Source organism: Ursus americanus, chromosome 3, assembly GCF_024610735.1.
Source record: "Ursus americanus isolate L20-20 chromosome 3, mUrsAme1.1.p, whole genome shotgun sequence".
NCBI classification, from domain to species: Eukaryota; Metazoa; Chordata; class Mammalia; order Carnivora; family Ursidae; genus Ursus; species Ursus americanus.
Genome location: NC_142129.1, coordinates 48,272,712 through 48,403,349, shown reverse-complemented (window position 1 = coordinate 48,403,349; position 130,638 = coordinate 48,272,712). Strand labels below are relative to the sequence as shown.

Sequence of the window (130,638 nt, the reverse complement as noted above, 5' to 3'; positions counted from 1 at the left end):
ACTCTTTATGTACCTAGCACTGCTCTCAACAATGGGTTCATAGGTGATACCAAACACCCTGTTAATACCAGAAAACGATGGCCCCTACATTAAACTTCAGTAAGGGCATTTCTGGAAGCTATCCACATACTACTTTTATTACCCCTTCTTATGTTGTATGTTTCTTATTGGTGCTGTAAAAAATTGCGTCGATCTTCATGGCTTAAAATAACAAATTTATTATCAGTTCTGGAGGTCAGAACTGTGTAATTTGTCTTAACTGACCTGAAAAGGTATCAGGGCTGGTTCCTTCTCGAGGCTCTAATGGCAAAATTGTTTCCTTATTTTCAATAGCAGAGCCAGCTGCTATATAATGGTTCCCCTTCTTAACCAACTACCACAGGTAGGTTAGGTTATCATTTTTTGCTGTTAATGTAGGAACATTTTTAGATGTAATGTGTAGTGACACTTAAGTAGATATAGATTCCCATGTATTACTGAAGTCAAGCTTGCAGTGATCTACTCTCCCCACATTATCCTTTATCTCCACTTGTACTATAAATTAATATTGATTTTTTTTTAGCCAGTCTGATGGTTTCATGTTTTAATTTGGCATGTCTATGATCTTTTTTGGGCATTCTTTTAATGCTTAATGACTTTTCATTTCCTCATCTATAAATTACCAATTTTACAAAAATTCTTAATTGGTATTTCTTTTTGTAGTGAGAATATTAACACCTAAGTTTTTGTGTTGCAAATATTTTTTCCCATTGTGTATATTTTGACATGATTTATAGTATCTTTTGATTGTACCTTTTTAAAAAAATTTTTATGTGGTCAACTATTGTCAGTTTTTACATCTTCTGGATTTCCTGTCTTGTTTAAAAATACTTCTCCCATTCTGAAGTTGAAGTTGTATAGACAGTCTTCTAAATTTTTCTAATTTTTACTGTCATTTTTATAGTAAAGTCTTTAATCAGATTTTGTTAGATATTGTCATGAAGGTTTCTTTTTTTTTAAAAGATTTTATTTATTTATTTGACAAGAGATAGAGACAGCCAGTGAGAGAGGGAACACAAGCAGGGGGAGTGGGAGAGGAAGAAGCAGGCTCATAGCAGAGGAGCCTGATGTGGGGCTCGATCCCATAACGCCGGGATCACGCCCTGAGCCAAAGGCAGATGCTTAACCACTGTGCCACCCAGGCACCCCTGTCATGAAAGTTTCTGATTTTTTTCACCCCAAGATGGACATCCATACCACTGAAGCAGTGAGATGTGTGGGTAACAAAGTTTGCCTAATCCTTTGGATCAAAGAAAACCATATGCCACTACAAAAATGTCGGTCAGCATTAAAACTGAAGTTTTTCTTTCTCATAGGGGCCTGAAATCTGTTCAGATATCTGGACAAGTATTGGTGTGGCATAATCCCGGAGTTTAATACCATTGAGAACAGAAGGGAACACTTTGACCTGCAGTTTATTACCATTACCAATAAACTACTTTTAAAATCTCTGAAGTTTTAATAATGCGATTCCTCACTACTCTCCCCCCTTTCCTGTGCTTTGCTTTTGTGTTTGAAAACAAATTATATATCCCTTGTTTATAAGCCAGAAATCTGGTTCTTGGTTCTAACAGGACCTGATACTTGATACTGCTCAGGTATTAATGTAAACAGCGTGGATAGTAGTGAAAGGAAAATCAGTAAGGGGAAGTAGACCTTTAGGGTAACTGTTAATATACTATCTTCCTTTTCTTTCAAGTTTGAACCTTAATTAACTAGGCAGTGAACATATATGTTGGAAAGAAAATTGTAAGGAAATCTTGAGTCTGGACTTGATTATTATATTTTCCTTGTCTATCTCACAAAGAACAACTCAGGTTTGTTTTGTCTTCAACACTCCACCCATAAGCTTATGTTGGCTACATTCCCTGGAAGGCTAATGAAGAAAAGCACTTAATTCCTGTGTGTGTGTATTTTAATGGATAGGGCTGAATGGCTGTCTTAAATTCTATTTGATTCTTATGCATTGTTTTTATGTTTTATTAAACCAATATGAAAATTGGGTATCAAGCAAAAGAATCTAATATGAAGTGGAATATGAATAATCTGTATATTTTTATGTAACCTATAAGATATATCAACTCTTATATTCTGATGAATAAATGAATTTGTACCTTTGAATATTCACTGAACAAGAGATACTTTAACAACTTAAAGCTCTAGTAGTTGATACAATCAAGGAAGTTGATTCTGAATGTAGTATAATGTGCTATACTTTTCAGATACATGGCAATCCCTAACATATCTGCTCATAGAGAATAATTAAGGAGGGGGGGATTGAAGGTTGTTGGGTTATGGTGGGGTGAGGTTTTGTATGTGTGTGCTAAGAATTTATATTATGTTGAAAACTGTCTGCAGGCAATCATATAGGTCACCTGGAGAAGTGCAAAAGTGTGAAATCATCTTCATCTGAAGACTAATTTTCATTACAGTTCATGTTTTTGCTATAAAAGCAATGAAAATCTCCATGAGCACATATGAGTTTAGTTCCTAAAAGAAATACCTAACAGTTGTTGAATACTGTGCTAAGCGTTTTTCATATTTCATCTTCCTCAAATGCCCTATGTGGGGTAGGTATGATTGACGCCATTTTACAGCTGAAGATAGTAGGGCACAAAAAGGTTAAAGAAGTTAAGGCCATTTGTATGAATTGGCATTAGCTGTGGGAATAAAGAGAAGGGGACTGATTTGAAGATCAGGTTTTGTCCATTGTAACCGCCAAGTTTGTGTTTATAGAATAAAGTGGTTTGGTATATAAAAGGATGTGGAGGTTGGGAAGAAAGGGATCCAGAGTGACTCCCAAAATTTCATTTCATCTTGTGTGGATGAAAATGTCACTTAGTGAGAAAGGGAAGGGAAACCAATTTGAGGAGGAAGATGAAGTGGCTTTGGAAATACTCTGGGGTATTCCTTTGATTACTCTGATTAGTGTATTACTTAGTATGCCTACAGTGCATACATACTACATAATTTGGCTGCAAGTGCAAGATGCCCAACTCAAACTTGCTTTGATAAGGGAAATTGCTCACTGGCTTAGAGACAAAATAATAATGTGGTTCAGAGCACTGGCTCTGGAGTTTGACCCCATGGGTTTGAATCCCAGCTCAGCTATTGCAGTTACGTAGCCTCCCTATGCCTCAGAATTCTCTACAAAGCTGGGAAGACCTAATGGTATTTATCTCATGGGACTTTCAGGACTAAATGAGAAACACGAAAAATACCTAGAGCTGGGGGCGCCTGGGTGGCACAACAGTTAAGCGTCTGCCTTCGGCTCAGGGTGTGATCCTGGCGTTATGGGATCGAGCCCCACATCAGGCTCCTCCGCTATGAGGCTGCTTCTTCCTCTCCCACTCCCCCTGCTTGTGTTCCCTCTCTCGCTGGCTGTCTCTATCTCTGTCGAATAAATAAAATCTTAAAAAAAAAAAAAATACCTAGAGCTGAATGTCTAGTACTTAATAAGGACCAGTTAAATCATTGCTAGTCTCCACTGTAAGCCTCAAGATGACTGGGACCCTGGACTGGTACAATCCCAAGACTTGCCATCTCTGGTTGTTGGCGCTCTCCTCCAGAACCAGTCTCCACATATCAAAAACAAGTGCTGGCAGCGCCCAAATCCCCAAGTCTGCCTCTAAAGCGGCCCTGAGGTTTTCTCTCTGCTAAGAGTCCACAAGTTCTGACTGACCTGGCCTGGGTCAGATGCCCTCTCTGGAACTATCAACAGATGCATGGAGGAATATGATTGGATCAATTGCCAAAAGAGTGCTTTCTAGAAAAAGGTGGATGCTTTATATAAACAAAATGTATAACTAACGCAAAGAATTTCAGCCAAATTGAAAGCACCTTCTTAAAATACCCCTTGTCCTTGCTTTTTAGAAAACTTCTAATGTGAATATTTTCAGTGGCCTGAAACATCATAGAACTTCCTATCACCTCTTTCCTTTTTTTCAAATGAAGATTGAAATCGGCCCTTTTCCTTAAGTTTGAGTATTGGGGAAAAAATTGACTTAGGAGAGCAGAACAAGAACACCGATATTTAAAGCTGTTCTTGTAGCTCATGAGTGCACAGAGAATTCTCCTTCTAAAAATGAAACTTCTATCCTTATTCAGGAATTCTGCATATTAGCTTCCGAAAAGAGAAAAATAAGGACACTGAAACTAATATTAAGTGACCTTTCATAGCAACCTTTTTCCTTATCATATTTCAATGTCTTCTGTAAGGATCAAGCTCAGTGCTATCCACCAACTCCTCCCTACTCCCCCTGATGCATTTATTGGATACTGACAACACCCTAATTTAATATCCTGAAGGGGTTGCTCTGGTATAATAAGCTGATAGTTTTAGAGCTCCAAAGCCACTTTTGGGTGTCTCAAAGCTCTAAGCCATTTTGATGAGCAGTAAGGGAAACGTGGGAAGAGAAATGAGGGGCAGATATGGAGGAGGAAAGACTAGAAGAGAATGGGCATTGGGGAATTTGAGAATGAGATTAGTAAACCAAAGACGATACATATTACATTCAGGATCCATGCCACCACTTAGCAAGGCATGTTGGTAGTTCAGGAACTGAAATGTAGCTAGATCCCAAGATGGACTCCCTTTAAAGTGAATTCATTTCTAGCATGGTGTCACAATGAGGTTCCTGTCATACTTTCTCACTCCTTGGGTCTCTGTTTCGCTGTCATGGGTATCTGATACCTCTGCACTAGGAACATTTTCTGAGTACAGTAATAGAAACTTATCCAATGTGCTGAAAAGCTTGGACATTTTGCAGTGAGAACGCTACAGCTTTCTTACAGTTTCAGAGTGGCAATACAAGGGGAAATTCCATTTTACCTCGAAATCCCACTTGTTCTACCTAGAAAATCAGGCTCAGCAAGTTTCCAGCACCAGACATTACGTCTACTAATCGGAGAGGATTCTTAAATTACACTACACTCTTATTTTATCATAAATAGGCTACCCGGCTCTCTGCAGGTGCTTGTTACGCAAATGAGGGCAGAGAAGGACTCAACCTTTGTTTTCTCCCTCTTCTAAAATGTAGGGGTCATTGGGGCAAGTATTTGTCTTTTTCAGTAGTGTATCCCTTGGCACCTAGAAGAGGGCAATGGATGGATGAAGGGAGGGCCCTGGATTTAAATTTGGGCGTTTACCATTCAAAAACTCCAATACAATCTGCCTAAAGAAGATCAAACCCTTAGGGGCACCCCAGTGGCTCAGTTGGTTAAACCTCTGCCTTTGGCTCAGGTCATGATCCCAGGATCCTGGGATCCAGTCCCCCAGTGGGCTCTCTGCTCAGCGGGGAGCCTGCTTCTCCCTCGGCCTGCTGCTCTACTTGTGCCCCCCCCAAATAAATAAAAATTAAAAAAAAAAAAAGATCAAACCCCTAAAATAGATGAAGTTCAGTATATGGATCATATATTAAGACTGGAAGAGTAAAATTATATATTTTTAAATTTAAAGTGTTGTGGTTTGGGGAATCAAGTGCCTAAATTAATAAAATAGATCTTGGAAGGTACACTTTTTTTCCCCCACAAACATGAAGCCTACTTTACTGCATACAATTTATAACAGCCCTCCATGTGCTTATCATTGTTTTCTAAATTATTGATAATTTCTCCTTCCATTCTCATTTGTCTAACTAAAGGCGAATTTGTCTTCAGTATCAACCGCGTATTCCCCATTCAGGGCGCGTGCACGTACGTGTGTGTGTGTGTGTGTGTGTGTGTGTGTGTGTGTATACTCCTAAAAGGTCCATATATATATACTCCAAGAAAATTGTGCGTGTGGACTAGGATGGCCCTGTTTTGCTATTTTGACCTTAAAGGAATGGAAGGAAGGAGAGCACTGAGAAGAACCCAGAGATTTGTGAACACACGTTCATTTTCAAGGACAAATTAACCTGTGATGGAAATTAACACCATTCCTTTTAACAAACAGGCTCAAATTAAAAATGGTACAATTACTATGAAAGAGTGTTAGCCATTTGCTCTGTTCTTGCTCAGTACTGTCCTAGATGTTGGGCCCAGGTGTATTTTAGACATACCTCTTCCTGGTGGCATTTACATCTTAAGATGGACTCTGGTGAGAACACTCAGTTGGCCTGAAAATAAAGGAGTGAAGAAAACCCATGCAATTGTGACCCCTTGTTCAGCCCGCCCAAAGAAAGATTATGCCACATTTAAGAGCCATCCTCTGGTTGCACAAACCTGTGAATATATTCGAAGTCACTGAATTGTACACTTGGAATGGGTAAATTGTATGGTATGTAAATTATATCTCAATAAAGCTGTCTTTAAGAAAAAGAAAAGAAAAAAAAAAAAACAGAAAAAGCCGAGGCATGAGAAGGCTCTTAGCTGAAAAAATACTTAAAGAAGAAAATCATGCCTCTTATTTTTCCTCTTCGGAAATTCTTCAATTTGATCATGCCATCATTTTCGGTGACCTCTTTGAGACGTTCTCTTCTCCCCTTGCTTCCATGTCTTCCCTTCCTCACACCTCCTCACAGATGTGTCACATCTATAAAATAGTCAGGATACCGCCCATCTCCCAGAGTTAACAGAATGATAAAGAAAGTGTTTGGCACACAGTGGCCTGAACTGAGCAAACACTTGAGTCTTGGAAAGCCCTCGGCTCCACAAAGCTGAGCTGGGGCTGAGAGAAATTCTTGCAGGCAGATTCCCCAGTTAACTCTTGGGGAGATGAAGTGTCTGCTGTCCGGTGGCTTAGACCACAGAGAACCCAAGATGCTGTGTATGCTGCTGGCAAGAGGACTCAATTTTGTTTTCCATTCACAGCCATATCCTTGGCTACTGGCTCTGGAATTCAGTACAACTCCCAGGTCGCCTTTGGGGGCCCCCTTTATTTATTTACTTATTTATTTATTTTTAAGATTTTATTTATTTATTCGACAGAGAGAGACAGCCAGCGAGAGAGGGAACACAAGCAGGGGGAGTGGGAGAGGAAGAAGCAGTCTCCTAGCGGAAGAGCCTGATGTGGGGCTCGATCCCACAACGCCGGGATCACGCCCTGAGCTGAAGGCAGACGCTTAACCGCTGTGCCACCCAGGCGCCCCGGGGGCCCCCTTTAGAGTGCTCTGACCCTCCTGGGGCTCCAGTGATTTCCCACAGACTGGAAACCCGAGTGCCAGTCAAGAGAAAGAAATCAGGATGAAATGCATCTTCCAAATGATTCCTAGATTTCAGCAGACTTTCCAGGCTTTCAACAGGAAATTTTAAAATAACCCATTTTTCACTATTTGTTCATGGGTGATTTTTACAATTTTCTCCTTGCCCCTCCAGAAAACAAATCCCAAAATCAAAACGCAAAGCAATATCTAAGGTAACCCGAAGAAAATACACCCTGAAATAAATGACTAAAACGAGCTGGTGAATTTCAAGAAGTTCTCCTAGAATGTCAAGTTAACTATTATTACCAACTTGTTCCTGTGCAGCAACAAAGAAGTAAGACTCTAGTTAGAAGACTGTAAGCCATAAAAGTCCTTGGACTTTGACAGAAATTTTTTTCAAAGTCCTCACATTTCACGTTCATTGAAAGGACCCTCATACTAAAGTGATCGACTAAATTTTAGAAGAAAAAAAATCACTGTGTGATTGTCGCAGTACTTTGGTCTTTAGCATAGAAGATGCTAGAGACGCTAAATACAAGCCCGCTGAAGTCTGACAGACGGCTGCACAGGCCCGGCCGTTCGGTGACCTCTCCCTTCTTTAACTTAATCTCCCCCACTTTTCACCTACTTCTTTCTGCCTTCAGTTACTCTCTATAATTCACATTTGCCCCTAAAAATACATTTCTGAGTTAGACTTCCTGCCATGAGCTTCCTGTCTACCCCATCACACCCCTTACCTCTCACAGTATTGTAATTGCTAGTTCGTTTTCCTGTCTTCCTATGACAAGTCCCAAGGGGGCAGGAACTGTCTCTTGCTCTCTGTTTGAGCCTCTGTTCCTAACCCACACCCGACTGGTTCTGATTAACCATTTGCCAAAGATATGAATAAAATCTCCACCAGTTACCTGTTCAGGCACCACACACAGCCGTGTGCTCCCAGAGCCTAAAGACCATTTCCACCTAACTTTATAGGTCCCTGCTTTACAATGTCTTTACCCACCATTGGCTAAAACTTCAACTCACTTCACAAAACAGACACATTCAGCCCTAGGCAGACGCAGTTCATGTATGTAGACGACATCGCATAAAACCCCAAATCATATCTCTAATATAGCAGGCCGTGTACCACAGGGTTTCTGTACCACAGCAACACAGGGAGCACTGCTCCGATTATTTATGACCCCATCTCAGTAATTCATAGCCCATTTATTCCTGCATACAGAATCCATTGTTCCGGAAGGGTCATATCATCTAGAAACGTGGGATGCCCAAAAAGCTATAAAGAAATCTGCTCATCCAAACAAAACAAAACAAAACAAAACAAAACAAAACAAAACACAGGAGAAAGGACACGTTGTTTGAATTTATATTCTTAACTAGGGGGCTATAAGGCCTATATCATCTCCTGATGGCGGTTCTGATGCATCTTAATAGTATTTTAAAAGCTCTAGTAAATAGTAAGGGTTGGGATTACATTACCGGATCTCTGTCTGATTCCCAGCCCTTTCTTTACTGTCGCCCTGTTTCTCGGTTGTGTGTGCTGAGGTTGACTGGCACATTGATGGTGAAGGGACGCACGAACTGGAACCCTTAGACACCGGGGTAGCCTGGGAATGGGCTGGCTGGCTGGAATGCGGGCGGAGGAAGGGCCCATGAACACAGCAGTCCTGAAAGTGGCCACGGTCTCGAACAGGCCGGGGCTTTTCATTCTGTCTCCCTACCTGACTGTGGCCGGCCCTCCCCCACCAGAAAATGAGCTCCACTTGAGCTTAACTGTTGTGTTCCCCACTGAACTTCTACTGCCTAGAATAGGCCCGAGTAGAAGCAGATGCTTGGTAGATACGTGGTGAATGAGTGAGAGCTGGGACTGGCCCCGATTCCAGGCCCAACTGCACCTTTTCCTTCCTATCCTCCATGGCTTGAGCCAAGCCGGCCTCGAGAAACAGAAAATCATATTTATATCCTCGGGGCTCATGGCTAAGGGTTTCTTAATGGATTATACCCACAACTCCGCAACTATATAAGAGCAGGTTTGTCAAACATTGTCACGGCAAACCTTTTTTTTTTTAAGATTTTATTTATTTATTTGAGAGAGAGAGTGAGCACGAGATGGGGGTGGGTCAGAGGGAGAAGCAGACTCCCCACTGAGCGGGGAGCCCGATGCGGGGCTCAATCCTGGGACTCCGGGATCATGACCTGAGCCCAAGGCAGACACTTAACTGACTGAGCCACCCAGGCGCCCTGACGGCAAATGTTAATAAGAAATTTTACATCAGGATACAATAGTATGTATAACGCTCCTGCACACATGTCCCAAACTAAGGTTTCACAAAATAATACTTATACATGTTTTCTGATCTGTTTTGTCTTGTTTTATTGTGATAATTATTCTTATTTTGCTGGTCCCAGACCACCACTAATTTCACGTACAACCCACTAACAGCTGGGACCTGCAGTTTGAACAACACTGGCCTGACCCCTCTCAGCCCTGCCCCAGCAGTCAGTGGAGACCTGACTGGAAGTCAGGGGAGACCTGCTCCCCCAGAAGGGAGTAGAGAAAAGGCCACCGTTTTTCTTTTCTTTTTTTTTTTAATTGTTTAAAGATTTTATTTATTTATTCGACAGAGAGACAGCCAGTGAGAGAGGGAACACAAGCAGGGAGAGTGGGAGAGGAAGAAGCAGGCTCATAGCAGAGGAGCCTGATGTGGGGCTCGATCCCATAACGCCGGGATCACGCCCTGAGCCGAAGGCTGACGCTTAACCGCTGTGCCACCCAGGCGCCCCAAGGCCACCGTTTTTCTAAGCTGAGAGACTGGAGGCAAACTCTCATTCCACCACAGGGCAGGACTAGGGCAAGTAACTTTTCTCAGCTTTAGTTCCTGGAAAAGAGAGCTGAGGAAAAGAACAGTTTCCTTATGTGGAAAAGGAGGATAAGAAGATCCTTCCAGGCCTTTGCTAGGACTAGAGACAGTGTATACCAGGGTTTCTCAGCCCCAGCACCACTGACATTTGAGCCTCACGGTTCTTTATGGTACAGCCTGTTCCACACATGGTTCCAGCAGCAGCCCTCCAATCTGACAACCAAAACTACCTCCAGATATTGCCAGTTCTCCCCTGGGGGGCCTATCACTCCTGGCTGAGCATCACTGGTATGTTCTTCCCCTAACACTTCTTGCTTTAAAGAGACTATGGTTTAGTCCCTGGGAGAGGACATAGAGGAAACAGCACCAAGCCGTGTGTCCATCATCCGTAAGTAAGGACATGAGCACTCTGGTGGCTGAAAGACAGGCATACGCTGGGTCATCTGTGCCACCATGAGGGGCCAGACGGAGTTTGGAGTTGGAGGAACGTTCCACGGTGAGAACACTGTATTGCAGGTGGTTGCATTACAGTGGAGGCTGTGGGCAGAGGGAATGAGATCTGAGTTGGACTCAGATGGGCTGATGACTGGAGGTGGAGGACAAAGAAGACTAAAGCAAAAGGCCAGCAGGTGTCCCCCACCAGGAAGACTTGGTGGGGCAGAGGACAGTTCACGTTGTTCATGTTAATGGAGAAAGTAGGAATGGAAGAGGAGAAGAAAAGTCAAGGTCAATGGTGACTGTGGATGTTTCAGATTTCAGAGGCGTGGACTACCTCACTAGACATTCCCGCGCTTGGCTATAAAACAGAACTCCAGAATAAGGACAGCTGATTGTTGGGGGGAAAATACCAAAAAAACACAGTAGTCATTTCTCCATTTGCATAAAGGCCCAGAAAGGAATTCCTCGAGTCCTGCAACAGTGGGTGTATTTCCTTGGACAGTGTGCAGTAACACTTGAATTATTTAAAAATATAGTAAGCAAAACAAAACTATATCATTAAGCAAATAGAATGTCAGTTTCTATTTACAGTTTTTAGTTTTTTAAAGATTTGTTTATTTATTTGAAGGAGAGAAAGACAGCCAGTGAGACAGGGAACACAGGCAGGGGGAGTGGGAGAGGAAGAAGCAGGCTCCCAGTGGAGGAGCCTGATGTGGGGCTCGATCCCAGGACTCTGGGATCACGCCCTGAGCCGAAGGCAGACGCTTAACGACTGAGCCACCCAGGCACCCCTATTTACAGTTCCTTTTTAACCCAAGATTTCATTTTTACCATCACAATTAATATCCTTTATTTAAGGGCATTTGTATCGTTTAGGAGAAACAGAATCCTAGGACCACAGGATACAAGGTGAAAACAAAAGTGTTAATATTTTTTCCTTATTTATAGAATATTAATTGTAAATACTTTTCATCCCCAGATTTTTAAGTTACATTGTAGGTTACCTAATAGAAGCATTTACTTAGGCATAGAGGCAATTTTAGGAGTAAATTCTACAGCTGCATTTTTATAGTCATGCAAGTGCCCACAGCGGTATGTGTATTTCTTTTCTAATACATGCTGGAGCGTGTGAATTTGGGCCCACAGCAAAACCAAGACTCTATGAAAAGATGTCATAATTATTAATAATGTTAGTGCCTCTTAACATGTTTCTAACATTACCTTCAGGAAAAAGAAAAACGATATAATGTAAACACACACACACACACACACACACACACACCAATAATCTTAGAAGTAGGGAGTTAGAGGAACTTTCATAGCGTTAGTTACTGCAGTAGGGCAATAGAAACCTTATAAGGAAGTAACTAAGACGAGCAGTGCATTGTAGACTATGTCCCAATGTTCGATGAGCACAAAAAAATGTGGCAAAATGCCAATTAAATATCACAGAAACAGCAAAATAAACTTCCGCTCCCTGCAATATATGCCTCTAGAAACCATACAGGACTTGGCAAGCCATGGCTAAGTTCATAATTCCCCGAGTGACTGAGTACGAAGCTAATTGTTTAAAAATAAAGTTGTGTTCCCCCATTTCTATTGATCTTCTGGAAGCATGAGGCAGGAAGCTTTGGTCGATGCTGTCCTAGCCAGCCTCCAAGATGGCCCCCACGACTCTGTCTCCTGGCACTCACGCCCTCAACTAGTTCTCCTCCACTTTGCACTAGCCTTGGTCTGTGGGATGGAAGCGTGTGGCAGAAGAGATGGCACGTCACCTCCAAGATACCTCCAAGATCAGGTTGTCCCAGTGGAGGAGCACTCTCTGAGTGCTCTCCACCACCTCACCCCAACTTCAGATCACCCGCCCTGGGGGAGGCAAGCTGCTGCGAGGTGAGCGGTCCTACAAAGAGGCCCAGCTGGTGAGGAACTGAGGGCTGCCAAAAGCTCATGAGTAGGCTTGGAAGCAGGTTCTCTGGCCACAGTCAAGCTGAAAGACGATTGCGGCTCCCACCAAGGGCTTGACTGTAACCTCGTAAGAGACTCAGTCCCACCGTGTTAAGCCACTCCTGGATCCTTGACTCTAGAAACAGTGTGAGATAATAAATGTTTGTTGTTTTAAGCTGCTACATTTTGGAGTAACTTATTCTGCACTGATAGGTGCCTAATACAAATGTCTTCCTTGGCTTTCACAGAGACAACGCTTAGAAAACTGGTAGAAACTAGTTTTGCTAAATCTGAGAGACCACCAACATGAAAAAAAGAAAATACATAGACCCAGGAGAGAAAATCAAACAAGTGAATAATCCTTTAAGAAGGAATGGTACCTCATTAGAGAGTTCCTAAAGGGGGCGCCTGGGGGGCTCAGTTGGTTAAGCGTCTGCCTTTGGCTCAGGTCACGATGGGATTGAGCCCCGAGTGGGGCTCGTTGCTCAGCGGGGAGCCTGCTTCTCCCCCTCCCTCTGCCTGCTACTCCGCCTGCTTGTGTTCTCTCTCTGTCAAATAAATAAATAAAATCTTAAAAAAAAAAAGAGTTTCTATAGTGTTTATCCCTTTATTAAAGAAGTATTAACGTCCATACAATATCGTTAAACCCATGACACAACGCTAGGTTGAGGATGTCTGTTGAGAAAGAGGAGAGAGAAAACACTTGAGCACCTCCTCTCATCTGTGCTCAGGAGGTTGGGGACCCACTCAGTAATGGTCTATTGAACTCCTACTTCTATAAAACTATCAAATGATGGATATTTGCTTTGCTATGTCTTCTTTATGGCACATATCACTTTTATAATAAAAAGAAACAAACAAAAGTCAAGACGTTTCTCTGCCCAGTAAACCATCACAGTGGCAAAACACAGACAACGGACAGAATGATGTCTGTGACAAACCAAACCCCAACACCACAGTCCCCTTTATCTGCGGTTTGCTTTCTGAGGTTTCAGTGACCCAGGGTCAGCTGTGGTCAGGAAGCAGACGACCTCCTTATGACATACACAGTAGCCTGACGCTACGTCACAGCGCCCATGACATTCATCTCACTTCGTGTCATCATGGAAGCATTTTATCATCTCATGTCATCATAAGAACAAGGGTACAGTCTGATAATCTGTGAGAAAGACCATATTCACATACATTTTATTATAGCATATTATTATACTTATTCTATTTTATTACTATTGGTATTAAGCTCTTACTGTGCCTAACTTATAAATTAAACTTTATCGAAGATGTGTATACATGGGAAAAAAACATAATATATTTAGGGTTCAGTACTATCCATGATTCCAGGCATCTACTGGGAGTCCTGGAATGTATCCTCCACAGATGGGGGGGGGGGACTACTGTATCCATTAAGTATCAGCAAACACATAACACCTACTACACTCCTACTTATGACTGCTTTTTTAAAATTTTCAAATGATTTTTACTTCTTCGCAAAGTAGGGGCCATAGAGACAATACACGAGTTCGTGACTATTTTTGAGTTTGGGATTGGATTTGTGATAAGAACAGAGGTAGGAGGGGCGCCTGGGTGGCTCAGTCATTAAGCGTCTGCCTGCAGCTCAGGGCGTGATCCCGGGGGTCCTGGAATCGAGCCTGCATCGGGCTCCCTGCTCAGCGGGAAGCCTACTTCTCCCTCTCCGTCTGCCTGTTGTTCCCCTTGCTTGTGCGTTCTGACAAATAAATAAATAAAATCTTAAAAAAAAAAAAAAAGAAAAAGAACAGGGGTAGGATACCACAGTACAGCACTGCCGAGGGTGGGGCAGAGAAGAACCCTCCCAATCAAGCATATCTGTGAAAAGACCTGCCGGGTAGGGATGGGGTTACTGCTATTGGTATTTTGGAAAGTGGGATCATTTCTTTGGATTTAGTAAAATGTATTATGATCTAAAAATAATGTCACTGAACCCAGTAATAACACTTTGAAGAAATTGCACATAAGGAAATCGTTCTCAAAAAGAAAAAGCTGGGGCGTCTGGATGGCTCAGTCGGTTAAGCATCTGCCTTTGGCTCAGGTCATGATTTCAAGGTCCTGGGATTGAGTCCCACATTGGGCCCCCTGCTCAGTGGGGAGCCTGCTTCTCCCTCTGCCTCTGCCTGCCACTCCCCCTGCTTGTGCTCAATCTCTGACAAATAAATAAATAAAATCTTAAAAAAATGTTTTTAATGTATAGCTTATGCAATTTAAAAAGGTGGTCGGGATCTTAGACATGCAACTGTGTTGCATATTCTTTTCTTATTTTCTCTCCTTAAATTTAGGATCAGAGGCCAGTTTGATGCCCGGGTGGCACGCAGACAGTTGAACTGAGCCCCAGTGCACACGCCAGTCAGATGAACAGATGGAAGGTCACTATGGGAACTTGTGGCCCAGAGGAACGAGCACCACAACCAAAGCTCACCTTACGCTGTCCCTACTTCTTCATGGCTCTGAACAAACCCCTTAACTTCCATCTCTAATATTTTTTGGAAGCAGATTGAAACTAAATCATAAGTAAAATTAGTTAATTTCTGAGTCTTATTTCCTTTTATTTACTAAATGAGGAAAACAATGCTGGCCCTTCCTATCCTTGCAGAAAGACTTTAAGAATCAAAATGGAGGGGCGCCTGGGTGGCACAGCAGTTAGGTGTCTGCCTTCGGCTCAGGGCGTGATCCCGGCGTTGTGGGATCGAGCCCCACATCAGGCTCCTATGCTATGGGCCTGCTTCTTCCTCTCCCACCCCCCCTGCTTGTGTTCCCTCTCTCACTGGCTGTCTCTATCTCTGTCAAATAAATAAATAAATAAAATCTTTAAAAAAAAAATAGAATCAAAATGGAAAGAAGAAGAAGAAGAAGAAAAAGAAGAAGAAAAAGAATCAAAGTGAAAGGAATAGAAAAATATTTCTGAAAGTATCATCATCATTTTAAAATGACAAATATGCACATTATGAAACAACATGGAAAAGTGTTTTCAGTTTAAGTGGAAAAGAATACATCACATACTTGCATCGGGGTAGGACAAGAAGGGTTATTTTTTACGGTACCTTGTGAGATATAATTTACATATGATAAAATGTATAAATCTTAAGTGTACAATTCAATGACTTTTTACATATGGCTATAACTATAGGACTATCATCTTTCTTAAGGAGTTCATTCATGCCCATTTCCAGTCAATCCTCACTCCCACCCCAGAGGTAACCACCATCCTGACCTTCAGATGATACCATTTTAAGAATAATGTTAATGTTCAAAATCCATCCAAAAACATTTGACATAGAACCTGAGGTCCTGGGTCCATACCTGAGATCTGTCCTTTACCAACTATGGCCTATGAGAAAGTCACAAATCCTTTTTGTGCCTTGCATTTATCAACTGTTTAATGGGAATAATAATTCTCCCTTGGACTTTCATGGTTGTGGGGAAATTAACCCCCCCCCAAACGAGCACCTGTCTCAGTGTCTGCTCTCGGGAGGCACTTCACAAACTACTGTTGCTTGTGGATTTGTCCTGTGGGGAGGAGTGTTCCAGGGGCTGAGAATTCCGGGTTTGGATCTCTGTTGTCTCACAACCCACCTGAGTGACCTTGGTCAACTTTTAATCTATCCCCTTGATTTCATTGTCTGTAAATTACATATTCTACTGTTTTCAGAATATATAATACTCTGAGAAAGACAGAAGAACCTGCCGGCAAAAGATTTCTAAAGATCCCCATTTAGGGCATTATTCTGAACACTGGAGGCCTTACCAGGTCATTGCTGTTAAACCACTTGGGAAGTGGGCTCCGAGGGCCTCGGACACAGTGAACAGTGACGAACGACGGAAGTCAGATCGGAATTTCGTCTAGGGCTCTGAGTCACCCCCAGGTCTGACCCTCATCCCCACTTGACATCTCTCCTCATAGCCATGTGACTGAAAAAAGAACAATGAAAGCATAACACATTCTATGGAAAGCACTGTCACTTTTTTTTCACCGACTTAATTTTTTAGAGATAGGACTACGTTGTCTCAGAGACTACATAGTTAGGTTATCTTGCCATCACATACTTTTAGACCAACTCACAATCAGCTATATCCATGACAACGAGTTCTAGAGCCGAGTTCTGCCTTCACTATGGGAACATGGGAAAACACAAGCATAAATGAAAGATCCCCAGAAAACTAGATTTAACACAAAGAAAAAATATCAGCTTAGCAAAGTCAACAGCTACAATTATAAACACCTTCACAGTGAGAGCAAAGTGGAATAGCATTTACAGTATGTTATTAAAGGCAAAGCAGGAAAAGTCATGCTCAGAAGCATTCCTAACAGAACTATTTTTTTCAAGTCCAAAGGTAATTCTTATTCATTCTAGAAATCAAAGAAATGGATACATTTTTTGAAATTCACTATGTAAATATTTTGACATATATTTTTCAATCTTTTTCTTTAAATCTTAGAATCAATCATATTAGATACAAACTCAGTTGTGCAAGAATTACAACTTTTTTCAATTCTTATACATAATTAAACTTATGATTTTTTTCAAGCCCCTTCCAACCAGGAGTAGAAGTTAAATCTCACTCTCTCTGCCCAGGGCTGGGGCAGTAAGAAAGAGAAGGCTACTGTCTGTCTACTCTGAGTTCATTCTCATCTATCTACACTGGCTTCTTTGTTTTTTGAGTCTTAAAAGTATTTTTCTCTTCTGTTGAAAAAAGTATTTTTCTTGTCAGGTGGTATGTACATTTTTAAGAATTTTGAAACACAATGTCAAAATTATATCCATGTAAAGATGATAGGAATTTATACTTCCATCATCCAAGTGAATTCCTATTTATTTGTAAATTCCACACACTATGGTTTTGCTCTTTCACGATTGAAATAAGTAAAAAAATTAATATACGTTATTAAAAAAAACCTTAGGCTGTACCAAAGTCCAATCAATAGAAAGTGAAAACCCTGTTCTCAGGGCACAGGGCTGGCTCAGCTGGTAAAGCCTACAACTCTTGGTCTCAGGGTTGTGGGTTTGAGCCCCATGCTGGGTATACAGATTACTTAAAAATAAAATCTTTAGGGGCGCCTGGGTGGCTCAGTCGTTAAGCATCTGCCTTTGACTTGGGTCATGATTCCAGGGTCCTGGGATGGAGCCCCTCAGCGGGGAGCCTGCTTCTCCCTTGCCCACTCTCCCTGCTTGTGTTCCCTCTCTCGCTGTCTCTCTGTCAAATAAATACATAAAATCTTTAAAAATAAAATAAAATCTTTAAAAACAACAACAACAACAAAAACAACCTGTTCTCCCAACAATACTCTCCACTGTTTTGTCAATATCTTTCCCGTGTATTTTCAGACAGTAAGGTAGAGATAGACGAATGACAGATACAAAAGAGAGACAGATTAATGTATATATTTAATATGACATAGAGATACACATATTTTTTAAAACAAAATGTAGGAGCATGTATAGTGTTTTATAACTTTTTTTACGTATTATAAACAGTCCTTCATTCAATAAACACTTCTTAAATACCTATTGAATATCTGTATGATCATTTCAGTAGGTGCCTAGTATTCTGTTGTATAATATATCATAAAGAAGTAACAAATCCTCTGTCATTACCATTTATTTATTTTTAAAGATTTTATTTATTTATTTATTTATTTATTTATTTATTTATTTATTTGACTGAGAGAGCGAGAGAGCACAACCAGGGGGAGCGGCAGGCAGAGGGAGGGGGAAAAGCAGGCTCCCCACTGAGCCAGGAGCCCGATGCGGGGCTCGATCCCAGGACCCCAGGATCAAGACCCCAGTTGAAGGCAGACCCTCAACCGACTGAGCCACCCAGGCGTCCCTGTCACCACCATTTAAAGCTACATTCAGTCCTTGTACAACCCTCTTTGTGTAGATTATTTTAAGTTAAATTCCCAGAAGGGGAGATGCTGAGGCAAAGGACATGCACATTACAATGCTGATCCCAGGGCGCCTGGGTGGCTCAGTCCTTAAGCGTCTGCCTTCAGCTCAGGTCATGATCCAGGGGTTCTGGGATCGAGCCCCACATCGGGCTCCCTGCTCAGTGGGAAGCCTGCTTCTCTCTCTCCCACTCTCCCTGCTTGTGTTCCCTCTCTCGCTGTCTCTCTCTGTTAAATAACTCAATAAAATATTTTTAAAAATTAGTAAAATAAAATGTTGATCCGTATTCCCTGATTTGTCCCCAGAAGAGATGGTTCATCTCACAAACAGTATATGAGAATTCTTGTTTCTCAACATCAATACCCAAACGGGCACATTTGCCTTTTTAATTCTCACCAGTGCATCAAACAAAAACCTCAATTTGTTGTTATTTTATTTTGCTTTTAATTAGTACTTAATTCTATATGCAGTTGAGAAAGCCAGCAAAACTTTTGAGCAGGAAAGGATTTGGCTCGTCAATGTGAGGGCAGGAGTTGAGGAAAGAGGTCTGGACACAGGGAGACCAGGCGAGAAGTGCTCAGCTCTGAAGCGGGCTGTCGAGACGGGACTGCAGTGTGCAGGGCAGGCAAAACGCAATTAAGATCATCCGGATGAAATCTCAGGTCATTGTGGCCTGATGTAGTTCTAACTAAGAAAGGTCAAAGTTAATCACTTATATGGTGCTTTCAGACAGAATTAACAAAAAGGGGGTGACATGCATGATAAATGTGGGTGCATTAACCAGTTCTATGGAGGGGAGAGGGAGCCTGGCCCTAATGCTCATGAATGAATGAATGATCTGCCCCAGTGTACCTTCAGGTGCAGCTGGGGAGTGCATCTGAATTACCAGAACTGGATTTTCTTTTCTTTTTTTTTTAATTGAGCAGAATAACTATTTTTCCCCGAAGGAAATCATGCTCGTGATATTATAACAACAACAACAACAACAAATTACTAGTGTTTATCCAGTGAAAAGCAAGTGTCCTTAAGATCACCAGAGTTCTCTAACTGAACATAATATAAATAATTTTAAAAAATAGATTGCCAGAGATAGAGACTATTCTTTTCTTGCTGGGCCTAATAATACTACTAATAATAGCTCACTTTTTTTTTTTTTTTAGTGGTTACTATGTTCCAGAAATTAGATTTCCTACCTATATTTACTCACTCAAATCCCCTACAGCTCTGAATATGTTCTGTTTACCAGCCTCATTTTCTAGACAACGCTGTATCACGGAGAAGTTCAGTCACTTGCCCAAGGTTGCACAATTTATGAGCAGTGGAGCTGGAATTCAAACCCAGACAGCCCGGCTTCCCAGCCTGTTAGCTTAATCTAATCATGCTGCTCTAAATTCTTTTCATGGTAGTAGGGTGGGTTTTTCTGGACACAAAGAGATTAGGGCCAAAGGGCTGTGCATTATTTCCTATCACATGTGATGCTAAGCAGATTTCATCTACCAGACTGATGTGGCCCCATCAGCAGTAGGGGTGGACTCAAGAGGTTTATCCACAGCTACCCACTATTACCATTTCTTATATGTCCTTCTTGGGAGATATATAGATATATACACACACACACACACACACACACACACACACGTGCATATATATTTATATATACATATATATACATGGATAGTTTTTGTGTATAACTTTTTTTTAAATATTTTATTTATTTGAGAAAAAACTAGAGAGAAAGAGAGAGAGCAAGCACGAGTGGGGGGCAGAGGGAGAGGGAGAAGCAGGCTCCCCACTGAGCAGGGAGCCCAATGTGGGGCTCGATCCCAGGACCCTGGGATCATGATCTGAGCCGAAGGCAGATGCTTGACTGACTGAGCCACCCAGGCACCCCTTCTGTATAACTTTTAAACAAGTGGTTAAAAATTCACCTTGGTAGTCGTTCTTTTTTGATTTATAACTAACTCATTCTTTTTTATCAGCTGATATTCCATTTCTTTATTTAACCAGTCCCTTGGTAATGGACATATAAATTGTTTCTAAACAATGCCACAATTAATATATTTGGATATAAGTGCTTTGCACAAGTGAAAGCCACATTATATTCCTAGTAGTGAAATTATTATATCAAAGGATATGTGCATTTTCATGTTTAATAGATTTCAAGTTTAATTTACCTCCAAGGCATTCCAATCTGTATTCCCACCAAATGTGTGCCTCCACTTCATGGATTAAATTAATACATCTTCAGTCTGACACCCCCTCACCCTCATAATCCATACCCTGATTCCATTTTTTAAGGAAGCCTTTGGTCAGTAGTTCTGTCCTCTGGGAAGAAAAGGAACACAATATATAGAGGACATTCCTATCATCATTGGAAAGTTCCGTCCTCTCCATTTTCCATGAGACATGACTCATTCCAGGGCTGGGATCAAGAAATTAGAAATGGGGGGTGCCTGGGTGGCTCAGTCGTTAAGCGTCTGCCTTTGGCTCAGGGCGTGATCCCGGAGTCCTGGGATCGAGCCCCACATCAGGCTCCTCTGCTGGGAGCCTGCTTCTTCCTCTCCCACTCCCCTTGCCTGTGTTCCCTCTCTCCCTGGCTGTCTCTCTCTCTGTCAAATAAATAAATAAAATCTTAAAAAAAAAAAAAAGAAATTAGAAATGGGTCTGGAACATCCTATTGTGCCAAAAAGAATGAAGTGCTCAAAGAATTCTGGGGGCATGTCAACAGGTCATAAGGCCAGTACTAGGAGGTTCCCACTATCAAATATAGAATAATTTGTGCTATAAAAATAATTTTGATTTACGTAAGTCATTGCATCAGATTATAACCTACTGAACAAAATAAAAATCCATGAGTCTATTGTGATACAAATAAATGAACAGATAAGCAAATGGGAGAGAAAGTAAAGCTCTCCCTTTTAGTAGTATGCCAACAAATAAATGTGGAGGGATTGACAGAATTAGAAAATCACCAACTGACAACCACCATAATAGTCATAAGTGATTCAGACAAGAATTATCAATAAATTCTAAAATGTATGGGTTAAAGTTGAATGGAGAACAAGGTATTTATATAGTCTAAAGTATCTCTTCACAAAATAGTCATTGATTACTTATTAATTGATGGTACAAAATACCAATTAACTTAACAGTGGGAAAACATGGGAGACATTAGCTTAATCAAATGATTGATAAAAGTTAACGTCACCAGTAATGGAACAGATCGACATTATGTGCTTTCTGATATGTTACACTGAGAAAAACACAGCATCTGCTTAAGGTTCTTTTCTGCCAACAACGCATAGCTTGAATCTAATTATGAAGGATCATCAGGCAAACCCAAATTTCAGCACAATCTACAAAGTGACCGGACTGTTCTTTTCAAAAATATCAAGGTCATGAAAGACAGACAAACTGTTCCAGATTGAAAAGAATAAAGAGACATAACAACTAGGTTAAATTCTGAGCTTGGATTGGATCCTGGACCAACAAAGGACATCACTGGGACTGCCAGTGAAATCTGAATGTAGTCCGTGGATAGATGAAAATACAGTATCTGTTCATTTATTTTGTTGGCTGTATACGATCATGCAGGAGAGTGTCTTTGTTTTTAGGCAATATACGCTAAAGTATTAAGAGGTAATGGAACTTCACATCTACAGCATATTTTCAAGTTGTTCAGAAAAATATGTATGTACTATAATGAGAATAACAAGGCAAATATGATAAAATGTTAACAACTGGGAAATCTGGATAAAGAATATATGGGAGTTCTCTGTAGTGTACTTACAACTTTTCTATAAGCCGACACTATTTAAAAACAAAAAGTGAAGACAATGTTTAAAATATAAAACAAATCACCATACCTGCAAGAAAATTTTACTAAGCTTTCAAGGAACAGATAATTCAAATTTATTACAAGACTTCCAAGGAATACAAAAGGAAGAAACATGCAATTCACTGTGTGAGGCTGGTGCAAACTTGGTAACAAAACTAGATATGACACAGATGGTACAAGAAGGAAAATTGACAGTTTCATACCTGAACGTAGGTGCAAAATCCCAAACAAAATATTAGCAAAGTGAATCCAGCAATGTGTAGAAAAGATAATACACTGTAACTAGTTCAGTTTACCCCTGGAAGACAAGTTTCATCTAATATTAAGTTTTATAAATGTAATTCATTCCATTATTAGATTAAAAAAAGAAAAATCATATATTCTCAATAATTGTAGAAAAAGAATTTGTGAAAAACCCTTGGCAAACTAGGAATGGAGAGAAATTTCTTTAACCAGATAAACAGTATCCACAAAGAAAGATGCTCTCTCATCACCTCTATCCTACACTGTACTAGGGGTTGAAGCCAGTGCAGGAAGACAAGAAAGGAAGGGGAGGAGTAAGAAAGGAGAGCAGACAGACAGACAGGCATTAGGAGTGAAAAGGCAGAAACAAAATTGGTTTTATTCACAGATGATACAAATGTTTACTAAAAAACTCAAGATTCTTCAAATTATAATTAATAAGTCTAGTAAGATGGCTGGATATAAAATCAATATACAAAAAATGAATTATATTTAGATACTGTAGCCACAAAGAAAACTTAATTTCCAAAATGATGCTATTAACCATAGCAAAATAGAGAGCCTAGTAATACGTTTAATAAAAGATGTACACGGAATTAAAGAAGACCTAAATAAATACAGAGATAAGCATGCTCCTGGAGAGGAAGATGTTATCTTAAAAATATGGCTTAGGGGCGCCTGGGTGGCACAGCGGTTAAGCATCTGCCTTCAGCTCAGGGCGTGATCCCGGCGTTCTGGGTTCGAGCCCCACATCAGGCTCCTCTGCTATGAGCCTGCTTCTTCCTCTCCCACTCCCCTGCTTGTGTTCCCTCTCTCACTGGCTGTCTCTATCTCTGTCAAATAAATAGATAAAATCTTAAAAAAAAAAAATGGCTTAAAAGCATAAACTTTGGGGAGCTCCTGGGTGGCTCAGTCGGTTAAGCGTCTGCCTCCAGCTCAGGTCATGATCCCAGGGTCCTGGGGTCCAGCCCCAGGTCGGCTCGGCGGGGAGCCTGCTTCCGCCTCTGCCTGCCGCTCCCCCTGCTTGCGCTCTCCCCCTGCTTGTGTTGGCTCTCTCCCTCTCCCTCTCTCTCTCTCTGACAAATAAATAAATAAAGAATAACGTCTTAAAAAAAAAAAAAAAGCATAAACTTTGCATCCGGAATGCCCTGGGCTCTGCCACCAAGTAGCAGGCAAGTATCCTATCTCCACTTCCTTCCCTGTAAAACAGAGGGAAAAAGAGCATTTACCTCATGGGATTAAGAGGATGACGTGAAATAATGCGTATGAGAGGACAGTGCCTGGGCGCAGAAAACCACGTGGTGACGTACAGCTTGGAAGCCAGGCCTCGGGGAGCCACAAGTCTGGTCCACTAACCAACAGGCAGCGACCGCCTCTCCGTTTCTATGTGAGAGAACAAAATACATTTCTGTCTTGCTGAAACCACTCTTGTTTGGGGTTTCCCGTCCCTCGTCGCTGGGCTTAATCCAAACAGATAGCACGGCTGAAGCCACAGCCAAGGCCATGGGACAAGGGAGCCCACGTGATCCAGTTTGGGCCAGTAGCCGTAAGGGGCGTCTGCAGGGGGCGGGGCGGGGCGGGGAGAAGCCAGCCTCCCCAGTGCCAGGCCGGGGCGCAGGAAGCCAGAGCTTCAGGTGCTGTCCTCGCTCACCCCTTGTACTGAGGTAAGCCCCCAGAAGTCGACTCCGAACAAGCCTTTGAGCATCAGAAGTTTGTTTGGGAGGTGTTCCCACGAAACACTGGTAGTGGAGTGGGGACATGACACTGGGAAAGGCAAGAAGCCAATGAAAGATGAGTTATCAAAGCAAGTTCCCATATAGGTAACTGAGGCATAATCCCACCAGGAAGCAATGTAGAACATCACTTCAAAGTGAGTCCCCATCCCCAAGGGTAAAGAGCGGGATTTACTCAGTTGTTCCCATCGGCTTTGGCTTGATAGCTGTTCCCAGAGGTTCCAGTGGCCAGAGAAGCCTGAGCAAGGAGCGTGGGTGGGATAGGTCGCTAGCCGTTTGAAGCTGGGCCCGCATCCGTGACCATGGTACATGCCATGGGGGTCAGGGTAGGGTAATGACAGCATTGGTTGCACCCAACTTGCTTGCCCTGTTGAAATGGTTGGGGGACGATGGGACACAGGGGCTACTGCAGCCATGATGGGAAGGCAGAGAAAACTCAGAACTGGACATCGAAGAGCCACTGAACCCAAAGGACAAAGCCCTACCTCAGGGCTTCCTGCTGTGTGAGAAGAGAAGAAACTCCTCTTTATTAAACCACTGACAGTTGAGACAAATGCATGTTTAATAGCCATCCATCTTTCTCTTGATGTTTCACTCATGGGCAGTTAGCTTAATCTCAGTGGGGTTAGGGTTTTGGAAACCAAAGTCAGGACACATAATGATATTTCTGATTTTTGTTTGGGGAAAAGAGAGAGAGAGAGAAAAAAAAAAGGAAAACACCGGATGGAGAAGAGGTGGAGAGAGGGACAGGAAGAACACAAGTTAAAGCTTTAAAATGTCATCTTGTCACAGTGGTTCGTTATAGCTGGAGCTTGGAGCCGAGAGGCCAGCCCTACATCTGGGTTAATTCCCCAAGCCCGGTCTCACCCAGTGTATAGTCCTCTGGCCTATTGCAGTTGCCTCTCCACCACCACCACCCCCTTCCCGGGGGCAGGGGGGTGGGGGAGACGTGAGAACTGACCAGAACATCCAGAATTCAAAACAAGTCTGAAAAAAATCTGTTTCCCTAACTATACCCGTTGGGTTTAAACTGCTGTGGAGGGGCGCCTGGATGGCTCAGTCGTTAAGCTTCTGCCTTCGGCTCAGGGCGTGACCCCGGGGTTATGGGATCAGCCCCACATCAATCGGGCTCCTCCGCTGGAAGCCTGCTTCTTCCTCTCCCACTCCCTCTGCTTATGTTCCCTCTCTCGCTGGCTGTCTCTCTCTGTCAAATAAATAAATAAAATCTTTTAAAAAATAAAAATAATAAATAAAATAAACTGCTGTGGAGCAAGCAAACTGCCTAGATACTGCAGTGTAGTAAGAGGGTGATACTTGCTGGAAAGAAATTACACACGTGTGCTCATCTTTCTTCCTCACCCTGCCTTGGCTCCTTGTGTTTCCCCGTCCGGGTTAACCCTGTGTTTGCCTGGGCTCGGGCCTTACTGGACTTCCTCTTCTAACAACTGCTCTTTCACCAACTGGTAGAAATTAACCTCAGCCTCTACAGGACACTGTTCACTTGGTTCTTGTGGTTCTCTCCCACAACACTAGGTCCACGAGGCCCTTGTGTTCAGCCGAGGTTGGCAGAGTTATAACTTCCCTCTGCGGGATGCCTGGGTGACTCAGTCAGTTAAACGTCTGCCTTGGGCTCAGGTCATGGTCTCAGGGTCCTGGGATCAAGTCCCGCATCAGGCTCCTTGCTCAGCGGGGAGCTTGCTTCTCCCTCTGCCTGCCTCTCCCCCTGCTTGTGCTCTCTCTCTCTGGCAAATAAATAAAATATAAAAAATAATAATAACTTCCCTCTGCCCTTCTAGATACTATCTGTAGTACATTGTTCTGTCTTGAATATTTTTGTTGTTGTTGTTTCTTGAAACTTACCACCTTTCCAGAATCTTAAGGGGAGGGGAGGGGAGTGATAATGTGTCAGACTTTCAGCTGGATCTACTCATGTTACCCCGAGAAGGTGTTCTCCTCAATGGGAGATCATTCATGGAGACACTATTGCAGTGTCCCAAGAGGACTGAAAGCAGGAGGTGACTTTGAGATGCCATGTGACAGACAGGAAAGTTTCTCCAGATGGAAAGTATGTGAGTCCTCCAAGAAGGACCATCAAAAGTTTGTTCTGACCTGTAGAAAAAAAATAGGGTTCCCCTGCAAGGGTGCTTGGGTCCCAGACCCCCTTTCAGACTGCAGTCTAGGTAGTTTGCGCTGGTTACACACCACCTTTCTGAGCCCTGTGTGAAAGGACTGGGTAGCTGCATTTCATTTTCTGGCTGGCTCAGGGACCTGGGAGGTCTTGGCTTGGAGGTACCCTTAGGAAGCTGACCCTTGAAAAATGACCTCTGAACTTTACCAAAGATACCTTTCCCCCCTGGTAGGTATAAAAGTGGCAGATCCTGGACTCTGGAACAAGGGATGGCTTGGTGGTAACTAGGATATACTGTCATCGCATGACTCAAGGCCTCCCTGGTGCCTTGGCACTTTGTACCACTCCAAGACTTTTGGCCAACCACAGCAAAGGTAGCCCCAAGAATAACTAAGATTGACTTCCCCACAAGTCAAATGAAATGGGGAACCAGAGTCTGTTGGTTGATTTGAAGAAAGGCAAGATATATCTTACACACTTTCCTTCATAGAGTGACATCTACATGGGTTACTTGCAAGCAAATTTAAGCTCAGAGAGGTTAAATAACGATTCCAAGCCCACACAGTTAATAAGTAGCAGAGCTAAAAGTTGAATATACTTTTCTTTCCACAATCCAGGCTTTTCCCATTTTAACTTGTTACCTCTCAGGCATGATGAAAATGATATTCTTCTCTTCTGAAATTACTGTCAAGCAATCTACGTATAGTTAGCCAAGACTGCCAATGTTGCTTTCTAAATACTTCTCAAAACTTCCTGTGTTCTCCACACTTACTGCCAACAAGTGAGGCCATTATCTCCTAAACATTTGTAATCATTTCTTAACTAGTCTCCTTGCATTCACTCTTCTCCTTCCCACTTCTATCCCCATTTCAAATTTAATCCAGAGTGATCTTCTCAAAATAGAAAGCTGATCGTATTTCTGTCCTATCTAAAACCCCTTACCGGCTTTATGATGTTCTAGGATTTGACCCCAAATCCCTAACCTGGCTACATATCTCTGCAGTTTTGCAGCTTCATCTCCTGTTGTCATTCCCAGCCCTGTGCTTCAGCCACAGGGCCTTTGCATATGCTATTCCAAATACTTGGAATAATCTCCTGCATTCTTTCCCTATCCTTCTAGATCTTGTGTCAAATTCCATTTTCTCAGTGAAAACGTCTGTGATTCCACCAGGTCTGTTCTCTTGGTTTTTGCTATTGTAACATTGAGTGCTTTAACTTCACAACACTTAACACAGGTTATACTTAATTATTAGCTTTTGTGTTTATTAGATTAACATCCATCTCTCTTATTAGATTGTTAGCTCCATGAGAAAAAGGACAATATCTAGTGAACAAACTAGCTTGTGGACAGACACATAGTAGGGGCTTGATAAATACCTGTTGAATGAACAAATAAACTTTAAGAAGATAAGTAGAAACCAAAGCAGTGGCAAAGGAGAGGGTAATGATCACCTGTGGTTCTGGGTTTACTCTGATGTGGCCTTTCTTACAGAGAGGGAATTGTGGAAAACAGAGAAAGACATTTCAATATTGTTTTAAAAATAAGTAGGTAGGGGGGGCGCCTGGGTGGCTCAGGGCGTGATCCCGGCGTTCTGGGATGGAGCCCCACATCAGGCTCCTCTGCTAGGAGCCTGCTTCTTCCTCTCCCACTTCCTCTGCTTGTGTTCCCTCTCTCGCTGGCTGTCTCTGTCAAATAAACAAATAAAATCTTTAAAAAAAATAAGTAGGTAGGGAGGTGATATTTTATAACTAGGGTATTGATATATGCTGAAGTATATTAATGTCTGTATAGGAAAAATACTCTAGGACAGCCTGTGACTGCCTTCATCTGATCCACACTCATTTCCAGGAAAACTGAATCACAAACAGTGAGACTGAAGAAAGAGAAATATTCCAAATGAGCTATTGGAACAGTACAAACTGTGATTAACTTTGTCATTGCTGCCTCATCCAATTAAATGCTCCTTGTATTGATTACAAAAGGAATGAACATTTCCATTGTTAATTTCGTTTTCTCCCAACTGGAAACTGAAACAGGTTTGCTGGATGGTAAACATTTTTTTTTTTTTTTAAATTCCAGAAGGTAAAATAAAATCAAATTCCAGGATCGAGCTATAATTTCTTCAGGGCTTGACCAAGGTATACCTGAGGAAGAAAAGAAGAGACACTCTCCTTGAATGACTCATATCCTTGGCTGGATGCAAAAGATATGGGCTGTTTGTTCTCACCTCATAAAATTTGTGGATTTTTTTTTTTTTTGCAAGGTTCCCTTTGCTTTATGGAATAGATAACAGAGGAAAACCCTATATATCCTGCCTGTCTTCTCCACACAGTTCTGTTATTTAGCTGGAGATATATTTCTTGGAAACAAAGGTTACCCTGATGTGTTAAAAATGTAGCCAGCTTTGTTTTAGTCAGGTGTGGTAAGACAGCAGACATGGACATGGCTGTCAGGAAGGAAGAAGTTCATACTCACAGATCCCTAGAAACAGGAGGCACCTGACACCATGCAGAGCCACATGGGGAAGGACCAGGGATGGTCGGGAGGTGGACGAGAGGGAGAGGGCAGCTCATGGCCCAGATTCTTTACTGGAGCTCTCTTGGGAAGGAACCAACATGGAAGGGTAGGTACACTGAGTCAGCTTAGGACTGGATGGTCTGAATAATTTGGGCAGACTCTGGTCTGCAGGGGTGGTGTCTCGTTGTCCAGTACCTGGCCCTGGGGTGGTTTAGGGCAAGAAGAATACGGCTTCGGCTTCGTATGGGAGAGTTTGATAAAGGAGATGGTTGAGGGTGTGGGTTCGGGCTTGGTTGGTTTGTATATCAAAGGCATGCCTGCAGGGGAGTCATTCGCTGTCTCTGGGGATTAGCCAGCCCTGGGAGGAACAGTCTCTCCAGCATCAAGAATACAGAAAATAAGAAAATGCGGTCAATGCACCTTAGGGTCAGCTGACTGGGGCTTTCTTGGGTTTCTTCAGTGTTTCTTGAGCTTGCTTCCTCCTTTCTTTCTTTTCCTCCTTTGTCCCCTCGGCCTTTTATCCAAGTGACTGTTTATTGAGGACCTACTGCCTGTGTGTCAGGCACTGTGTCTGGAACTACAGAGGCCTACTGCATACGAAGCACAGTCCCTGCCCTCAGGAAGCTCACAGTCTGGTGGGGACGGTGGACATCAGCCTTGTGGTGGTGTTGGAACTTCAGGGATCTTTTTAGACTTGCCTTTAAAATGTTTTTCTCCCTCCTTTCTGGTGTCGTCCTGTCTACCTCTAACATTTCCTGCCCTTCTGTCTTCTGGGCTACCATTTACTCAAGAATTGCAGTAAATAAAAGGAAAAGGGGTCCAACTGAGTGCTCAGGGTCTTTAGGATTGAGGCTTGTACATCCCTTATAATAACCGTGGAGCTTTGTTGCAGACCACTGGGCTGGCCAGAATCCTCTAGGTGAGAGGGGTGTTATACTTCCTCACTCCATCTCATCTGGAAAATGTGTAACACTTTATTCTCCAAAGATGTCAAGCAGAGGAGTTATTACAGAGGCAAAGGAACATGTAACAGGGAATACCGATCTCTCCCCCTCTTTGACATTCACGTACCTTGACCACACTCACAGCAAGGACGTCGAAGGACAGTAAGACGGTATACAAGAATGCCGGCCCCTGGGACGCTGAGTTATGGCAACTGTTTTCAGAACCAGTGCGCTTTCTCAGCAACCTGGGGTTGCCTCAGGAGCCCCGATATTTTTGTTTTGGGGTAGTAAGTTCTCTTTGTGTGCCTCAAATTTTGATTTTACTCTTGAATGACTGCTTCGCTGAATAGAAAAGTTTAGGTTGTCGGCTGCTCTCACTGAGCATTTCCAGTATCTGTTGCTGCCGCTGAGAAGCCTAGGGCCATAGGGATCATTCCTGCAATCTGCGTCTTCTCTCTGGTAGCTTCACAGATTTTCTTTTATCCCTGATGTTCTGCAGTATCGCTTTCATAAGTCTAGACTTAGTTTTATTTTTCCTTCTTGTATTTTAAAGTACAATTTCTATCTGAAGAATCATGCCTTTCAACAATGCTGGATAATTTCCAGTTGTCATTGCCTGAAACATGGCTTCTCCACCATTCAATCCAGTGACTTCTTCTGGAGCAACACTTGTGTGGGTTTTGGAGTCTTGTGATCCATTTTCCACATCCCTTAACTGTCTCTGGGATGCCTTCTGGGCAAATGCTGATATTATGTTTTCCAGTTTAGTAATCCTCTCTTCACCTGTGTCCCGCCTAGAGTTTATCTCCTATGTTGAGTTTTAAACTTCATTGATTACAGTTTTCCTTCCTAAGACCTTCAGTTGATACTTTTGTATACCTAATTATTCTCGTTTCTCTTCTGCCTATTTTGGATTTATAATTTTTTCCCTTTAATGGATATTGTGCATTTATTTGTCTCTTTTAACATCCTAAGCACAGACAATGTCTTTTCCAGAGAGCTTCATCAAATTCCCGTGGCATAGAAGTAACATGAAGGGACCACAAGAGTTCGGACAATGGGCATCTCAGTGGGAACCAGTGGAGACTGAAGACCTGAAGCTTCTTTAAATATTTAGCTTTGAGATAAGATCTCTGGTTCCTTTTTAGCCTCTCCTGGAGGCAGGTGTTGTGTTGTGGGGAAGGGCATTAAGCAACCTAATGCCTGAAATAGACTTTCCCACTGACCCAGTGCAGTAGAATGTAGAGTCTAATTTATTTTCATAGACAAAATATAGAAATGGGTCAGTTCTGGAAAAAAAAAACTTTATACCTACCTATATGTGCCTCCTTTAAGAAAACAAATATGAAAGTATAATTTATATACCTTTTATAACCTGTCTTTTTTCACTAGATGCTATATCACGAACTTCCTTCCATCCTTACATATTTTCTCTTACATTTGTTGACTTCATCTTGGTCATTGTTCAAATTAATCGCTCCTTCATTTACCCCATTTTCTCTTGATCTAATTGTCTTTGTTTCCATAGTGAACTTACGTATGAGCACCCTAATTTTGTCCTCTGGAGGGAAGCTGGAGAGAGTGCTCCTTCAGGCCTGCCTGTTGCCATGGAGACAGAGACCAGGTGCTGCTGGGGGAAGGTCTGTCAAATAGTGATAGTGCCAGCCAGGGCATGGAGAGGAAACGGGGGTGGGAGGGTGGGGGGGTTGAGGGCTCGCGGGAAACCATTCCGAAGCTGTCAAGTTGTCTGAGTTCCTGAAACGCTCCTCCAGGCCTGCTGGCAGTAAGGAAAGGGCCTTCTCCCATGCAGTGACATAGCAGCAGGTGCATTCATTGGGGTCCTCTGTCTCGTGCGCTGGAGAGCAGCGGGAGAACATCCGGACTGGGTCAGGGCTGAAGCTCACATGAGAAGACAAAGCTTGTCTTCCAGTTTGCCTCTACCACAGCAACGAATGGGAACCCCCTTGAAGGAACCTCGGGACAGTGGACAGCAGCCTGAAGTTGTTGCAGCGGGAGAGAAAGAATTGGTGATCCCAGGTGGAGATGAAGGCTGGCAGGTGTACAGCTGCACATGAGGACCTGTTTGGGGGCTTCCAAAGGCAAGGAGGGGAGGGCTCTGGGAAGAGAGGAGCTGAAGCTCTGCTCTCGAGTAGGTGACCACTCAAAGCATTATGATTTGGGCATTAATGTAGGTGTATTACCATTTTTTATACTCACAGATGGGGCTCATTCGGGCTTCATCGGTGGTTATTTTAAACCCTCATGCGTCTGTAGCACATCTGTCCACATTAATTACCTAAGCATTTGGTTGGGGTGTCGAGCTGATTATGGCACACATACCCCAAAAGGGCATGAAAAGGTTTACTACTCATTGGGGAGAGTAGGATGTCTCCTGCACAGGTCTCAGAACGGTGAGAGAGTGTAGGGAAAAGGGGCTGGCTTGAGGGTATTTGTACTGTGTTTGGGGTAAAGCCATGTAAGGATTCTGTGTGTGTGTTTGAACTTCCTGCCGGTGCCAAAGGCAGAAGCACCACACTTTCCTATCAGCTTGCCAAGACGTGGGATGCAAGAGGAAGAGGAAGGTGTAAGATTTAAAAGCTATCAGAATATATTTAAAAAAAAATAAGAATCAGGTTCTTATTAGGGTATGTGACCTTGTTGACAAAATAATCTTGACGCAAACTAGTTGAAACTGATGTTTTGACATAACGTGCTTTCATGCACACAAAATAGCAAACCATTAAATTTGAGCTTTCTTTTTAAAAAAGGAGTGAGTCCTATACACAAAATGCACTACACTCTAACCCACCCCATCCCTGAGCCTGGCTCCATCCTCCATCCTTTTCCTTTTGATCTGCTCCAGGACGCTGTTCTTGCTTCCGCTTTCAGTAATAATGATAGTGATGCCACCATGATCTTAGTAGGTTATCATTTGTGTCCCTGGGTCAAGAGAGCAGGGGGGCGTGGTGGCATCCGGGAAGCTGCATATAGGGTATATTCAGTGAGAAAAAAAATGCATCATTGTGTAGGAATTACTGCAATAGTCACATCTAGTTGGGATGACAGAACGTTTGCTCACAAAAGCCATTTATTCCACTTTGATGGATTCAACCAAATAAAATCGTTCATTGTTGGCTCAAGCATGCTTCACAGGGCTGTAAAGCCAGGCTGTGTTTGCCCAGGGCAAAGTCTACCTGCGGTGAATGAAGACCTTCATGGAAGTCCTACTGCTTAAATTCTTACAGTTGTAATTCATGCTTATGTAAACGTTGAGCAGGGAGATTCTTGACGCTCCATCAGTATCTTCCAATGATGCTTATCAGAACACTTGAGAGGCAGTGAAAAGAAAATTGCCAAACACTGAAGTCATGAAAACAGACTCTCATGAAGGGGAGGCTGGGACCATTGTCAGGTCCAGCAAAACCAGAGACTCGACTTCAGCGGTGTTTCTGGGGTGCGATAGGATGTAAGGGGAAGACATCTCACCCAGTGGAGCGTTGGGTGGCATGTGATCCTCCCTGGGGACCTAGTCCTGGAGAGCTACCAAAGCGCTTCACTAGGAGCCAGCAGTCTCCCATCCCCAAGACGGAATCCCAGGAAGAAGCTTAATAGGGAGTATGAAGAGCTTATAGGAGGGAGATTATATGAAACAGTCTTGGCTGGGCAGAGGCTCGGCCGCGAGATGTGCGAGGGGAATCACATCACACCCTTTGTCTCCTTGCCTACGTCCATTCTGCACCTGCACCTGTGTGCACACCAGCCAGATCAAGAAATAGACTGTTATGTCGTGTCCCTTCCGGTCACAACTCCCCACTGCTTTATAGACTCTTTCGTATTTGGCTTCTTTCACGGAACATTATGCTGGGAGAGTCACTCTCGTCACCGTGCATAGCAAGGGGCGCATTCGCTGTCGGTATTGTATGAATACGCTGCAGTTTACCTCTCCTGATGTTGATGGTCATTTGGTTGTTGACAGTTTGGGGATATTACCAATAGTGCCGCTAGGAGCATCCCTATTCATATTTAGTGAACATATATGTGCACTGACGTTGAGCATATAGCCAGGAGTGCATTTACTAGGCCATATGGTATGTGTATGTTCAGTTTTACTACATTATAGCAAAGGATTTTCCAAAATCGATCACAATGTAAATATATATGTTTTTTCTTAAATGTGCCCCTAACATTTATAGGTCCCAGGCCAAGTGTATAATGGAGATATACATAGTGTACGTCTAAATATTTACAAGTTATAAATCAAGCTAAAAAACTGTTAAATGGTATATAATTCTTCTACTTTGACAGATCTACCTTTATAATGTCAAAATGGAAAAATATGTTCATAGTCATGTTTTTATGTGACTGATGTTTGATAAAATATCCAAGAGGACTAAATTTAATTATTATTGGGCATGTCTATTGTTCTGTTGACGGACTGGTGATGTTTGTATGAGGGATAAAATAAACATTCACAATTCATAAACTATTACATATTTATCCCATAAAGTTATTTTGCTTTATTTTTGCTAAAGCATTAATTTAATTACTATAGTGAAGATTTGTCACATAATTTGTCTTCTATAGACAGTAACGATCTAAAGAATTAAAAAAAAGATGTAACTATAGTCAAAAAAATAAAAAAAAAGAAAAACAAAACAAAAAACAAAAAACCAAACCAACAGACAAAAAAGGTAATCATAGTCAAAATGACCAAAATTTGAATAGAAAGTTTCGGGTGTTTTCCAAAAGTTCTTTTTCCTTCCAAAACATTCACTATCACCTGTTAAAATTAAAAAGCAAAAATAGAGCTTGAGAGGCTGGTGGAATCAGTGGCAGGAATGGCCAGAGATGCACATTGCCTGCCAATGCTCTGCTTGCCATACATCAAAGACACTTCTTCCTGGGAGACTCCATGGTTTCTCCTGGAAATGGGCCCAAGCGGACTCCCTGGGCCCCACATGGGCTGCTGGCAACAGGGAGACCTGAGACTGGAAGAAAGGGAACCAGCCTAAAGAGGCTAAGTGACTTGAGACTGACATGTGAGAGACACCAGGCAAGTCACCAGCCAAATACGACCAAGTGAATGGCTCCAGGCAACACACATGGAAGAAGGGCCACCTCGCTGTGTCCTACTTGAATTCCTGACCCACAGAGCCATGGGCAAAAAAACCCCAAACAAACCCAAAAGCAAAAAACACATATGAGAAACCAAAAAAGCAAAAATAAAGTGTACATACTAGACATAAAATTTGTTAATTAAAATTTAAACACAATGCTTTTTGATTTGATTTTTTTGAAAATTAATTAAAATTTTAATATTTTCATACAAAAAATTCTTCGCAATTTTAATGTTCAATGCCAATTTAATTGTTACTATAAATAATCAATATCACATTTTACCTTTGTCTACCTAAACCCACAAAGCAGTTCGAATTGCTTAATATTGCAAAAACATTCTAAGTTGCCATGAGCGATTGCTGCAAATATCACACCAATTCCTGGTGCCGCGAAAACATGGTTTGAAATATAAAGAGAAGCAAGAAAATGGACACTTGGTGCTACTGAGAAATGATACCTTGTTATGCAGGATTTATTACACACCTATCATCTAAAAGGAAGGATTTGAGAGGTAATTAATTTGTCTGGTCTGATACCCAAAGTTGCTGCTGCTCAAATCCTCCCTGCACTTTGAAGCATTAAGTCTCTCTCTCTCTCTCTCTTTTTTTTTTTAAGATTTATTTATTTGAGAGAGAGAAGCCCAACGTGGGGGCTCGATCCCAGGACCCCAAGATCATGACCTGAGCCAAAGGCAGCCGCTTAACTGACTGGGCCACCCAGGCGCCCCGGAAGCAGTGAGTCTCTGATGTTGGCAATGACATAACCCACAGTGCCACTTAGCTACCTTCACACACTGAAGTGTGTTACATGCTAAATTTTAACACATTGAACACTACCCGATGTTTATCTATGTGGCCAGGTTAACTGTTAACTTATTTTGTAGAGAACTCAGGGCCACACGCAGGATTATGCGGGTTGTACCCTCGAACAACCCTAGGGGGCACTCTTCATGGGGTAGTAAGTTTTCACATATTTTAAATGACAATTTTGCAGCAGATGGCCGTAAAGTGTCCAGATGAAAGAGAGCTTTTAACAAATTCTCACAAAGGGCTTGCGGCAGTGTTGGGTCATTCTTTTCCCCAGAGGAAACCTCTATAAATGTTTAAAATTCTCCTAGACCGTCTATTTACACACACACACACACACACACACACACACACACACATACACACACACACCCCAACAGAACAAGTTTTATAAGCTTAAAACTTATAAAAATAGTAGGATACTATATTATTTTCCACTTTTCTTTTTTCACTTAGTATGTCTTGAAGATGTTTCCATGTCAATGTATACAGACATTGTTATGCATGTAACCACAGATGATATAAACATTCCCTTATTGGGAGACTTTGAACTTGCTTCCAGTTTTTTGCTGTTACCAGCAATGCTATAATGCCCATCCTTGCATGGAACATACTCTCAATCACAGGAGTAAGGGTTCTGTAGGAGAGATGCTGAGAAGTGGTATTGCTGGCCTATAAGGTATGCCCGACTTGACAGGACACGGCCAAATCGCTCTCTGGAATCATTTTCCCAATTTACACTCTCATGAGCAGAGCATGAAAATATCTATGGTCAACATGTAATACTCTCAATTACAATTTTTAAACTAAGCTAACTGTTGAAAATGGATTCTCCTTTTATGGTTTATCAGCTATTGGAATTTCTTTTGTCGAACCGTCTGTTCACGTCTGTAGTGCTTGCCTCTTACTTTGTTTACATATTTTTGAATGTGCTCTTTAATATTTGAAAGATTCAGAAGAATATAGAGGGAAAAGAAATCTTCCTCCCACTTTTGCCCCAACTCTCTCTTTCTCCTCACCAAAGTGTATCCTTTCAGAGATATTTCATACATATACACAGACCGCTTATCTTTATTTTTTATTTATTTATTTATTTTAAAGATTTTATTTATTTGACAGAGTTAGAGACAGCCAGCGAGAGAGGGAACACAAACAGGGGGAGTGGGAGAGAAAGAAGCTGGCTCATAGCAGAGGAGCCTGATGTGGGGCTCGATCCCATAACGCCCGGGATCACGCCCTGAGCCGAAGGCAGACGCTTAACTGCTGTGCCACCCAGGCGCCCCAGACTGCTTATCTTTAAAAATGTAGGCGTGTGTATGTCCATTCACAGAAAATTGTATACATGAGTGTAAGTGTATCCTCTTCTGCAAGAGTTATCAGGATGAGATTTAGATAGTAGGCAACCATTTATGTAGGAAGGTTGAGCTATGCTTTAGAAGCAATAATATCTAAGTAATGCTTATGATGCTTGCTTTTACTCTGTTGCAGTATCGGGCTAAGTCATTTATATATATTATTTCTTAATTCCAACCCTTGGGTAGATACTATGTTATAGATAAGAAAATTGAGACTTGGAGTGATTTGCCAGGTCACATGGCTGCTAAGTACGATTTGGGATTAGAGCAGTTTTTGGCTCTGGCGCCGTAACCACTGCGCTCTACTGCCTCCACATGGCTATCAGCTGTAATGCACCCACAATCTAGAACCAGTGCCACGTAAAGGCTGCGGCATTTGCAGAGCAGGAAACTCTGCCGAGCTGCTCCATCCAAGAGGGTGGCTTCTCCGTTGTTCTCTTACTCTTTGGTTGACTGTTGGTGCGAATTACACAATACTGCAATTTGTATCAAAGGCCTAGAAGTTAGATGTCTTAGGACTGGACTTATGTTCAAGATATGCTCAGTAATACTAAGTTTTGTTGCTTGTTTTTGGTCTGTTCTAACCAACCAATTTATTATTTTTAGTTTGTAAAAATCTGCTAGTTAAACCAGTGCTTTTAAAATGGAATTCTTGGGGCGCCTGGGTGGCTCAGGTGGCTAAGCATCTGCCTTCGGCTCAGGTCATGATCCTGGGGTTCTGGGATCGAGCCCTATGTCAGTCTCCCTGCTCAGTGGGGAGTCTGCTTCTCCCTCTCCCTCTGCCCCTCCTTGATGCTTGCGCTCTCTCTCTCTAGTAAATAAATACAATCTTTAAAAAATAAATAAATAAAAAATAAAATAAAGTCCGTAATAATGCAAAGCTTTCTTTGGTTCTTTCCTTTTTAGGGAATGCAGGTGTTAGCTATTTTGCTAGAGCAGAAGGACGGAACATCACTGCAGCATACATCCATGGGTGGCTCTCGTGGAATACTAGGCAAGGTACCCACCTCTCTGCTTGGTGTGTGCTTCTGTTGGTTGTTGTGAAGTAACACAAAAAAATTATCTATATCTATACCTGCCCCAGGGTCCTGGTGTAAGGCTCCTAAGATCCTTGTAATTTCCTAAGCGATAAGAACATTGGGAGATCTTTTGTTCTAATATTTGGTTTTGACCTTGATTCATGACACTGACCTCCTAAATCTCTTGGAATTTCCAAGATCCTTTGCAGTGTCTTTTGTTCTAATGAGGCAACTCTGGGTGGGCTCCTGGATAGCTTCAAGAGGGAGGCTGGTCACCAGAAAGACCAAATCATGCTTAGAAGCTCGGAACTTTCCCCTCCACTTCCTAGCCTTTAGGAAGGGGAGAAGGACCAGTGTCACAAGAAAAGATCATCCCACATATCACAGCCTGGGAGAAGATCAAAATTCAAGATCTGAAATACAGTTTCTAGTGAAGATATATTACTTTCACACCATTGTTAAGTCAAAAAATCCTAAATTGAACCATGGTAAGTCAGGAACCATCGGTACAGGTGACAACTTGGAATTTGCAACTGGCATCTTTAGTGCAGGCAGTCTTAGGGGACTGAACACTTAACCTATGGGACCTGACACTAACTCCAGGGAGATAGTGTCAGCACTGAATTGAATCATAGGACACCCATCTGTGTTGCAGAATTGCTTGGAAAACCAGCATGTCGTGTGGTGATAATTCCCATTATATGTATGTTAGCATCTACTGTAAATACTGGTCTTCTGACCTGCATTATCTTTTCTCCCCCCCCCCTTAAAGTTTATTTGTTTATTTATTTTTAGTAATCTCTATACCCAATGTAGGGCTCGAACTCACAACCCAGAGATCAAAGAGTGGCATGTTCTTCTGACCGAGCCAGCCAGGAGCCCCCAGCCCTGCATTTTCTATTTGCAATAAAACACAAGGATGTGTTATGCTTAGTGCTTCACTTTGAAACAAAAATTTCTATTATTCCTCGTTCACACTTCTGAATAGTTTAGATTGAAGAAAATCTTGAATTGTTTATAAACTGTGATTATTTACAAACACCTCTCTGAGTCGATTAGGATTTTTTTCAATGTTGAGCAATCAAATACAGAAATAAATTGGATGTTGATCCTGATAGGAGAGTCCAATAATCATTCACAAATCCCTGATTTCAAATGTTTGTGTTCCACAAAGCAGCTTCTGGTGGTCTTGGATTTCTTTATGATATACAAATGTTACAAAATCAAAGTTTCCAAAGAAATGTATAGTAATGCAATACTGTTTATCTCGGTTTTATAAAGGGCGTTCTTTTTTAAAAAAGGATTCCTTGCTAAAAACATTTGCAAACCACTAACTTTGACCACAGTAAAGAGTAGGATTCTGAGAGAGTGGAGAGCTGGACAGGAGTATGGAAAGCAGAAGGTGAGGAAACAGCAAGATCTGAACACAGTGAAATGCATGGGACTTGGATCTGTGTGGATTCGGGAAGTGAGCAGGTCAAAAGCAGTGCCTAAGTTAGTAGGATTGTGGCCTTTAACTGAGAGAAAGGTAGTCCGCTAACAAAAATAAGGAAGATGGAGTGGTGGGTAGATGGATGAGAAGTCTGAACGCCTTCATCTTACAAATAGGTAATCAGGCTCAAAAGTTTTCTTTAGTCACTGTTTGGCAGGAGGTGCATAAGAGAGGTATTTTGAAAAAAACATGTTAGATTAATGGTCAGGAGTGGTTATTTTCCTTCATGTTAATCTGTCCTCAAACTATTCAAAAAAGATGATTATAAGATCAGAAATCAAAATCCAAATTATTTACAATTTGTTTAATTTTTTTGCTCACATCCCTATTGTTCGATGAGTGAGAAAATTCATCTTCTGTACATTATATCTACCATGACAATGTTTCTCAAGAAGGCAGGACCATTTATGTAAATTTAAAGATAAAGAGTTTTTAATGTAATGTTCTGTATAGTAACAGCTATAATTCAGAAATTATAATTTCTGAACAATGGGTCCAGGCAGCTTCCTGTCTGTGGATTTTGCAATCTTCCCAAGGGATGGAGGAAGAACTCAGTGTGTTCTTACTGACTTTTGAGCTAGAGGCAGGGTCCTGGAGGGGGCTTTCCTTAATATGTCTACTAAGGATAGCTTGGAGCTGGGAGAGATTAGAGAAGAGGATCAAATTATAATAACAGTTATAATAAAATTATAATAGTTTATCATAATAGATATACTTATTGAGCACTTATTATGGACCCAGCACAGTTCCTAGAACTTTACCTGATTAAAAATATTTTTTTTTGAAATCTTTTACCTTTTTCTAAAGTAATCTCTACACCCAACAAGGGGTTCAAACTCACGACCCCAAGTTCAAGAGTCACATGCTCTGCCGACTGAGCTGGCCAGGTGCCCCGTAGCTAGATTATTTCACTTAATCCCCACAACAACCCTATGTGGCTGGTGCTATTCTTACCATCCTTCTTTTTCATATGGGAAAATGAGTTATTTTCCTAAGATCATATAATGAAAGGTGGGAAAGCTAGGGTTTAAACTCAGTGAACCAGATCCTAGCAGCCACTGTCACGGTAGGATTTGGCAGTTAAAAGAGTTTCTTCTTAAAAGCAATCGTAGGAGATTTTCTTAGATGGCTAGGATTTCTTAAGCACCAGAAAGTCCTAGTTTTTTACCTGCCCACTGATGGTATAACAAAGTCAGAACCTAAAAAGGTGGTGGTCACTGAGCTCCAACCTTGGGATTCAGGCTGCACATTACAATTCTTAGGCCAGTAACACTATCCAGCGGCTATACCCATGGAGAGGATTAAAATACTCCATCATTGCTTCATTCTATTCTGAATTCTTTTCATATTCTTCCTCTCTGCTAGGGTCATAATTCTAACAGATATTTAAATGACCTCCTACAGACTCTCCAAAGGTTTTTTTTGTTACTCTGTCTACAGTTGTAAAGTTGTGCTTTGACAATAATACATTCAGAAAGATTTTAATTTTCCAGAATCTCTTGGGATCTTAGACATACGCTCCATTTTGTTTTCCAGTCAATGCTTTTCTTTGTGGAGCAAAGGAACAAGAATTTGAAAAATACACTTTAATTTTATTTTCAAAAGCGACAGTGTTTACATTCACGTTGTATTATGTCTTGGGTACAATTTTAAGAAATTAAATAGCAATGTTAAAAACAAGACAACAGGCCCTAAATGGAGTCAGTTATGCTAACCCCCACATCACCAAACTAAGACTTCCTTACAGTGTTGGTGTCTCCCAGAAATGGGATCTTAAACCAGTCCGTCAGGAAGAACCTGGTCAGCACTGGCTAGGGTATCTGCCCGATAGGGCCTGGCTAAACCCTGAAGGAAAATAACCTGGCCACAACCAACCTGCTTTTTGTTCCTCTAACTTCTCCTCCTCCCTTCTGCCTATAAAATCTTCCATATCGTTTAGCTCCTCAGAGCTACTTTCTATCTGCTAGTTGGGATGCTGCCAGATTCCGGAATTGGTGAATAAAGCCAATAAGATCTTTAAATTTACTGTTAAATTTTGTTTGTTTTAACACCAGTGCTTCAAGATGCAGTGCTGCAAGTTCAGGATCCAAGACCTTAAGACACTCCTTCGTAGATCTAGAGGTTTTGTTACGCAAAGTCAGTTTAGGTATGGAAGAGAGATATGCACATTTTCAGGTGGGCCTGGAATGGCCCAGAATGATAATCTGCAGCCGGTTGTCTATTCGTGCTTGAAAAATGAAGCATAAAGCTACGTTATTATTCTGGCCTGTAGGCATCCAGGAGCTCTTTAAGTGGCTCTTGGGGGTTTTCCATGCAAACAGGTGGGTCACACTCAGGCCAAGGGGCCATTTGGGAAATGGTTCCCTGATTCAGGCCCCTTGGCAGATCTCATTTCTTTTCCCTAGAAGTTTTATTATGAAAAATTCAAATATACAGCAAAGTTGAAAGAACTTTACAGTCAGATGTCCACCTTCTAGATTCTACCATTAACATTCAACCTTTCTTGTTGATCCCATTATCTAGCCATTTCTCTCCCCGTTCATCGATCCTCCCTCTCACTAAGGGGACGGGATGAGCAAACTCCAGGTGGCTTTTAAGTGGTGATTCCAGAGGGTGCCCCTTGCATACCTTCAGTTTTAGCGTCCTGGGCAAGCGCCGCTATTCCCCCTCAGCCGGATTTGGCAGACGCGGAAGGCGGGATCGGGGCTCCGGGGCGCCTGGGCGCCCCCCGGCGGCTGCACCGTTCGCTGCAGCCCCGCGGGCCGAGGGTGCGCCTCATCTTCCTCGGGCGGGAGGGCGGGGCTCGCGGGCGGCGCGGGGCCGCACCTGGACTGGGCGGTGCGGTGGCTGCCCGGGCGGCGGAAGCGGGAGGCCGGCCGGCCCCACGAGGTCTGCGGGCGCTGAGCGCGGGCGCGGGGCCGCTACGTGCGCGGGGCGCGCGGGGCTGCGCTCGGGTGCGCTCCTGGGCGCTCGCCGCCGCCGCCGCCGTGCCTTTGAGTCAGCAAACTCCGCCGCCTGCCAGCCCGCCGGCTTGGCCCTGCCCGGAGGAGCCGTCCGTAAGTGACAGGAGCCCTGCGGGGGAGGCCTGCCCGCGCCGCCGGGGTGGGGACTGCGGCCGAGGGCGAGCCGGCCGCCCTTTTCTTTCCAGAGGACCCCCAGGTGCCGCTGCCTGCGGCCGGGAAGAGCTTGGCTCTCCCAGGATTGGAGCCGGGAGCTGCCACCTTCCCAGCCGGGATGTGCAGGGGAGAAGAAACGTCGTCCCGCTTGAGGGGGGAGGGCATGGGGAGTATTACGGACCGATCCAGGGGTTCGCGGCTAAAGAGACACCCCGGGGAGAGGGTGGGGCGGAGGTGGAATCCTGATGCCTGAAAAAGTGCTGTGGCACCTTACACCAGGCCGGGTCTGGGTGGGTATGTATTTATGTATTTATTTATTTTTAACCCACGAAAGGGGTAGCTTGGAGTTTAGAAATTGGGAAGGGTAGGCAGGGGTTTTCGTGGGGTTGCGGGATTGAGGAAAGAGGCCCGAGAGAAAATCCACGTTGACTGGTGACGATGACCAGGTTTGGGGCCACGGGAAAGCAACAGCCTGTTTTCAGTTCCGATGCATCATACTTCTGTGAGATGACACGGGCTATGGAGGAGAGCGGGCGCGGGGACGCAGGGCAACCTGTCCTGCTGGAGAGGAAGGGCGTCTATTTCTGCAAGACACGTTGACTTGTAAGAATGATGGAATTAGAAATTTAGAGCAGGAACGAGGCTTTCACGTGATCTCCTTCAAACCTTTCATTTTAAGGACGGGGAAACTAAGGCCCGGGGAGGGGAGCCCTTCGGCCAGATGGAAGCAGAACCAGGCCTAGATTCCAGGGGGCTTCTGACTCCCACCCTCGGGGGGCGGGGGCGGGCTTGGAATGCCGAAGTCGCGGTCCTCCCCCCGGGCTGAGCGCCGCCTCGGGGTAAGGTGGATGCCGGAGAGAGCCAGTGAGAACCGACCTCAGTCCCAGAAGGGGGTACTGGGTAAGCCTGGTGAGGACTTCCGGCGGGGGGCGCTGTCCCTCAGGCCTCTTTTGTTCTAAGCAGTGGTAGATTTAAGATTGACTACTGGGGTTGTTTTGGGTAAAGGTACACAAATAAAATACATTTAGAAGTCAGTATATGAAGATGTGAAGCAACGTGATTAGCACCGACTTAATATTTTTTTAACTGACCATCCTGTTTCTTCTGCCGGCCCGTTTCAAAAATTCTCGGTGCCGACCATACCGTTGCAATGGTGAGGAAACTGGTGTCGAAAGAGTGGGGACCTGCCCAGGTGACACTGCGCCTCGCCAGGGGTCTCTTGACTGGCACTCCACTTCTGTCCCCGCCACTGTGGGTTGTGGTGAGAACTTCCTCTTATTTTACTTAGGGGAAAGCCTCCTGGAGCTTGATATCCAAAAAATAGATATAAACTGTCCTTTTCTAAATACAAGTGTGTTCATTAAAGACTGACGTTTGTGTTCCAGACCGCAGTTTTTTACGTGGCTTCGGAGCACTCTTGATATCTTTTTTCAGCCTTAGGATCTCTACTTTCATTTTAAAGGTTCACTTTGTTAGTTAAGCTATTATGGGAAATGGCTTCTTTTTTCCTCTTTCGATGTCATTGCTGTGGTTTAACAACCGCTTGCGAAAGGCTTAGAACTGGTTGAGACCAGGGTCCAGCCTCTGTAGTCTTTCATTTCTAAGAGTGGCAGAAAGGGGCTTTTTGCCAAAGTCAGGGTTGACCTCCGTGGAGAATACCCCAAATTTTAGACTATTACCACCTACCTCTTTCTTTCTCTTGGTAACGTAGTGGGTATGAATCAGCATTTATGCTGTCTTAGCCCTGTTCAAATAAGAGATAGAGGGAGGGTAGTGGTTACAAATTCTGGTTTCAGACTTATGAGAATTGAAGTCTTGACACAGTCACTTGCTAGCTGGGGTACTGTCGGCAGGACACACTGTCCAACTTACCCTTTATTCGGAAATCTAAAAAAAAGGTAGCGATAATCCTTCTCTCCCAGAATTGTTAATAGCAATAGCTGACGTTTACTGAGCACTTAACTATGTGCTAGGCATTGTTTTTTTTTTTTTTTTTTAAAGATTTTATGTATTTATTCGACAGAGATAGAGACAGCCAACGAGAGAGGGAACACAAGCAGGGGGAGTGGGAGAGGAAGAAGCAGGCTCACAGCAGAGGAGCCTGATGTGGGGCTCGATCCCCTAACTCCAGGATCACGCCCTGAGCCGAAGGCAGACGCTTAACCGCTGTGCCACCCAGGCGCCCCTGTGAGAGAGTTTTTATGTGACAGTCTCGTTAATCCCCACGACACACCGATGAAGCAGATCCTAGTTACATCTGGGGAAACTAAGGCCTCGAGGTATTTAAGACTTCCCGAAACTTCACAGCTCAGGATTCTAACCACTCAGCAAATGTGTTCCACCCTTCTGTAATAGCTGATAATCATTTAGGGCTTACTGTAGGCCAGGCCCTGTTTCAAATACCCTTTGTATATTATTAACAGTCCTTGGGATCGTACGATTTCTACCCCCTTACCCTCCCTTTTTTGTTATAGATGAGGAAACTGGCACAGAGCCCGGGGCAGACAACCAATAAATGATGGAGCCAGAATTTGAACTGGGCAGCCTGGCTCTGGAATGGGAGGTCTCACCCAGTCCCCTGTGAGTGTAGGTAAAGGGCTGGGCCAGCAGGCCTCAATCACGGGCAAGTCTTATTGGCACTTTCATTTATTTTTCCCTAAATTACTACTCCCTCTTCCTAGTATCTGCAGGGGAGATGCTCTCAGTTCTGGAAATGACGCAACTTTGCTTAAGGTTTTGTGATTCTGTGTATATTTGTTGTATTCTCTGTTCTTTTTAATAGCTTGTGATGTGATAGATGTCAGTGATCTTGGTCTTAGGAATACACAGATAGGCTTTAGGGGATCTGTGAACCCCCTGAAAAGATCTGATTTTATACTTGTGTGCAAAGGTGTGTTATTCTTGGGGAGAGAATCCACAGCTTATGTCCAATTCTTAAAGGGTCACCTGTGGTGGAAAGCAAGGTTAGAAATGCCCGTTCCATTCCAATAATCTCATTTTACAATTGAGGCAGCGGAGGCCCAGTGGAGAGGCAGAATAACTTCATCTGATCTACATAGCTCATTAGAAGCAGAAAAGAGGCTAAAACTCAGGTCCCCTGGTCTCATCTTCTTTCCATCACACTCCCATATCTCCCTTTGGAGTACGTGGTACCAGGTGAATAAATTATGAGATGCCAAAAGACTCCCTCCTCTCCTGCGAGGCTGCCGCAGTATGTGAGGCCAGCAAAGCTTCCTGGAAGTGCCGCTTAAAATACAGCATCCTTTGGCTTGTCACATTATTAACTGAACCACTTTACTGTGATTCAGGATGGGCATCGGCAACTCGGAAAGGTAGGAGCCGGGAGCATAAAAATCAGGGAGAAGATGGGGAAAGATTGAGAACATGCATGAGTCACAAAGAGGCTATGGGGTCTCTTGGCAGAATTGTAGTGTTAGAACATTGTTGCTGAGAGGTTTGTAAATTCAAAATTCCATGAAGTCTGAGATTTCTGTGCAGTATGAGTCACTAGGAAGTAAGGCCACCTCCTGGCCAAAGGCTGGTGCTCCAGTGAGTAAGCAAGACTGAAAGGTCATGAGATCGTGATGAGTTGAAGCCCGCCCTGCAGCTTCATTTAAGTTTTACAAACTGATCAAGTTTACCTGGAAAAAGTAGCTTTGTACAGATAGGCAGTACATTTTGAAATGTATTGTTCAGCCAGATTTCAAAATATATCCTGGAGGACCAGGGATGGGGAGTCCAGAAATGGTTCTCTTGTGAAGACAGGAATTGAAGTCTGCTGAAGACAGTTGCCTCTTACCATTCATAAAAACGCATTCCATTTGGAGTAAAGATTAAATGGCAGAAACAAATTATAGACATTAAAATATATACATAGATGAGATAGTGTTTAAAAATAACTTTGGAGTTATTTATTTATTGGAGTTGGCCAACTTTAATAAAACTCAAAAACCATAAAGGAAAATATTGATTTAACTTTATGAAACATTACACTTCTGTAAGAAAAGAGATGTCATAAACAAAGTTGAGAGGCAGATGACAAATGAGGAAAGCAAATAGTTACAAAATATATAACAGGCATGAAGTCTTAGAAATCAATAGGAAAAATAATCCAATAGAAATATGGGCAAAGGCTATTAATAGGTAATTCACATATGTATCTAGAAATGTTTTATTAATGACCAGATAAGTGATCTGTTCCCTTGTGTGTTCTTCCACAGCCCCACTGACCCCTCCAGTTGGCAGCTCTTCTGCCCATCCTGGGTCCTCTTTTGTTTCTCCACGCTTTCTCCTGAGATCTGTGGTTTTCAATGTTTTTGTGCATAAGAATTACCTGGGAAGCTTGTTTAAGCAGATTTCTGGGCCTCACTTCCAAATAGTCTAATTCAGTAGGTCTGGAATGAGACCTGGGAATCTGTATCTTGATTCCCACGTGATCCAGATGCAGGGACAAACACTGGACCAGCCATGTTTATTCGTTTCCGTGACTTTAAACCACTAATTCCCGGATACCGATGTCTGGCTCTCTTGCGAGGTCCAGGATTATGCAGTTCACATTGAAGCTGACTCCTTGGATGTGTCGCAGACATTTTAAATAACTTGCCCAATACTATTGATCACCTCCTTCCCAGTTTTGTAGGGCCTAACACTTAGGCAATTTGGGGGCCCTCTTGAAGAAAAAGAATACAGCATTGTGAATGCAAAATGCGGTACAGGGCCACGGAGGTGTCTGTGTAGATTGTGGCCTCAGAAACTGAAGCTTCCTGAACTTCTTGGTCATGCCTCCTCTCCTCCCCACTCTCACCCAACCCATCCTCCTCCCTTGCCCATCTGAAGAAATTATGACTGCCATCCGCCCGTTTGTCCAGGCTAGCACCCACACCCGGAGCCATTTCTCCATCCCACCCTGAGCCAGCTCAAGGTCTTTGCTGATTTTCCCATCAGTCTGTGCTCTGCTGCCTGCCCAGCTCCCCCTTAATCAGCTTCTGATCCCGTCTCTCTTTCTACTCTGTTCCCCTCCAATCCAGTTTCCCAAATAAGCCAGAGTAATCTTTTTTTTTTTTTAAAGATTTTATTTATTTATTTGAGAGAGAGAGAGACAGCACGAGTAGGGGGAAGGGGCAGAAGGAGAGGGAGAAGCAGGCTTCCTACTGAGAGGGGAGCCTGATGGGGGCTCGATCTCAGGACTGTGATCATGACCTGAGCCCAAGGCAGATGCTTAACTGACTGAGCCACCCAGGTGCCCCCAGAGTAATCTTTTTAAGAACATATCTTGGAACCTGTCATTCCCTTGGTTTGCCAGCCCCACAGTGTGGACTGAATGGTCCCTGCAAATGGCTGAGACTGGTGGCAGGGCCATGAGTGTGGGGTGGATGTCAGAGGGTCAGGGTGGGATCACACGAGCTTGACCTTTTGGGGACCAGTTTCAAAGAAGTGGGGGCGCATCTGGAGAGGCACATCCACCCTGTCCACTACTGCTTGTTTGGCTCTGTCCCAGTGTACCACCTTTCCCTGAGAGAACCTGGGTGCCACGTGAGACCTCTGGCGTGCAAGCGAAGTGGGGGTGGATGTCCCTTCATGCTTTGCTTTTGGATGTGTTCCTGTGGTGTTTCGATGTTAAGGTGTAAAATCAGACTGCTTAATTAGTTCTGGGGAAGAAAGGCACATTCTCTTTTAACCCAGGTGGCATCTGGAGCCTCGTGTTCCTTAGGGAACTAATAAACCTTGGTGAGAAGCCACAAGCCCATGGCCCAGGGGATTGCAAAGTCCTCCCAGGTTTTCTGGAATTCCCTAGGGTGCGAGTGAGCGCGGTCTCCCCTGCTCTGTCTGTTTGACCTTGGTGTCAGCCCTGACGCACCGAGGGAGCCCTCTGCCCCACCATGTTTGTGGCTCGTCCAGTAGCCTCAACTAGGCTAGGGAGAAGTCAGCCCGTGGGGCTCCCGACCGGCCCTCTCTCTGCCTCTGAGCCCCGTCCCTCCCTCCCTCCTCATTTTCCTCTGAGCTCCAGGCTTCTCCCTCTATGACTATGGCTACTCCCCAGTTCCTTCCTCAAACTTACAAACCCAAACAGTTCAAAGTGCAGAGCACAACAAGGTGCTTTGTGTGTTGGGGACCCGTGCTTCTTAGGAATTAGAAATACAAACACGCAAAGAAGAGTTTTCTATTACATGATCATTTTCTTCCCTTTTCTTACTGACACAGCGGCTGTCCTTGTTGTAGAGTGGCATTTGGAAGAGCTGGGGAGAAGGGGAGAAAGAGGAGAAGGCGCTTGTCCTTGCAGCAAGCCCGGGTTCCCGGCTGGGTTGCGGGGTGGTGTTACGGTTCTGGGTTCTGGTATCTCAGAGCAGGAGACGCGGAGCCTTTTATCAGCCACCAGTGGTTGATCAGACCCTGAGAATCTGGCCACCTCCTGCTCGACACACATGAGAGTTCCTATGCCAGGAAATCAATGCAATGATTTACAAGGAGGCGCAGACCGGATGCTGGTTTTTTCTAGTCAGCTCATTTCCCTGACAGTTGAGAAACCTTGAAAAACTGTGACCTCTGTTGTGAGAACTTTACCAAGTCTATAAACAAACATGTGTCAAGCGCCCTTGGATTATAGTCAGCGCTTTGGCAAATAATTTAAGGAATAATAACTTCGGTATTTTATCCACTTTATTTATTTGTTTATTTTTATCTATTTATTATTTTTTCAAGACTCATGTTTATTATTTATAAATCATAAGATGTATTTTCACTTATTAATGGCATTTCACCCACTTTAGAAAGGACTTTTTATCTGGCTTATCTTCGCCTTCTTGGATCAAGGTCAGGCATTGGACATCCCCGGGGAAATGATTTGCTGCACACGATGGCCAAGGTATGCGTTGCACCCACGTGGGCTGAGTTTCAGAGCATAGAGATCTAAAAGTTTCTGCCTCTGTCAATACTACTATTCCATCTGACAAAACAGATACTTGAAGAGAACATTTTTTTAAAGGAGCAAGTGCTCTGTGATCCTGAGGAAGAGACCCCAGCCTTTTTCCCTCCGAGGCCTGGGAAAAGCCTAGCACGGCCGGTAGTGAACGGTGACAGTGGCTGACACAGCGAGCCCTAGACACACGCCTCCACGTGGGCTCATTCGACCTTTGCAGCAGATCACGAAGTAGGCAGGTGTCCCCCTTTTTACAGGTGAGGAAACTGAGGCACAAAAAGGTTAAATACTTGCCCTTGGCGAAGGGCAGAGTGGGAATTCACAGCCTCGGCTGCTTGGCACGGAACAGCTCCTCTGCTTTCCCGCTCGCTGTGCCTTCCTGCTTCTCTTCGTGGGAGTCAAGGGTGAAATCTCCCTTCTCGCTTGGCCCTCACCTTCCTCGCCAGTCCTTCGTGTCCAGACTGACGGCACTTTGAGCAGATTTGAACTGGACCAGTAGATTACAATTCCCGATGCTGCTTTTCTCACAAGTGACCGACCTTCTCACAAGTGACCAATTTGTGACAGAGGCGGCCAGCTCGATGGGAAGCTTGTTATTTCCGGCATGTTGCAACCCTTTCCTCCTGAAAGGGAATTTGTCACTCGGTTTGAAAGAGGAACATGTAATGCTCACTTTTGTCTCTACTTTGCCTACCTGTACCTTCTTCTTACCTCAGTCGTGACTGTTCTCCAAACGCCGGAAGGTGCTTTTGTGTGGCTGTCCTACGTCACCTCAGTGTTCCCACCCGACCTCATCTTTCTCGCTCAGCTCTGAAAACACGCGCCCCCTTTCTGACTTCTTCTTTCTGCTGGTGACCAGTCTTTTTCCAGTCACCTGGCTGCTGAGTCATCCTTGACTCCCTTTTCCCTGTCATGCTCTTGTCCAAGTTTTTCTCATTATATACATATTTTTAAATAGACTTTTTTTTTTTCTTAAGAGCAGTTTTAGGTTCACAGCGGACGTGGGGGAGAGCACAGAGAGATCCTATATACTGCCGGCCTCCCTTCCCCCATGATCACCCGAAGTCCACACTTTACATCAGGGTTCACTCATGGTGCTGTACACGCTATGGGTTTTAACAAAGGTCTGACATGCGCCCACCGTTCTAGTATCCTACAGAATGGTTTCACTGCCCCCAGCACCCTCTGTGTTTTGCTTCTTGTTACTTTCAAGTACTTTTCCATCTCCCCCGGCTCACCTTGGGTCCATGATCTCTCCTGTTGGCTGGAGCATCCTAGCAACCCCTGATGAAGCCTCCGGCCTATAGTTCCCCTCCCTGTCAGTCCCTCCTCCACCCCATCCCCAGAGGAGTCATTGCCATCATGTCATGGCAACTCACTCATCCCTGCCTTCCATCAGGATCGAAGTTCAAATTCCTCCTCTTATCCTGCAGGGACTTTCCCATTCTAGATGCCCATGGGAACCCTTCGAGACTTACTTACTTGCAATATTCTATCAACACAGCTCCTCCGCTCTTGGGGGGCTGGATCCCTAGATCTCCAAAAGTGGTACTGCTTCTTAATCACCTGGTCTGGTTTTCTGTGCTTGTCCTAATGCAAGCATCGAGGTCTCATCAAGCCCCACCTTCTCCGTGAAGCCTCTCCCTCTCCATTCTTCCCGGTAGCCTTGTTATCAGTGCTTTTTTTTTTTTTTTTTTTTTTTTCCCCACATACAGTGAGCTTTGCATTACAAGTGAACTGTTTCATTTCTGTGTCTGGGTATCTTTAGGTCATAGAACTCAGAGAGTATAACTTAACCGTTAACAAAAAATACCCCTCCCCAGGACCAGACCTAGAATATCACACAGTAGGTGCTCAGTGATTACTTATAGAACTGAATTGCCATTGTCCTCTATTATTCTTAGAGGGTCCTTTATAGCCCCTGACACTAAAGAGGTCTGTCATGGGAATGTACTACCCTTCTCTCAGTATTACTCCTTTCTGAGGGTGAGAAAGGCACGTCTAGATGTTTGGCTGCTGGCTTCCCCAGGTTCATATACAGACAGAACTCTGCCCCGCCCTCACCTCCCTAAAGCATTCGAGACATTAATAACTCAATTTATTGTTTGCTGTCTTTTAAGCATTTATTTCTAAGGATGTAGCATGGATGCTATGCTGGGCATAGGGGGTACCGTGTGGTGAGTAAGGGGGGCTGGTTCCCTGGCTTTGGATCCTGGCTCCTTCACTTACTAGCTACGTGACCTTGGGCACAGTTTCTTATTTGTAAAATTGAAGTAATGCTACTTGGCTGTCTTGAGGATTAGGTGAGATAATTCATGTTACAAGCCCCTCACGGTGTCTGGCACATGGTTAGCAATCTGCTGTTTTTACTTTGATTACTATTTCTGATTACTAGTGGCATAACTGATGTTATTCCCTGTTTACTGTCCAGTGGAGTTAGGTCAGGAGGAAAGATAGAAAACAGTAGAGGAAGACATGTGGTCCTGAAGACATTCCCCTCGGGGCTGTTGCTGACTAAAAGCTTTCTTTTCTCCCGAGGTGAATGATGAACCCTGGGTGAGAGGAAGAGCGCTGGCAGGAGAGGCAGGGCCCTTGTTCTGATGCCCCGCCTCCAGCCCACGTGCTTGGGCTGCTTCGAAACTTGATGGTGATGCAGACATGGAGAAAATTAGTTGGGACAAATTCAATCAAATTTAATTGACCCAATATTTATTGGGCACTTACTATATGCCAGGTGCTCTGCTAAGTGCTTGGGTTATAAAGCATGAATAATTTGGACAAGGTCCCTGCCCTTGGGGGACCTTTGAGAGGACAGATAATAAACAACAAAATAGATTAATAGATAAAGTAATACAGACTGTGGTAAATTCTTTTTTTTTTAAAGATTTTATTTATTTATTTGACAGAGATAGAGACAGCCAGCAAGAGAGGGAACACAAGCAGGGGGAGTGGGAGAGGAAGAAGCAGGCTCACAGCGGAGGAGCCTGATGTGGGGCTCGATCCCATAACGCCGGGATCACGCCCTGAGCCGAAGGCAGACGCCCAACTGCTGTGCCACCCAGGCGCCCCAGACTGTGGTAAATTCTAAGGAGAAAATAAAATGGTAGAGCATTCCTGGGGGAGTTTGCTTTAGTGGGTGGTCAGGGGAGGCTCTGCTGAGGAGGTGGCATTTATTCATTTATTACTAATTTTTTTTAAAGATTTTATTTATTTATTTGAGAAAGAATGTGTGTGTGTGAAAGAGAGAGAGCATGAGCAGGGGAAGGAGCAGAGGGAGAGGGAGAAGCAGACTCCCTGCCATAGGGAGCCTGATGGGGGGCTCGATCCTGGGACTCCAGAATCATGACCTGAGCCGAAGGCAGACGCTTAACCAACTGAGCCACCCAGGCGCCTCAGGAGGTGGCATTGAAACCAAGACCTGCAAGGTGGGAAGGAGCCACCATAGTGGGTTGGGTGGGGAGGTGGGGGGCACATCAGAGGGAACAAGAGGCACAAAGGGCCTGAGGTGGGCGTTTCAGAACTGGCCTGTAGGGCAATTAGTCACCATGAGTGTGCAGAGGAGTGGAGACAAGGTGTTGGTTGGAGAACCAGAGGAGTGTGCTTTGTAGGGGTTGTGCAAATATAGACCCTGTCCACTGAAACAGTGGTTTTCAAAAACTTTCTATCATCAGTACACTTGAAGGGGCATGCAGTGACCTTCTGGGGTAGGGCTGTTGAGGGGTTGGTGGTGGGGAAGGCTGGGGTATGTGAGATTTGAAAAGAACCCTCCATGATTTGGATACACCTCACTTTCTCCCCTTCCCCAAAATAAGAAGCCTTACTCGTCCTGATCCACTTACAAGTCATGGACTCTTGGGAACTTTAATTTAATTTATTTATTTATTAAGATTTTATTTATTTATTTGAGAGAGAGAGAGCAGAGCCAGCGAGAGAGAGCACAAGCAAGGGTGAGGAACAGAGGGAGAGGGAGAAGCAGACTCCTTGCTGAGCAGGAGCCCCACTCCGGGCTCGATCCCAGGACCCTGAGGTCATCATGACCTGAGCTGAAGGCAGACGCTTAACCGACTGAGCCACCCAGGAGCCCCTCTTGGGAGCTTCTACATCTCTTATTTCTCAGTTAAATTTGTGAGGTTATAGAGGCACTGTAGAACATGGAATTCTTTCAGTTGGTGAGAACATTGGCATGGGCATTTGAGGATGAGTCACTGTTTAATTGGATCACCGCGTGACCCACTTAAGTAAATACTGCTTTTTGAATAGAAAAGTTATTATTCGCTTTTTTTTGAAATTATTTAGAAATGACTTTGGAGATGTCCTTTAATATTTTAATGCATGTGGATGTTGTCCTTTTGTTGAGAGAGGCGGTATAGGGGAGAGCAGAGCATGGTTTCTGGCATTTAGGAGCCCTAGGTTTGAGTCTGGACCCCATAGTGTGGCTTTCGGTGGTCATTTATCCTCTCTGGATATTGGTATCCTCTTCTGTAAAATGAGACGGATAAGTTGCCTGCCTCACCAACTGTCATGGGGCAGTGCTTTCGAAACTGCAGAACGTTAGAAAATAAAAGTTACTTTAAAAAACTTAAATTCCGTGTGAGTGCATTACGGCTAATAGCACTTACGGCCATGATGTAATTCGTGACCATAGAGGATAACTTTTCACTGCTTATGGATGATTGGTTTCTGGAATAATCCGAAGGAGAATATTTTTATAACTGTAGTAGGAATGGGCTTTCTAAGTATGGTGCAAAACTTAGAAGCCATAAGGAAATGATCAATAAAATTCATTACCTACAAACAGTTGGCACAGCAGAACCTGTGTGAGCAAAGTAAAAGACAGATTACAAATCAGAAAAATACATTTGCATTTCATGTTATGTATTAAGGATTATTTTTCCTAATACATAAAGAACTCCTACAAATCCATAAGGAAAAGAACAAACATACTATAGGAAAATGGTCAAAGGATATGAGCAATCTATAGAAAATAATTTAGTGGGTCCTAAACATACAAGAAACGCTGGACCCTCACATGTAATTTTTAAAATTCTAATTAAATTTCACTGAAATAGTACCACATTTCACCTCTCTGGGATTGACAAAGATAAAAACATTTTGAAAACCATCCGTGTTAAGGAGTCTGTGGGAAAACAGAACTCACACATACACGCTTAGTGAATGTGTATTAGTTTCCTACAGGGGCCGCCTTGCCAGTATCTGTCAGAGTTAATAATTCACATGGTCTGGCTTGACTCAGAAATTCCGCTTAAAGAGATTTATTCTTCAGATAGCTTCACAGTGTTCACTGTACATAACAGCAAGCGTGTCTATCGGTGGGAGCTGGTGAGCATGAATTACGGGACATGTGCACAGGGGATAGTACACAGGCACGAAGAGAGAACAGGGATGCTCTGTGGATAACTGTGGCGCGGTCTGCACTGTTAAGTAAAGAGTGAGGTGTAGAGGGGGCGCCTGGGTGGCGCAGTCGTTGGGCGGCTGCCTTCGGCTCAGGGCGTGATCCCGGCGTTCCGGGATCGAGTCCCACATCGGGCTCCTCCGCTGGGAACCTGCTTCTTCCTCTCCCACTCCCCCTGCTTGTGTTCCCTTTCTCGCTAGCTGTCTCTCTCTGTCAAAATAAATAAATAAAAAATCTTTAAAAAAAAAAAAAAAGCAAAGATTAAAAAAAAAAGAGTGAGGTGTAGAAAGGGCCATCCGTGAGTCTACCATTTACAGGAAAGGAAGGGGGGAATAATGACTGTGTGTATGTGCTTGCATATGCATAAAAGAGTTCTGGAAAGATACTAAAAAATGACTAAGAGGTAGGAGAAAGAGGGAGAGTTTTTATTATTCTATATTCTTTTGTATTTTTTGCATCTTGAAATAAGTGTTATATTTTAAGAAATAAATACTAAATATGAAACAAAAAATAGATAATAAAACAGTAGACGAGATAGGGATTGAGCCTACCTGTAGATTCATTAGCATTGTGTTTGATCCCCAGATTAAACATCTTTATGTGTCCACTGTGATCACAGTTCGGGGCTATGAAAAGGGGAGACATTCTTTCCAAGAGCTATTGGCCATTGTGGGCACACAAGACTAACGTACACTACAGTCAGAGGCCAGTGGAAGGACCGTATAATCAAGCGTTCAGGAGCTGGTGCAGCTGAAGCCCGATGGCGATTCGGTTCCATATTGGTCAGGGGAACACTGTTGAAGACATTCACGCAAAAGATTGCGGTAGAGTAATGGCCCCAAGGATGTCCATGTTCGAGTCCCCAGAACCTGGGAATGTTTGCTTGCATTCAAGGATGGATGTGATTAAGTTGAGGGTCTTGAGATGAGATTATGCTGGGTTTTCTAGGTGAGTCCAGTCTAATCACATGGGTTCTTAAATACAGAGAACCTTTCCTGGCTGTGGTCAGAGGGAGATGTGCCCACAGAAGAAGGGTCAGAGAGATGATATGTGGCTGGCTTGGAAGATGGAGAAAGGGGCCAGGAGCCAGGGAAGGCCAGCAGCCTCTAGAAGCTGGAAAAGGCAAGGGAGCAGTCTCTCCTTTAGAGCCCCCAGCCGTGCAGATGCGTTGATTTTTGCCAAGAGAGATTGGTGTTGGATTTCTGACTGACAGAGCTGTACGATAATAAATTTGTGTTGTTTTAAGCCACAAAATTGATGACACTTCGTTACAGCAGCTTTAGGAAATGAATACAAAGATGATGTAGAAATAACCCCGAAGCCTTGCTCTTATGGGTTTTCTAATTTAGGAGGGAAGCGATGACAAAATCTAATCAATAATCATGCCAAGCAAATGTGGAAAGTGGCATGGAGATGTGCAAGGAGCTGTCCATGAAGGGGTCGGGGAAGGCTTGGGGAGCAGGTGCTGGCTGGACTGTGCTGTGAGAGGCAGTTGCTGGTTGGGATGAAGGACTCTGGTGCTGACTGTGGGCTTGAGTCTTATCTCTTCCTCTTCCTAGCTATGGGGCCTGGAGAGTCAATCTCTCTGTGCCTCAGTTTTCTGATCTGTAAAGTGGGGATACTAATAATGCCTCTTCAAAGGGCTGTTGTGCAGAGTCAGCAAGTTAATGGGTGTCAAGTGCTTGGAGTAGTTCCTGGCCATTCCAAGCGCTGTGGACGTGTTTGCTGTTGATATTTTGCCCTAGTGGTGGATGGGTAAGGCAGAGGCAGGCAGAGAGCAATGGTGGAACATCTGAGGGCAGCAAGCCCACTGCTCTTGGTTGAGTGGTGGGAGCACCAGTGGGGAGAAGGAGCAGAAGATACGGCTGTTTAGGGGCATGGAGCCAGATGGTGGTGGCCTGGGGCCCTGGACTGAAGAGCATCCACTTAGTGCCCTGGAGGATTGAGCAGGTAGGATGACAGTGAGTAGAGCAAGAGTGCTGATCAGATTTCTTTAAATGGGGAGGCGGTTGGTTTCTGAGCCCTAACTCCAGAGTCTTCTGCCCACTTACCTTGTCTTTTCTGTCCCCTCACAATGAGCAGCCTGACCTCTAACCCAGATGATCTTCTTCATTCCCCTCTGTGCTCCCTCTGCCACCCTGCCGGGTTTGGATTCAGGGGCCACCACCTAGGATCTTACCAGTACCAGATCATCAGGGTTCAGGGTCTCTAGAGAACATTCTGGCATCTATAGTTGGCTCTCCTGTGTGGATACTCAGAGTCACCTACTTTGTCAAAGCCAGCTTTCAGCCTCTTCTGTGTCCCACAGATGGAGGAGCAGAAACCTGACCTACGTGGCTTCGGCAGGTCCCCACAGGCTAATGGCTGGGCCCAGAGGTGAGCCTGGGCCTATCCCTGTTGTCTTTCAGAAGTCAGCTCCCTTCTGGCCATTTGGGGTCTGTGTCCTCTCAACATGTAGCACTGGTTCTTGAGCAGATGAGCCAGCAGAACCTTCAGAGTTCTTGGAGAGAATGATCCTGAGGTAGGGCATTTGAAGGAGAAATGGGAATCTGCCTTTTCCAGACCAGCGGCCTGGTCCCTGTGTGTTCTCCCTCTGCTTTTTGGAAATCCCTCTTTGCTCACAGCTCAGATTCCTCTTGCTGACTCTGGGATGCCCAGGGCCTCTTAGGGAGCTGTCCCGAAATAGGGGATCCTCAGTGTGTCTTTCCTCCCCATCTCCCGAGAACTCTATGCTCTTGACTCATCTCAGCCTTCTGCCCCTCCTCTCACTTTTGCTTTCACCCCCTAAACATTTAGATGCCAGCGTATCAGTCTTTCAAGGCCTCTTCTCTCCTACATTATCTGATAAGTGAACCTGTGCAAAGGGTCAGGTAGGTGCTAATGAGTGGATTTCTTATGATCGTGTGAGGAAACGTCCAGGCCCCTCTGTCCTTGGACAAGTCCTCACTTCCATTAGGTGTCTCTTCTTACCTGAGAAACAGAGACCAGACCATAGTACTTTCCCCGCCTCACAGGATTGTTGTGACTAGGATATCACTCATTCATTCATTTGTTCAGTCATCTGTTTTGTAGTGTCTACACAGTGGCGGGTACTGTGCCAAGCAGCCGGTATAAACTCGTGATAAAACACAGTGCCGGCCCTGCTCTTGTGGAGACAGATCACAAACAAGAGACAGCCTGTGTGTTGACAGCTTATGGGTACGAGTTAATGTCTGTGACAGGGTCAAGTCATCACTGTGGTGGCCGTCAGTTTACCTGGACAGAGGCCTTCTGGTGAAGCAGCGGTCTGGGCTCAAGGTCTCCTGGGTTTCTGCGTGGAGGGTGGGGAAACATCTGTGAGCGTTTTGCGTTTCCTTTCCCTTCATCCCACAGTGGAAGTTCTCTTTTCCTCTGCCAGGGCTTTCCTCTGGCATCTGGGTGGTGTTTGGACAGGCGCCTGGCCTTTCCCGTCACCGCCTTCTCGGAACGAGACCAGGAGGAAGGGGCCTCCTGACAGGTGAGCGCCTAGGTGTGCTCCCTGGACACGGGGCTGCTTCCTTCCCAGTCCTGTGTGCAGGGAAGGAGAGGGGAACTTGGCTTTTGCCGCAAATGGCGGAAGCTTTGGTCCCTGTTGACGTTATTAAAGTTGGCAGGAGGAGCGACTGGAGATTTAGGACCATGGCGGTAAAGCAGTTGCTTACAATTATATTTTGAGGAAACTCAGGATGCTGGTGGTCGCGCGTAGGTCTGGCTGTGGGTTACTTCATTCGAAATGGAGGCTACACACAGTTCTTAAAACTTTCACATGAGGGCTTGTGCAGGGTGCTTGAGAGCATGACTGTAGCTGCACACCCCTTCCTCTTCCTGAGGGAACAGGCTGCGAGTGATTCCACCCCCAGGTGGTAGCGGCTTGGGAAATACATGGGCTGCCTCTTGGGAGAGGGCCCAGTGCTTATATGAAGAAGATGCATGAAGCACACAGAGGAATCAAGATGGAGAAGCTAATTGGCAAAAGGAAGATGCTAGCTGTGTGTGGGTGTGTGCACACGGCCACAGAAGAGGCATGAGGGGACATCTTTGTTTGCGACATTTTGGGAATCCTGCAGTTTCTCTTTCTCAGTCCTTCCTGTACGGCTAAGTAGAAAACCACTTAAATATCTGATCATTAAAAAAAAAGTTTTTTTATTGTAGTAAGAACACTTAATGTGAGATCTACCCTCTTAACCAATTTTTTTTTCCTTTTATTTTTTTAAGTAGGCTCCACAGCCAGCATGGAGCCCAACGTGGGGCTTGAACTCATCACCCTGAGCTCAAGACCTGAGCTGAGATCGAGAGTCGGATGCTTTACCGACTGAGCCACCCAGGTGCCCCTTCACAAGTTTTTAAGTGCGCAGTGTGGTATTGTTAACAATGAGTACCATATCGAACAGCGGCTCTCTAGATTGGTTCTTCTAGCGGATACTTGATCCTGTTAGAACCTCTAAGGCGATGTCTTTCCTCCCCAAGGCTATTATTTCACTCACCTGCAGTACTTTTCTTGGCTAAGAGGTTGCATAGCCGGGTTCTCCAGAATTGTTCTGTTAGGCCAGTGAGACCTGCTGTCTCTGTGACCCTCCGAAAAGAATATTCAGAGGAATTCTATACCTGTAAAGATTGCATGTTAAAAAAGGGTTAGATTGTGTAGGCTTTCATGAATTTGGGGCTCTGCCAAATCAATGTGGCTAAGTTTGTTTTTTTCCCCTTTTTTTCCTGAGCATTTGTGTAACAAAATCCACTCTCCGGATTGTCTGCACCTCCTCTCTCTTCTCAGAACTCAGTGTTCACCTGGGGTATAAAAATAAAAAACATTGCAAAGTTGGAGCTGTCATCAGACCGATAATCAGACCCCGAGCCCTTTAAAAACCCGGTTTTTTGACAGGTAGCAAATGTAGTTGTTTTTTTTTTAAAGTTACTCCTTTTTTGTCTTGGATGTGTTTTCAAAATATAGCCCCTTCTCAAATACTATCTTTTTTTGTTTTTTGTTTTTTTAAAGTAGGCTCCATGCCCAGCATGGGGCTTGAACTTAGGACCTTGGGATCAAGAGTTAGATGAAGCTCTACTGACTGAGCCAGCCAGGCACCCCAAAATATAGTCCATGCTCCTGAAGGACTCAATACTTGTACTGTTTTACATTTTAATATTATGAGTGACTCTAACATGGGATGGTGCTAGGGCTTGCTTAAAGGATTTTGCTTAGGGTCACCTGGCTGGCTCAGTCGGTCAGGCATGTCTCTTGATGTCGGGGTTGTGAGTTCAAGCCCCACATTGATGGTAGAGATTACTTAAAATCTTAAAAAAAAAAAAAAAATTCAGGGGTGCTTGGCTGGCTCGGTTGGTGGAGCACACGACTTTCGATCTCGGGGTTGTGAGTTTGGGCCTCACGTTGGGCGTGGAGCTTACCTAAAAAAAGACAAAAAAGATTTTGCTCTGAAACCCTTGGGATTTTCCTTGTGACAGTGACTTGCGAAGAATTGCTGAGATTTAATAACTATTTTTTGTTGTGAATATAGTTTCCTTTATTTCCAGTTGCTTTCAGTTTCGTAGCTGAGTGCTAAGAAAATAGCCTGTGAACGCCATGTGATTCTGCTTCAAGTGTTTTGAGAAAACAGATATTCAAGGAAGGGACTTAGCAGATTAAAATAGCAGGAAAAAGAATCAAAACAGCAAGGGGCGGGGCGCCTCTCTGGCTCAGACGGTGGAGCATGCGACTCTTGATCTCGGGGTTGTGAGTTCAAGCCACATACTGGGTTTAGAGATTACTGAAAAATAAGATCTTTAGAAAAAATTGTTTAATTAAAAGAATTAAAACAGAAATAAGCCATATGTAGGGGAAAGAATCAACCAGAATGAATCAGAAACATGATTTATTATTAACGATGTATTGATGGGGTCGATGAAGAGTCCAGCTCTTGTACTGCTCTCCTTCAAATGGGAAGGTGGTACTGGGTCTCCCCACTGGGAGATTTTATGTTTGAGATCCTCTTTCAGTTCTGCCAACATTGTTAACTTGCCCCTCAGAACGGGCAGGTGGCATTGTGCTACCTGCACATAGATGTCCACTGGGCTGCCTGTGCTTGGTGCAGTGCCCAAGTGGCTGGCTGATTTCTGAGTACTGTTTTTCCCCATTTATGCATGCAATCGGTGTAAATGTGTATGGAGAACCCATTATGTGCCTGGTACTGTGGTAAGAGATTAGGGATCCTAAGTAAACAAGCACATTGAGGAGCTGAGCTGGGCCTGAGCTTACAGTTTGGTGGGGAGACAGACATTAACTCAGTAGTGACACAAGTAAGGGTAAAAATATCACCGTGATCAGAACTACAGAGGAAGATGATGGTGCGAGGGAAGCGTAACTAGGGGGATTTAACTTTGCTGAAGGGAGTTAGGGAAGCTCCTTTGGGTTAGTGAGTTGGGGACCGAGATGAGAAAAGTGAGTAAAGGTTAACTAAACAGGTGGGTTTGAATTCCAGCATTGCCCTTGGACAAATTATCGACCCTGTGATGACCTTGAGCAAGCTGCTTCACCTCTCGAAGCCTTAGTGTCTTCATCTATAAAATGGGTGGTTGTGGGACTTCAGTGAGGCAGGGCACATAATATACTTTGCACAATGCCAGCACGTAGCTGACATCATAAATAGCTATTTTTATTACTGTCAGTGTTTTCTGTTCATTTGGAAACTTTGAAAAGATACTTGTTTTGAAATCTTTTTTTTTCTGGTTAGCAAGAGCCACAAAATACCTGAGGATACTTAACTTGGTAAATGGAAGCCTAAAGGTAGATTACTGATGGTCTTCAACGAGTCCAAGTGTCCTTGGCACCTAAGACTTGGGAGAGGCTCATACAAAGCCACGCCGGTGGGAAGTCACATTCAGAGTGGGGCTGCCTTGGAAGCAATTGTAATGTACTAGGATTCTAAGACCTGGTATTGTTAGGTCACATCTACATTTCTGTTTCTCATGGCAGTGAATCTTGAGTAGCCAGGCTAATGCTTATTTTCTGTACCAATACCATATTCTGTTTGCCCAGTGATTTTTGCTACAGTGTAGTTTTGCATGGGTATTTCTTATAGCTAAAGATGTAGTGGTCCCTGTGCATCCTTTGAGAATGGCGAGTTTTTCTTTTCTCTCTCTGCTCCAGGACATACACTTACACATGTCTGTGTATACAATGCAGCTTTTTACTGAAATAATAAAGTTTTGCATCTTTCATTGTTCTTAGATTTGAAGAAAAAGGTACCAAAGATTCAGCCAGTGGTCACACTTAATTTTTATTGCACACTTGGTAAGTGCTTTAAGTACGTTACATTATCTGATTTAATCCTCACCCTATGAAACAGGCACTATTAAGAATCCTTTCCTCCCCCTGCAAGAAAACGGAGGACCAGAGAAGTTAGGTAACTTGTCCAAGTTGACATAGCCATGAGTGGCGTAGTTGGGATTTGAACCCAGATGTGAATGGCTCCAAATCTGAGCTCTGAGCACATCTGTATTTTCAAATCACAAAAGTAATGTATTTTAAAAAATAAGAGTTGTGGACAATCCAGGAGTTTATAAAAGAGAAAAAAGGAAGTACCCCCCCCCCCCCCGGTACGCCTCAGTTGCATTCACTTTGGTACACACGCTCTGGATCTTTTTCAGTGCGTATAAGTGTATACACATGTATGTTGTTAAAAAACAAAATTCAACTGGTCAGTATCCCATCCAGCAAGTAGAGATTGTACGATATGGAAGGTTTTTATAGGAAGGAGGATGGGGCAGGGAAGTTATTAGCAAAAAAAAGAGAAAGAATTGCTTTAGGCAAGGTCATTTTCGCTTGGGAGGAGTAGGGGGTATGACCACACAGATGACCTTACCTTCCTTTTGGAGGGGGCGTGGGAAGTGGGATGAAGAGGGCCCATGCGACAGATTATCTTCTTGGTGCTGACCAGAAAATTCCTGACTGACCTGTGAAGACTACATTTCTGGGGGAGGTTAAAACTGCATTTAGGTTAGGTATGAAGCCCTGGTTCGCTGGCGTGGTCTAGCATATGTGACTCCATTTTGGGCTTTTGGTTTTCTCTTTGAAATGTACACACTTCAGCAATGGAGTCACACCACACATTTTGTTCTGCAAGTCATTGTTCCCACTTTGTGCGTCATGGGTAGTATGTACAGATCCTGCCCCCCCCATCTTTTTTGAACAACTGCAAGGTATTCCACGAATGTGTCTTACTCTATGTAATCGTTCCCTTACTAGTGGGCGTTCAGGTTGTCTCCGCTTCTCCAGTTATAAACATGGCCACGGGTGAGCGGCCTTACACATGTGGCTTTGCACCTGGGTGCTCGGCTTTCTCGGGGATCCCTTCTTAGAAGTGGGGATGCTGGGTTGAAGGAGGTGCGAGCTCTAGACTTTGGAGTCAGTAAGGTGTGAACACTGCTCTGACTCACATGTGCCCGTGAGGCCGGCAGATCAGTACCCAGCCCAGAGCCACGGGACAGAGCTAGTGAATGGGCATGAAGGTTCTCCCAGCTAGCTTACCCTTTTCAAATTTATGAAGGTAACAAGTTAGCCATGTTGGAATCTTGACTTTTGCTTCAATCCAGATGTATTCAGGGAGAACTTGAATCTGTCAAGTCTTCTTTCTCACTCCCCAACCACATGTATCGGTTTGCCCTTCTAGTATTTGCCCTTCTAGTATTTTGTTAATCTTTGGACTTGAAATAGCTGACAAAATCACAAGATTAGTGTTGTCTGAACAACATTCCCTCTGGCTTTAATTTGGTCAGTTTTGTGAGGCCTTGCCCCTGAGTCTTTTCCTAGCCAGACTCTCCGCGCCAAAGCTCCTTTCCCGGTGGACCTCAGACCCATGAAGTCACGGGGCCAGCAGTGACAACTGGTCCAGGTTATGCCGGGGCAGGAAATGAATCGCGTACCGGGAGTGAGTGAGGCCAGCTGACCATTGGGCACCCTAGAGACTTCGCTGTCCTCTGCTTCTGTGTTCAACAACAACTTAAGTTAAGGCGCTGAACAAGTCACTTTAATTTTTTCCTTGTAATTTACCAGGTTTTCACCTGGGGCTCTGACGAGGCTCAGGGCAGGGGTTATTCCTGTCTGACGCATGGCTCACATCACTCCACCTCTGCTCTATCTCCCACCTTCTCCCTGCCTGGCAGCCCCGTGGCAGAGGGCACTGGGTGAGCTGATCCTGCCCCTTTCCCATGGAGCCAAACAAGCCCTTTAGAATATTTACTTTCAGAGGTCAGAGAGCATTTCTTTGGATTCTTTCACTTGGTCCTTAGGTTTCTCCCCTGGACCATGAGGAATGACCATGTTGGTCTCCTCTGAGTTGGGAGGCCTTGAAGCTGAAGTGGTTATTGTTTAACCTGGTAGATTCTCATGAAGGAAGGAACTGGAGTAGCACTTACAGATTCCTCCGAGGTGATCTTTTCCAGTAACTGATGAGAATAGGAATCGGAATCAGAATGACCTAAGGGCTTGCTTGGGTGACTTGTGAGGCCTGTTCTCCTTTTCCTTCCCAAAGCTGTGTTAGAGTGAAGGGTTAGTTTTGGGGTCTGCCTTTTAATTTGTTTCTACGAAAGTTTTCCTAAGATAAATTTAGACCTGACTGACTTGTATATAACTTCACAGTAGTGAGGCATAAAGATGGCAATTTATTGGCTCACATTTGAAATACTGTGAAATGAAATTAGAGATTTTGGGGCGCCTCAGTGGCTCAGTCAGTTCAGTGTCCGACTCTTGATTTTGGCTCAGATTATGATCTCGGGGTCGTGGGATCGAGCCCCTTGTCTGACTCACGCGGGGCGTGGAGCCTGCTTAAGATTCTCTCTCTGCCTCTGTCCCCTCCCCACACTCGCCTGCTCACTCTCTCTAAAACAAAATAGAGATTTTTAAAAATACACGTAATCTTTTCAAACTAATACTGTATGAAAAATAAGTGCCAGCGGGTTACGGTGCCGATACTTCTCTCTGTGGACTGCGGGGAGGTTGTACCAGCTAGCTCACGGTAAGACCTTGAACACATCAGCTATTCCTTTGCCTTTTAGCTTTTCAGATTCAGGAGAACTAAACACGGTGTCGAGAAAACAGCGTGAACGTGCTCCTCTGACTGTTCGCTACGTTGTGAGAGACAGAGGCACTTTACATATCCAACAGGATAGTCCAGGGGCCCCGGACCAGGTAACAGGAAGCTGTGCGTCTGACCGCATCTTTCCTCTGGGGCCTTACTTTCAGCCATCCCCCAGTCCCTGCCGCAGTGAACCACTTCCTGTTCCCACCTTCAGGCCTCACGGCCCATAATCCTACATTCTCGCCACTTGGAACCATCCTCCGCCATCTTACCTCCATCAGGAAGGCAGTACGACGGAAGGTTAAAGGGACGACCAGCACAGACACTGGAGCCAGACTGTCTGGGTTTCAGATCCCAATTCTGTCACTTAGTAGCTTTATGACCTTTGACAAATTACTTGTTGATTTCTTGGTGTCTCTGTTTTCTTAACTGTAAAATGGGGATCACATTCATGCTTACCTCATAGGATTTTTTTTTTTTTTTTAAGATTTTATTTATTTGAGAGGGAGAGAGTAAGAGAGAGAGAGAGAGAGCAGGAGCGAGGGGAGGGGCAGAGGGACAGGGAGAAACAGACTCCCCACTGAGCAGGGAGCCCGATGTGGGGCTCGATCCCAGGACTCCAGGATCATGGTCTGAGCCGAAGGCAGATGCTTAACTGACTGAGCAGTCCAGGTGCCCCTCATAGGATTCTTTTTGAGGATATATGCAAAGTTCTTAGAATGGTGACTCTGTCAGAAGCACTCTGTGTGTTGGCTATTATCATCGTCATCTTTTGAGGTCCAGCCTGTCCCGTAAGCCTATGACTGTTAACCATGATGGGATTTGGGGCCTGCAGACCTAGGTTCGAATTTGAACCCTGCCACGTGCAAGGGTGACCTTAGATGGTTTTTTAACTCCTTTGAATGTCATTTTCCACATCAGAAGCACAGTATATCATATAGTTGCTAGGTGAGTCATGTGTGAACTGTGTGTGAAGTTTCTGGTTTAGTACTTGACAACTGGAAGGCACATACCGATTGTTAGTTTCTATCCCCCCCCCCCCCGCCCCTTCCCCCCAGCACTCTGCTTATCACCTGATGCCCTGTACTTGCTTGGTTGCATCTCCTCCATTAAACTGTATGTTCCTTAGTTTTCTTTGTACATAGCACACATTTATTCTTTTATTTATTCAGTGATTTTCTCACTCATTTATTCACTCAGTCATTTTGTCCATTCATGCATGTTCCGTCTCTTTTGTTTATTCAAAAATCGTTTACTGAGCTTCTGCTAAGTGTGTTGGGCCCTGGGAATCTACGTGATTCCCGCGAGAGTTTAGGAGAGAAATGATGAGATCCTGAGCTAGTCTAGTGACATTGGAGTCCAAGAGAAGGGAGTGGACTTAGGAGGCATTCAGAGAGAGGCGTGGCCGGGCTTGCTGACCAATTGGATTTGGAAAGTAAGAGAAAGGAAGGAATCAGAGACAGTTTCTGGGAGTCCCATTTGAGTCACTGTGCGAATGTTGACATGATTAATGATTAAAATGGGCAACACAGGAGGCAGGAGAATTGGCAGGGCCCCAGCAGCGCACAGGGAAAAGGTGTCATGTGACAGGCAGCCTGGATTGGACACGCTAAGTTAGAGGTGCCGACAGGATGGCTGGATGGAAATGTTCACTGGGAGGTGGCCAGGCTGTCCTCAAAGGCAGTTCTAACTCTGGACTCCTTTGGAGGTGATATGGATATGGGAATGGTAGCCAAGACAGAAGGAGTAGAGTGGAAGAGAAGAGGGCTGCCAGTGGCCCACTGGGGAATTGTCCTGATTCAATGGAAGGTGACAGTGAGTTTGTGGCTTCTGCTGAGAAGTGTCCCCCACCATGAGCATACTATTGACTGTGTACTTCAGGGTTAGCCCTGGGGGTGTCAGTACAGAGGAAGGGAGAGGAAGACCCATCCCCCCTTTGTGAGCCTCACCATGGAGTGCGCTTTCACAAGACTTCCTTGTCACTGGCTCTCTCTTGCCTTTCAGGTTTCAGTTCAAATGTCACTTCCCCAGAGAAGCCTTCCCTGATCACCCCAATGTGAAGTAGTCTGCATCAAGCACCTGTAGTCACTCTTGATTACATTAGCCTGTTGTTTTCTTCATTATGCTTACTCATTACCTTGTCCATTTATTTGCTCACATGTTTGTTTCCTGTCTTTTTCACTGATGTCAATGAAACCAGGAACCTGGTGTCTTGTTCATTGCCCCATCTCTGATGTCTGCAGTAGGCCCGGTCCTTCATAGGTTGAATGAATTAACCAGGGTTGCCCATCTACATCGGGGTAAGAGGAAGTTGAGCTTGTTTGTTGGGGAAGGAAGCAGTTGGAATTAGTAAGGGTGAGGGGCAATCGAACCAATGTCTTGGAGGAGGTAGGAGAAATAAGATCATGAAGATGGGAGAGTGTGATCCTTTTCTTTGAGACTGAGGGAAGTGGGTGAGTAAATGGGTAGATTTCAAGGGGGCAGAGAACCAAGATGAAGAATATAAACCTGGTGGTCTTACTGTTTTGATGAAGTAGGAGGTAAAAGTTACCAGATGACAGAGGGGTAGCGGACCGGGAGGAGGTAGGTGGCTAGAGGTGAGAGGTGAAGGTCTGAAGATGCTGGCATGAATGGAAGATTCTTGAGCCCCGGAGGACTCCACCAAAGTTGGAACTCATAACCTAGTGGTGGAACCAGTCACAGAAACAATGGGATTTTTCTTTAGTGGTAGGTGGGACAAGAGGAAATGGAGGTGACAGAGGTTAAGTTGATCCGTGTTTGGAGGTTTGACAGATAGAAAAGAAAGGTGTCAGCGGAACAGGAAATGAGGGGTGCTGGAGGGAGAGTATTTGAAAGGTTCAAGGAAGTGAAGTCCAGAGGAAGAATAGGAAGGATAGGATGCAAGTTCTGGTGGTTTTTCATTCAAGTGGAAGAGCAAATTGGGTGAGAGTAAGGAAGTGAGAAAAGGAAGGGTGGGCTGTGGTAATCAGGGGAGACTTCTAGTTTTCCATTTTAAGGAGCAGTTCCTGGGTCGGGATCTGGTCACAGGGTGAACACTTGTTGGTTGAGAAGTTAGGAACGAATAGCCTATGTCAAGGCCAGGGGATGTTAGGTCATTACCCATGAATGAGGTCCTCCTTGGAGGGATCAGGAAAAGGTGGCAAAGAACACAGAAGAGGTTCCTAAAAATGTAGAAAGGAGAAGCAGAAAACTGGAGAGAAGGAAGTCATTCCAGGAAGTGAGGAGGAGGGAGTTGGTCACGAATTCCTAGGTTCCAGGTACTGGTTGGTAGGTTATTGTCTGGAGACTGTAGCGGCCAGGGGAATTTGGTTTTCTCCTGGTCCTTAGAAATGGGAGTGCTGAGGACATGAGCAGCTTTGACTTGTAAGGGCCACAAGGGAAGGGACGAGTGGAGAAGCCAGGGCGCAGCCAAGATAGAGCTGTTGAGATGGGCGTGCGTGCGGGGCACTTGCTGGCTCTAGGAGGAGAGTTCCCGAGGCAGAGTGGGAGGAAGGGTTGCAAGAAGGGCTGGCAGAGCAAGATTGGGGTCAGAGCCAAGTAAGGCTGGGAGAACCCCAGGGGTAGATGATGCCTGGACGGCCTTCAGCCTGCCAGGCGTTGTGGTTTGCAGGATGAGAGACACTGGGACCATGAATAAAGTGGGTCAAGCTCAGAGTTTCAGGTAACAGTTAAAAAAAAAAACAGCTTTATTGAAGTATCTGCATACTATACAATTTACCCAATTAAGTATACTATTCACTGATTTTAGTATATTTGCAGATATATACAGCCATCACCATAATTTTAATTTTTTAAATTTTTTAATTTTTAAAATTTTTTAATTTTAAATTTTTTATTATTTTAATTTTTTATTATAATCATATTTTTTATTATATTATGTTAGTCACCATACAGTATATCCCTGGTTTTTGATGTAAAGTTCGATGATTCATTAGTTGTATATAACACCCAGTGCACCATGCAATACGTGCCCTCCTTACTACCCATCACCAGCCTATCCCATTCCCCCACCCCCCTCCCCTCTGAAGCTCTCAGTTTTTTAATTTTTAAAAAAGATTTTTATTTATTTTATCAGAGAGAGATTGAGAGCACAAGCAGGGGGAGCAGAAGGCAGAGGGAGAAGCAGGCTCCCTGCTGAGCAAAGGAGCCCAGTGCAGGCATGATCCTAGGACCCTGGGATCATGCCCTGAGTCGAAGCAGACAACTTAACCCACTGAGCCACCCAGGAGTCCCAGCCATAGTCCATTTTAGAAAGCTTTTATCACCTGATTTCATTGCCCTGTAGCTGTCACTTCCCTGAACCCCTAAACTCCACCCCTCTACTCTCCACCCACCCCACCCAGTAACCCTAAGCAACCAGTAATCTATTTTCTGTTTTTGTAAAAGAGTTCCCGATTCTGGACTTTCATATGAATGGACTTGTGTAATATGTGGACTTTTGTGGATTGTTTCTAACATGATGTTTTCAAGGTTCATCCAAGTTGTAGTGTGTATCAGTACTTCATTCCTTTTTATGGTCAGATAACAGCTTATTGTATGGATGTACCACAATTTGATTATCCACAATTATCCGTTCGTCCATTGATGGACATTTGGGTTATTTCCACCTTTTGACTATTATGAGTAATGCCGATATTTATATACTAGTTTCTCTGTGGACATACGTTTTCCTTTCTTTTGAGTGTACACTTAGGAGAATTGCTGGGTCAAATGTGAGTCTGTGTTTGGGATGCCTGGGTGGCTCAGTCAGTTAAGCGTCTGCCTTCAGCTCAGGTCATGATCCCAGGGTCCTGGGATCGAGCCCCACTTCGGGCTCCTTGCTCGCATGGAGTCTGCTTCTCCCTCTGCCTGCTGCTCCCCCTGCTTGTGCTCTCTCTCTCTCTGACAAATAAATAAAATATTTTTAAAAAATGTGAGTCTGTGTTGAATGGTTTGAGAAACTGCAGGATTGTTTTCTGAGGTGGCCGCACCTCTTTACAAATCCACCAGCAGTGTATGAGGGTTCCAATTTTTCTATATCCTTGCCCGAATTTGTTATTATCGGACTTTATGATTCTAGCCAGCCTAGTGGGAGTGAAGTGGTGTCTTACTGTGGTTTTGATTTGCTTTTCTCTGAAGACTAATGATATGGAACATCTTTTCATGTGCTTATTGGCCATTTCTCTATTTTCCTTGGAGGAGGAACGTCTGTTGAGGATCCTCTGCCGTTTTTGAAATGAGTTATCAGCTGTTATCTGTATTAGTTATCAATGATCTTTTTATTATATTTAGACATGTGATATATGTTTATTATTTTTCCAGCTTTATTGAGGCATAATTGGCAAATAAAATTGTAAGATATTTAGAATGTACAATGTGAAGATTTGATAATACATATCCATTGTGAAAGGATTCTCCCATCAAGTTACTTACCACATCCATCGCCTTACTTTTTTTCCTTTTTTCTCTTCTTTTTTTTTTTTTTTTTTGGTGAGACTATTTTACTCTTTTAGAAAATTTCAGTTATACAATACAGTATCATCAGCTATAGTCACCATGTTATATATTAGGTCCTAAAGTTTTTTTTATTATTGAGTCAGATGAGCTCTTTCTATAGTCTAGCTACATGTCCCTTATCAGATACATGGATTGCAAATATTTTCTCCCATTCCTTGCATTGTCTTTTCACTGTCTTGATGGTGTCCTTTGAAGCACAGAAAGTATTAATTTTCATGAAATCTAATTTGTCTGTTTTTTTCTTTTGTTGCTCATGCTTTTGATATGTCTAAGAATCCTTTGCTGAATCCCGGGCTGTAAAGATTTACCTCTGTGTTTTCTTCTAAGAGTTTCATAGTTTTTGCTCTTACTTACATTTAGGTCTTTGATCCATTTCAAGTTAATTTCTTTTTTTTTTTTAAGGTTTTATTTATTTATTTGACAGAGATAGAGACAGCCAGCGAGAGAGGGAACACAAGCAGGGGGAGTCGGAGAGGAAGAAGCAGGCTCATAGCGGAGGAGCCTGATGTGGGGCTCGATCCCATAACGCCGGGATCACGCCCTGAGTCGAAGGCAGACGCTTAACTGCTGTGCCACCCAGACGCCCCCTTCAAGTTAATTTCTATAGATGGTATAAAGTAGATAGACCTCTAGCTTTATTCTTTTGCTTGTGGCTATCCACTGGTCCCAGAAACATTTTTTTTTTTTTTAGATTTTATTTATTTAGTTGACAGAGACAGCCAGTGAGAGAGGGAACACAAACAGGGGGAGTGGGAGAGGAAGAAGCAGGCTCATAGCAGAGGAGCCTGATATGGGGCTCGATCCCATAATGCCAGGATCACGCCCTGAGCCGAAGGCAGACGCTTAACGACTGCGCCACCCAGGCGCCCCACCAGAAACATTTGTTGAAAAGACTTTTATCCCCTATTGAATTGTTTTGGCACCCTGTTGAAAATCAGTTGACCATAAAGGTATGGATTTATTTCTGTACCGTTAATTCTGTTCGTTTCTATTTCAATCTATTTGCTTATCCTTGTGCCAGTTGCACACTGTCTTAAGAACTGTTGCTTTGTAGTAAGTTTTGAAATCAGGAAGTGGGAGTCTTCCTACTATTTTCTTCTTTTTCAGGGTTGTTTTGACTAATCTAGGTTCCTTGCAATTAGAGAGGAGTTTAGAATCAGCTTGTGAATTTGTACAGAGATGTCAGCTGAGATTCTGATAAAGATTGCATCGAGGGGCGCTTGGGTGGCACAGTGGTTAAGTGTCTGCCTTCAGCTCAGGGCGTGATCCTGGTGTTATGGGATCGAGCCCCACATTGGGCTCCTCTGCTATGAGCCTGCTTCTTCCTCTCCCACTCCCCCTGCTTGTGTTCCCTCTCTCGCTGACTGTCTCTATCTCTGTTGAATAAATAAATAAAATCTTTAAAAAAAAAAAAAAAGATTGCATCAAATCTATAGATCAATTTGAGCAGAATTACTGTCCTGACAATGTTGTCTTCCAGTCCATGAACATGGGATGTTTTTCCATTTATTTAGATCTTTTCTAATTTCTTCGAGTGATCTTTGGTAATTTTCAGTGTATACATGTCCTACTTCTTTTGTTAATTTAATCTTCGGTATTTTATCCTCTTGATGCTATTGTTCAGGTAGTATTTTGATGGGAAGTTGTGGTAGTACTTCAGCAAAGCCCCCTTACCAGGTGAAGGGCTAGAGTAAATTGAAAAAAATGTCTTCCCAATCATTGGCAGGAAAGAGCAGGGCATTTTCCACTGTTCTTCAGGGGGCTGTGTTCTCAGGTCTTTCGTGATTGTGTGGCAGGGCACTGAGGGATACCTCAACCTCGGAAGAACTCCCCACCCCCCGGTACCCATTGTTTGTCCTCTTTTCCATCCTAATCCAAACAGTGTGGTGATGGGGCAGGGGAGGGTAGTGAATAGCTGTAGACAGCTTTTGGTTAATAGGAATGCAATCTGATTGGATGAATTCATACTAATATTTAAATTACTGATACTCCTTCCCCCAACCTCAAGATTTATCTGCTTTTCTAGAAGAGGGAAAGGAGTAGCCCAGACACATTACTAGGTGGGAGAAACTTAATAGCATAAAAAAGGAAGGAGACCATTTGGAAAATGTGAAAAATATTCTTGAGTTTGATCTGCGAGGGTAGGGTTGTTTTGGGGAGAGAGGATGTCACAAGTTAGGAAGTCTAGTATTACCTGCATGTCTGCTCTAGGGTCAGCTTCTCTCTCCTGCATCTTCTTTTTATGACTTCTTTTCTTTAGTTCTGTTTCTTCTGGTCATGTGTCCCACCCACCCCACCCCCCAACCCCCGTCCCTCAGGTGGCTGTCCTTAGTGTGCATATGATGGGAGGTAGAGGTCAGGCCCACAGCATACATGCCTATGTGTCCAGAGTGGCTAAGTCTAAGGTCGGTACTTTTCCTAAATACCACCAAAATTGTTGGGACGTTAAAATTCGATGTATTTTTTCTTGTTCCTGAATTTTAAACCCACCAATTTGGCCTAACATCATCTTCACAACCATTAATGGAACCCATATGTTGTTGAGATTAGCAAGTTAGTGGTTTCATGGTTTTTTTGTACTATGAACCAGTATTTTCTTTTAAGATTTTATTTATTTATTTGACAGAGAGAGAGACAGCGAGAGAGGGAACACAAGCAGGGGGAGTGGGAGAGAGAGAAGCAGGCATCCCACTGAGCAGGGAGCCCGATGCGGGGCTCGATCCCAGGACCCTGGGATCACACCCTGAGCCAAAGGCAAACGCTTAATGACTGAGCCACCCAGGCGCCCTGAACCAGTATTTTTTGACTGCTAATAAACCTTAAAAAGAAATGTCTTACCCTCTTTAATTTTTTTCTTTTGTGATAAATGGTGGAAAACTTAAATGGTAATTTTATCTGTGCTTCCAACTTTAACTGAACTTCAGATTTCTGCTTGTTTTAACATTTTTGTTTGTCTTTTTTTTTTTTTTTTTTTAAGTAGGCTCCACACCCAGTTTGGGGCCCAGTATGAGGCTTGAACTCATGACCCTGAGATCAAGACCTGAGCTGAGATCAAGAGTTGGATGCTTAACTGACTGGGCCACCCAGGTGCCCCTTAGTTTGTCGTTTTTAAGTTCTGAGATCAGACTGAGGAAGAACTTGGGTGGGCTTTACAGGTGGTTCTGCACAGGCTGTACCAAAACATGGAAACTGGACCAAGGTGGGACAGCAGTGCTCTCTCAAGGACGATACAGCTTGTTTTTCTTTTTCTTTTTGGATGAGCTCTTTTGATTGCCTACGTTGGGATCTCCCTCAAGCTACCTTGAGTAAAGGGTGCATGGGAACCCAGGAGACACTGGAGCCTTAAACCACTGGGCACTCTGGGCGCTGGCTCCAGGCAGCTCTGTGGATGTCAGCAGCTGAAGCCAGTGCCGTGATTCAGCTTTCTGGTGGCCAGTTTCTTTAATACCTCGTGAGAACTTTTATCTTCATCATGGCTTCTGTTTTAAGTGCAAGCTCTGGTCCCTCAGAACTCCAGCTGTGACATCATTACCCCTCCCTTTCTCTTTAATCATTTCCCAGCTTCAGGTACCAGGGAACAGCCAAGTCTCCCAGTGTTTCCTGGGCCAAATATGGGAGGGAGTGGGTGCCCAGTCCTTCTTTCGGTGCCAGGCTGTGCCTTGGGCACCTGTCTAACCTGTGGACTGGCTTCACCAGAGTCTGATGCTTATCACTGATGGCCGTCACCTGTGTCTAGGAACGGTCCCCCCCCCCCGCAACCCAGTGATACAGAGCAGGGCTACCTATAGAGCTGCCCCTCTAGCAGGACCTTGGCTGACAGTTTCCCCCTAGAAGAGATTTGGGGGCACTACGGCCCCACTCCCAGACCTACCCAATGCAGTGCGAAGGACATAGGTGGTACTGAGAACAGGTATGAGAAAAACTGGTATGGAGTTAAACTTTGATTCTAAAACAACCTCACTGTTGGCCTATCTTTATGAGATTAAAGTAAGAAGTCAGTAATTTTTCATTTATATAGAAAAAGTGCTGAACATCATAGGAGGAAGTAAAACAGAGTGAAATAAATGTAGTTGTCTGTTTTCTTGGAAAGGGGAATATAAAAGCAATTGAGCACATATAGTTTTACTTTTAAACAAACAACATAGCCTTTTCAGACTTTAAAAGTAACAAATGCATTGTAAACTTTTGGGAAAATACAGAAAAAAGCGATTAGAATCTCACCATTCAGAAATGACCATTGTTAACTTGTCCTGTGTAGGCTCCAGTTCTCAAATAAATAAGTAGAGAAGTAGAAACATACTGGGACACGGGGGTGGCTCAGTCAGTTAAGCGTTTGCCTTCGGCTCAGGTCATGATCCCAGGGTCCTGGAATTGAGTCCCGAATCGGGCTCCTTGCTTAGTGGGGAGCCTGCTTCTCCCTCTGCCTGCTGCTCCCCCTGCTTGTGCTCTCTCTGTCTTTCTTTCTGACAAACAAATACATTAAAATCTTAAAAAAAAAAGAGAGAGAGAGAGAAAGAAGCATACTTAAAAAAATCACTTGACAATACTTCTTGAACAGTCCCTATCATTTAATATTTTTCTGTAACGTAATTTGTAGTGGTATAGGCTGGTTTGTTATGCGGCTCTACCATCGTTCATTTAATCTGATGGACATTCAGGTTTCTATTTTATTTGATCTGTTTTTTAAAAACACTGCATTGGGAACATTCTTTCATACAGAATTCTTTTTTGCACATGTCTGATTGATTTTTTTAGGTTGAGTTCCCAGATGTGGAATAATTGAGTCAAAGAACATGAGCGATTTAAAAATTCTTTTGAAACATATGGCCAAATTGTCTTTCAGGAATATTGAAATAGCTCTCATTCCCACCAGCAGCAATCAGTCCCATTTCCGATGATCTTTGCCAGTATGGATATTATCATTAAAAAAAAACATTCTAATTTAATAGAGGCAAATATGGTATCTTATTTTTTATTTGCATTTCTGTTTATAGCAAGGTTAAACATTTTAAATAGATCATTGACCTTTTTTTCCAAAACTTTTTAATTGTGGTAAGAACATAAAAAATTTACCGTCTCGCCCATTTTACGTGTATAATTCACTAGTAGTGTGTATAGTCACACTGGTGTGTAACGCTCCAGATCGGTTTCATCTAGCCAAACTGAAACTCTGCACCCATTAAACTAGAGCTCTCCATTGCCACCTGGCAGCCACCATTCTACCTTCTGTTTCTATGAATTTGGCTTAAGTTTAGAAACCTCAGGTAGGTAAGTCGAATCATAAAGTATGTGGTTTTTGTATAAATGACTGATCATCTCATTTAGATTCATGTCTTCAGGGTTCATCCATGTTGCAGAATGTGTCAGAATTTCCTTCCTTTTACATGCTGAGTAATATTCCATTGTGTGTGCATACCACATCTTGCTCATTCGTTTGTCGGACACTTGGCTTGCTTACCCTTCTGGGCTTTAGGAACAGTGCTTCCATGAGCACAGGTGTGCAACTATCTCTTTGAGATCCTGCTTTCAGTTCTTTTGGATGTATTTCCAGAAGTAGAATTGCTGGAGTATAGCGTCGTTCTATTTTTAATTTTTTGAAGTTTACTTTTTGGTTTAAGGAATATCTGCCCCAATATGGGGTTCACACTCACAACCCCGAGATCTAGAGTCCCATGCTCTTCCAACTGAGCCAGTCAGGCACCCCTGTTTTTAATTTTTTAAGGAACCTCCATACTGTTTTCTACAGGAGTGACACCATTTTACATTCCTATCGGCACAAAGGTTCCAATTTCTTCATATCCTCACCAGTGCCTGTTTTCTGTCTTTTTTGATAGTAGCCTTCCTCATGGATGTGAGGTGATAACTCATGGCAGTTTTGATATGCATTTCCTAATGATTAGCGATCCTGACTATCTTTTCATATGCTTTTTGGCTATTCGTATATCATCTTTGGAGAAATGTCTATTCAGGTCCTTTGTCCAGTTTTTAGTCAGGTTGTTTGGTTTTCGTTGTTGAGTTTGACCTTTATTGTTTTTGTTTTGTGAATTGATCATTGATAACTTTGCTTATTTTTCTACAGAAATAGTCTTTGGTATGGATTTATAAGAGCTTTCCATAAATGAAATATTAATCCTTTGTCGTATGTATTATAAATATTATTATTATATAACATTTGTCTTTATATTCCTTTGAAACATACAGCAGGTTTAAATTTTCATATGATCATGTCTCACTGTTTTCTCAAATTTTGTGAAAATTTTTTCTATTTTTATGTGTATTTGAGGGTGGAGAGGTGTTTCCTAACCTTAATACTAGGTCCAGTTCCTCTGGGAGTAGTAGAGGACTTTTCGGGGCCTTCAGCCCCGTAGGGCATTTCCCAGGGCAGCACAATGGCCACGGCATAAATCCCCTGGCATGGTGAGCCTTTCCGCTGCTAGGCAGTGAGCTGGTAAGACACAGGTGTAGACAGAACATCACTGCCTCCTCTGTGCGCACTGCAGGGGACTATGTGTAGGTGGAAAGAGATTCTTCTCCTGAAGGGTGGGCAGTAAGCTTTTTAGAACCCCAAATCAACACATTCCTGGATACTCCTGAAAGCAGCCGTCCTTCCCTCTCCTCCCGCCTTCTTAGATACCTCTGAGACTGACCCACGCTGTTCCTGTGGGCCTCTCCTCCAATGCTCACTGGGATTCCTACCTTACACCCCTTCAATACCAGTTCTTTTGTCTAACTTTCTTATAAAAGCCCTCTCTGGAAGCAGAGTTGTAACAGGAAAGGAAATGGGGGTGGAGCGCCTGGGTGGCTCAGTTGGTTCACCGTCTGCCTTCGGCTCAGATCATGATCCCAGGGTCCTAGGATTGAGCCCGGCAACCGGCTCCCTGCTCAGTGGAGAGTCTGCTTTTCCTTCTCCTTCTGCCCCTCCTCCTTTCTCTCTCTTTCTCTCTTGCTCACTCTCTCAAATAAATAAAATCTTAAAAAAAAAAAAAAGGAAAAGAAGTGGGGACTGATGCCTTTCCTTAACCACAGTCGACCCAGAGCGGAGTCTTTTCAGCATTAAAACAGTAGCGTGTTGTTGTGAAGGTTCTAAGAGGAGGGTGAAAATGCATCAGAAGCAGCCAGGTGTCCTGCTGAGGTGGTGAGACATGGCGACACCTAATGGTTAGGTGGTATCCTTTTTACTTATTTGCTTCTTGCACACACACAAGCCCCAGCTCCTGGAATCCCACCACATCTCTAGAACAGAGAAGGGGTTAAGTGTATTTTGTTTGACAGTTGACTACTCCTCCTAATATAGGAGAAAAAAAAAGCAAGAAAACTATAGCAGTTGTTTCCTAATAAAAATACACTCCTTCCTGTTACAAAGACTCTGCCCACTGTTCAGTTAGTTAAAAGTCTTTCTGCACGTTCTTCTAGGAGCACATGAGATTTCTCTTGGCTTTTGTGTGGGAAATATGGAAAAGCATATCTGTTTGGTTTATGAAATTGTATATTGTTACAGTGAGTCAATAACTCTGTAGATCTTTGATAAAACCTGTTTTGTTCTGTTTAGGATGTCCTCGTGGCTTTGATATAAATTCCAATCCAGTTCCTGATTAACAAGTTTGTTGCATTCATCAGCCTTTGACACGGGATGGTAAAGAAACCCAAACGATGCTCCTGAAAGCTCACCCCACCCCCATTTTCATTTTAGAGAATGATGTAAACTACACTTGTATTCCTTATTTCACCATTGGGGAAAGTACATAATCCCTTCTCTCTCCACTCACATATATAGTCCACAGACTCTCAGTAATTTGCTTGTCAGAGAGGAGACTGCCTGTAGGTACACAGACCAAGCTTCACCTTGTGACAGTTTTTTCCTGTTGATCTAAGAGAGAGCTTTATTAAGGTGTAGAATTCAAAACACAACACTTGATTGCTCCGTAGTTAAGGTCTGCAAACTACTGCCGCCTGTTTTTATAGATAAAGTTTTGCTGGAACATAGCCATCGGCCTTAGATTATTTAGCATCTGTGTGCTTTCTCACTACAAATTGCAGACTTGAATAGTTACAACGGAGACTGTTTGGCCTGTAAAACCTCAAATATATACTATCTGACCCTTTACAGAAAAAAATTTGCCAAACCCTGCTCTATAGAATTCTATCTATTTCACAGACATTTTGTATTTTATAGAAGAAGTATTCCGAGAGGGAAAATGAACGCAGTTTTCTCCTGAAGTTTCTGGTTTTGGCAAATCATACTCTCAAGGCGGTGATAGAGCTGTGAAGATGTGTTGAGTCCCTCAGATGAGTCTCTATGGCCGCCATGTTTCCCAGTAGGGGGACAACCCATATATCTGTCATCACTGTGTACCCAATTCTAATCTGAGGAACAGGTTTGAGAAGTCATCTGTGTTGTTTGGAATGGTGGTAAAATTTAATAATAATTTTTTAAAAAAGATTTTATTTATTTACTTGAGGGGGGGCACAAGTCAGGGAGTGGAGCAGAGGGACAGGGATAAGCAGACTCTGCACTGAGTGCAGAGCCTGATGTGGGGACTCAGTTCCACGACCCTGAGATCATGACCTGAACTAAAAGCAACAGCTGGATGCCCAGCTGACTGAGCCACCCAGGCACCCCAAGAGTTAATACTTCTTCCTAGGAAGGTAAGTAGGAAAGATAGTGGGTCTCAGTAGGTGACTATCCAGGTGTGCTGTGGTTCCCCACTGATGGTGGGGAGATAATGTACTCCAAAGACCGTCTTGTGGATGGCCACCTGGAGGCAGAGTTCCATAGTTGTTGGGATGAAAATCTTCCAGGGAGGCAAGAGTTCCCTATGTACAGTATAATGACAGACACACAGGCTCGTTTGGGGAATTTGAAAATCTAAACAAATCTAACGTTACAACCCACCGAGAGGGCATTGTTTTTTTCAGAGGGTAGTTTCTGATTAGCAGCTTTGGTTTGCTTAGCTATAGACAACTGACCTTTTATCTCAAACCATACTATTGTACGATCATTTAATTTCCTTTTCTTCATTAGTAAATGCCATGGCAAAGTCTAGTACCAGATGACATTTTCTGTTATAAAGGTAGCGTCTCTTTGTAATTTGAATCTGCTATTTAGCTTACGTGAAATAAAAATCGTCCATAATTTATGTTAGTCACTATTTCTGATAGAATTATGGTGTTTAATTTACTTTAAGCAGTCGTTACTTCAAAAAGTATAAAATGAATTTGTGTTAACTAGAAAAATTCAATGTAGAAGTCTGTAGAGTAAACAATGAAAGTCTTTCCCCCTCTGCCTCCTTCCCTGTGATTTAAGATATCAAAGGTTGCCTGCGTGGTTCTCTGATGTTTTGGAACTGGTTTAAACTTCCCGTTTCCTGTTTCCGTGCTACATGGTCTGTAGCATAAGGGGGGCCGACACCCTCATGGGATTGCTGAGTCCTTCCTCCTGGGTGGGAAAAACTCAAGCCCTTTAAAGGAGGATTAAGACCCAAACTTCGACCCATTGGTTCCTATGACACCAGCCTCAGGCAATGGAAAGAACAGTTGTTGCGAAGTAGACTGGCTTGAGTTGAACGTGGACTGGAGTTCTCTCACTCTCTCACGGGCTGTGTGACCTTGGGCAACTTGATCTCATATCTATTTTCTTACCCGTAAAGTGAGGAGGCTCACATCTCCCTCACAGGATGATTTCGAAGTTTAATTACACAGGATAACACAGAAATGCTGTGTTGGAGAAATTGAATCAACTGGGAAGACGGAATATACAAATATTCTGGTGCAGGCGAGGTTGATGATGGCAGGGGACCGTGTGATGCGGCCGGGAGCCCAGGCAGGAGAGGGGAAATGATTTCTGAGCAGAATCATGGAAGAGGTGTGGGAGTTTGCAGGGGGATCTGGAAGGGGTGAAGGCAGCGGCTTAGCTGTGTGGAACAGGGAAGCGTGTGTAGGGAACATGACCAGGCCTGACATGGGTGCACCCCTCGGTCTAAGATTTATCCGATATAGGAATCCCTTCCAGAACCCATCTCTTGGGCTGCTCCTCCTTCCAGCCTCTGCCCCTTTGCACATGCCAGTCCCTCTACTTCGAATGTGTTTCCTCTTTGCATTCCCGGCTAAATTGCACCATCCTTTGGGCCTCAGCTCCAGTGCCACTTTCTCAATAAAGCCTCCCCAGCCCCACCACCCCGTTTTGTCCTTCCATTCTTGTGACAGCTGTCCTTTCCCTTCCTGTCCCTTCCACATTATAGTTCCGAAGTCATCTTAGGAGCTCCGGGTGTACGCGGTGCTCCACTGTGCGCCTGTTCCTAGCCCAGCACAGGGCACATACTAGGAGCGCCGTACTTGCTGAGTGCTGCAGGAATGAATGAACTCCCATGCCCTCCACAGTTGCACCACCAGCCTAGCTCTCCTCTCTGATCCCCGCAGGCCCTTTCTGTATTAGTTTGCTGTGGCTGCCCAAAGAAGTTACCACAAACTTGGTGACTTAAAACAAGAGAAATGTATTCTTTTATAGTTCTGGAGGTCAGATGTCTGAAATCAAGGTGTTGGCAGGACCGTGCTCCCCCCGGAGGCTCTAGAGGAACATTCTTCCTTGCCTCCGGTGACTCCAGGTATCCTTGGCTTGTGTCCGCAGCTTAGCAATTTCTGCCTCCGTCTTCACATGGCCTTCTCCTCTGTGTGTGGATTTTCTTCTCTTCTGTCTCTCATAAGGACATTTGTCATTGCATTCGGAGCCCAAACCCGTAATTCAGGATGATCAAATCTGAGATTCTTTTTTTTTGTTTTTTTATTTTTTTTATTTTAATTTTATTTATTTATTTTTTAAAGATTTTTTATTTATTTATTCGACAGAGATAGAGACAGCCAGCGAGAGAGGGAACACAAGCAGGGGGAGTGGGAGAGGAAGAAGCAGGCTCATAGCGGAAGAGCCTGATGTGGGGCTCGATCCCATAACGCTGGGATCACGCCCTGAGCCGAAGGCAGACGCTTAACCGCTGTGCCACCCAGGCGCCCCTGAGATTCTTTTTTTTAAAAAAGGCTTTATTTATTCATTTGAGAGAGAGAGAAAGAGCACAAGCTGGGGTAGAGGCAGGCAGAGGGAGAAGCAGACTTCCCACTGAGCAGGGAGCCCGACATGGGGCTCGATCCCAGGACCTGGAGATCATGACCTGAGCTGAAGGCAGACGCTTAATCATCTGAGCCACCCAAGTGCCCCTCAAATCTAAGATTCTTATTTATGTCTGCAAAGACCCTTTTTCCAAATAGGTTCCGGAGGTTAGGACGCGGACATATCTTTTTGGCAGCAGCAGTTTCAACCCAGTCCACCCTCCACCGTCCCTTTCCCTCAGCAGAACTGGCCTGCCTGCCATCTCTGGACTACCCATCATGCTTTTCTCCATCCTTTGCGTATGCTGTTGCCACCTGTGTTCCCTTGGAAATCCGTCTTCCTTCCACAAACACTGACATTCCTGCATTCTCCGTGGGTCCTCCTCTGCCCTGCAGGTGACAGGAACTGTCTTCCCCTTGGAGACCCGCCAGCCTCTCCCTGCAGTGCACTCTCTTCCGTAAGAGAGAGTCCACGCTCTTCCTTTCCTCTGCCTGCTCTGGGGCATCTTAGCAGCGGCGGCATGCGGGTCTGGAGGCTGAAGCTAGAGTTCTTGCTTCCGCATATTCCCTACACTACCAAGGACGTTAGTAGAGACTCAGGAAATATTTGTGGATGGTAAAAAGTGTCCAGAAAAATGGAGTCAGACTTATATTCTCAAAATAAAGACAAACAGTGACTGAGCCGTCATAGCCAGCTTTCCGTTGTAAGAAAACACATGCATGGATATAGTCAGGGGATTCTCATTTTCTTTGACAGGGACCGGGTATCAACTCCAGTGAGCTTATGGAATAAATGGGTGATTAAAACACAGCAGACAACCCCAGGGACATTCAGGGCCTGGAATCAACCTTCAGCTTGGTTGTACTGACTGGAATCAAGGTGCTGACCTTCATCCCTCTCAGGGCCACATCATTTCTTGTCTGAACTCTGCAGTGGTTCAAGTATCACAGGAATGACCTATTTCCTGAAGCTCTGGTTGCTGATAAAGCCATCAGAGCTGTTCTTAGTGGTGGATCTCTCTGGGCATCTCCATTCTCTCCATCTAACTGCCAACCAGCACCCCCGCTGGCCCCTCATGGCCACTGTGCTTCCCCTTCCTCCAGCCTCTGACTCACCAAGGCTCCAGCTCTAGCCACATACTGCCTGGCCTTCCTGTTTGAGTGCCTGTCACCATCCAACTGTCTTGGATTTGCCATGTCTCAAACTCCTGATCCCCAGTGCAGACCAGTATTCACCTAGGTCTGATCAGCAGTGGACCGGAGGGAGAGGGAGCAGAGGTTCATCTTTCAGAGACTACGGGTAGCCAGAGAGATTTTCTCTCGGAGGATTTGGGTGGGAGGCCATGAGAGACATATCTGCTCCAGTATGGAACTTCCAAATGACTGAGTGTTGGTATCTTATTTTTCAGATTGATTGTGTCCTGCGCTGAAGATGTTTCCAGAACAACAGAAAGAGGTATGTCGTCACAAATCCGAAAATAAATAATCCATGCGTTTTGACTCACTGCAGGTTAGTTCTTCAGTCACTAACCATCAGCCTGTGGTGGAGAGTCAAGATACTTCAGGGCATCCTAGAGGAGGGCCCCCCCTCCCCCCATTCCCCAGCATTGGTGTGTCCTCGGCCCTCATTCCGGGGTTCCAGTGACTGAGCTAGCTCTTAGCTCACTCCCACTCGCTGCTTATAAAAGTATCTTGTTCCATGACTCAGATTTCTCCCAGGCTCTGACTCCCACCCTTTGCTTTGAACAGTCTCCCTCTGGCTTTCTTGGTTTTCTCCTCCATTGCCTCATACATGAATCTCCCGACCTCTGGTAACAACCCAGGGGAACTGTCTGCTGTTGGTTTCAGTTTTACCTTGCTTATTGCCTCTTAGCTCTCTTGGCTTGGTTTCATACAGCTCAGAGAACACTGTTCCTTCCTGAGTCCAGCCTGACTGATCTCCCAAGCCTCCAATCCCAGCTTCCAGAGCTTCCTCTAACTGGGAGGAGGGTAGGACAACCACCACACTAACCCTTTGCTGAGTGGCCCTCTCTTGAAAGATTTTTTTTTTTTGAGAGGGAGAGAGAAAGAGGCAGGGGGAGGGGGCAGAGGGAGAGAGAGAATCTTAAGCAGGTTAAGCAGGCTCCATGCCCAGCGAGGAGCCTGACATGGGGCTTGATCTCACCACCCTGAGATCACGACCTGAGCGAAAATCAAGAGTCTGACACTTAACTGACTGAGCCACCCCGGTGCCCCTTAAAAGTACCCATTTGTCCTACCCTGTCTACTACTGTTCCATGCACATTGTCACTAGGTGAGCCTAATGGAACTGAATAGTGGTAGAGGAACTTTTTAGGGAGCATACACACACACACACACACACACACGGCCACATGGTCCTTCGTTTGCCTTGCCCAAGTTTAAAGCACTATACAGCCCAAACAATCCGTTCCAGAGAATCCTTCCAGAAGCTTCTTTACTAGATCTCACATCCTTTCTTTCTGCCCTGTCTTTGGGTTCAGATTCTCCTCATTAATCTAACTCATTTCCACCGTTTAATTCTAGGTTGGGATCTCCCATTTTCTTTTTTTAATTTTCTTTTTATTATTTTTTGGGGGCTCCCCCTTTTTCAAAGACAGTGTTTTGGTTTGTTTTTTAACTTTTTGGGTATAACAGATATACAGTAAAATGCACCAAATGCTCAGCAGATGATCTCTTATGTGTACACCTGTGTAACCACACTGGACTGAGGTTTAGCTGTTTGCAGCACCCCAGAACGTACCGTGTGTCCCTTTCCAGTCAGCGCCCCTATTTTCCCTACAGAGGTAACCCCAGACAATACCAAGACTTTTCTCCTTTCTCGTATTAAATAATATGGTGATCAGGCCGTTTCTTTCAGGAAATACCTTCTCTGTGAAATTGGCCAAACTGCAAGTCCCCACGTGACTTCTCTCGTTTCTAACACTAATTATAATTTCGGGGGTTCCCCGAACCATCCTCAGTTTTGACACTTCACAAGAAAGACTCGCAGAGACAGCGGTTACACTCACAGTTACGGTTTATTACAGGGAAAGGACACAAGTTAGAACCAGCCAGAGGGATGCAGAGGATAGAGTCCAAACGTGGAGCCCCAGCTCATCCTCTTACGGAGTTGTTGGGGTTACGCTGCGCCGTCGATGTGGGATGATTGGCACAGGGGAGCCTAGCAGGGCCTTCGGTGTCCAGTTTTTACTGGGGCTGAGTCACACATTGCCTGTGTGGCGGACTTTCAGTATCCCGTCCTCCTGGGGTCAGGCTAATATCGTTAGTCTCCAGTTCCTCCAAAGGTCGCAGCTGGTACAGTGTGGTCCTAAACCCCCATCGTATTTGCACTGTTGGACTGTCTAGTGGCCAAAGCCCAGGCTAGCAAAGGTACTCTTGTCAGGCAGGGCATTCAGGGGCCTAGAGATTACCTTCCAGGAGCCGAGGGCAGAGGCCAGACCTCCTTCTGGGTGAGGAGAATTCTTCACTGCACACCTGCATGGGCCTGACCGCTGAGCAGGCAGTGCCAGGGGGGCGGGGGTAAGGCATATTTTAAAAGTCGTTCTCTTCGGGGGGAAAAATCTGCCAATCAAAGCGGCACACACTTTTTTTTTTCCCAATTAGAAGAAGGTTTATTTTATGGGGGCGCCTGGGTGGCACAGCGGTTAAAGCGTCTGCCTTCGGCTCAGGGCGTGATCCCGGTGTTCCGGGATCGAACCCCACATCGGGCTCCTCCTCTATGAGCCTGCTTCTTCCTCTCCCACTCCCCCTGCTTGTGTTCCCTCTCTCGCTGGCTGTCTCTATCTCTGTCAAATACATAAATAAAAAATCTTTAAAAAAAAAAAAAAAAAGAAGGTTTATTTTAAATTTTTTTTATTTTTTAATTTTCTAGATTTTTTGCTTAGGTGGTTTAATCACTTGATTTTTTTATTACAAACTCACTTCAATTAAAAACTACACAAATTTTAACCACCTACAGAAAGTATTTTACTGACCTTGCAAAAGTCCTTTAAAGATTTTATTTATTTATTTATTTGAGGGGGGGAGCACAAGTGGGGAGAGGGGCAGAGGGAATGGAGAGAATCTTATGCAGGCTGTGCTCAGTGTGGAGTCTGATCCAAGGCTCCATCTCACGACTTCGAGATCATGACCTGAGCCGAAATCAAGATTCGGATGCTTAACTGACGGGAGCCACCCAAGTGCCCCCAAAAGTCTTTTATTATAAATAATTATGTAATAATATCATAACATTAAGCAATTTTAAACTAGAAAGTCCTTCAACTGAAAAGGAAAAAAAATACAGTAAGCAGAAAGAGATGAAATGTTTGGAAATTTAGCCTCTATCAGCAAGAACTAAGCCTAGTCAGGCTAGGTTCTGGATGTATTGTAATACAGTGCTTTTCATCACATATCAGCCCATTGTGCACCCGTGGCCAGGATGATCTCCTGGCTTCTAGCAGATTGCTCTTAGAACAAAGTCCAGACTCCCAAGTGTGGTTTCTGAGGCCCTGTGTGATCGGACCCTGCTTCTTTCCACAGACTCGTCTTCTGCCTCTCCCTGTACCCCTGATGCACTGCTCACTTCCTGGTCTGGAGCTTATTTTGCAGACCTGAATGCTCTGTGCACCCCGGGCCCCTGGGCTTTCACAGATGTTTCTCCCACTGCTTGCAATAATCTTCCTTCCCCCAGACTTCACTCCACGTTGACTGGCTAACTCCTCCTTATCCTCAGGCCTCCGCTTAGAAGCCAAGAGGAGGCTTTCCTAAAGCCTCAATTATAAAAGGTATTTTTATCTCACCACCTACCCTGTAGTCAATGCAGTTAGAAGTGGAGGAGGTTTTGGTTGAGCCTCGTTGTCATTTAGTGGAAATAACTCAGGCCCCACCTGACTGCATATGTAAGGGGAGATGCAATATCACTGATTGTTCTAGCATCTAGACCGAGGAGGCACTGTGTGTAAAGCACTTTCTACTCGGTGCCCATAGCAGACTTTACTAATTAATCTTGACACTGGCACACGAGTTGAGACCCGTTTACCATCCTTGTTTAAAACTCAGACAGCCCAGGAGTGACATGTTGGTTCCACCTAACTGGTAGCTCCAGCCTAGAAGTTTGGTAAGATTTTTTTTTTTTTTAATAGATGAGGGGGGTGGGTAACCAAACGGAGTCTCTCTTGTTAAAATAGCTTTATTACTGTAATAAATCTAGAGAGAGGAGAACAGGGAGCAAGAGAGTCTCCCTTGTTAGTTAAACACGTTCCATTTGCACATTGGTTTGGATTCCCAGGAGAGCAGTATCCAAGCTGATGGATCTTCCCCATAAAAAGGCCTTGGCATTGGGCCATTGTAAAATTAAAATGAATTCAGATTCATTCATGCATGCAACTTTAATTTACAATTAAAATATTATGGTTACATATTTTAATAAGAATAATTAGATGGACCCAACTGAATCAACTCTTCTGTTTAATGAGACAGAACCCAGAATCCTAATGAAAAGGCAGGTGGCTGTGTCAGGAAACACGTTTCAGGCTGGCTTTCGTGGAGTCAGGCATTTTCATCCTCTTTATATTCCAACGTCTGGAGTAAGCAGCTTGGTTTTTCTGCATTACTAAAGACCCTCGCTTCCTGCCATGTTGAGCTCCTCTTCCGTGACGTGTGAATAAACAGTTCGTTCCTGCTGGACAGTGTTGCGTGAGGTCCCGCGTTCTGGTCCCTCCAAGGCCCTGGGTTGGCCCTTGCCCAGGGCTCCCATGGTGTAAATGGGATGGCCCTGCCTATGTGATATGACTGGAAGGGTGGGCTGACACCCCCTGTGTGTGTGGGGTGTTGGGGGTGGGATGTATATCTCCCCTGCTGTCCCGGATCACGACAGCCGAATTCTGCCTTGAGAAATTTATACGTTTAGGATGAGGGTTTTTCTTCAAAGTGTGCGTACCTCACACGGGACAGCAGCCACCAGTAACTGGCACCTTAGTGGCAGTAAATGCCTCAGCTCTGTGGCAGCGGACATCCTGACTGGAGCAGACCCAGGTGGGCCCAGGGGAATTCCAGGCACCACGAGGACCCGGACACCGAGGGAGGAGACAGGGCCCCGCGGGGACGGTCATGAGGGAAACCTAACATTTGCATGTTCGGGATAGGCTTGCGCTGCCTGATGGTAACCTTTTGGGCTCTCTCTAGGAAAGCGTGGCTTTGTTATGGGGAAACTGATTGGAAACTGACTGGGCTGGAACCAATGAATATCATTAAAGAATATCCCATAAGCAAGCCTTTCCCCGGGTCCTGTGATGCTGGGGACTTTGAAGGGAAGTGACAGGACAGCACTCTCCTACTCCCCACAATGAATTGTTCTGTTATTCCTTCCTCCTTCCTTCCTCGCCTGTGTGATGTGATATTGTAATAGGGGAAACTAGACGTAGGGTATATGGAGATTTTTCTGTATATCTCAAACTGCTCTAAAATGAACACTTTTAAAACAAACTACACTGAATTATATATGCTCACGTGTAGAGGTTTCTACAAGATGGTGCAGTAAATCAAGGTATAAAACAGTATGTTATGCTCCCATTTGTGTTAAAAAGTATATATAATATATATAACAATATATGTATTCTATAATATATTAATATATATAATATGTAACATATATGCAACATAATATATAATTATGTATATATAATATAAAAATGTTATATAATAAATATATAAAAATATATAAAAGTCCTAACTTAGGTGGGCAAAGAACTGGGAGTCCAGTAAGTAGGGGATTCCATTTTCATGGTGTACTCATCTGTTTTTGAAATTTTATATATCTCTTTCTTTAATTACATACATGTATTATTTTTATAATAATGAAAAACCATATTTTTTAAGGTCGGTAAGTATTAGGCTGTCATTAACATTAGTGGCATCAATAAATGTTGAACAAATAGTTAACATTTCAGATCTTTGTTTCTGACTTGCTTTCACTTTCGAGTGCCACATTTGTTCCCTTTTATAAAGCAGTCTGCTTGGGATGACACCCCTGCCCTTCTTCCCTCCCTTCTTTCCTTTTACTTTCTCTGTTTTTAACTTTTCATTTATGAAATTTTAAACATACACAAAGCAGAGAGAATAATATAATGAACCCTTATGTACCTAAGGATTCAACAATTAACACATTATTAATTCATGAGCAAACTACCCCCCCACCACTATCCATTTCCTCCTGCTATCAGACAGTGAATTATTTTGAAACAAATTCTAGACATTGTCTGTTTTTATCTGTACATATTTCAGTATGCATGTCTAACAAAGGACCCTTCTTAGGAATAAACCATGTTATCACACCTTAAATAATTAGCATTAATTCTTTCATACCATCAAACATTCAGTCAGTGTTCAAGTGTTTCTGATTCTGTTGGTGGGGGGAATGTATATATTTTGTTGTTCTGATCCAAATAGAGACCATACATTGCATTTGGTTAATATATTGCTTCAAGTCTTTTATTCTGCTTTTTTCCCCTTTTGCAATTTATGTGTTGAAAAACTGCATCTTTTGTTTACAGAGATTTTCACAAACTGGATTTTGCCGATTGTGTCCTTGCGGTGTAGTTCGATACAGGTTCGCAGCTACTCCTTATTGAGAAAGATGAGTTTTTCCATTGCACTTTTGCTAATGTGTTATGAGATACAAAGGTAACTCCTTAATTTTGGACACTCATAAAGAAGCTTGCAACATCATGAACTGTTGTAAGTCATATAAAAGGCAGGTCTGAGTGAATCTCATCCACACTTATTCCTCCTGAAGTAATAAGAGCTTTCTCAAAAATCATCCAGAACTGCCAGAGCATGGCATTTAAATACCCTCCAAGCTACAAAGTGGCACATAACATCCCTTGTAGTATGTCTTTTAGGTGATTTGTCATAACTCTCATGAGAAAATAGGAAGCTTACTTGATATATTCCTTCTGCCTTTCAAGCTTGTTATTTGTAAGAATGTAGTGTATAAAATGTGCTAAATTTTAGTTTTAAGATTGTTACGTGGGAGCCCTGAACAGAACCCTGGTGATAAGCCATTGGTTAAATTCTCCAGTTTAGAACAGTGCCTAGCACCGAGTCAGTGCTCTTCAATGGAATGAATGAATGAATGAATGAATGAGTCCTTAGTTTAAACACATAAGCATGTAAAACACACTTTGGAATAGGGGAAAAAGAAATGTCCTGAGAAAGTGAACACAAGATGAAACAAGTCTTCATTTTTGTGATAGAAATTTCTCATCAAGGGTCTGAACAATTACTACTCATTAACACCTAGAGGTTCTGACTTACTAGCCCTTGTCCCTCCTACACGTCTTTCTGTAATCAGAGTAAATATTCTTACGATGAGCACATAGGTGGGTTTACTGTACCATAGAGCTGGGCTACAGGGAAAGTTAAAGAAAAACACACACCTGCCACAACGGCTAACACACACTACAGCAGTACCACCGGCAGCAACTGCGGTGGGCGCCGTGATATCACGTGGTGGCGGCTAATGACGTGGCACCACTTTTCACGTGCTTGCTTGCCATCTGTGTGTCCTCCTTGGTGAAACAGCTCTTCGGGTGTTTTGCCTGTTTTCTAATTGAATTCGTTTTTTTCTTTAAATACTGAGTTTTGAGGGGTGCCTGGGTGGCTCAGTTGGTTAAGCGTCTGCCTTCTGCTCAGGTCATGATCCCAGGGTTCTGGGATCGAGCCCTGCATGGGGCTCCCTGCTCAGGGGGCATCTGCTCCTCCTTCTCCCTCAGCCCCTCCCCCTACTTGTGTCTTTTCTCTCTCTGTCTCTCCCTCTTTCAAATAAATAAGTAAAATCTTTTAAAAAAAGTTGAGTTTTGAGAGTTCTTTATAGGTTCTAGGTACATGTTCTTTGAGGGATGTGTGATTTGTAAATATTTCCTTCCGGTCTGTCATTTGTCTTTTCAACTTCTTTGCAGAGTCTTTTGCAGGGGAAACTTTTAGTTTTGGTGAGGTCCTATATATCATCATTTCCTTACGTGGATTATCCTTTTGGAATCAAGTCTTAGAACTCTTTGTCTAGGCCTAGGTCCCAAATATTTTTTCCCAGTAGTTTTATGTTTACATTTAAATCCATGATCCATTTTGAGTTAATTTTTGTAGAGGGTGCAAGGATCAGGTGGAAGGTCATCTTGGGCCCTGTAGATGTCAAATTGCTGCAGAACCGCTTGTTGAAAGGCTGTCTGTCCTTCGTTGAATTTTTTACATGTTAGTCAATAATCAGTTGGGCATATCTGTATAGGTCTATTTCCTTTTTTTTGTTTTAAGATTTTATTTATTTATTTGACAGAGAGAGAGAGAGATTGAGCGCACAAGCAGGTGGCACAGCAAGCAGAGGGAGAGGGAGAAGCAGGCTCCTCAAGGAGCAGAGAGCCCGATGCGGGGCTTGATCCCAGGACCCCAGGATCATGACCTGAGCCAAAGGCAGATGCTTAACCGACTGAGCCACCCAGGCGCCGCCCCAGTGTATGGGTCTATTTCTGGGTTTCCTGTTCTGTTCCATTGATCTGTGTACCTCTTCCTGTACCATATGGTCTTGATTACTGTAGCTATATAGTGAGCTTGACATCAGGAAGAGGGATTCTTTTCACTTATTTCTTTTTTTTTTTTTTAAAGATTTTATTTATTTATTTGACAGAGATAGAGACAGCCAGCGAGAGAGGGAACACAAGCAGGGGGAGTGTGAGAGGAAGAAGCAGGCTCACAACGAAAGAGCCTGATGTGGGGCTCGATCCCAGAACGCCAGGATCACGCCCTGAGCCGAAGGCAGACGCTTAACCGCTGTGCCACCCAGGCGCCCCCACTTATTTCTTTTTCAGAATTGTTCTGGCTATTCTAGGGTCTGTCCCTCTCCATGTAAATTTTAGAAGAAGCTCATCTGTGTCTTCGAAACATCTAACTGGGTTATATATAGGAATTGCACTAAATCTATAGATCAGTTTGGGGAGAATTTATCTCTTTACCGTATTGAATCTTTCAATTCATAAACACAGTATAGACATATACTTACCTGGATACAGACGAAGAGGTATATACTTCTTCGATTTCTTTCAGCTGCATCTTGTAATTTTCAGCATACAGCATCTACACGTTCTTTGTTTTTGAAACATCTTTGTAATCAATTGGTTGGTTAATTTCTTAAACATTTCATGAGGACTTACTATGTGCTAACACTGTACTTGGGGCTAGAAATATAAAGATGGAATAGAAAGCCTTTGAGAATATAAAGATGGAATAGAAAGCCTTTGAGAAGTGCATATTTTTTGAAATGATATTTTAGCTAATAGCAAAGATGATAACTTTTTTCCCCTCCAAAATAATACAATTACAGTGAGAATGGAAATAATCTGAGATTTATCGTTGCTAAAAGAACCACTAGATAGGGGTGCCTGGGTGGCTCAGTCGTTAAGCGTCTGCCTTCGGCTCAGGGCGTGATCCCAGAGTCCTGGGATAGGGCCCCACATCAGGCTCCTCCGCTGGGAGCCTGCTTCTTCCTCTCCCACTCCCCCTGCTTGTGTTCCCTCTCTCGCTGGCTGTCTCTCTCTCCGTCAAATAAATAAATAAAATCTTAAAAAAAAAAAAGAACCGCTAGATAGAGTATGTTTGAGAGTACAGGCTTTGGAGTAAGGTTTGAATTTGAAACTTAGCTCAGCCTATTAGCCATTTGGCTTTGGGCCAGTTGCTCAAGCTTTAGAAGCCTCACTTTCCTTACCTGAATAATGGGATGATAATATTATTGACCCTTTAGGATTGTTGTAAAGATTAAAGAGAGAAACATGTGTAAAACACTTGTCACAGTGCCCTATTCAATACAGTTATTTTTATTGTTAATTTCATCTCCTATCCTGGCTAAGGAAAAGAAAGAAGACAAGGTAGATGGATAAACGGATGAAGGTTGAACCTGGAGTGGTGGGGGTGGGGGGCAGGGTGCATTGAAGTCAAAGAGCGATTATTGTAAGAGAACACAGGAATTAGATTTTTCAAAGAGTCTAGCAGTCTCTCTTTCTTCAGAAGCCTTTTCCCACATGGAGAACAGTAGAGATCAGTTAGTTTAAATTTTTAATTCTACTCTGCCTGGCTTCTTCCTTCATACTAGATATAGTCATTAGGCCCAAGAAGTCATTAAAGTGTTTAATAAGGTTATTAAATTGACTAACTGCTGCTACTGAAGCAATTTTCATAGGAAATCCATATGATTCTAGGTATGGAACTCGGAGCTGTCCTCTGTGGCTGACAGGCTGTCAACATTCCTTTGAAGGATGGTGGGCAGCATCGTGAGGGATGCGTCTAATTAAGAGATTATAGGTGAACCTTGGCTTCCTGGGTGTGCTATTCATAGCTGGAAGCGTGGTGAAACGTCACTAATTCCTACTAATTGCAGAGTGGGGGAGGGGAGGCCCATCTGAATTATAGAATATTTTAAAATAAATGTACTTTGATTACTTTCGAGTACATATTTTAACTCCAACTAGGCAAACAAATTGTTGTCTGGTACAGGTCTTAGGGGACCCAAGTTACTGAAGCTATCAGAATGATTTTCAATTATTTCTATGTAAATAGGTGCTTCTGGAGTTCTTCAGGGTGCTCGAACACGGTTTGTTCTCATAGATCTTCAACATTGCTCATGCAGCCATATGCTGTTAATTGGCACACCCTTAGAGGAAGGGGGTTGTTAAATTAAGATAAACTTTAGACCAGCTGCTAAGTAACTTACCGTTAATTCACGGAGCCCAAGAACCCAAGTGGATGAGGATTTCATTTCAATTGAAGTTTGATCCCTTTTTTTTCCTGAAGGCAGGTCATTCATTCCTGCAGGCATTCATTTATTCATTAAGTGATATTAATGGAAGGCACTGGCTGGGCCAGGCACTCCCGTCCTGCGCTCCCCTGAAGGAGCTCTGCATCGGGTAGAGGAGGCCAGCGGGCATTAGCCCCCACCCCCCCCCCCCGTGGGCTGTGGTGGAGGGACCGTGCCGGGGGGGTGCCCGGAGGCAGGAGGGGCTTGGAGGAGGATCAGACTGGGTGAATCAGAGGATTGCCAGAGACTGAGTTGCATTTTTCAGAAATGAATTGGAGTTCGCAGAAAATGAAGGCAAGAGGAAGATGATGACGAAGAAGAAAGCACAAGGTGGGGGGAGGGGAGGGACAGCAGTCCAGGCAGAGGGAACAGTATGTTCAAAGGCACGGAGGTGTGAACTGGCATGTCGTGTAGCGGGACCTTTGTTTAACCCTTGGAGATGAGTAGAGTGAAAATCATGAAGGACTGTGTTGTGCTAGTGAAGGAGTCTGAACTTGATCTTGAAGGTTATGGGGCAGGTTTTGAAGGACTTTCAACAGGAAAATGACATCACCAGGTGTGTGCTTTGGGGTCATTCTTGTCTTGGTGTGGGGGATGAATTGGGTACAGGCCCAGAGATCAATCAGCAGCCCATGCATTAACATTGGACAAGTGGTCCTTGAACCAAAGCAGTTGCAGGGGAAATAGAGTCGTGGGGAGGGGGGTTCAAAGGAGGGTGAATCTTGAGACCTTGGTCGGCATGGATTTGGGAGGTGAGTCAGAGAGAGAAGTCTGGGGTAACTGGGTTTCTGGTGGGTGTGCTGGAAATGCGATGGGGAGCAGGATGGTGTGGCAAGGGTGTGGACTCTGCTCGTGGGACCTCAAGGCAAGAGGCTGGAGATGCCTGGACTGGGACAGAGATGGAATCCTCAGCTCATGCTGGTGCTCGAAGCCATATGTTCAGATGAGATCATCCTGGAAGGGCAACAGGGTGTGAAGAACAGCAGCCGGGACTGGCACTCGGGGCCACGGCAGTGCTTAAGAGCGGGAGGAAGGAAGAGCTCACCATCCACAAAGAATAGTGATATTTAACACTCCTACCCAGTTCAAGACTTTCAAGATTGAAAAAATATTTGGAGCCTTAGCACCATAGTTAACTTTGAGTGCGCATTTAAAATGCATTGCTGTTCTTAGAAGACTGGTTTTTCTCCAGCATAGTTCTAGAAGATGTAGTCAACATTCCCTTTGCTATATAAAGATTAGACTTTTTTTTTTAAAGATTTTATTTATTTATTCGACAGAGATAGAGACAGCCAGCGAGAGAGGGAACACAAGCAGAGGGAGTGGGAGAGGAAGAAGCAGGCTCATAGCGGAGGAGCCTGATGTGGGGCTCGATCCCATAACGCCGGGATCACGCCCTGAGCCGAAGGCAGACGCCCAACTGCTGTGCCACCCAGGCGCCCCTATATAAAGATTAGACTTAATGAGTAATAATAATAGTAGAGTCCGAGAATTCCAACCCAGTGAGATGAAGAAAAGACTTTTTAACTGTAATTTGTCGTTATGCTGTCCATTCCTTCTGCAAATATTATGAGGGGCTTGCTCTGAGCAAGTGTTATAAAATCTTTAGGTCAGTCTGTGTTTTGCTGAGAAATTACAGTTTTAGAGTGTTTACTGCTGGGTTTAATTAAGAGTTTGTGCTTAAAAAATATATACAGTTGGTTTAGATTAATTGCTTATTGCCAATGTCTTGTGGGAAGGTCTCAGTACTTTGGGTTTATAAGCGTTTTCCTTTCTATGTAATAATACCTTACATTCACGTAGCACTGAAACATTTTTTTTTTTTTTTTTTTTTTTTAGGGAGAGCACAAACAGTGGGTGGGGGTACGGGGGAGGGGCAGAGGGAGAGAGAGAATCTTAAGCAGGTTGAGCAGGCTCCATGCGCAGCGAGGAGCCTGACACGGGGCTCGATCTCACCACCCTGAGATCATGACCTGAGTGGAAACCAAGAATCTGACGCTTAACCGACTGAGCCACCTAGGCGCCCCTACCTTCACGGAGCACTTAATGAAAAGCTTCCCAGCATTTCACCAGTGTTTTTTAATTTGATATTCCTAACAAACAGCTGAGATAGGTTGGAACAGGCGTTATTCCCATTTTCCAGATGTGGAAACAGAGGCTCAGTGCATAAGTTCATAATTTAGAAAGTGGGTAAACCAGCATTTATCCCTAGTCTTGTGACCATAAGTCAGTGCTGTTTCCCTGAAGGGGGACATGTTACTCAAAGCTTCCATCTTCATAGTTGGGCAGCAGCAAGCAAATGAGGGGGGAGCCCTGATTTTTTTCAGAACTTTTGTCATTGCTACCATCATCAATTAATAGTATGTCGAGTGGTCGGGGATTTGTGACACTGGAGTAACTGTAGGGTTTAGTTCAGAATCTTTTTTTTTTTTTAATCACAAGTTTGTAGCACATTGACGAGTGGGTTTCCTTTTCTTTTCACTTCTGTCTAATCTTGTGTAAAGGCCCACAATTTCGGTAATAGGGACATGTCTTCTGCTGTTGACATAGAACATTCAGCCGTCGGAAATACTTAATTTCCCTCTTGGTATATTCAAGAACTCCTATCTCTCCAGTGGAAAAATGGAGCTGCCGGCACCCTGTGAGGGCGCATGGCTCCCGTGTGACCCGATGACTAGGTGCCTCTGGCTGGCGGGGCGGGAAGGGGTGGCGCAGGATAACCTTGGCCGCTGTTCTCAGCCTTCTGCCTTGCTCAGTGTGGGCTCCACCGACCTCTCCGTTAGGCATAGTGGTGACCAGGGCCCACGCTGCTTTTAGGGGCCCGTGAAAATGTCTTAATTTCTTTTAAAATTGGAAAAATAAAATGCGCTTTTAGATCAAAGTGGAGGTTTTATTATGTAACATTAATATATTCATCTTCCTGTCTGTGTAGTCATAAAGTATGATTTTTACTATTTTTCTGTGGCAGAAAGGGCCCATGAAGGCAAAAGTACCCAGGGCCCCGGAAAGTCAGAAGGCAGCCCTGCATGTATGTGTGAGTGGGGGATTTGGAAAGATAAGTGTGGTCTACTCTGAACTCTGGTCTTCTCTTCCTAACCTGTTTGACCTTCTGTTCATGGATTTGTTCATTCCTTCTAAGAACTCTGGGTGTGTGCAGAGTTACTCCGGGGGAAATGAGTTACACGCACACACACACACACACACACACACACACACACACTCTCTGACAGGAGACCGAGGTGAAATGTACACAGACTAAGGCATCGTGCCGGGTTTTGTTCCAGTTCCCATCTCTGGGCGGCTTTTCTTAGGCTCTGATGTGCTTTTGAGAAATGATGGCCAAAAATGTCTCGAGCAGCGTCACTCTGTTGTTACCTTGTTTTTATTATCCATCTTCTAAATGACTTTAAAAATACATAATGAAAAGATTTTAAGTAAGACTTTGAAGAAAGTTAACTCATAATCCCCGTACCCTGGGGGCGGGCAGTGGGGCAGAAGTCTCAAATCCAAGAACAAAGTGTATGTTGCCTTAGCACGTGACAGGATAGGTCGCAAAAGGGAATGTGGACTGGTTTTTTTTTGCCTTTAAAAAAAAATCCTCTGTACTGAAAAATTCTCATTTTATGATCTGTGTAACAGAATGGAGGTGCTTTGTCCAGAAAACACCATAATCTCTCTTTTGCTTCTGCTCTAGAGCGTTCATAGCCTGCCTCGAAGATGTGCCAAAACAGGGCAGTAACAAATGCCTACAATTTCAGCTTTGGTGCCCTGTTTTTTAGACAAAAAGTTAAAATATTTAAAATTAAATTCAATTAGGGGTGCCTGGCTGGCTCAGTTGGTAGACCATGCGACTCTTAATCTTGGGGTTGTAAGTTCAAGCCCCATGTTGGGTATAGTGATTATTTAAAAATAAAATCTTTTAAAAAAAATTCAGGGTGCCTAGCTGGCTCGGTGAGTGGAGCATGCAGCTCTCGATCTTGGGGTATTGGGTTTGAGCCGCATGCTGGGTGTAGAGATTACTTAAAGTAAAATCTTTCGGGGCGCCTGGGTGGCTCAGTTGGTTAAGTGTCTGACTCTTGATTTTGGCTCAGGTCATGATATCAGGGTCGGGTGGGGGAGGATTGACCCCATGGGGAGTTGGGGGGGGGGTTCTGTGCTCAGCAGGGAGTCTGCTTCTCCCTCTCCCTCTTTTTTTCCCCACACCCCCGCTCATGTTCTCTTTCTCTCGCACTCACACTCTCTCTCAAATAAATAAAATCTTTAAATAAAATAAAATGAAGTAATTCAATTCATTTAGCAAATTTATGATCACCAAGCGAATAAATTATACTTTAAAATTTATTATGCCAAACAATGGTAATTGTTTGTTGTACATGCTTTCATATTTTTAAACTAAGCTTATTTGTAAAGAGCACTTTTTGGAAAGTATTGCGTTTTAAACTTTATCCTATATTTCCAATTCTTACTATCTTTAAAAAGGAACAAGATGATCTGCCATGAGTTTTTTTTAACACTGCTAACTCTTACCTGTAACAGGAGGTTATTATAAGGATGAAATGATTTACTATATGGGAAAATATATTTTAAAAGTAGAAAAGTATTGGGTAAAAGGTATTCATCTTTCTGTTAATAAGTTATTGCTTCTTCTCATGAAGCTTGGCTACCTGCACAAAGTCATTTTCATCTCCCATTGCTTGCTTTTCACGTGACCTCTCCTCCTTTATATTTTGTTCTAGAGAGTGATTTGGTTTTCATGTAGAGAGATGAAGAAAGTAAGAAATGGCTGCTTTTAAGATTTGAGAAAAATCTGAACATATTTTTCATGATTAAAAATGAAAAAAAAAATGAGTACACTTTCTTATCATCCTAAAACCTGTAAGACTCCCAAGAAGGGCATCCAGCTTGGTTTTGCATTATTTTAAAAATTCCATTTGGGGCAAAAGTGCTTTTGGACTTCCTGCGGTGCCTGATTCATTAGCTTTACTTCTTGTTTTCTAAAGCATTCACGACCACAGCTCATTTCAGTTTTGTTTTGGTACCATCACTTCCCTCTGCTCTTTCCAGCTCTGCTTGTGATTCTGAAACACATCTCTCTGTTTATGATGCCCTTACAGGAGTTTGTAAGCGTCTGGGTTCGAGACCCTCGGATTCAGAAAGAGGACTTCTGGCATTCTTATATTGACTATGAGATATGCATCCATGTAAGTATGCAGTCAGTAGTCTACAGAGATCATAGTAATTTTGAGGTGGGATACATCTGATGGGACACTCTGTTATACTTACAATTGAGATGCGTGAAGATTGTCCTAACTCAGCTGAATTCAGTGATTAGAAGTAATGCCTGTATCTCAAGCGAAGTAGGCAGACGGCTCCTAAAGCTGGAAAATTACTCGTTTGAGTTCCTTATTGCACCTTCGCTAATAGTAATATTTTAATGTTTATTGCCTTCATGTATGAATGTGTGAATATCTGAAATTCACGGTTAAAGAGTATTTATAGCTGATTGGTGGTATTTCTTCATCATCTGTTATAGCATATTTCTGGGTAATATATTGCCTGATAAACCTTCGGTTTTGAGAGGATGCAGAGCTCTCTGGAAAACTGATATGCGGTGGTTTTATAAATAGGATAAGAAAGTGGGAAAGGAACGTGTGCAATTATTTTTGCCTTAGTCTAGATTCCGAGTAATTAACGTAAGTAAAGAACTAGAAATGATGCGCTTTATTTGGAAATAATACTTTATTATGATCTCTTGAGTAATGTTGTGTGGTGTGTGGCCTTCTGTGATCATCTTGAACAAGGGTCAGCAAACTTTTTCTGTAAAGAGCCAGGTAGTAAATATAAATATCTTCAGCTTTGTGGGCCATACATTCTCTCTGGAAACTACTCAGGTCCACTGTGGTAGGGCGAAAGCAGCCATATACAGTACATAAATGAATACATGTGATTGTGTTCCAATAAAACTTTATTAGCAAAGACAAACGGCAGGCTGGGTGTGGCCCACAGGTTATAGTTTATTGGCCCCTGATCATGAGGGTAGTCACTTTCCCCGTCTGATTTAGTCCAGAATTCTCTTGGGAGCATAGAAGTAGACTCAGATTTTGTCTGACTATATAGCTCAAATGAAGTAAAATTTAGCCACCTTTAATTTTCCCATTACAAGTAGTAAAATTGGTATATTGGAACCCCAAGCATCAGCCATAAAACTTTTTTTTTCTCCTTTCTTCCCTTTTTTTTTTCTTTCCAAGTTCCCCCAACTTAAAAAATAAAGTAAAAACTCAGAACTGCTTTTTTTTTCTTTTAAGAACCGCTTTCTTGTTGATTGTGTTGAAGGCCACGGCCAGGGTATGTCTTGTATTTGATTTTGCTTTGGTTTTACTCATAAAGTCACACCAGATATTCATTCTGTGTGGGAAGCTATAACATGAGTGTGTAAGACTAAGCATTTGAAAATGAAATGAAATTCTTTAGTTACCTTTTTAACTTCCTCTAAAAAACGTGTGGGTCCTTATCACACTTTATGGTAGACATGAAATTTAATTATTCTCAGGGAGCTAATGAAAGCATAGATTTTTCTCTGCTACATAAATAGCGTGAGATAAATTCAGAAATGTCTGTCTTGAGCCAGAAATGATAGGTTCCACAAATATTATTTGATGGTGTTGTGGCATTTCTCTGAAATGCTAATAAATTGACAATGTATAAATCTTCTGGGCTTGGTAGATAGCAGAAATAAGCAAACAGATTTAGAGGAGCTTAATAAATTAGTGATCTCAGCATAGTCTGGTCCTAACTGTCCATACCTGTTTATGATTAGGAATGGATGGGGGTGGAGGCTGGAGAGCTCTCATCAGCCTCACTCAGATGCTAGGCCCATAGAGCGTTGCAGGTAGAGAAGCTGGTGGTTAACCCATATAAACTAACCTCGAGGGAAATGATACCAGGTGACTCTGAAATCTTAGCATTGTTTGGAATTTTAAACTAGTGGACAGTATATACTCTCCTGACCTTGTCCTGCAGATGAAGGACTTACAGATGGACCTTTGGGGTAGGTACCAGACAGGTCTCCAGTTGACAGCCATGTTATTGACATCCACGGTAATTGGGAACAGAGAAATGAAAGGGGGTTGAAAGGGACTCAGCGCGTACCTGAGGCGTCAGGAGTCCCTGCAGTGGCCTGGCCCTCCCTCGGGAGGGAGCACTGAGAAGGTGTCTGCCCAGGCCTTGTTAGGGCACCGTTCTGGTGGAGACGGCCTGCCTCCTTAGTCCCCGAGGGTTACATTAGAGCAAGGCCCTGGCGTGCTTTGACATCCACACACACAATGTAATTGTGCCACAAACCCCATCTGGTGGGTTTTGCTGCCGTATTGTCAAAGGTGACGGGGTTTAAACTTATAGCTACTTTGCAGGCAAATGTCTTAACCTCTCTGCCTTTCTGAAGTTTTCTGAACCTCATCGCGCTCAGGAGTAACAGGAACTGCGCCTTACGTTTCACGGGAACAGTTTAAGAACTCGGACACAAAGTCACTTCCATTTGCCAAGGAAAACAACTGCTGGGTGCTTATCAAGTGGTAGGGTAATAACAGTTTTGAAAGAATATAAATCTTGGGGGCAAACAGTTTTCTCATTTGGCAATGCAAAGATTATGAAATAGAATTTTGAAATAAATAGAATAGAGATCTCCTTACAAAACCAGTAGACACGTTTTTGCCAGTCTCTTGTTTACACAAAGGAGAAAGGAGAAACACCCGTATTTACCATCTTGGGTTTACCTGAAGGAGAAGCATTGCCGTTTGGCTTAGGATGGGGACCCCGTTGTAGGTGGCTTTTTCGAAATCTGCCTTAAAGTGGCTGGAAAGAAACCAACATCTATCTAATAATAATATTAATAGATAACATTTGCCAGGTACTTACGAAACACATATGTACTCCTTCATTCCCGCTTTACCATCCGGCAAACTGGTGTCTGAGTGACCTGCTCTGTGGCAGAGCCGGGACTGCCACGCGGGTTCCCCACGCAGATGCTTGTCCCTCTGCTCCACACACCTCACTCTGCCTCGCACATCCGGTAGAGAAGGAGAATGCTGTTCTCTTGTTAAAAGTGATTTCAGGACACCCCAGTGACCCTCTGCACCTGGAGGTCGAAGGACAAAGAGCTCCCCAGCATCTAGACAGACAGCCCAGCCCCCACATCCCCCTGGGCTGTGTGGGCCCCCCCATGGGGGCCGGTACGGATGTTGTGGTGGACACAACCTCTCCTCCACACGGTCAGCCCCCAGCCCCCACCTCGGATATCCTGATCACAGCCTGGGACAACCGGGATTACACAGGGGAGAATCCCATCCGCATGGGCATGCCTTGATCCTGACGGTTCTCGGGGAGCTGCTGCTTCCAGCTCGGCACAGGCAGAGAAGATCCCCCCACAAGATGCAGACAGGAGATAAACTTGAGAGAGAGAAGACCCACCATTCACCAAGTTAGAACATTGGAACTAAAACTGATGATACCAATAGGTTCTGGAAGAAAATCTGGGTGTAAGTTAGGGAAACAGTCTACGGAGAATGTTCAGGGTATAAACATGGTTTGGGTGCAGAAAAAGGTCTAGGTTGGTGCTGTAGCAGCTCTTTTGCAATTACACTGTGGTAATTTCACCCCCCCCCAAAAGTGATTATGGGATGCCTGGTGATTTATGTGTGATCCGTACTGACGGCCATACCAAGGATGTGATGGCTTCTTGTGGTGTCATGTCAAGGGCTGTAAGAAGGGGTCTCTAATTCCCAAAGGCTTCTGCAGCTACAGGGATGGGTGGATGGTGTTAAAATGGAAGTGATGACCCTGAATTTTTATTCGTCATTTAGACTTCAGGATTTAATTTTTATGACTCATCTTTGAAAGCAGCTCTAATAGGTGTGCAGGAGGCCCCCTCAGGGCCCAGGGAGCGGCGGGGTCATGCCTTGCCGCAGGGACGACACTGCTCATCGATGTCGTCCCAGCTGTCTTCACGGGTGTCCTGTTGGTGGGTTTTGTGCAAGATGGAAGTCTAGCATAAATGCAGATGTCTTTTTGGTTTTTAAAAATCCTCTTAGAAATGAATATGGGTGCACACAGTGAGTTAGAGATGTAAGAAAAAAATATTTTTCCCCTCAAATGTTTCTTTTTCTTTAAACAGACCAATAGCATGTGTTTTACCATGAAAACGTCCTGTGTGCGAAGAAGATACAGAGAATTTGTGTGGCTGAGGCAGAGACTTCAAAGTAATGCATTGCTGGTGTAAGTGATTTAAATAAGTGATATTGAGGAGACTTTATTATTACAGTCAACATTTTAAAATTTGTTATGCATTAAGATACATAATATATGAGGGATTTTATAGGCTTTCTTCTGGATTGCAATATATAGCTTTAGTTAGTTTTGTGGCTACTGCATCTGAATTCAAAATCTACCACTTGAATTTCCCCACCTTGATGAGTATTGACCACGGAAGGCCTCAAAAATGTTTAAAAATGGGTTTTCTTTAAGTTAATTAATTTTCTCCTACCCTTATATAACTATAATATATGTGCCACGTAATTCATATACAACTATGTGATAGTTCTCACGATCGTTCTCACACATAATTTGCTTTCGCTTTGAGGGATTTCTTTCACTAAACCACCTTGATTTGCTGATTAAAGAAAATTTTTTTTTCTTTCTCCTAAGACAACTGCCGGAACTTCCGTCTAAAAACCTGTTTTTCAACATGAATAATCGCCAGCATGTAGATCAGCGTCGTCAGGGTTTGGAAGATTTCCTCAGAAAGTAAGTGCACAGAAACTCTTGTGGCCAGACAGTTGTGAGCAAAGTGCTTTGCAAGAGTCAAGTGTCCTGTCATTGTGTGGGGGAGACGATCGCTGTTCTGAAATGCTAATGAGATACTCTACAGCCAGGCTCCGTAGTTCATTTCCTATATTAGAGCGCCATCTTGTGGCTCACATCATATGGTGCACATCCGGGACCACATCTTCTGGAAGGAAAACAATGAGCTAATGAGTCAGATAATAAATCTCTGCACCGTCCCTGAAGCTTTTAAAGCGGAGCCAAATTACTTGGGAGTTTAGCTGACAAAAGTAATATTTGCCAGGAGGTAAACGTGCTATATTACAAAAGTACTTCTTAAAAACTGTCTTTATTTACAACATTTAGGATTGATAGGCCAAGCGGCTCCACGATGGGCTGCTAGTGAATACTTTTCTGGGCTCTTCTAAGGAAAGGGTTTCACTGTACTCTTTGGAGGGAATGTGTATGAGGGAGTGTTTATTGGTGTTTCAGTAGTCTGGCTTATTAACTCTGGATTGCTTGGTGATGGCAGGTACAGTAGTTAAAGTGACTTGAATTTGCACTACTGTAATTTCTCTTTTTTTCCACTCTGGAATGCTAGAATACCCATCCCATGAAACAGCACGTTCTTTGCACTCAGACGCTGAGGCCGGACTTCCTGGGTTCAAATCTTGGTTGGCTCTGCTACTTAATTTATTAGCTGGGGGCTGGGCAAGTCTTTTACGTCCTCTGGGCATGCGTTTTTCCATCTCTAAAATGGGATTAATAATGGTATGTACTTGTAAAGTTGTTGAGAGGGTTAAGTGAGTTAATGAAGGTAAAGCACTCACATCAGTTTGGCATGTAGTGTGTGGTATTGGTCATTATTATTTTAATCCACCTAGACATGAAATAGCTTTGAGCTAATTTTTCGAACTTCCTGTTTTATAGATCTGGAAATAGGCTGAGTCCTATGACTACTAGTTAGTGGCAGGGCCCAGTTTCCTAAAGCTCCCTTTCTTTTTCTACTGACTTCAGGATCCGAAGTAATCTCCTTTTGAGTTCACTACGTGGTACGTTAGAGCTAGCCTGAAATAATATACTGCCTTCTCCCCATATGGCTCACCCATAAAGGGTTTGGATATTAAGTATGCACATGAATATTAATATTTATTTCCATTAGGTTGATATAGTGTCTTTCCTTGGAAGGGGTCATGGAGACATACAGAAACAACCGAGATTATAAATTGAGGGAGGGCCAGAAAGGAAAAAGAAGCCAGAGGAATAAAAATGACAGGAGACCAGAAGAACCCATTAAGTGAGTCAAGTCCTCAGGAACCATTACAGTGGTATTCTTTTGGATATCACAGGCATGGCAGAACAAAGGCCTGGTCAAGATTTTTCTGCCCATTCCCTTTGGAGACAGCTCTGATTTTAATTGTTGTCTCTCTGAGACCCAGGTGGCTGATGGCGTCTCCCTTAAGATGTGGCCCCCGAGTCCAGGTTTGCCGAGCGGCCTGTCAGTGCAGATGCTGCTCGGGGAAGCCACACAGTGGCAGTTGGCAGTGAGGCCTGGACGGGGACAGCCAAATCCTGCAGTCCCCGTCAGCACTGGGAAGCTGCTTGTCTTCTCTAGAGAAGTCTCCTTCCTGGAGGTCAAAGGCTGGCATGTGTCTCTGTATTTATATTGTGAGTTAAGCACGGGGCGCGTGTTTTCAACCAGGAATCACTTCCCTGTTTTGAAAATGACCTTTCCTTCCACAGCTGATCTACCGGATTAATGACAGAGTGAGGTCACTCGGCTGCAGAGCAGCATTTTGCAAACCGTGCCGTTTGGCTGCTTGCAGACATCCTAGGGAAGGGGGCCTGGATCAGGAGCTTGAGGAGCTGGGTTCCAGGTCTCCCGTGGATCGCAGCTCTGGAATTTTTTGTGGCTATCTGACCTTGGAAAAGTCCCTTAATCCTTGTGTGCCTCAGATTGCTATAAAGGGTATGATCATGTAACACAGGTGCTGCTTGACTCGTGGGTTGTGTCGTTAAGACGACACATTGGGAAGGACGCTGAAAATCTATTTATTGAGTGTCTACTCGGGGCCAAGCTGGGTCCTGGGAAAATAGGACCACACACAATGGACACAAATCCTTACCCTCTTGAAGCTTCCGCTCTAGTGGGAGAGTCCTGTATCCATATCAGGGGATAGCTAGGTTCGTGAAAATGGGATTTGGATGGTCACCCGGAAGTCCAGTCACGGAGCAGACACCAAGTTCTCGTGTGTGTTTATTTGTTCCGCTATCGTATGTGAACGTTATTGACCAAGCTGACGTGTCTCACATTAAAGATGAAAGCTGGGGCTTCTACATGGTTTGAACCTGAAGGAAGCGAGGAGTCTGTACTACCACACGGCTGGACTGAAGCCTGACCTAAATGGCCACTCCTGAGCCTCCTCACCGTGCGTTCTGCGCCCCTCACATTCTGATGCGTAGCGCTCCTGCTCTCTGTCCAGTTTGTGTAGGAGTCGCAACCTTGCGGGTCTTTGCCCCTGGGATCCCCTCAGCCCAAGCCCACTTTGGGAAGCTGGATATGGCAGGCAGCTCGGCTGTCGGCCATCTTGGCACCGTGTCCTGATCCCAGCGTGACCCCCCGAGGCCCCACTGGCTACCGGTTAAGGAAGGTCACTATCAATAGTCTGCACTTTGTTTTTTTTGTAGAGCACCTTTAGGAACTCGAGAGGGAAGACACCCCAGCATTAAAATGTGAAATAATGCTTGTGTTGTAGATTTTTAGCATGTATTTTTAAAAATCTGGTCTTTGTGGAGGTTTTGAAGTTATGAACCGAGAACACTATATATGTTCAAACCCTTTGAAACCAAAATGCTGCTGTCTCTGCGCATATGTGTGTTTATAAGTATATATGTTTTTTCATCTTGAGGTAAAATTATACATCTTCAATAACAAAGTACATATCCAGGCCAGTCTTTATAAAGGAATTGGGAAGTTGTTTCTTTGACCAGTGCCAAATAATAAGTTATACCATTTATTGAACACTTGCTCTGTTTAGCTGTTTACATCTTTTATCTCCATTCCTACAATAACATTAGGAATTGGGTATCATCTTGATTTTATAGACAAGGAAATTATAGAAAAGGTGGAGGCATCATATTAATTCCAGGAACTGGCAAGTTTATAATTAGTAGAACTCTTAAATGCTAGCTAAATTTGGTCAGTATGATTGTGACATTTTTCAGATATATTCATTTTCTCTCAATCTTGGCTATAATCAGCCTTTTAGATTCCCCCCCCCCCAGCTAATTATAAGTTGTAAGTCACTTCTACTAATAGTTATGGAAAAAGAAAATTATAGACTAAAATTATAAACTGTTGGCAAGTCACCAACTGTAAACATGGCAGTCCTGCTAATTTATGTTTGATTCATACCACGGAGGGGAACCAGCTTTCCTTCTTTACAGAATTCATCCCATTAATATAACTACTGTACCTTACAGTGTAGACTTTTGTATTACAGTTTTATATTTCTTAAAAATTCAAGGAATATTGTAGTTTTTTACAAAAGGATACCATGGAAACACTAATTTTACACACACACACACACACACACACACGCACTTCTTCATGTCTTTGTGTTCAATAGAGGGCACCATAGCACAGATCATGAATGTCTTCGGTGAAGATTTGTAGGTTTTATTTTTTTTCCCTCATGGTAAGAGGTAAACAGGCTGAATTAATTTTTTTCCCTACATCCCACTGCTAACCTTCTATACTCTATACACATGTGTATATATCATTATATTGGGTTCAGACAGGGCATCCTTAGTTAGGATTAAGTGGTTTTGCATAGCTATATATTGTTCCCAACTGATCCAGTATATAATACACCTAATAAAATCACGTTGAGGAAAACCAGATTTTCAACTGTGTCCAATTCAAGGGAAAAACAGGATTTGCTTTGTTTAAAGTTATTTTTGGAGAAAGGAGTAACGTTTGACTCATGTTGTAAATACCTTTTCAGACATCTCTTTAAAATTCTAGAGGCTGTTTTTTGCTCCTTCTATAAAGGCTTGAAAATTATATACATTTATTTCTATGGAGGCTTATAAAGATGACATTTTATTGACCGTTTTACAAAGTACTCTTTATATTAAGCTTGAAGTTGATTTTCTGCTATTAGATTTGTTTGTGGAAAATGCGGCACAAATATGACTAAGGTAAAAAGAGGATTTAATATGATGATGATGGCAGCCACAACAGTCTCTGAAATACAGTAAACCAGATATTCCTTAAAACGAACTAGCTGTGCTCACCGAATCAGATGGGAAAATACTTTCAAAATTTGGTATTTTTAATCGCGAGATGAAATACCTGAGAGTAAAAATCACGAATATGTTAAAAAATTATTTTGCTTATTTAAAACCCATCCCCATGGAGCATGGTTGCCTAAATTTAGCCAGCCAGCCAGCCAGACAGCCTTCCAGTAACCAAAAGCGTGCCTAGCAGGGGTCCTGTTTTTCCATCTCCAGGCCCATGTGGTGTTCAGATCTCGCCTCCCGTGGCCACAGCCACGTCCTCCCACTTCAGAATTGTGAGCTGGGTGTGTGCGGGCTGGGCTCCCTCTCGCTTTTCGCCGGCGTGTCCTCCAGATGGCAGTAGTAAGCAGAAAAGAAAACACTGGGAAATAATGAGTCTAATGTACAGTAAAATTGGAAATTGAATTACAGCTCAAGAAAAAGGACAGTAGCCTTGAGGTCCCGATCAACCTGGACTCCGATCACTTTTGTTTGCTGTACCCATGTGTTAGGTTACTAGCAAGTTAATAACCGCGCGTGAGCAGTTCAAGGCTCAGTAGAATTGCTTTAGACATGAAATAAAGCTAAAATGAATTTGTGTCCAATATCATTGGCATTAGTGCTCATTACTTTTGTGGTGTAATGCCTCGAACCATCTAAAATCAATTTTAAAGATTACCTATTATTTTATAAAGAAAATAAAACACATTTCCAACAGAAATAAAGCAGTGAGCGTAATCCTATGAGCAGTTACTTGCACCGTGGCCGGCAGGAAAACCACGGACGAGACACAGGAAACTCCGTGCAAACTTCACCGTGAATGCGAGTTAATATTAATGGGTTGTTGCCCTATAAATCTTCTCTTGATTTGAAGTATTTAAAACAAGAGTGGTAAACATTTGTAAATGTAGAAAATAAATCTCAAAAAGTAGTAAAAGGGATTTACTGCTTTACTACTTGTACTTGGTAAATTAATCTTTATCATGTGCTATGGTCATCTTCTGGGAGAAGCCAGGGCAGAGGACATGGAGGGGAGGGGAAGTATTTAGCTGCTTTGCTGGAGATTTTGCCTTCTTAAAAGGCATAGAGGCTTAACTTTTCCTTTTAGTAGGCTAGTAAAAATCTTTTCCCAAGCTACATGTGGGAAGCCTGTTGAAGCTAGATTTGGGTCGTGATACTGTATGTTTAGACTTTTGCCTTCTTGAAGAAATAACTCTGTTTTATTTTGGAGAAAAGGAAATCTTCTAATGACCTTGGATTTTAAGTAAATTGACATGAATGGCCAAAAAAGATATACTTTTCTAATTATTTGTGGAAAATTGTAGAATATAAGGGAAGGTTCATTTGGTCTGAAATACAAAAGCTGTGTTTCATGGAGCTCTCTATGCAAAAGCCCATGTCAAGCAAAAGTATCCTCAGGTTTTCATGTTTTAGTTTTGTCCCCTCTGTCTGGTCAGAGTGCCTCGTAGGAAATCATTATTGAACTATTCGTAGAGATGAAAATATCGTACATCAAGATCTTTCCTGAAAAGGTAAAACCAGTTTTTATTTAAAAATCAGGGTGTTCTTTGACTTAATTTCCTGTTCTGAGACACGCAGTTCAGAAAAAACCCCAGCACGTTCGGTGGTAATATGAACTTGAGCAGGGTCAGACTGGTGCAGTCGTTTTTTAGTTTTCCATGTAGTTCTCACGCACTGGTTGAAACCTGTACTCTCTTCGTAAACTTTGACCTTGAATGTGGGAAGGCTAGTATGTACTTCGCCCAAAATTATCCTATTTTAAGGGTATATGTGGTAAAATCGGTTGGAGTAATTTTATTTGGTGGCTTATTTTAACAACATAGAAACACAATGCCACGGAAGATTATGGAGAGATTTCTGGTCCATCTTAGGTTTTCAGAAAAAAAGTCACCTCTCAACTCAGCCCTTGTAAACATGTACGTAAGCACACTTGTAAAGTTTTAAAATGTAAAACATGCTGAGAACCGTATTGGCTTTTTAATACAATTTTTAATAGTCATTGGAAGTTTTGATGTTTCATGACAGCCTCGCCAATAAAGATCACAGAACAGACCTACTGGTTGGCAGTAAAACAATTTTTTTAAGTAGAATACATTTCTATGACTATAAGCAAAATCTTCCCATAATTAATCCACATGGTCATAACAGATGGTTAAATTGAAGAAATGTCCTTGAAGTTATTCTTTTAACAGATGTTCTTAACTATTAGCTTCATGTTTTTACGCACCTAAATTTCCAAATAATTGAATAAAAGTTAACATATGCTTTCCTCCTTTTAATAGGCAGAGGCTTTCATGGTGGCAAAGTTTGCCACCGTGGAGAGATGACTTCGGGGGCCCCTTCCTAACGTTTTGCTCTCTCCTACCCTCTAATTGTCCATCCCCGATCACTGGTCATTTGTCCTTTTCCCTTCCACACAGGGTCCTCCAGAACGCACTCCTGCTCTCAGATAGCTGCCTCCACCTCTTCCTGCAGAGCCACCTGAATTCGGAAGACATCGAGGCTTGCGTTTCTGGGCAGACTAAGTACTCCGTAGAAGACGCCATTCACAAGTTTGCCTTGATGAACAGACGTTTCCCTGAAGAAGACGAAGAAGGGAAGAAAGAAAACGATGTAGATTATGATTCAGAAAGGTATTTCCTTGCACTTCGATGTAACGTATATGTGTTTGGCTACTACGGAGCGCACATCTGCGTGTGTACAGATACACGGACACACTTCACTTTTTTGTTGATGTAATACTAAGATAATGAAAAAATTAATTGACTGAGATTTTATTGAGCTGTGACAGCTCATCGTAGAAGTCCTCACACACACCTCCACACTGAATTAATGAATGCAGTAGAAATTCAATTATCTGCATTCTGATTATGTGACTTTCATTTAGTCAGACTTGAATTATTCGCGTTTAAATTATCTAGCTAAAAAAATATCCAACTGCACTCCAAATGGCTAATTAAAAGTCCAAATTTCCTGTCTCTCTTTGTGACTGGAGATAATTAAAGTTCTCCTCTGTTACTCAGGCTTTGAGTGTGTTGTGAAAACCAATTTCCTCTTTTTATTATTTTCCCCCTCTCTTCTTTTCCAGTTCATCCTCTGGGTTTGGACACAGTAGTGATGACAGCAGTTCGCACGGATGTAAAATGAGCACCGCTCCGCAGGAATCCTGAAAAATAATTCTAATGTTACCATCTTAGGAAGAGCAACTGATGTCCACTCATGGAGAAGAAAGCTTGCTAATAATATATCCTTACCTAAAGCTCACTGTCATGACGTTAGGTATTTACATTCTTAAAGACGTTGGGTTGTTTATTAGTGGTATTTTTATGTTGTCTTATTTCGGCTAAGCTTCTGTAAAAAGCTAAAGGCCTGTGAATGCAAGTCCCCTTTAGAGGCAAACATTATTGGCAACAACAAGACCCTGCTCTGGAATGAAATGATACATACGTTTAGAAAAACCTACTTGGCTTTACTCAATTTTAAAAGATAGGTATATAGGTAGCCTGCATTTAAAAATCCAGATAGCGCATTCCTTCCTGTATCAGTGGCCCAGTGTTTGCATAAACGCAGCCTGTATGATCTTAACCACTGTGGAGCCTGACGCATAGACCAGGCCGCCTCTCTTAGACATGTGGCCGATATTTTGTGGGCACCTCCCCTGCACTGGGAAAGACACTTGGCTTTTGGGTGTTCGAAATATTTTAAGAAGTTTCACCTTTCCGGTATTTTATGTCACACTTAGATGGAAAGTGTGTCTTATGAATAGAGACATGTTAAAATAATGTTGATGTCTTGTACAAAAACAGAAATAGTGCTAGTCATGTTGCTTATATCTGCAATATATAGATTCAGAAATACATTTTCATTGTCCAGATTCACACATGGTTTCTGGAAACAAGTAGTTTGTTTTCATTATCATTGTGTGATTAGAATTTATGGGTTAACTATTTTCTGACTAAATGTGCAATTTCTCATCACTAGATAAATTTCAGTGTCAGTGGTGGTTACTTGTCACTTATTTTTAAGTTAGAAATGGGATCTTATAAAAATTAATAAGTTTATCAATAAATATTCCCGTAATTTAGAAGAGAATATCAATTTGCTAATTTAAGAATTGTTCATTTTTAAAAAGCCCTTTCTTTTAAGGCATTTGCCTGAGGATTGGTGTCATTTAATAAAATGTCTTCTTTTTTAGTGGCCCAAAGATAAAAGGTCTTAGATAAACTACACTGAACTTCAAATTTCAGATGAGGCAGCATTTTCTTGAGATAATTATCCAAGTTTCTTCTTCACTGAATGGTGAGAAATATCTCTGAAACCACTGGGAAGATATTTTTACATAACTGGAGTAACTTGTTGCTTTAATTAAATGTTACCTCACCTCATTTTATTTTAACTGGGAGTTTAAAAGTTACCATATTATTAAAAAGTCTTTGAAATGCCCGTAACTAAGAACAGAAAAAAATTAAATTTAGAATAAGAATGATCTCCTTAATTTTTCCTTCTTGTTTTTGTTTGGTCCAAAACATTACAGAGCTTTTGTAAATATTTTGATTTAATGTATCTTGGATCTTGTTACTTTATTATCTAAGACTCATTATTTTAATACGGGGGAAAAAAGATTTAGCAATTTCTTTGTATTTGCTAACATGTAAAGTTTGCCATCCAGTCATTTAAGAGCGATCCTTAGCTTCCTGGCAATATGTATTTGAGTTCACGTTATTTCTGTTTTACAGCAGTTTTTGAAAAGCATGTAATGTGCCACCGATTGTCATATTATTTTTAGATGATATAACATAGCCATCAAAATTGATATTAGGTATGCGAAATACTGTGGTATGTAAACTTCACGAGATCATCGTTTTCACATTAAACGTGAAAAAGTCAAGTTCAGTTTGTTGGATCACTTATTTTATACAAGGGGATATATTTCTTCTTGCACCTAAATTCAGTGCGTTTTTGAACAAGCAGTAATGAGAAACTTTGGTAAGATCTGCTTAATAGTCAGATTTGCACATTGGAGGCTTTTAGCCTTGGTTTGGTGGTTGTGATATCTAAACATTGGCTTCTTAAAATTGATTTTCTGCAACTGAGATATTTAGATGAACTTCAGCCCCCATGGCTTTCTGGCTTTGTTCTAGTCTCTTATTTTTCTCTGGCATATTTTTAATAAAGCTTTCTTTAGGACAAGAACATAATTACTAAGTAACTAAATTAAATAGATGTTTATTTAAAACTATCTTTAATGGAACTTAAAGAATTCCAGTCTTGGATGCTTTATGATTTACACACTGCAAAACTGTTTCCCTGACTAATTTTGAAAGGGTAAATGATTCACCTGTAAAGCCGTTTTATGTGTTTTGTTTGAGAACTGATCTTATATATAACCCGGAGCTGTCAACAATGAAAGTCAACAACCTGTTACTTAGGGCTTCTTCAAAGTCGCGCTTGGAACAAAGTGATTTAGATTCCAGTTAAAATTTCCAGTTTTAAAAATTACCAAGGAAAAACAAATGTTTATCTTTAAGTAGTTACGTCCCTTAAGATAGTAAGTATCTTGCAGGAGCTTTTCAAGCCTAATGCACATTTCATTGAATAATTAAATACAAACAAATAATATGCCGTAACCTTACTATAGTAAGGTAAAAGAATAAAATTTCTTTTATGGCTATTAAGAACATAAACAAATTGACTTAGCCTAGTCACAATTACCATTATATCCAACAGTAAAATGAATGCTGTTTTGAACTCAGTTTGTTTTTTTTTGGTGCCTTAAGGATTCATCATTATTGAGCTACTGTGATACAAATATGGTTTTCAGTATTTCAGCTATAAAGGAAAAGACCCTTTTCCACAAAACGCCTCTACAGTTTTAAGACAAAAATAACACAACAAAAGCTTATTCTGTTTCTAAATAGTTTCCCTCTTAATATTTAAATTGCTTAGTCGATGTCCTGTGAAATTCAATGTAGCCCTCTTTTCAATGGAGAAAACCATTTATTTCAACATAATTTTCTCTTTTTGTTTGGAATATAGACCTTTTCTTACTTTATTATATAGAAACACATTTTCAAAAAGTAGTGCCGTCTGAAATTAATTACCACAGTTTGACATTCAAAGCATAGATACAATTTTCTTTGCCAATAAAGGTCATAAGACATTAATACACTGTAATAGAGGGAGTTCAAAAATTATAAGAAAAATGTAAGTAAGCAACAATTTCTTTAAAATTTGAAATATTTACAAAGGATTTTTCCTCTGTTCTTTGCCATATGCATCTCACAAACGAGTCACCATTGTCCCTTTAAGTCGGACACAATTGCTCTTCACTCTTGTTGGAAACTTTTCTGGATCATTATTATGAACCCTGCATTGGACACTAATTTATTTTAGCTGCGCAAACACTCTGGTAGCTAATGATCCTTTTCTCTTTCTCCAAAATTCCAAAGACTTCTTTTCAAAAGATACAGATGAGGGGGAAAAAAATTAAGCTACAGTTTTCTGCTGAACGTAAACTCTAAAGACACTATGCAAATGGCTTATGCTAAAGAGGAAAATACCCTTTCTCTCCCCCACAGAAGTGTAGATTCATCCCAAAGCCCACACCGCGTGTCTTTGCTGCTGTAGACGCACAGCACGGGCATAACTTGTGGTTGTGTTTTTGTTAGTTTCTTACCTCCGGGTCTTCTTTATAGCTTTGCCCCCACCCCACTGGCGGTGGCGCTCCCGCCGCTGCACCCTCGGCCGCCTGTTGGCTGCGGCGCCGCGGCGGCTCGCGCACACTCCCCCGCGCCGCGTCCCGCACACGCGCGCTCCCGCCTCCTCCCGCCCGGGCGCTCCGCCGGCGGCGGCTGCGGCGGCGACTGGGTGGCAGGTAGCGAGCCAGCCGGCCTCCGTCCGGTAACCCATGGCAACCGCCCTGGTAACCCATAGCAACTGCGCTGCCGAAAGAAAGGAAAAAAAAAAAAACACACTCGGGTGGAGGGGGGCGGTGGGTGGTGAGTGGGCGCAACAACCGCAAAAAGACAGCGATTTACAGCACAAACCTGCAGCGCCCTCTCCCCTGCCCCACCTGCTGCCAACGTGGGCACCGCGAGGCCCCCTTCCCAATGTGAAAATGACAGTTCCGGCTGCTTGAAAAATAATGAAAAAACAAGAATGCGGAGGGACCTCGGGGTGAGGGTGGGTTTGGTGTGGGAGGGAGCTTTGAATAGCGATGTCCCCCCCCCCCCGCCCCGGGCCTCCGGGCTCAGTGGTGTCCTGGGGCCCCGCTGGGTTTGTGAGCGCGCGTGGAGCCGCGACTCCGCCGCTCCGGTGGGGTTCGGGACAGCCGGGTCCGGGTCGGCCGCGCCGGAGCCCGGGGAGGAGGCGGCGGCAGCGACGGCGGCGGCGGCGGCGTTGTTTCTCGGTCTAGACCCGAGTCTTTGTTCTGCAGATGCTCGCGGCGCTGCGGCCCCCGACCCCGCCGGCCGGCGCGAGAGGGGGCGACGACGGGCCGCCCGGGACTGGAGGCGGCGAGGCCTGGCGGGGCCCCGCGAGCGCCCCGAGGTCGCGGCGAGGCTGGGGCACCACCCGCGCGCTGCCTCTCTGTTATCTGCGCACGCACCGCACCCATTAGTTAACCTCTTTCCTCTCCAGTCTCGCCAGGACCCTAAAGCCTGCTGCGCGGACGGGCCGTCGCCTTAACTAGCTTCCTCCCGTTTAGGGAGGGAGGGGACAGTCGCGCTTGGTGGCGGGACTGGGCCTTGGGGTAGAAGCGCGTGCCTCCGGGTCCAGAAAGGGCCCTAGGTTAGAGTTTAATGTCTGTGTGTGCGGGGGAGGGGGGTGAGGAACAGGCGGGGGGACACGAGTCCTCCACCGCTTTAGGCTGCGGGCCCAGAAGCAGGGCTGTGTTCTTCGTCTGGAAAAAGAGGCGCGCGGCTGGTGGCATAACCCGCTGCAAGGCCGCCGGCGGACAGAGGGGGGCGCTGCCGGGCCAGCGCCGCGGCGGCAGCGGCCCGCCCGAGAGAGCGCCGCCAGGGTCCGGCTAGCTGCCCGCATGGTGGAGTGGTGTTAGGGGTTCCAGGCGGAAGGAACCTGCGCCCCAGATAGATTTCAGTCCGTGTCTAGGAGTATCGTCTGCTCGCTCGTGGATTCGCAGAACCCCTTAGCCCTCAACGAGAAGAGGATGCAGGAAACATCCGGCGACTGGTTCCATTCAATACAGATCACCTAGGCACAGGCAAGTCCATTCCACAAGGAAATGATCTGCGGTGAAGACCGGCCGCCCTGGGAAGCTGAAGTCCACAGTTCCAGGTCTAGTTCGAATGAGCTGTGATTCCGAGCTCATTTTGATGTTTTAGAAAGGAAAACGTTTGACCTGGATGATTTTTGAACTCCTTTGAGATCTTAATCCGTAGTGATTTGCCCTCTGTAGATGAGTACCAGTTACAAATCCAAAGAGCAAAGCCATCAGCAACATCTCTTTTGGAGGCAAAGACCTACACAAGTGTAACACACACTCACTTGTACAACGTATGTACCTGAACAGGTGATTAGATCAATAGTGTTTTATCTAACCTTTGCTGGGAGACAAAAGGGAGCCTGGCTACGTAAAGAAAGCTATTTTAATCCTTTCATAAAGAAGAGAATCTTCCAAATATATATTTTTGCTGCCACAGATCCTAGGGCAACTTGGTTTATTTTCAAAATATGCACGTTCTGGGTTCCACTGCCTACTAACCACCTGGCACAGAGACCGTTGTGAACCTTTCCAGGTAAAAGGTAGCTCCTTGCCTGCCTGGGGATCCATTCAATACCATCCCAGCCCTCTGCATCGTGGTGTACTGGGAGCCCTGTGCTTTAATTTTTTTTTTTTTTTTTAACAAAAGCAATTACAGAAAAGTGCAAATTTAACGTGTGACATTTAACATTTTGCCGTGGCAGGCAGCCTCCACTTAAATGGGGCCTTTCTGCAGAACAACAGGAGCCAAAAGGCCTTGTGTCATGGAGTAATGTAAGACACAATCTGGCCTGCAAACGCACAATGAATCGGGAAGGATTTATGTAATTAATTGACCAGTCTTAACCTGTTATCGTGATGTAAGGAATTTGGAACTCATTAATTTGGGCTCTGACAGATTTCATATTAGAGCTGGCAAATATGGATTGAACCTCTTATTCTTGTAGCAGCTGGAATTTCCATGACAGTGAGGATTAGTGAAGAAGACCTATTGCTGGAGTCAAACTGCCTCTTTGTAATCAGTAGCCCTGCTCTGCATTAAAGGGATAATGAAAAAAAAAAAAAAAAAAAGGAAGAGGCGTATTACCTGGCTGAAGAAGCCGAAGGGGCTTGTGTTCACTCTGCTGGTATGTGTGTTGAGCTCCAGCATTTGCAGTCGAATGAAAACATTAATTTCAATCATAAAATTAGGTGGTTTTCCAAGCACCTTGAGAGAATGAGAAGGTAGAGAGGTTCTCAGGGTCGGGTTTGGTATTGTTGTCAAAGGTAAAAGGGATGAAAAGACGGAGCCTTTGAATTTCCTCTGTGTGAACACAGAGACTGTATGAGGAAGGATACAGAAGTCCTCTGAGGGGCAAACGGTATTTCTTGTAATGTCATATCCACAAATGAGCAATTCAGAGCCTTGAAGGAGAGCCTGGCTTTCTCAGGAGCCACTCACCGTCTCCTGCTCAGAGCTTTTTCACGGACCTCACGAAACCCAGAACTCACGTAATGAGCCTTTCATTGATCATCTAATCTCTGTCCTCTTCACAGTATAGGATGTCTAGTGAATCACCACTTTGGAAATGTCTAATTTCTTTTTTGAGATTTTAAGAAAACCGAGTAAAAACCTAACTTTCATTTTTCCCCCTTGACAATCAGAAAATTGCTAGGTTGAAAAAAGTGTCTCAAGATTAGACTAAATGTCTTTTCTTTTCCTTCCTTTCACAATACTTTTCCCCTATTCCTGTGCTATGTGATAAGGTTAATATAACCACTGCCGTAGGGATCATTAATACAGGAAGATAAGCAAAGTTGCACATTTAAAACATTTTCGGGGCATCATTTGCCTCCTACTGATAAAGAAGCCTTTGGTAAGAAATGCAGAACCAGGCACTGAATATTTAACTTTTTAGACAGAAAGCCCAATTGACCTTTCGTAATGCATTATTATTCATAAATACTCTCCGGAGTTGAGCAGTGACTGCTCTTGAAATGCGTTTTTTCACTTGCATATTACCTTTTAAAAACTTCCATTCAAGCAAAACTTAAATTTTAATAAAACAAATATTGTGATAATATAAATCTTTGCAAAACAAAAAGATTTCCAGTCTTCCTCCTCACCTCCCTTTTTTGTGCTGTCTGGATTCCAACTGAATTTAAAAGTAAAGAATTGTCTTTTTAGTTAGTAATAATGGGATTTGACTTAGCAACAGAGTACTTGGTACAAAGATTTGTTTTGTGATTATCTTGTTAACGACTGATTTCTTCAGCTTTGGTTCCATTTAAATGAAGGCAAAAAGATAAACACTAGAAATTGGCATCAATATAGTAATGTTATCCTTCTCATTGAGAGAGCTAGTAGTTGTTATTGGTATTATTTCAGTGGGAAGGCTGTGAAGATAAACAGTTGATATCAGCTGATTTGGATAACTAATATAAACCATGACAAGGGCGATTAATAGTGTATATAAACACACTTCAAACTTGTATACATGATCTCAGCTCTCACCTACAGATTTCTTTGTATTTTTTTTTAAGGGTAATTTGTAAGTTGACAATTACAAGGTTATCAACTCGTGCTGTGTGTAGTGTTTATGTATTAGAAGTATGGACTGGACATACTGAAGCATGATTTGTCGGAGAGAGTGTTGACTGGAAGGAAGTCTGGTGAATTGAGTTCTGGCTCTGCCACTAGCACATACTTAAAGGTAGCTGCCGAGCCCTCTGGACTACATTTTCCTCATCACTGCAATAAGAAGATTGCATACAGAATGCAGAATGTCTTTAAAGGTATTAATAAGTGTTGTTTAAAAAAAAAAAGGAAGTAGGTTGAAGGTTTCCATGGTCAGTTACATTTTAGACACATTGCATTAAACAAAATTTAACATTAATTTTTTTCTGCAGGACTTGTCAGTGTCTTTCATATATTAATATACACTGTGAATCTCTTAAGTATTTGTGTGTGAGAGGGGCCGGGGGTGGGGGTTTCAGTATGCAGTTTCCTTAAACTGATTTGAAGAAGAGAATCTAAAATTCTATGATTTTTGAATCTGTAATACTTTGGATCTCTTCCCAGAATGAATAAGGGGCACTTGCTCTCACCCTAGGTGTTCCTGAGGTAGGGTGTGAGGAATCTGTGAGTATCACTAAGTAAGAAGGATTCCCCTTCAGAGAGCAAGTTCTACGAAGAGGCAGGGAGTGTGGTACTAAGTTTAAATCTTAGTTTCACTGCTTACAAGATAAGTGACCCGGGAATAGGTCACTTAACCTGATGGAATTTCTTTCTTCATTTATAACGGGAGGATAATGATACAACATGAGGCCAGGTGTGAAGTGCTGATGAAGTCACTGCATGTTCCCTCAGCCTGGAAGGGTCTTTGCTTTTCCCCTTCCAATGTCTTTTTGCTTGGCGAATTCCTACTGCTTAGTCAGGACTCACGTTACGTGTCCTATGCACTGATGACTGAGGTCGACTCTGAGCACACCCACTACAAGTCGGGTTCCCTTTCCGCAGCAAGACCCACGAGCAACCTCCTATCCCCTCATGCCTTTCTGGCAGCACTTCTCCCCCTGCTCTGCATGGTTGGTCGCCAGTCTGTCTGTCCCTCTATTCAGGCAGAAGCTCCTGGAGGGTGAGGACTGCGTTTCCTCTCTGCCTCCTACCCCCCACCACCCAGCAGCAGCCTCCAGCCTGATATGGGGCACATTCTGGAGGCGATGTTGAATTCCTGCCATGGGGTGGGTGACGGGCCGCAGAGCCTCTCAAAGCCTCTTTCCTGTGGCAGAACCAGCAAAAGTAGAAGAGCTGGGGAGCGGGAGCAGGTAATTCAGAGATGTTTACCTCCTTGAACTTGGAAACTTTGGTCGTCCTGAGGGTGCATGGGAACCCTCTGTTACGGGGCCTCGTTTCTCATTTCCTGTCTGTAGTAGGGCCTTGAGACGGTAACATAATTGTCCATTCGTGACGTCTGCATGGCAGTCAGTAAGTGCTTGGCTCGAGATTACTTTTTTCATTGATCCTCGAGACCATTGAATGAAACATTCTGATAAAATATTTCTTTTAGACAACTTTTTTTTTTAAGATTTTATTTATTTATTTGACAGAGAGAGACAGCCAGCAAGAGAGGGAACACAAGCAGAGGGAGTGGGAGAGGAAGAAGCAGGCTCCCAGTGGAGGAGCCTGATGTGGGGCTCGATCCCAGAACGCCAGGATCACGCCCTGAGCCGAAGGCAGACGCTTAATGACTGCGCCACCCAGGCGCCCCTAGACAACTTGTTTCTGATAAGACACTGTGCCCATTGCGGTCTGTATACAGTAGAGTGACATCTGAAAACTGGTGGGTGATTTCGAGTGGAAAGATTTGACTGTGTGGACAGGTTAGCATTTTCTCCAAATGTCTGGGCTCTGTCATATAACCCTATATGATGGTGAAGCCCAGACTGACTTTTAAAGAGGAACTGAAAAGTAATTTAGAGTTTTACTAAAGTCTCCTAAAAAACACTGAAGGAATCTAATTTTAAGCCCCAAACTTTCTGTTTCTCTGTCTCTCTCTCTCTCTACGTAACACACACACCCCTCACATTCTTTGTCAGTTTTTCTTGAAACTTCTGACAACTTCAGTGACTGTCCAAACTTCCAAATCACAGCCCACACTGGCTCTTGTCTTTCTTCCCCTCTTCTCTATCTTGTCATATCCATCCCTTGCTCTCCTCTCGTAAATTGGTGACAGCAATCTCCAATCCTCTTGGTTCCTGCCCTCACTAATTCCCATCTGCACAGCCAGAGCTCTTGTAGTTGGGCAAAGACAGACTTCTTCTGCGGAGCGGGGGCCGGGGGGCCGGGGGCTGGGTGGGGGGTGTGGATGTGGGTATGCTGGGGGCGGAGGGTGGGAGACATCTGGCTCTACTCACAAGGTATTTTTCTCCCATCACAGAAGTGAGCAGAGGAAGCCCCTAGTCTACCCCTGCCAATACGGCTCCCTAGAGCTCCTAATTTCTTTTAGGTTCAATACTAACAAACGGTAGTTTGCATCCCCTTTTTACTTTCCTCTCTGTAGGTCTGTCTACCAATTTCATCCTCTGACCTTCGGGGGAATTCACCTAAAGCCACGATGTGAAAATCGACCTTGTTTCTAAGGACCATTAGAGAAAGAGACTGTGACCTTTGGTCATCCACTACAAGGATCAACATGGGTATAATGTGCCTCATGCTACCTGTGAGGCCCAGTCTATGGCCGGATCACTTGAGCTCAGGGTCAATGTGTCAGAAGCCTGGGTGAGGCCAGGGAAGGGCAGAAACTTTGCCTATGGATCGAGCATGCCCTCCAAGCACAGAAATTGTGAACTCGTACAAGCGAGGTGGGACTGTGCAGAATCTGGACAGGGGCAGGCGCCATGTCGATGGGTTGGATGCAGCCTACAGGGGGGTTTAGAATGTGTATATGTATATATACATACACATATATATATGTATATATTTTAATATATAAATTATATATTTATATACACATTATATATACATATATGTATAAATATAAAATAAATATAAATAATAATTAATAAAAATAAATATATAATTTATATATTAAAATATATATTTGTATTTATAAATATATATTTATATTATAAGTATATATTATATATTATATTAATATATTATATATTATAATATACATTTAATTATATATTATAATTAAATATTAATTATGTATTATAATTATAAATATATGAATTATATATTTATATATAATGTGTATATATAAAGTATATATAATGTGTATATATATAAAGTATATATATAATGTGTATATATATAAAGTATATATTTATTAGATTTTATTTATTTATTTGACAGAGTGAGAGATAACAAGTGAGAGAGAGAGAGAGCACAAGCAGGGGGAGTGGCAGGCAGAAGCAAAGGGGAGGGGCGCCTGGGTGGCACAGCGGTTAAGCGTCTGCCTTCAGCTCAGGGCATGATCCCAGAGTCCTGGGATCAAGCCCCACATCAGGCTCCTCTGCTGGGAGCCTGCTTCTTTCTCTCCCACTCCCCCTGCTTGTGTTCCCTCTCTTGTTGGCTGTCTCTCTCTGTCAAATAAATAAATAAAATCTTAAAAAAGAAAAAAAAAGAAGAAGCAGAGGAGAAGCAGGGTGCCCACAGAGCAGGGAGCCCTACACCGGGCTCCATCCCAGGACCCCGGGATCATGACCTGAGCTGAAGGCAGACGCTTAACCGACTGAGCCACCCAAGCGCCCCATAGAATACAACCATATTTTATTTGAAAAAACAAAAACAAAAACAGAAACAAAAGAATACATCCATATTTTATTTGCAAAAAAGCAAAACCAAAACCTTTTCTTTCCTAGTTGAAATGTTCTCAACATGACCATTTCTTCCTAAGTTTTGCTGTAATAATTTATGGTCCTTTTCTGAATCGAGTTTGTCCACCACTGTGGTAAATAGCAGACCTCCAAATGCAAACACGACGTTTTTGTGAGGGTTTCGACAGCAAGGTGGATTGTGAGCAATTTAACGTAAGGCTGTCTCAGCGCAGGCGAGGTGCCCGTGGAGCGCGTGCAGCCGGCCCCCCAGAGGAGCAAAAGACGTAGCCATAGTCAACATGTATTGAATTGTGCCACTCTTCTGACCCCGAAGAGAACCAGGAAAAGGTAAAAGGATGGTGAAGGCAGGTGAATTATACTGTCTATGTCAGAGGAAAGGAGTCTGTTTTGAAATAGAATGTAAGTAAATCAGGAGCTGGAGTTATGTAGAGAACACTGTCATTATAATAAAGAGAGCCCAAGGAGCTCCAATGAGTGAGAAATCGATGTCTCTTTCAGGAACTCTCCTGCACAGGTAGGCAAGCCCTGCCCCAGGAAATCATTCAGGGACCCAGGCCGGCGGGGTGGCCCTGCCATCCTTGACGAGTGCTTTCCAACACTGCCCCATTCTCTCCTATGTCTAGCTCATAAGACGGAAAGGCGAGAACAACTGGGGCAAAGCACCTTTTAATTAATTTATTTAATTAATTTATTGCATTTTAATTTATTTTGATGTTTTTGTCAATAGAAATTCTCAAGCACACACCCATGTAAAGATAATGGAGTGTAAGATACCCCATATGCCCATCACTCAAAGTCACCTTCCTGTGGTGGAACTTGTAAGATTTACGTCCTCCAAATACGCCTTCCCCCTTTGCTATATTACTTTTAATCAAATCTCAAACCCCCTTAAGAAGCTATCTGAAAGTTGCAGACATCGCTGCGTCGCTTGGTAACAACTCAGTCACCTGGCCACATCTGGCTGTAGGCAAGGCTGGGCAGACTGTCTGGGGGCGGCTGTATGCCCAGGGTGGAGGAGGAAATGCCACACTTGAGGTCACAGGATTTGGGGCGGGAGGGGGGTCCTTGAGAGGGGCCACAGAGATTGAAGTGAAATCTCTCAAGGAACACTAAGGACATTTCGAGACTGCAGTAAAAACTAAGTGATGACAACTGCATACCGAAACCCTGTGAAAGGCTATCGGGAGCCGGACGCTCTTGAATTTTTAGCAAATGCAACATTTGCTGAACGAAAACAGAACAGCAAAATGAAGCGGCTTAGAAAGGCATCACAGGATCTTGCTTTTTTCTCACCTGTGTAAAATTAGCTGAGATAATGATTTTGGAGGAGAGTCAATATATATGTAAATTATGAAGATGGTTTATTTGCTTCTGCTGTTGGAACCCTGTCTTGTAAGGTGTTAAAAGGTGTATGTGTGTTTAATACCTTAAGTATCTTCTGGTAATAAAAAGAACAAGACACCGCAGAACTTAAAATGAGCAAAAGAACTGGTTTAAACTAGTTTAATGAATCAATTCATGCCAAGAAACATTTATGGAGCTTGTAGTATATTCTAGGGTTGTCCTGGGTCTCCGGGATACGATGATAACAGACAGTCCTTGTTCTCAGGGGCTCTCCCTCGGAGGGCAGATACGCACGCAAGCATCTAACCATAATGCAAAACAGAATGCCCTGGGCGCCACAGTCGAGGGTAGTGGGCACCCACTGTTCTACCTGTCCACTGTCCATGCCCTTCCTGCAAGTGTCTTGCTTTTCCTCAGGGGCCACCACTCTTCACTCTTAGTTCGCAGGGGAGCGGATTCAGCCTCCATGCCTGGCCCGTCAGAGCAACGGCTTTTCCTGTGCCCAAAGTGATTGGCTTGGGAGTGGGTACATGACTCTACCAGAACCAATGCTTTTTGTGCAGTTACAGAGAAAAGAACCTCTCTTTCATGCTCTGGAGTGACCGGACAAGCGTGTAACCCTGGAACTCTGGGATGCCATCTTGCCACTGTAAGGGGAGCCTGCCCGAGAATGAGGCCCCACGAAAGAGAACAGAGGTGAGAGAGAAGAAAATGGGGTCTTGATGGCATCATCGTAAATCTCTTAAATACGTCCCACCTCAAGCCCTGCAGGAAGCACTCCAGTCACCAATTTATTCATTCCTTCACTCACTGGCTCACTGTCCTGGCATTGCTGCCCTTAATACCTGTAACATGTGTAGGAGTACGTACCATTATCCGCAGTGTAGAGATGACCCTACTGCTAATTAATGGAAGAGTTGGAATTGAACTCAGGTCTGTTTCTAAATCCTACGTCATTTCCCTATATGATTTCCCTAGACACCGCTGTTAAGAAGAAAATAGCTGTTATTGATCAACCCATTCTCTTAGCACCTAGAATAGCGCACTTGCTCCGAAGGTGTCCCTTACACACTTATTTACTGTGTATTTGTGATGTAGGGGAGGGTGGTGCTGTTAACCAGAGCTGGGAGCACGCAGAAGGTCAGGAGGAAGTGGAGGGAGGGTGAATTCAAGTGTGGCGGTGACGACTTGAAGAGATGGTGTGTTTGGAGGTGCCAGTGTGGGGTTGGAATCAGCAGAGAGGTCAAAGGTGGAAATTCGGAAACTGTCTGAGAGGAGATCGACAGAGGTCATCTCTGCACACGTGTCTGGTCAGTGAGGCCTGCCTTGACCCCAAAATTGCAATCTCCTCTGGACTCCCTTACCATGTTCCTCCCTATCCCTCTTCTCTGCGTTATAGTCTCCACTGCCTATATCCACGTTACTTATCTATTTGTTTTTATCTGTCTTCTCTGCACCTACCCAACAACATAAACTTAATTTGTGCAGGGAGCTCACTGTTCACTGTGCTATCCCCTGTGGCCACACTCGTGCGTCACACACAGGAGGTGCCCAAAAGACACCTGTTGAATGAATAAATGAAGGAATCGAAGTGGATGAGACTGCTCACTGATGGTGGAAATTGAGAGAAGGGGACAGAAGGCCAAGGAAGAGGAAGTCTTGGAAGAGACTGAGAAAGTATATGAGGCAGAAGGCAAATCAATAAAGAACAATTCTCCAGAATAAAGGAAGTAGAGGGTTTCAAGAAGGCAGGAGTGGGCAGCAGGGTCAGATGTTGCTGAAAGGAAAAAAAAATGGCCGCTTCCATTACCTTTGGAAAGAATTCTCTTTGGTAAGGTTGCTCGGCAGCATAATGTGGTGACACATCTCAGTAGATCATGAGAATTTGAGTTCCAGTCCTGTCATTTATTAGTGATGAAAATGTCTGAACATCTGAGTCTTGAGTTCTTAATCCGTGCAACGAGTATAATAGCGATCCTACCTCAGAGCGTGATTGTGAAGGTGAGTGGAATTAATGCATGCGAAATGCATGTTACTGATTGGCAGTGAGTAGAATAAACATATAGGAATAAAGAAAGTCATGAAAATTCCTATAACCATTATTATTTGGGACTAATTGATTTCAAGACAAAAAAAATACATGATGAGTCCTGCTGTCATTTTTCAATTACCATGCATACTCATTTGAAACGTAGTACGTTGTATTTACGAATTCGAATTTGGGGCATTTTCTTCATCATGCCTGATTCGGTTTTCCATGCCCCTCCTTGCTCAGGCTGCTTATGCAAATACACAACCCCAAGCCAAGAGGCAACATTTCAGCTCCCTGTCAATTGGGCTGGAGAGCTGCATGCAACCATTCCCTTCCCCTGCCCCCTCCCAGGGCATATTGTTTCCCACCCTCTGTAGCCAGGAGGGTGCATTTCTCATGTCTTTCTAGAAAATCACTGATTATATTTATGCATTTTATATTTAGCCTTTTATGTAGTAGGCTTTGAGTTAGATTTAGTCCCGGTGCCTGAAAATTCAACGTTTTCTCAATATTTTCTTCCAAAACCACAACCATATTTGGCAGCAAAGAAGATGAGGGATGAATAGGCTTCCATGTTGCTTGGTTATAGATATGGAGATGCTGGCAGGAATTTGCAAGCATTTGCATATATACAATTGTCTGTCTGATGTTTGCTTCCATGCTTGCTCTCCTCCTCTGCCCCCTGTTCTCTTTGTGCAGCGAATTACTAATACAAATACAGATAATAAAATTTCTGATCCCAGCCTGCAAAGCAGACGCACATTTTGGAAGGTATCTGGGGAAAATGGATAGGCTCTCTTGATCTTGTTGCTTTATCCAGACAAGGAAACGAAGAGGAGAAAGTAATTACAGGGACTTGTCTTTGAAGGGAGAATGAGTGGCATTGACAGGATTTCCTTTCAGAGAATCTTGTAGAGATGCTATTTTCTTGTTAATACCAATAGGTATTTCCTTTGAAATAGAGTTTACTTATTAAAATGTGTGTTCAGCAGATGGGACGCTGTCCACAGAAAGCAGAACAAGTTCTGTCCTTGGGGCTTCAGAACAGAGTGGGTCTAGAGGCAGGTGAAGTTTGTCCCCAAGATAGGGCAAATCCTGGAGGCAGCAGGAAAGTAAATTTACCACGGAAACCATCTTTTGGTCAGTCACTGCTCCCGCATACTCAGGAGCCGCCAGTTTCTTAAAGCAGAAGCGAGACATTGTTGGGTAACCGGAGGTGGTGTGCCTTGGGGGCCCCGATTAGGTGGCTGTAATAGCAGGAACACTCAGCTTGCCTGACTTCAGAATGTTCCCATTAGCTATTAGAAAGTCCCCTGGCGGAAAGAGCTGAAAAGCAACTTTAATTGGAAATATTTCAGGGTAATGAACAACATTTTCTTATTCCTATCCCTGCGAGTGGACCCGAAGTTGATACTCTGGTAGGCAAGCAACTAAAATTAAACCTATGTTTTTTTAAACAAACAATCAAATGAATACACAAGAAGTTCTCCTTGTCGATGGACTATATGATTTATGGTGTAACACGATCACCTTCTGTTCCAAAAATGTGTGCCAACTCTTGACTTCTTTTTAAATAATCTTTGATTTTACCTATCGTTGACCTTTTATCATATGTCATGCATTAAACACCAATTCTGTTTGTGTGAGCGGGTTTCTAAATGACCCAAGTTTGCGCTGACAGCTGTATGAAAAGAACAAACATTTGCTTTTTATTTCATGTAGATATGTGCTTGCTGTCAAATAAGACAGGGTTAAAGACACTAAGATTTTGTCTTTCACAGCTCACTAAGGGACAGCTAATCTATAGACATAATTTCAGATGTAAAACTGCAGTGTGGAAACACAGACCTCCCACTAGTTGAAATGACATTAGTAGAAAAAAAACTTAGCTGAAGAGGGTTATGAAATGTTTATTTTGTCATACAGCTTAAAATATGTTGGGAATAGAATTTTAAAAAGAGAAATGGTTTAGAAAACTGTTCTAATAGCTATTACTCTATTGGAAATTAGTTCAGTGGTATAACATTTTAAGTAGACATATATGAAATGATAGAACTTTACAGAACGGTGTTAAGTAAAAACCATTGATAGTATTATTGTAGGTCAGGCAGATTCATTCCTTGACATCGCTCAAGGAATCGATTAAAGAACTCACTGGGCACTATCTGGGTGCTTCGCTTTCTTTCTGTTCTATGACAACATAGCCTTCGTAGCCCATAATGAGGTAAGTAGAGGTACACTCTTACCACTGCAGTTCTGTGGTGAGAGTAAATGAAAGAAAATTTCTCTTAAAAATGAAAACAGTGTTCATCCTAATGGTGCTGTTGGACTATACACTGTGGAGATTTAAGCTAGTATGTGGAATTCATCTGCAGATATAATGGCTACCAATCTGAGTATGAAATATTAATTATGTACCATATTGCTTCTCTTTGGATTCGTGCTGTCTGCCATTTTAGGTGGTGCTGTGGACTGATTCTCCCCCCGACTCATTTCCTGTTTCATGACGCCTACCGTGCAGTATTGCTGGGATACGTCAGCCGAGGCGCTGCCTTACTGGAATGACCGTTGTCCCCACTTTCCTTTACGCAATGAAGAATGAACTGTTCAGGTACAGCCATCTGCCTTATACAATGTATTTTATAACACAGAAGGAGAATTTTAATAAGACCTCCAAGGGGTCCGCTGCCATTTTTAGAGGGAAGGTCTCCTGCAGAGGAAGTGCATGGAACCTCTCAAGAGAAAGCTGTTGAAAACACCCCCAGTGAGAGGAACGGGTGTCATCCCATTTTATTGTCTACCTGTCACCACAGCCCTTGCATGATTCTGACAGGCTGCTCTTTTCTCTTGTAGCCAGTGCTGCTTAATGTCATTTTCTTGGTTGAACATCTTTATTTCTGACTTGTTACAAACCATTAACTAGTTTCCAGGTCTCAGTGTCCGGGATACTTTTGACTAGTAAGTCATTTGGCATAACAAGGTTTCCCTTTATCTTCTTGCGAAAGAAGATCTCTACATGAAATGATCAATGTTCCAATTTTTATGAATCCTAGCAGATAGGAAGCGCCTGTCATCGGATGCAAGGCATCTTTTCTGAAGGCATACTCTACTTCATTTAATGGAACTTGACAGACACACTAGGTAACCATTACACTGTAGAAAGCTTCGAACAGTCGAGGGGAAAGCAGAGCATTTTACAAATATACTTAACTTGTGATGGTTTCAAATAAACATAACAATACTGTTTTTAATTAGATTTCGCGGAGGAAATGTTTTTACACATAAAATCCTTTGGATATATTTTAAAAAATGTTCAGTAGTTTAACAGTTGTCGGTCTCCATAAACACACTTCAAGTGTTCGTTATGTGTAACATTGCTAAAATGAAGACTGGCTGCTTTGGGGGTTGATATTAAAAATAATATAGACAGACGTGTGGCTTGATGACTTATTGCTAAAACATGAGGAAAACGTAGACTTTAGTTTGCTTTTGGCATAAAGCTAGCCACACATGAAATTAATGTACTTAAAACTTTAGACGATCTTTTCCTAAATTACTTCATATCGTTCAATTTTAAAGCTACACTTGTAAGAAAATGTACTTAAATGTTATGTGCAAACCTATTAATGCAGTGTTGTCATAGCTAAACCCTAAATAGGAATATTTATTTATCCTTGCCTAATTAATGGATTAAGGAGACTTTGATTTAATTTTTTTTTAAGTAAGCTCTACACCCAATGCAAGGCTCGAACTCATGACTCTGAGATCAAGAGTCACGTGCTCTGCTGACTGAGCGGGCCAGGCACTCGGGATCAAGGAGATTTTAAAAATCAGTGACTGGGGTGCCTGGGTGGCACAGCGGTTAAGCGTCTGCCTTCGGCTCAGGGCGTGATCCCAGCGTTATGGGATCGAGCCCCACATCAGGCTCCTCTGCTGTGAGCCTGCTTCTTCCTCTCCCACTCCCCCTGCTTGTGTTCCCTCTCTCGCTGGCTATCTCTGTCTCTGTCAAATAAATAAATAAAATCTTTAAAAAAATAAAAAAATAAATAAAAATAAAAATCAGTGACTGACCCAGCCACTCCAGTTTCGGTGCTCTCTCTTAGTGAAATAGTCCAGCACGTGCACAAGCATGTACGTTCAGTGTATGTGGCGCTGTTTTTTAATTGTGAAAAATCGGAGACAGCGTAACCATCTGTTAATGAGGGAGGGGATAAGTGGACTGTAGCGCCTCTATAAAATGGAGCACTATACTGTCGTTTAAACTCTGAGCTACCAATGCATGTGCTGATACAGGGCTTGTCTTTGATAGACTGTTGAGTGAATAAAGCAAATCGCAGCACAGTATGTAGTGTGATACCATTGTTGAGGGTAGGGGGAACTCTTCCTCCCCATCTCCTCTATCTTGAGATGAGCCAAGAACAGTCTGGAAGGATACTCATCAGACAACCTCTGGGTGTGAAAGCATGGGGGGAAATAAGAAAGCCCTGATCTTTTTGCTTTATATACCTCTATATTCCTTGAATTTAGATTCTCTAATGTTTTTAGACGCTATGAGCTCACTTGACAATCTAATTAAATAATTTAAAGAGGAAATCTAATGTCATAAAAAGGATGGGATGAAACGAGATAAATGTAGCTACTTGAAATTTCTAACAAAGAAGCATGGCTTCCTTCCATTCGGTTAGCTCTGGCACTTGGAGCATTTGTGTCTCTTTGTGTATTTTAACAGAACCTCGAAATCCGGGTGCACATGCTGTCAACCCCGGGTGTATGTCATTCCAGGCAGTGGCAGTGGTCCTCAGTTGGTTTCTTGGTGCTGTATTTCCAATCAGCTCATAAATTATTAATAGTACATGTGTAGGTCAGAGACACACTAACCCTGACAATCATTCCATAATATTCTCTCTTTAGCGTTAGAAGAGAAGAGAAGGGAGTAATCAATATGCAACATCGGAGGTACATTTCGCATAGATATGGTATATGCACTTAGAAAAAAAGAGTCAGATCTTTACAAAAACCTGTCAGCCTGGCATTAATCTTGTATTATGAATAATGTGGCTATCTATGAATCTTTAATATTTTTTAAATGATGAAATTGTAT

At 43.3% G+C, this 130,638-nt stretch overlaps 1 protein-coding gene across 3 annotated transcripts; it reads left to right on the top strand.

Moving 5' to 3' along the window:
* The first annotated feature begins 42,404 nt into the window (after window positions 1-42,404).
* On the top strand, window positions 42,405-112,504 carry SNX10 (sorting nexin 10). Of its 3 annotated transcripts, none has more exons than XM_045792994.2 (8): window positions 42,405-42,574; window positions 65,026-65,158; window positions 83,072-83,118; window positions 98,613-98,699; window positions 102,668-102,768; window positions 103,198-103,296; window positions 110,037-110,249; window positions 110,705-112,504. In XM_045792994.2, the coding sequence occupies exons 3-8, from the start codon at window positions 83,095-83,097 to the stop codon at window positions 110,784-110,786; spliced, it is 606 nt and encodes a 201-aa protein (XP_045648950.1). In that variant the 5' UTR covers window positions 42,405-42,574; window positions 65,026-65,158; window positions 83,072-83,094; the 3' UTR covers window positions 110,787-112,504. The 3 variants fall into 3 exon arrangements, with proteins under 3 accessions (XP_045648950.1, XP_045648951.1, XP_045648949.1); XM_045792995.2 differs by lacking the exon at window positions 65,026-65,158 and adding an exon at window positions 49,402-49,496; XM_045792993.2 differs by lacking the exon at window positions 65,026-65,158.
* The last annotated feature ends 18,134 nt before the right edge of the window (window positions 112,505-130,638 follow it).

Coding starts and splice junctions, on each gene's coding strand:
- SNX10 (XM_045792993.2), top strand. CDS start 83,095: ATGTTTCCAGAACAACAGAAAGAG. Junction 83,119..98,612: donor TTCCAGAACAACAGAAAGAG/GTATGTCGTCAC, acceptor ATGCCCTTACAG/GAGTTTGTAAGCGTCTGGGT. Junction 103,297..110,036: donor TTGGAAGATTTCCTCAGAAA/GTAAGTGCACAG, acceptor CCTTCCACACAG/GGTCCTCCAGAACGCACTCC.